Source organism: Budorcas taxicolor, chromosome 11 (assembly GCF_023091745.1).
Source record: "Budorcas taxicolor isolate Tak-1 chromosome 11, Takin1.1, whole genome shotgun sequence".
Taxonomy (NCBI): Eukaryota; Metazoa; Chordata; class Mammalia; order Artiodactyla; family Bovidae; genus Budorcas; species Budorcas taxicolor.
Window position 1 is genome coordinate 119,531,876 of NC_068920.1, and position 144,179 is coordinate 119,676,054.

Here is a 144,179-nt window from a genome sequence, read left to right on the forward strand (position 1 = left end):
TAGATACATAACGCTTTTATTATCCTTAATATGGCATTTCATTGTATAGATTTCACAATAATTTCATTAAACTGAACCCAGCTGATGAACATTCATTAATAAATTGTCTCCAAGTTTCCCCTCGTAAACAATACTGTAACAAAGACCCTGACACATATCTCTGTGTACTGTTTCACTTATTCTCTTAGGATGAATTCTTACAAATGGAGTTACTGCCTATGACCATCTTCAGATAGAACCTTTGTGTTCTGGATGTTTGTTTTCTATCTCCTTTATTCACTTCCTTTCATCTCTGAAGACTGGAGTGCCCAAGTCTCAACCAATCTTCTCATTTACTTTCTAGGAGATCCCACCCAGTTCCACAGGATAAAACCTATATCTCCTGCATTGGCAAGCAATTCTCTACCACTGTGCCACCTGGGAAGCAGGATAGAGGCCAAGGATGTGGCTATCTTACACTGTGCATGATGGCACCCATAACAAAGAACTACCATGTCCAAAATGTCAACAGTGCTCTGGTTGAGAAATCTTGCTCTCACTGCTCTCTACCTTGAATGTTCTTCCTCCGGGTAACCACATGCCAGGCTTCCTTCCTTGCTGGTCAAAAAGTCTCCTTATCAGAGAAGCCTTCCCTGACTACCCTCCCTGTGTAAGATAGCAGCCCAACAGTCACCCACTATACCTATGTTATGAAGACATTTGATTATCTGTCTTCTCCTCCCTCTATGAGTAATGTAATAAGCTCTGTGAGAGTGGACCTTTGTTTTGTTCCTTGGATCTTGAGCACACTGTAAGCACTCGATTAAGTATCTGTTGAATTAATGAATACTTTAAGGTTATATCATTTTTATACTCATCAATAATGATGAGTCCCCATTCCCTTATACCTTGACTATACTGTCTATGTAGTCATTTCCATTTTTTTGTTCCTCATTCTATCTAGCAAGGGTTTTTTTCTTGAAACTTCAGGTGTGTCATTCAGCTCTTACTTCAAGTACTTGTAATCATCTGATGGTAGAATAATAATTAAGATTACTGTGAAACAAACAAAGAAAAAAGATTACTATGAAACACAGTTTTAGGGCAAATTTCTAACTGGGAAAAATAAAACCTGAAATTCTAAATCAAGCAAGGAACTTTCAGTGTACCAGGGCTATTGCTAAACTTCACTATATCAAATTGCCATTAGAATAATATGAGATAGTTTTCTAGTAATGATGAAAAATGTTTCCTCATTTTAAATTGCAAGCTAATAACATAGTTATATATCACTTCCTTTGGGAAGCATATCTCCAATAGAATTCATGTAGCTCCCAGAATATCTGGTTCATATTCCTTATTGCACATTATCTTCTTCCATATCTGCCTTCCTCTTTAAAAGTGAGAGTTTATCAATGACAAGAAGTATATCTTATTTAATCTTTATCTCAGGTGTCTGACACATAGTAGGTAGACATATAATACTATTTTGAAAAATCTCTGTATGCCATTCAATAGGATATTGAAGAAAGTTCATTTAGTATACTGGTGTCAACACACTGCTATTTATAAATCACATTACTGTTCTCAATATTCACTACCCTGTCTTGCCCTAGGTAAAATAATTAGTTTTCCCTGCCCTTTCCAAGTGACTTACGATGCATGCCTATGGGAAATGTTTGCCTCAGGAATCTCACCAATTTGAAACAGTGATCATGATCATCACTTGTCCCTTGCTATACAGTGCCTATAGGTCAATGCATTCGCTAAACATGCAACATGACTCTGTAAATGACCTGGAGCTGAAATGTCTTGGAAAGGAGATGAGATACATACTTTCTTAGGTATTTTCTTTACAGTCTGATTCTAAATTATGAAGTATAAAATGTTCTGAAGTCACTGATGTATCTTACCTATTTTCTATAAAGTCATGGTCTTTGTACATTAGGAAGCAGAGATATCTTTGATAACTTAAATTCAGAATAAGGCAGAACATAAAGTGTTCTACCCTTTTATATCTGCAGATGGTGACTGCAGCCATGAAATTAAAAGACGCTTACTCCTTGGAAGAAAGCTTATGACCAACCTAGATAGCATATTCAAAAGCAGAGACATTACTTTGCCGACTAAGGTCCATCTAGTGAAGGCTATGGTTTTTCCATTGGTCATGTATGGATGTGAGAGTTGGACTGTGAAGAAGGCTGAGCGCCGAAGAATTGATGCTTTTGAACTGTGGTGTTGGAGAAGACTCGAGAGTCTCTTGGACTGCAAGGAGATCCAACCAGTCCATTCTGAAGGAGATCAACCCTGGGACTTCTTTGGAAGGAATGATGCTAAAGCTGAAACTCCAGTACTTTGGCCACCTCACGCGAAGAGTTGACTCATTGGAAAAGACTCTGATGCTGGGAGGGATTGGGGGCAGGAGGAGAAGGGGACGACAGAGGATGAGATGGCTGGATGGCATCACTGACTCGATGGACATGAGTCTGAGTGAACTCCGGGAGTTGGTGATGGACAGGGAGGCCTGGCGTGCTGCAATTCATGGGGTCGCCAAAAGTCAGACACGACTGAGTGATTGAACTGAACTGAACCCTTTTATATCAAGATGTGGTGTCTAACTGTACTTCTGCCTCTCAATCCATTCTACAAGACTACGTTATTATGTGAGGTACTTCTAGATATTACTGTTTAGTTGATGTCCAAGACAGACTTGTAAGTGTCAAAATTCATCTGTGATTCAGGAAACAAAATGAGTTTTATTTCATCTGACTGCTAGGAGACACTACCCTGGCACCAGCCACTAAAAGATAAAAATAATGGCTCTTTCAATTTGACTATGAAACAACTGAAAGTTTAATAAGTATATCTCACTTCTGAACAACATTTTGAGGACCACTTATGACAGGTATTAACATATTTACCACGACCCAAGTTAACAGCAGAGCATGTTCCATGAATTGAACTTTACCAAACCAACATTCGCCCTAGAATTTGCCACATGGTTCCCTCTCCTTTCATCTCTCTCCTCATTCCTGCACCTTTTGTCTTAAGTATTCTTTTAGCTTTCATGCTCTCACTCTGCCTTCCCCCCACATACACATTTTCCAGTATATTATTTTCCTTGACTGAAGCCTTAAATATTCTCCTCATATGAACATAACCAAAGTTTTCTTGAGCTTCCACAGATATGAAACTCTCTCTTTTTTTTTCTTCCTTTGATTTTATTGGAAGCTTAATTTAAATTCCTTTAAGCTACAGCTTTTAAAAAAAAAACATTATCAAAAAATGTTTCTCAAATGCTGTCACTTGTCTGTACTTATGTGGGACTGGGGGGATGAATGGAAGTAAAGGAGGCAGGCACTTTCAGTCAATGAGCTCAGCAAGACCATACTTTTGGAGATTTATTTTTCTTTGGTATAAGAAGTCAAGGCAAGTTAAATGGGAAGCAGAAAACCAGGAAAGTTATAACAAAATATTCATGTAAGGATCCACATAAAGGCAGAGTTTCTGTCAAGGGTACTTACTGAGTCATCTGATATTTAAATTATCACAAGCAGGGACTTCCCTGGTGATCCAGTGGCTAAGACTCCACACTCCCAATGCAGGAGATGCAGGCTCAATCCCTGGTCAGGGAACTAGATCCCACATGCCGTGACTAAGAATTCATATGCCGGAACTAAAGATACTTCATGTTGCAACTACGACCAGATGCAGCAAATAAATAATTTCCAAAACTGTCAAAAGCAAATTTTCCCACTACAGATGTGCCTGTATTGACCAGGGCATAATAGAATAGATAGCAAGATAAGAAATAAAGCATAAAACAGCAGTATTTACACAGGAATAGTGAAACAAAGTTGTAAAGTAGAAAATCCAAAAATAGAACGTACATCTAAGATTTTATTATAAGATGGCAGAAGTGATATTTGGACAAATGTTTAGTCATTTGGAGGGAAAAATATTCCCTACCTCACCTCATTTATCAAGAATGCAGTGTTAGACTACTAATATAAAGGCACTGAAAGAAAATTTAGGGGAATATTATATTATCATAGGTTGTTAGAGGCCTTTTACTCTAGGCATGACATGAAAAGTATAATCTATAATCTGATTTGACAACATCTTAAAATTTTTATATAACTATCATAAATAAAATAGAAAGAAAATGACAAACATAAAAAACCAAGTGGAACAAAAACAGGTTGGCATAAGATGGAAGCATATTTTAAAAAGTTAAAAAATTCATCCTCATTCATTATGAAAGGAAAAATTTTAATAATAATTTCTAGCTTGTGCCTAGGTATAGAGAAATCACAAACTGTATTATTGGTTGAAACACAAAATTGGTCAGCTTTTCTGGGGAGAAGCTATACTAAAATATTTAATGTTTATATATAGTTTGACCTAAGAAAATCATATCTAATAATTTATCTAAGGACAATTAGCAAGCTAAGACTTGGCTACAAGAATGCTCATCAAAGTCTTGTTTAAGTGGAAAAAAACCAGCAACCATCTAAAAGTCCAGTAGTAACGGGGAAATTATAATGTGTCCATGCAGGGAAATATGATGTAGTCACTAAAATAGTTCTAGGGAATTCCCTGGTGGGCCCATAGTTAGATCTCTGCACTTACACTGCAGGGGACATGGGTTTGATCTCTCGTCAGGGAATTAAGTTCCCGCAAGCCATGTGCACAGCCAAAAATAAAAAATAGTTTTTAAATGGGCATATAAGTTCTTTTAAAGTTATCAAACAGTATGAACTATATTGTTCTACTTTATTTAAAAAGAAGTGACAGTTGCTCAGTTGTGTCCAACTCTTTGCGACCTTATGGACTGTATAGTCCATGGAATTCTCCAGGATAGAATACTGGAGTGGGTAGCCATTTCCTTCTCCAGGGGATCTTCCCAACCCAGGGATCAAATCCAGGTCTCCCGCACTGCAGGTGGATTCTTTACAAGCTGAGCCACCAGGAAAGCCCAAGAATACTGGAGTGGGTAGCCTATCCCTTCTCCAGGGGAACTTGCCGACCCAGGGATAGAACTGGGGTCTCCTGCATTGCAGGCAGATTCTTTACCAGATGAGCTACCAGGGAAGCCTGGTAAAGCCTTTTTATTTGAAAAGACTAGGGGAAAAATGGGTGAACAGTTACCTTTTACTGATGGGATTACAGATAACATTTTGCTTATCTGTATTTGGCACATTTTCTACAATGAAGACATCATTACAGTTTTCAAATAATAGAAGTTCTTAATCATAAAGTACACTAATAAAGAACATAGCTTTATTGATGGTCAAGCTGGAATCCTTGTTTCTCATCACCTCTAATCAATATGGCCTTCAGAGATCATTACCTACTGCCTCACTTCAACTACCCAAATCTTACCAGATCTTTTTTCAACAATTCCCATCAATAAACAAACATATAAGGGTAATGGGCACTTTGGGGGTAAATTTTTACAGTCTTGTGCTTGTAATATGTCAAAGGAAGATCATTTCTAAGTATTTATTAGGAATTCCCCTCTACTATATTCCAACACAATAGCTTACCACAAATATATTTTATTAAGCTTCTCTGTGTTAATATTATGAAAATCAGGTGAAAACTGTAGGAATTCCATACAACTCTACCATATTACCATCTGTATGATTTGAGGCAAGTTATTTAATTTGTGTCAGGAGGGAGGGGATATATGTACACAAATGGCCAATTCATGATGTTGTACAGCAGAAATGAACACAACATTGTAAAGCAATTATATTCCAATAAAATTTTTTTTAATTTGTGCCAGTTTCATCGTAAAATGGAAATAGAATCTATCTTTTACAAGAGTTGTTAGAAATTAAATGAGATAGTACATGTAAAAAACTTAGCATGATAATTAGCATATACAAGTGCTCAATAAATGGCACGTTATTTTAGAAAACATATATAATGAATGTATATAAATATACATCATGATTATATAGAAGATTTCACTGGATAGCATTTTTTTCACCTTCTGGGTAGCATTTCGATATGTGGACTTCCTCTGATTTTGGTCAGTGGGATACTGATATGATCCCATAGGTGTGTGGAAAGACTGGTGCTTCAGATATCATGTAGGCCAGGATTTTTCATAGTTTTTAAAGAATTGCAAGTCATAGTAAATTTATAACAAGACCTAGAACCAGGATGATCATATAATTTATATTCCTAAATGAGGATGTTTTTAGATTTAAAGGGGTACAGTTGAAAATCACCCTGGGTTAACAGACATAAACTAAGAATTTCCCAGAGAAACTAGGAAATGTGGTTAACCTCCCACACATCTTACACACATACTCAACACACACACAAACATATGTACAGACTTTTCTCTTATGTATGATGGGGTTAAATCCCAGTAAACCCACAGTAAGTCAAAAACATCATAAGTCAAATACGCAATTATTGTACCTAATCTAGTGAACATCAGAGCCCAGTCTACCTTACATGTGCTCAGAATACTAACATTAGCCTATAGCAAAGAGGAACTAAAAAGCTTCTTGATGGAAGTGAAAGAGGAGAGTTAAAAAGTTGGCTTAAAGCTCAACATTCAGAAAATTAATATGATGGCATCTGGTCCTATCACTTCATGGGAAATAGATGGGGAAACAGTGGAAACAGTGTCAGAGTTTATTTTGGGGGGCTCCAAAATCACTGCAGATGGTAACTGCAGCCATGAAATTAAAAAGACGCTTATTCCTTGGAAGGAAAGTTATGACCAGCCTAGAGAGCATATTCAAAAGCAGAGACATTACTTTGCCAACAAAGGTCCATCTAGTGAAGGCTATGGTTTTTCCAGTGGTCATGTATGGATGTGAGAGTTGGACTGTGAAGAAAGACGAGTGCTGAAGAACTGATGCTTTTGAACTGTGGTGTTGGAGAAGACTCTTGAGAGTCCCTTGAACTGCAAGGAGATCCAACCAGTCCATCCTAAAGGAGATCAGTCCTGGGTGTTCATTGGGAGGACTGATGCTGAAGCTGAAACTCCAATACTTTGGCCACCTCATGCGAAGAGTTGACTCATTGGAAAAGACCCTGATGCTGGGAGGGACTAGGGGCAGGAGGAGAAGGGGACGACAGAGGATGAGATGGCTGGATGGCATCACCAACTCGATGGACATAAGTCTGAGTGAACTCCGGGAGTTGGTGATGGACAGGGAGGCCTAGCATGCTGTGATTCATGGGATCGCATACAACTGAGTGACTGAACTGAACTGGGAAAACTCATCTAACACAAGTCTATTTCATAATAAAATGTTGAATAGCTCATGTAGTTTACTGAATGCTGTGCTCAATGTGTAAAACAGAATGATTGTGTGGGTACAGGATGACTGTCAATTGATTGTTTACCTCATGGTCATGTGGCTTACTGGAAGCTGCGGCCGCCTGCTACCACCCAGAACCATGAAGGAAAACTGTAGCATAAATCACTAGCCCAAGAAAAGATGAAGATTAAAAATTCAAAGTCTGGTTGCTACTGAATGCATATCATTTTTGCACCGTCATAAATTTGAAAAATCATAAATGTAGCCATTGTAAGTTGGGGACCATCTATATGTATAATCTATATATAACTGCAACAAGTTTCATGAGAAAATATTTACCCTTACTATATACAATGTAGCCTATATTTCTATTTTATTTTAAAAATTAGTCATTTAAATGACATCAAAAGTATAAGAACAACAAATCAGCAAGTGAGGTTGGCTTCTTCAAATTTAAAACTTTTGCACTGGAAGAGAAACAATCAACAAAACGAAAAGGCAACCTACATAATGGGAGAAAATATTTACAAACCCTATATTGGATAAGGATTAGTACCCAAAACATATAAAGAATTCATCAACTAGATAACAAAAACTAAACATTTGATTAAAAAATGGGAAGAAGAACTAAACATATTTTTTTCCAAAGAAGGCACCCAAACAGTCAACAGATAAATGAAGAGATGCTCAACATCCCAAATCACCAGGGAAATGCAAATCAAAACTGCAATGAGATAACATTTCAGATTTCTTAGAATGGCTATTGTCAAGAAGACAAGAGGGCTTCCTCGCTGGCTTACTGGTAAAGAACCAGCCCACCAATATAGAAGACTTGGGTGCAATCCCTGGTCCTCAGATCCCACATGCCATAATAGAGCAACTAAGCCCATTTGCCACAACTACTGAGCCTGTGCTCTAGAGCACGTGGTCGGCAGCAAGAGAAGCCACTGAAGTGAGAAACCCCCGCACTGCACATTAGAACACAGACAGTAGTTCCTGGTCTCCACAACTAGAGAGAAAAAAAAGCCCATGTAGCAAGGAAGAACCAGCACAGCCATAAATAAATGAAAGTATTTATTAAAAAGTAAGCTCCCAGAAATGAATGGGGTATTTAAAAAAGAGAGAGAGAGAAGAGGCAACAAGTGTTGGTGAGGATGTGGAGAAAAGGGAAACTTTGTATACTGCTGGTGGGAATGTAAATGGGTTCAGCCATTATGGAAAACAGTATGGACTTCCTTAAAGAATTAAAAATAGATCTACCTATGATCCAGCAATTCCACTTTTGGGTATAAACCCAAACGAAATGAAAATAGGATGTCAAGGAGATATAAGCACTCTCATGTTTTCAAAGCCTTATTCATATACATGTACACACACGTATTAAAGTTATTAAAAAATCAGTCATTTAAAAAATACTAAATTGATTTATCAACCTTCTACAAACTAATTTTGAAAACACCAACAAAGCAACACTCTTGGGACTCCCCTGGCAGTCCAGTGAGTCTGCATTCCCAATGCAGCGGGCTCAGGTTTGATCCCTGGTCAGGGAACTAGGACCTGTATGCCACAACTAAAGGTCTGGAATGCCACAGCCAAGATCCTGCATGCTGCAACTAAGACCTGGCATAGCCAAGTAAAAGAACATAAATAAATAAATAAAAGTTTTAAAAGTCAGTTTGTTAAAAAAAAAAAAAACTCTCACTTTGCAGATAATTAAACTGTCAGTTTCCTTGTTTTTCAAAAATTTCTATAAAATATTGCAATAATTAACACAATACCCATTTATCAACTATTCTGCTCTTTTAAATCCTTTATCCATATTTATTTTTTATGATGAAACAAACATCAAACCCCCTATACTGAACAACTTTTTTACACCCTTATTCTCCCAAGTAATCATAATCTCTTATCTAAATTTGGTATTTACCCAGAACTACACGTCTTTATATTACTAATACATAGCATTATACGAATTAAAAAATATAATACAACAACTTGGCGTTATTTTTCAAACTTTAAGTAGATGGTATGCGTGCGTGCTAAGTCACTTCAGTCATGTTTGACTCTGTGTGCCCCTATGGACTGTAGCCTGCTGGGCTCCTCTGTCCATGGGATTTTCCATGCAAGAACACTGAAGTGGGTTGCCATGCCCTCCTCCAGCGGATCTTCCTGACCCGGGGATCTTTTATTTCTTCTGCTTTGGCAGGTGGGTTCTTACCACAAGTGCCACCTAGGAAGCCCACATAGATTGCATACTATTTTGCAAATTGAGATTTTTCACTCAAGTTTTTTTCAAATTTATCTTAGTCCATTCATTTTTAACTATGCATGGTATCCCAGTATATTACTATATTATAATTTGTCCATTCTCCTATTGAACACCTAGTTTATTTCCAGTTTTTGGTGTTAGAAATAATAGTGCAATAAACATTCTCATACAACTCCTTGGATATGTGTGCAAAAGAATCTCAGAAATATATACCCTCTTCAACTTTTCTACATATTGCTAAATTGCTCTCCACTGCGAATGTGCTAATTATACTCACAGCAACAAGCATGAGATTTCCTGTTTTTTCACGTCCTCACCAAACTTGGTCTTTTAAGACCTTTAATCTTTGTGTGAAATGCTGTCTCATTGTTTTAAATTCTACTTTCAAGATTACTACTGAGATTGAGCAACAGAGCATTCTTAAAAGACCTAATGCTATTACTTTCAAACAGAATTCTCTAACATCAAAGCATCATTTTCACACCTTATTTGTAATCCTCTTTGATGCTCACACATCCGTCTTCCTCCACTGGACTCCACTGTGCGTTCCTAACAGTGGTGGAAAGAACACATGGAGCCAGGCCAGGATTTGCATCCTTACTGCTCTATCATTCCTTCATTCTGTCACCATGGGCAAGTGAAAACCTGACCTGTTTAGATTCCTTTCATCTGTAAAACAGGGATGACGGCATCTGACAAGGTTCTTGGACAGGATTAAATGTTATAGCAGCTTATGATTAGTGATCATCAGATCCCCAACAACTCCCACCCTTGTTATATAGGAGGATGGCCAATGAGGGAGAGAAGAGCCAGTCTGCCTCCATGTATTCCCTTCTGTGTACTGTAGACACATCACACCACTCTGTGCTTTGGGGCATTCACTCTTGCTGTTACCTCAGTCTCTTTGCCCTTTCTGCCTTCTCCACAAAGCTGACTCCTTGGTTCTCGAAGGCTACTCAAAAGTGTCCCTTGCCTTCCCCATCACCCCCAGTCAATTCTGGATTAGGTCCCCGCTTTCATACCTTATCACAACTTGTACACACTCCTTTCATAACACTGAGCACTTTATTTTTTTTGTATCTTTGAAGGCGGGGAGGCCTGGCGTGCTGCAATTCATGGGGTCGCAAAGAGTCGGACACGACTGAGCGACTGAACTGAACTGAGGGCCCTAGGTATTTTACTCATCATTGCAACTTTAGCAACTAACAGGACCCAGTACACAAAAATCAGACTCAGAATTTGTAGAATTAAAAAACATTTACTCACTAAACGTTTTCCTGAACTTCACCTCCTCAGAAGTACCAGGGGCTCACAATGCCGCCATGGTGGCCTGGCTACAGCCATAAGAGCACCAACCCACTTTTGGGTTATAGAGAATGACAGCAACTTGCATTCTGCTCGACAAGTTTAGAAGATAATGGGACACTGTGAAATTGCTTTCTAATGTGTACCCACTATTAGCCAACAGATTAGAAAGATCCTTGAGTGAAGTCGCTCAGTCATGTCCAACTCTTTACAACCCCATGGACTGTAGCCCACTGGGCTCCTCTGTCCATGGGGATTCTTCATGCAAGAATACTGGAGTGGGTTGCCATTTCCTTCTCCACGGGATCTTCCTGACCCAGGGATCAAACCTGGGTCTCCCGCATTGCAGGCAGACTCTTTTACCCTCTGAGCCACTAGGGTAGCCCTAGCAGGCTAAAGATCAGTTTGAAAGATCCCTATCAGACTGAAATAATAGCAAAGAATCTTATGAAAGGTGAAATTGCACTATTTAAAAAGATTTTTATCTTTGTAGCTGAGTCAGATGGAAAAAAACTAAATGAAAGGAAGGTAATCTGCACTTGCCTTCTGTCCTTGAAAATTCTAAAAACATTCCAGGCAACAAAACACCTTTTCAAAAAAAAAAAGAAACAGTAATTCTCATAAATGCTTGTGAAGGAAAAAAAATATACAGTATTTCTGCCAAGCCAGGAATTATATCCAAAAATTAATTAAAATATATCCCTTTTTATTCCCTAAATAAACTAAAAATACATAATTATATAGTATCAAGTTAGGATACAATCATGAAATTGTCCTTATAATTACCAAGTCTTTGATTGATTTTAAGAAATTTTTGGTGTTAGTTTTTATGTGATACAACTGTCACTTAGCTAAGTAAATGTAGCCCTACAGAGATTTAAGAGACTGTTCCAATGTCTTCCCTATTAAACTGAGAGTCAGTGGCTGTATTAAAAAGGTTGAGAATTTCTCTCTCTGTTTTGCTGAACTACCCTACAAATTACTTTGAAAATTTTCTAATACTGAGGTTTTGTGTTTAATTTCTCTATCAAGTAAGTCATAAATTTATTTATTGGAATTCCATAATTACGTAGCTTAGTAATATTATTTTTCACTAAGCTTCAATCCGCAGAACATGCTAATTATAATCTGGCCAAGATTTTGGACTCACTGTTGAAAGAACTGCTCATTGTATTTTTCAGTTCACTTTAATGACCAAACAACAAACATGTTTATATATATGTAAATTTGATAATTTGTTTTATATTTCATATTTCTTCATTTATATAATCTTTCAATGTCTTTCAGTTTCCTTATTTTTTGTATTTGTATATATTTAATCATTTAAATCAATTATTGAATTAATCTATCAGCTTTAATAACTCAAACTGGCTTATAAAGCCAAAAAAAACTGACATGTTAGAATATTTCATTAAAGTTGAATCTTTTAAAAAATTTTATTTCCCAAAGTCTCCAATTGCATAATTTCATTTTTCTTTCTTGGTGGCACTGTGCAATTTGTGGGATTTCAGTTCCCCTATCAGGGATTGAAAGCACAGAGTCCTAACCACTGGACAACCAGGGAATTCCCCACAATTTCTAAATTTTCTAAATTTCTAAACTAAATATATGAGGCTTGATTCAATTTCTAAACTGCTTTTTCAGCTCTTGTACTACAGGTTACCAGTGGAAGTCCAAATATTCTTCCAATTTTTAAACTATTTTGATTATTCAATTATTTTTTATTATTTCAATTCCCTTTCAGCCATATAATTTCTTTGATCTTTTTGATATAGAAAAATCAAACTATCTATAGGGATTTACATTTTTAAATCACATCATCCAGAGATAGTTGCATACAGTAAATTAGTGTTAGTTTAAAATTAGGCAGTTTTGTTTGATGAAATGCTATTGTCATGAAAAAAATTATTTTAAAATATTTAATAAAATGGAGAATGGGAGAAAAAAAAATAGAACAAAATATCCAGAAAATTTTCTAAGCTTTTGGTTACAAGTCCAGACTTTCTTTCTCACAAGTCTGTACTATATCCAATTTGAATTTTATGTAAGATTTCCTATTGAACTTATTTTTAATATACTACCAATAAAGTTTGATCTGTTATTTCAGATGTTTCTATCATGTCCATAAGATCATTAAAAACCACTAACAGCTTTAAAACTTAAGTGATTTTTTTCTATTTAATTATTACAATTCACTTATAAAACATCTGAAATGTCATCAATGACAAAATTTTACCACTTTGATATATATTTTCCCAAGTTTTCACATTTCAGTAGTTTTGCAAAAAGCAGAACCATTATCTAGATCATACATAATGTGTATGTTCTGCTTTTTCCAAGTCTTTAAAAATATTTTATACCTGAAAATGTTGTTGCAAGTTTTTAATTATAGAATTAAAATCAGTTGATGGTTGTAAATATGTCTAAATATATTTTACATATTAACGTAAATGTAAATACATGCAATTTTTGATTTTTAAAACTCTTGAAAGTTATGGTTTCTAATCGTTTATTGTAGATACAGAATGCATGCACAGAAACATGCTATATCTTAACTGTTATTGTATTTTCAATTAATGTTTAATTAATATAAAAATGTACATATTAAATCTTCATTTTGATGAGTTAAGTTGTATTCGTACCCATGTAGTCACTATTACATTAATTTTGTTTTCTCGTGAATTTTACAAAAATGCAATTGGAGGTATTTACTCCTTTGTGTCTGGCTTCTTTCGTCTACATAATGCTTTTGAGATGTACCCTTTTGTTGCACACATAACTAGTATTTTTTTCTTTTATTGCTGAATAACAACATGATATTGTTTTTATTTTAAATAAGTACCCTACTGATAACTGCAAGTTTTAAAACTCATAACCTGTAACAATTGCCATTTAGATGGAATATGTGGTTACCCATTCATGTTCTTGCCCGGAGAATTCCAAGGACGGAGGAGCCTGGTAGGCTGCCATCTATGGGGTCACACAGAGTCAGACACAACTGAAGTGACTTAGCAGCAGCAGCAGCAGCACACTTTTAAACTATTTTGAATTGTATCTACATTTAGGTAAACCGCAATAAGCAATATATAGTAACAATGTAGATTGTTAAAATAATAGTCATTTTTCATTCTAGAAATACAGCTAATTGCTTTATTATTGTACCAATTCTTCCACAGTATCAAAAGACACTCTGGACTGTTCCTATTTTGTATGGTGTCCCAAAATCAGGCTTCAGTTCATCATTAGTACTCTCTCCCTTTTCTCTTCCAGCAGATTCAAGTTTATATTTTAAAAGACAGTTATGAAACTTTTCCAACTTTGCTGTCTTAATATCCTGGGTGTTTGTTTTTAATATTATGTTGTAAGGTATCCAGTGTATACATATGAAAAATTACAAGAAAAATAAAACCAGAGTAAAAACTTTATTTAGGAGTAGCAGCAACTATTATACATAATAAATGGTAAGGATAAATAGATCCTTCTAAAGGGCAGGCTTCCTGTTGACATGAACTGAACTGCCAGAAATGCTGCAAATGTTTCTCAGATGTCACTATCACAGGAGACCCATTTATCAGTGATCATCATGGTATCTTAGAATAATTAGCTTGAACTAATGCACTTACAGAATTTATGTAATTTTTCACATTGCAGCAAGTAAAGCCATACTTCAGCCTATATCTATATCCATTAAAGTTACAAACACACAAACCCATTGATACAACTATTTCACTTCTGGAAATTTATCATTTGTATATAGTCACACATGTATAAGCTTCTTTAGTAGCAAGAAATTAGCACTTATTTCTGGACTGAACATTGTTCTCAATTCTTTATATGTATAAACTCATTTAATCCTCATAACCTTATGAGGTAGGTATTATTCCCATCTTACAGATGGGTAGGTATAACGTTATGGGTTAAGTATTACGTGCAGGTACTTTATGGGTGGGTGTTATTCCCATTCTATAGACTATATGGTAAAGTTATTGACAGTATATTTTCTAATGGAATATAACAAAGCCCTAAAAAGTGAAGAGGAAGCTCTCTAATACTGATATGGGGCAATAGGCCAGATATGCCACCTCACTAGGTGAAAAAGCCCCGTGTATGTCAGGTATCATCTGTGTAAAGACTGCATCAAATTAGAGACCTGAAATTATATACATATACATATGCATTTGCCTAGAAGGAGAGTTACTTTCATTACATTTTCCTCCAAACTGATTACGATTCTCCAGGCTGAGGAATACATATAAATTGTATATATACTAGGATTACATCTATCTATAAAAATATGAATAGGAAAATATGAAATATATGCAGTGGAATAATAGCATCTTACACTAAAACTCCAGATGGGCCAATTATTAAAATGATTACAAAGGTGGAATCTAAAAAGCAAAACAGGGACTTCCCTGGTCATGTAGTCATTAAGAATCCACCCAGCAATGCAAGGGACATTTGTTCAATCCCGGGTCCAGAAGATTCTACATGCTGTGGGGCAACTGAGCCCATATACCACAACTCTAGAGCCCGTGCTCTGGAACAAGTGAAGCCTCCACAAAAAGAAACCTGTGTGCTGCAATGAAAAGCAACCCTCACACGCTGCAACTAGAGAAAGCCCACAAGCAGCCATGAAGACTCAGCACAGACAAAAAATAAAGATAAAAGAAAAACGAAAAGCAAAATAAACATAAAACAGGAACAGACGGAGTGAAACAGGTGAAGGGATTCGAGGTACAATCCTCCAGTTACAAAATAAATAAGCCACAAGGATGTAATATACAGCATAAGGAATATGGTCAATAATACTGTAGTAACTTATTAACTCGAAGGCCCACTTGACTTCACATTCCAGGATGTCTGGCTCTAGATGAGTGATCATACCATCATGATTATCTTGGTCATGAAGATTTTTTTTGTAGTTTTTCTGTGTATTCTTGCCACCTCTTCTTAGTATCTTCTGCTTCTGTTAGGTCCATACTGTTTCTGTCCTTTATTGTACCCATCTTTGCATGAAATGTTCCCTTGGTATCTTAATTTTCTTGGAGATCTCTAGTTTTCCCCATCCTGTTCTTTTCCTCTATTTCTTTGCATTGATCGCTGAGGAAGGCTTTCTTATCTCTTCTTGCTATTCTTTGGAAATCTGCATTCAGATGTTCATATCTTTCCTTTTCTCCTTTGCTTTTTGCCTCTCTTCTTTTCACAGCTATTTGTAAGGCCTCCCCAGACAGCCATTTTACTTTTTGCATTTCTTTTCCATGGGGATGGTCTTGATCCCTGTCTCCTGTACAATGTCACGAACCTCCGTCCATAGTTCATCAGGCACTCTATCAGATCTAGTCCCTTAAATCTGTTTCTCATTTCCACTGTATAATCATAAGGGATTTGATTTAGGTCACACCTGAATGGTCTAGTGGTTTTCCCTACTTTCTTCAATTTAACTCTGAATTTGGAGCAACCGAGAGTAGCTCCCCTCCTCCGCCGTCTGAGGTCAGGGGCGGCGGCCGCGAGGAGCTACCCCACGTCCAAGGAGTGGTCGCTGCGCTGGCGCAGGAGGACATAGAAGAGAAAGCCCTCACAAAGCAACAAAGACCAATTACAGTCAAAATAAATAATCTCCAAATCTTAAAAAAAATTAATCATTTAATTAAGCCTTTTGTTCTCTAAACTTACCTCTAATGTATTATTATATTTTGGGGCTGCTATGGCTTAACTACTGAAGTTATTGATAAACAGCTAAGACCCCCAAAGGTCTTTGGAAAGGACTCCTGTGAGACAGGGGCTCTGAAGTCTAAACTTCATGAACCTCATGTTTAATTATTCTCTAAGTGCAAAACTTGATAAGGTAACAGGTATAACCTGACCCATACTGCATATTGAAGATCAGAGGTCTTCACAGTGGCTTACTTACTTCTTTTAGGTGCACAAATGCTTCTCAATGGTTACTCTTTAAGTGCTTTTAAGGGGAATCAACTTCAATATGCAGAGAAGGCAATGGCACTCCACTCCAGTACTTTCGCCTGGAAAACCCCACGGACAAAGGAGCCTGGTAGGCTGTAGTCCATGGGGTCGCTAAGAGTCAGACGCGACTGAGCGACTTCACTTTCACTTTTCACTTTCATGCATTGGAGAAGGAAATGGCAACCCACTCGTGTTCTTGCCTGGAGAATCCCAGGGACGGGGGAGCCTGGTGGGATGCCGTCCATGGGGCTGCACAGAGTCGGACGTGACTGAAGCGACTTAGCAGCAGCAGCAACTTCCTCAATATGAACTTTATGAAGTGATCTGCCCCAAAAGGTTTCAGCCATTTGCTAGTTTACCTCAATTCTTTCAAATATTCTACCTCCCACTTTACGAAAGTCATACCTCTCATTCTATTGGCTCACAGTGTGAAAATTTCCAAGGGACAATTCCAGAAGGCATAGCTCGTAAGTTCCTTGTAAGCAAAGTAAAGGTTTTGGAAGAGGGGGACTATAACTTTATCATGCTGGTAAAACTGGTAAGGTGTGTCACACTGTCACCTCTCTTTCTTCCCCTTCTTCGAATTCAAAAATCAGAAGAAAGTTGTGAATACATGGTTTCTTGACATTTGAATACATAGTTATTGGAATTTTCTTAGAAAGCCTTTTTCTAAGAATCAGTGAGAAACAGTATTTTCCAAACTTAAAAGCTTTCAGCTTCTATTTTAGAAGTTTCATGAAAAACAATACGCTTTCACAGAACCTCAGCTGGACTATGCAGTGTTTGAATGCGTATTTTTCCAAGATTTATTCCAAGTTTTAGAATAATGGATATTCTGAAATGAATCATCTTGATGGAGTCGATGACCAACAATGCAGGCCCATTCTAAAATTTATTTGCAAAGGCAGCCTGAGAAACCTATAGTTCAGATTTGCCAAAAACTGTGAATCTTTCCTGAGGTTGTGACTTTATTATCTACTAAGGAACGCTATAGCTACTCAATGATTATGGTTTCTTTGAATCTAGGAAACTCATTAATATTAATCATCTATTTATTTTGTGATGTGATAACTGAACTCAGGAAAAACTCTGGAAGTTCTTTTAAATGATACAAGAGTCACACAGCTGCCTCATGGAGACAAAATGACAAAACATGGCTTCAGGGGTCACCCTGAAGAACTAAGGAGATTGACAACTTGATAACTTAGCAGAGTATTAACAGGTACAATTTATGAACTAACACCATTTCCTACCTTAGCTATATAACTACATGTAGTTGTATAAACAAAATTTGTTTTAAATTAATAAGTTTTGGAGAGTTTGAATTAATAAAAGGTGAAAAATTAACTATGTTTTTTAAAAGAATTGTTTCTAAGGGAGTCCTTTCTTTATCTTGATGGTCAGAAAGCACAAGAGATTTTAAATTAAGAGACAAGCGGAGCCTACCCAGCCCAGTGAAAGCAATGCGTAGTCAGCTAAGGCTCTATATGTGTAAATACTTACACAAGTGGAATTTATTGCACATCACCTCACAGAATAAGGAGGAACATCCTGGGGGAGCAATCTAGCTTACTAAAATCAGGTGATTTTTCTATGTGGCTAGGCAGATAGTCTAAGTAGTTGTTACATGGTCTATTTTTAACGTTGTATAGCCTCTTAACAGCTCACTTGTGATCTAGTTGTAAACACGTTCAGAAGCAGAAATTTTTTTTCTATAGACAATTAACCATTTCTGCTTAGTCTTTAAAATAAGCAAGCAAACACACCAGTTGTAATGCTTAATGTAACCTAAAGGGCAGGCAGGCTTGTCAACACCAAAGCTCAGGACTTGGTCCCACCTTTTCAAATGTCTTTGATTAAGATTCAGACTTGAGGTGGACTCAAGAATACGATTTCTTGTGGGCCAATAGTCTGAAGAACAAGATGGAAAACACACCACTACTTTCTGTGTCTAAGAGCTAGATGAATCACAAAAAGGCCAAAAATACTTTAGGAATGGTTGGTTCTTACCTGATGCAGACATGCAGAGTAAGTCTGGTAATATCTGATCTCAGAACTTTTGAGATCAAAGGGAGAAGGCCTAGTTTCCTGTCACAGTTGTAGAAAAAAGATGTTCTGGGTCAGGAACTTCAGTTTAGGGTAGCAAGTACAGAAAATTAACATTCAGTCCACCCATAATGGATCTCTTATGGATAATCCTGCTGGAGTACAAAAAAAAAAAAAAAAAGTGTATCCCAGCTTGCAAGAACTATGAAAATCAACAAAAGGCCATTAGTAACAAAGACAAGGAATGAATGGTTTTGTTTGCCACCTTGTACACATTTTTTTCTTCAATTGTGTACTGTGAATGACAAAAACTGCCACTGTACGAGGAGCAATTTGTTATTTTCAATACCTCAAAGCTTAGAGACTTATTTTCTCATGGAGTCAACTGCCTTTTGTCCTTGTCGCTCAACTTTTATAGTAAGACTTAATTCACTCTCCCTTTCTCATTAATAGAACACCAGTTTTATTCAGAGCAGCAATGCATACAGCTTTAGCATGGTATTTCTCAGATTAGGCAGGGTTATGGAAATTAGAATATTTCAAAGTGTTCTGCAACTTTTTCTGGGTCTTAAAAGGGGAAGTTTTTTATTTTCCATGCTGCCCAGGATCCAAATATAAAACCTGAAATTTCCACAACCATATTTGACCTTGGGGTATAATCCAGGTGCTGGGGATAGAAAAAAATTTCTAAATTGCCTAAATCTTCTATCATAAAGCTGCACTTCCCAAAGATCTGTACTGGTTCTCTAGACACCACTGATATGAGCACTGCAAAATAAACTACAAGCAACTATTATATTTCTTGTAACACGAGCAAAAACACCTTAAAATGCTGATTTATAAAAATATTCTCAAATATGTACCTGTTTTGCAAGCTAATAGGGGCTTATTCCCTGTGGACTCTGGAATAAAACAGTAAATAAAAGTAAGTGTACTCTGAAAGCAAAGTTATTGGACAGAGGTGCGCAGGAGGGATTTGTTAGTTGGGAGAGCAGACAATACAGAATATAAACTATGCTTAAACAGGGAAAAAGAGAAGATACTTTAAAATACAGATCTGCATAGTAACCAAATATTTTTCAAGAGAACAATTACCACTGAAATTAAAAACTACAAATGCAAAAAGCATGAACCTAAATTGGGTACTCATTTGGGAAAAACACAAACTATGAAAAGCATTCTTAGGAACTGCTGGGGAAACCTAAACATGGACTAGATATATTATGGAAGTATGGTTAACTTTACCAAGAGGGTCAGGGATGAAAAGCACAAAAAGTGGTAAGAAACTTTACAACTCTACTCAATTACTGTTCATTTTACTACAGTACTTTAAATACTGAAAGTACTATTTATATTTTTATGTCACTGTTTATAATCCAGACATTTTGTCCTTGAGTTTCTTCTAATCAGAACATCAAAAACTTTTTAACTTTTCTATAGGCTTGAGTATTACAGAATGGAATTCTGTTGGAAACCTTCCGGGAGGAACATCCAATACATACACCAGCACATCAGACCTATTAATCTCACAGTATTCTAATACTGCATTTTTACCAAGTCTATCCTTGCATGTCTGTTGGCATCAAATCTGCATCCTAGATCCTATCATAGACCTGACTCAATGAGGGGTTGATAGCCAGTGAAGTTTAAATTCACTTTCATTACTTTCTGCTTTTTTTCCAACTCTAAGGTATTAACTGCAATATGTATTCTTATGCACCATCAAGAACAAGAAAACACTTTCAACTATGACAATAGTCCTTACTAAAAATAAAAGTTGGTTACAGAAGCCTTTTTGAAACTTCAGTATCAACTTCTTATAAATAAAACTGCACTGCTAGGCATTGGATGAACAATTCTTTGCATTATAGCTTATTGACAGCTTCCCTGCTTAGGTCCCAAGAACAACTTGGTTGCCACTGATGTCAGTAAATATGGAAGTGTGATTATTCTTCCAATGATTATTTACTCCCCCTTATCAAGTTTATATCCTGCTGCCTTCATATGCCTTTTCGCATAGAAGTAATATTTTGTTGCTGACCAATCTAAGACACTTTAATACTTTTTTGTAAGACAATTTTAAATAGCAATAAATGCATACAATTATTGAGTTCGCACATGGACAAGCAGGGAAATTTATTAACAGTACTGCCTAGCCACCAGTTTTTAAGGTGCCACAGATCTTCAGAGATGCTAAAATGTTAGAACAGCATCCTACTGTTGATATCCTTTTGACTCAGGAATTAGCTTTTGTGAGACCATTTTCAGTTCAAATGACTTGTCTATGATTTTAATGGGTGTCTAAACCAAGATTCAGACATACTTATAAAACAATTCCAGTTCTCTCTCACAATTTATAACTGAGACGCTGCCTTTTTGCAAGTTAAACAACACTGAGCCAAACATTTCAAATGGCCAGTTTATCAGTATGCTTTCTTGTAAAACACGTTGAGGCTGGCCTGATATGATTAACTTTTATTCAAGCAAGAAATGCCCACAATAAGTTTAATTTTCTATTAGCATGTTCTCATTTTGGCCAAAGCTTGGTTTCTTTAACATTCAAAACATATCAAGGTAGGCAATGGGGCTGTAGGATAAGAAAAGTATACATGACCACTGATGGAAAGCTGATTTCAAATACAGCATATGATTTGAAACTGAACTCTTTTTACTGTTCTAAGAAAACTTATTTATATGCAAACACCAGTAAGAAAATCAAAGCTTTAACAGAGCTAAAGTATTAAACAAAGTACTTCAATATTCCTCTCTGTATATTTAAAACATCTTACTATTTGTTGTTTTAAAAAGACTTTAAAGCATGATTACATTCTACCGAAATAATGCCAATCTTTGCCAAAGACCTATATAAAAAGTTAGGAGAACAGCAATTATATGAAATTGCTGATTCTCCACAAACATGAGGCACTTCAAATGCTTAGGTTTAAGTATATAGAATCATCTGGAAACAGGCTCACTCAAGCTGGTTTCCTTTTTCTATTCCCTTTTCATATTTTGTAGGGAATCTACAGCTTTGTTACCCCCAGCTCCTAACCAGAGGAAAGATGCTTTTTAACTGCAAGTAAAGGTAAAATGTGTGCCAAGCTGTCACAGAAGGGATTTGTTTCTTGGGAACAGAAGATATCTCAAGAACATATTCGTTTTATACAAATGCTGCCTTTACTCAGTAACCTTAGAAATAATACTTGGAAGTCAACAGTTATCAAAATTCATTTAAAAATGTTACCTAATACCTAAACATAAATAACCACTTTCATTAATACAGGAATAAGTTTGAGCCAATAAAGGGAAAATAAATGTAAACCAAGTTTATTTTGCTTTTTAAGTAGTGTTCTTAAAGCACTACAGCTTGGTAAACAATGTAAATTAGTATAAGTCATCTCAAAAGCCAGAGTTTTGTTTTGTTTGTTTTTAATGAGTTGTTAAAAAGATGCAGCCTATTCTAACAGGATAAATATTTTTAACCATTTCACTTTGAGTTAATGAAGGCTCACAAATGAGCAACACTCCTCATTGAGGAAAACAAAAAGCTGTTGTCGACAAGCGACAGCACACACACACAAAAACAAAAAGAACTGTGTAAAAATAACTAACTGTGTTCCCATATTTTTTGAAGTCGTTTACAATGGGATGATATGCACATGATCTTGCTGCAAACTTGCCATACAGACTTGTAATACATGTAGTCTAGACAAACAATTCAGTCCAAGAGGTGCTAACTTCAGACAATGCAGCACTATAATCCTTTTAACAACGCAATCTGTTTTACTCATTATCTTTTCTTCTAGACTGAAATACAGGCTAGAAAGAAAATGCTCCCTAATTAAAAATTGGTATTCTTTACAGGAAAAATTGTATACTTTTGCATCAGAATTTACAAGTATATGTTCAAATTGGATTTGCCTCCTCCCCCCATCCCAGCCACAAAATGGGGATGAAGTTAAAATTTTTAAAAATGCCGTAATTTTCAACTTCATGCAAACTAAAGATGACCAAAACAAAAGCTTAAACAATGGAAGGATATTTCACAGAAAATTTCTTATACAAAAAACACATAAGAAAAAGGGCCACTAGGTGACATTTTAATTTACAAATTGGCATCATTTTGGTCGACAAATATCCAGATGCTGTTTTCATCTGCTAACAAGAGTTGCAGAGGAAAAGAAAAAAAAGAAAAAAAAAAAAAAAACCCAGCATGACTTCTGATTTTAATCACACATTTCTTCTGGAATTTCATGTGGATTAAGGATGCCTGGGACAGACATCTGAAGTTTGTGTTTTTCTTCCTGAGCCTGTCGAAGGGCTGTTTCTCGTTCTTCCAAAAAGAGATCCGATGTATCTTCACCTGCAAACTCCTGTGAAAAGATAGTTAACTGTCAACATACTTAGCAATGTAATTTATCCATCAATTGTTGGGCTTATATATATAATTCTACACAGCTGAATTAAAGACTAAATGTGTTGGTTGGGAGGCAAAGATTACAAAAGAGGGATAGTATAATGCCACATATAAAACATACTTCAGCAGTAATGATAATAAGAAAGACTAATGATCAAGTTTAAGTATATTATCATTGTCCTCATAGCTATGTTATCAATTTTCATCCTTTATAACTGTATGAATTAGCTTTTCTTTACACTTAATAAAAAAAAATAAAACTTTGTATTTTGGAGGGGGGAAAAAACCTGCATGTTATGTTATCAATTCTTATTTAATAGATATGGACAAGAATTAAAACACGACGATACAACAAAAATTTCTCTTCCCCTAAGTCAATGAAGCATTTTAACAGTAGTAAATAACAGGCCAGTATCTGCTAATCACCATGGTTCCCCCTAAAATGAATTCTTTACTAACAATGGGGAAAATCTCAAAAGGAACTATCAACATATTTCATTCCCCCCACCCCTTTAAAAATATGTATGGGATTCACTCACAATGTTGCAATAGACATGTTACCCCAAACATTTTAAACCGATCTCCTCTTCTGGCCTTGATTTAAAGTTTTTCTTTCTGTAATCTATCTCAAAAGAGTAAGACTGTACATATTTTAAAAGCACACTCATTTTGCTCATTACAAAAAGTGGTCAATTCTGGATGCAAGAATGCAATCAGTATTTACTCTCAATATTTCTGCAACTGCAAATAAAATACATACCTTTATCTGTACCAGGAAATCCCGAAGATGTTCCTTGAATGCTGGAATATCCTGATTTAAGCTGAAAAGTCCTGTCACAAAGAGCTTTACTTGAGCGCTGCAAGTTAAAACACAATGATTAATCACCTAAAAAAAAAAAACCTTAAAAAATCTGAGTTTATAAAAAGGGATATTTACTCTTGTAGATGAGGGAATGCAGACTTAAGAAGATTAGCCACATATTCCTGAATAAACATTTGGTTGTTAACTGGATTTCCAGGATTTAATGGTGTACTTATTTTTCCTTCTTCAACCAAATTAAACATATATGCAAGGATAGATGCATGCATTGTTAAACCTGTTGATAAGAAGGACATCATTAAACTCTCAGATGTACTAACAATCAGAAGGAACACAGAATTTTTACAGCTTTAAATTCTTACCAGCAGTATGCGAGGTGTCTGTCACAACAGAAAAGATATGCTGAAGAATATCACAAAAATAAGTCTGATAAAAACTCTGAGCTGCAGCTTCTTCTTGTGCAACATTTTGTAAGAGTGTAAAAAGTATCTGTAAGCCTAAAAGACATATAAAGCCAACCAACTTATTCCATACTGACAACATTCACAATAGTACTTCAGCTATTAATTCAAAGTCCCTCTCTTTTTTTTTAGGCTAAAGATAATTATTTGCCTAAATTATCTTGACTCAGTAATGGAGTTAAATTAGAATCAGTGATTGCTTACTTACAGACTAATTAACCATTACCACCTTTCCATTATTTCTTAAGGTTTAGTTGATTCTCTCCCACATCCATTATTGATGCACTCAAAATAAACCCATGACAAGTGGTGATACCTCTTGTCTGCAACTATAAATACACAGATAGATGGGTGTCTATTTGTAAATGCCTGTATGTGGATTGTGGGTTGGCAGGCAAATAAAGAACATCATTTTTATGTATTTACCTGTATCTGCTACATTCCTCATGGTATGTTTAAAAGCCCAAATAATAGAATCCAAAACAAGTTTAAACTGTGCAGGTGGAATAGCCAGGAACGCTGGGAAACAATGAGAATTGACAGCCTGAAGTAGTAAGAAAAAGTTCGTTCTGTGTTCAGGATATTCTTCAAAGTCCTAAAAATAAATGGTGGGAACAAAATAGAAGTTTCAATGCCTTAAATTGTATTTAATGGAAGAGGGAAAGCAAGCTCTAATTCATTATAGATATTTGGAGTTCTTAGTGGACCCCATAAGATGATATATGGCCTACTGGAAGTCAAACTCACAGATAATACAATTCACCTGGTAAGGGAGAACAAAAATACTATTACACAAATGAATTGTCAATATGAAGGAATACAAGGTCATCTTATTATAAAGAGAATTCAACAAAACCCACAAAGACCATCACATTTTCTATTAGCATTGAAACTTGCTAGAGATTTGCTACCACTTTAAAGTGACTTTGAGATCAGTAACACAGATTAGAGAAGTCTACTGTGTAAATGTGTACACGTATATCTACATGTTTTTCTTTTTGGTTAATACATTTTCCCATTCTTTATAAACATATACTACACTGTACTGAACTTTAACTAAAAACCCAGTGACTAAAATGTTTCAAGTTTTAAATAAATGCTAGCTGCTATTTGAATAAAAATCTTTGGCAAATTTAAAAAACAAGTACTTTTCTTATCTAGAAGTTCAAATGTTTTAACATCAGAGCCTAAAATTTATGCTATGCTCATAGACAGCCATCATTTATGCTTTTAAAAGTAATATGGATTAACTGTAGAACTTGCCATTATGTAACTGAAATGCAAATTGCATACCTTATTTATCATATTCAATGTGCACTCAAAAACAGCATCAAATATTTGAGGTATTTCAGCTGTTATATGTCCTCCTAACTTGTTGACAATAATAGCCATAGTACTAAGCACTTCTGGCTCTCTAGCAGCTGGGACATTTCTCTGGTAATCAATGAGAACTGCATCCAACAGAGGAGGAACAAAATTTTCAGCTACCTGTTTAAAAAAAAAAAACTTTTAATTTTAATTCAGGCACTTGCTAACTCTTACTAAGCAGCTAGGTCAATGTCACCTTGTAAGACTTAATTTAGGTTGATCATCTACTGAAAAACGGAAACTCCTATGGCTTTAATTCTGGTGTATTAGAACTTTACAAAGAAAAATCAAGAAATTAAAATAGGCAGAAAAGGGCCACGGACATTGTACAGCTTAAATCTATACTTATTAAAGAAAACTGGGGCCTGAAATCAAGTGACTAACTCTAAGTATTCTGGCAGGACCAGGATTCTAGGGATACTGTGTGTGCGTGAGGCACAGGGAGGGTAAAGCCTAACTGTACACCGAAGTATTCGTATTGAACCAGAATCAGACATCCACCATCAATGCTTTTTTAAATTTAATGAATGCTAACCGATAGTTTAATAATCAGAAATAATAACCATTACTTACTCTCAAAAAAGGAACTAAACTATGCCAGAAAGACTGTGGTAGGCTTTCCGAGATTCCCAATAAACAGTCTAAGGTGTAAACTCTATGCTTTATAATGCATCCTCCATTAAGATATAAGATGTACTCAATAAATATGATCATGTTTCATTTAACTAAACAGTAGTAGTGTCCCAATATACAAAACAGGCCTAGCAAGATTTGAAGGATAAGCACAAAATTATTTTTCTTTAATTACTGGGTTTTCACTTAACTAGAACCGATTCTCCCTTCTTTTTCTTCAAGTTCTACTCAGACGTGATTAAGTTTTACAAGTTTACTTACATACATTATAAAATGATTATAGAAGAGTAAGTTTAGTGATCACAGATATTTTATATATAACACCTCATATAAACAGGCAAAAAGTTGTGATAAAAATGCTTAAGATTTACTCAACTTTCTTAGAAAACATAGAGCAGTGTCAATTTTATATACCATGTTTGTACACTACATCCTTTTTTTGACCTACATGACATTAGTTCCTATTAACAGTCAAGTGATTTAATATTTTTATATATTCTAAAATGATCACATTAAATTTAGTCTGTTACCTTAAAAATATTAGTTCTTGACTATTATACACTATTTCCCATACTGTATACTTCATACCCATGCCTCATTTATCCTTTCCTTGACCACTCTCATATTTCCACTCTTACATTGAATTTATTTTCCTACACCCTAAATCTGAATTATTTGACTATCTTTGAATTCACAGCCCCAAAGTTCAACATAAATCTTAGCTGTAAACTAGTTTGGTACCTTGGTAATTTCAGGAAAAAACTTTCCCGTATTAATAGGAACAATATTGAAGTATCAAATTTATGAAAGTAAGCAGCACAGTGCCCAATGCTACTTCCATCCAACAGTGATGAACAGAAAAGGATTTATCAGAATATTCCAAGGATCCAAAGAACAAAAGGTTTAACAATAACTAAACATAAATAGCTCCCCCAAGTTCACGCATATGGAGCCAATTACTTTTTGAAAACCATTTAAGACTGACAGGAATAAGAGACTTTCGAACCTTCAACCAGGAAACTGCTTATTCCCACTAAGGAGGCAAACAGCTCTTATGACAGCTTTACAGATTGCTCCCAAAACCATCAGGAAAAAAAATTTCATTTGAACTCCATCCATGGAAAATAAAAATGACCCAATCATCTCAACTATCTTATTACATCACCACCCTCCCCCTACCAACAGCAATTTCTTTGGAGGAAGGTATGTTATCTTGGGCTTCCCTGGTGGCTCAACTGGTAAAAAATCTGCCTGCAATGCAGACCTATTCAATTCCTGGGTTGGGAAGATCCCCTGGAGACGGGATCTTACTATTTTAATGGACCCCAAAACTCCAATAAATAGAATGCTATAAAGTAACACCAAATGTAAACATCTAAATTACCTTTTAAGTAGCTAAATGCATACAGAATATATACACGTTCTATAGAATCCAGTATCAAATTTAAAAAACAAAAATGACATCTCACTTACCATCTGTGGATCATTAGACCGGCTCACCCAACCAGATATTAACTTTAAAGTTTCTCTTTTTACTGTTCGCATACTTCTAATCAATGGTTGCTTTGTAACCATCTCACCTAAAAAACAAAATCAGGTGGACTCCAATTTGACAACTAAAATTCTATATTGGCAGTTACATGTACTTCAGATAGTATTTGTTTCCATTCTCCATTAGAAAACCTAAAGACAAAGAGTGCTCCTGCTCATTCACGTCCAACTCTTTGCAACCCTATGAACTATAGCCTGCTAGCATCTTTCTGTTCCCGGGATTTTTCCAGGCAAGAGTACTAGAGTGGGCTGCCATTTCCTCCTCCAGGGGATCTTCCCGACCCACGGATCATTGGGAGGCAGATTCTTTACCACTGAGCTACCCGGAACGCCACAAAAAACAAGAGGACACAGATGAATTTCCTGGGAAATAGAATAATTTTATAAGGGAAAGGGGCATGTGCAACTCATTAAAAATTGTTGAGGACTGCCTAAAACACAGGAGGTATTTTGTCAAAAGTGCTAAATGCTTATGACTTTGGCCACCTCATGCGAAGAGTTGACTCATTGGAAAAGACTCTGATGCTGGGAGGGACTGGGGGCAGAAGGGGACGACCGAGGATGAGATGGCTGGATGGCATCACAGACTCGATGGACGTGAGTCTGAGTGAACTCCGGGAGATAGTGATGGACAGGGAGGCCTGGCGTGCTGCAATTCATGGGGTCGCAAAGAGTCGGACACGACTGAGCGACTGAACTGAACTGAACTGAAGGCAGTGAATGTAGAACTAACTTAATATATTATTCCATAAGAATTCAGAATTGCTTACCATTAGCTTGAATAGCTGCAGAAATATTTTCACTGAGGCACTTGTATACATTAAGCATATCTAAATAAATTCTCCCAAGCTGAATCACAAATGGGTGTCCAACTGCTTTGCAAGCTCTCACATTTGTTTTCAGTATGCTACCAAGTTGCTTGACTGTTTCAGGATCTTTAAGTATATCCACATTCTGTAAGAACAAAACACAACTCCACTTATCATAACAGAATTCTTTTTCAAAGCAAAAAAAATTACCCACATCACTAAAAACCACCATCACATATATAATCTTGAAGTGTAAAAGTACTGCAAAAGTCTTTATTACTAAAGAATGGAGCAAAGTATTTCCCAAAATATGATCCAAACAGAAAAAAAATGCTACCATTCTTTCAATGTGCAAAAGCACAAAAAGCACTATGGATCAGATATACATGTCAAGGTATTAAATTTACTACTTTTGTAAATATAACCTTCTTAGATTCCATTAGAACTTTTATAGAAAGTAACTAAAACTTACTTTGGTTGCTTGCTGGATTATGCTATCCCAAACCTGATTAGGAAGTAGCATATATTTTTCTATCAAATGTTCTTGTACTGTTTGGTCTGTTTGTGCACCAATCATGTACCCCACAGCTTCATAAAATGTATGGACCTATATTAAAAGGCAGACACGTTACTTGTATGCATTATAATAAGGAAAATCACATACAAATAATTCACTTACATAACAAGCTAATTTTGTTAACATGTCAGTAATAAGCAGCAATTCAGTTTAACACACTAATTGAATTTATGCCTCACTATAAAAATTTAAACACAGAAACACTTGAATTGAATCCATTAGTGGCATTCCACCCCCATTAGTGAATTCTCATTAGTTATTTTCTAAGAAAAATATGCTTACTGATCCACATACCTGTTGAGGTTGAAGATCACAAATTATTGTGTTAATGTTGTTCAAAATCTCATCAATAAATGGCATTACTTCTCCAACCTGAACCTGAACGAAATGCCTGCGGCACTTTTGAGCTATTTTAATGAAAGTATCACAAGCCATGTCCTGGACTCCATCGTGGGTCTCTTAACAAAACAAAAACAAATATCAATAAAATTTTTGCCTTTTCCATTAAGCAAAACTAAAATATATTAAGCAAACAGGATTTACCATGCATGAATTCGAAGAGCTTGTTAACTACTGTCTTCAAAAATTTCCAGTGAGCTCTTAAAAATCGTGGATATTGACCTACTATGTACATGATATTTGATGCAATAATAGCTTTATTATCTTTGCCTCTTTTCTGTTCACATAATCCTAATAGATCCTGTAAAGTAAGAAAAATTTCAGTCATTTATAGTAAAATACACTAACAAGGTTCTAGTTCACACCTATCTCTTACATACCTTTATAACAGTAACAAGAAATCGCTTTTCATCCTCTTCATGCATTGCTCCACTAATGGAGCCTATTGCCCAACACAATGTATTCAAATTCTTCCATGACCACTCCGTACCATTCACTTGATTGTGAAGCTTCTCGGTCATTATTCTTTCTGTATCTACATAATCCAGATGAGTAAGATAAACTACAGGAAAAAAAAAAATTCCACGTTTTAAAATCCAAAACTTAATGAGCAAAAAGATTTTTACTAAGACCAACAGCACTCTAATAAGGATGGCTATTAACAGACTCAGAAACTAAGCATGTTTCCTAAACAGTATTTCCACAAAAGAATACAATTTTAAAAATAAGGATTAAATTAATAGTATTTATTAACTTACCTAATGTTTCTCTCATATTCTTATACAAATTTATGGAATCTGTATCCTTCATGAATTCTCTTACAACTTCTCCCTGATCATTTTCTACAACTAATACTTCCTCTGGTTTAGCCATTCTACTAACCATTAATAAACGGACCTATTCAGCAATTAAAAAAAAAAAAATCTGTTAGATCTCTGAAATTAGTTACATCAAATATAACTCCCACTCTCAAAAAATGGCACTTAACACCAACATACCAAACACAATCATGCCCACAATATAAAACAAAAAACATACTTAAAATGTAATTCTACAATAAATTTCAATCTAAACATGGACAAAAACAACTGTTAACTTTCCTTCATCTCATTTGCATTTCTAACAAACTCACAGATTGTGCTTGGATAGAATCAGCCAAAAAATAAAAGCCAGCATTTTCATCTGGTCCTCCAAAATCAGAGAAAGCACACTCAGCCACACACTGTTGTTACCTTGGACAATACAGGCAAATAGAGCTGTCTCCTAGGAGGAACATCAAAATGCTGACTTCCAGATAGCAACGGAGAGGCAGATGTTGAGAACGGGCTTTCTCTATAGAGTTCAGCTGCCAGGTGATTCCAGTACTCAAGACAAATCTTAAAGATTTCAGTTTCCTCTACTTCGGATACCAACAACATATAATGAAGGGCCTACACAGAATACCAAAACTATTAAAACAATCCTTAGACATTACTAACAACCTCAAACTGTTTTCCATTTGCTATGTTAATGGGAAATAAAAATTCATATTGCTTTTTGTACACTCTGAAGTTTCACCATTTATCAAATATACAATAGAAATTGTATAGGAGCAAAGTGCACTTTCTTCTGACATGTCCTAGAACATGCTAAGAAACTTACATGATTGTTAAAAAGTATGGACATCAAACGATATTTGGTAATAGCAAAAAGGGAGAAATAACTCAAATGTTCAACAGATGAACGGACACAAAAAATGAGGTATATCCATATAAAGGGATATTATTCGGCATGAAAGGGATGAAGTACTGACGTATGCTATATAACATGGTAACATGTTAAGTGAAAGAAAGCAGTAACAGAAGTCCACACATTATAATTCCAGTTATATGAAAGGTTTAGAATAGGTAAATCCACTGAGTTGTAAAGCAAATTACTTGTTGCTAGGGGCTGGAGGGAAGAGCAGAATGGAATGACTTGTTTCAATGGGTACCTTATCCTTTGTGGGTAATGACAAAATGTTTTAGACTAGAGAGATGGTTGAAAGCACTGTGAATGCACTAAATGCCACTCATGCGATCTGAAAGTTGTGTTATTACACCTCTATTTTACAATAAGGTTTTTAGACTTTGCCTCTCAGAAATGACACATATGCACACTTATTAGAATTTAATTTTCATTATAAATTACTGATCTGACATTGAATAGAACACAGAAATCAGGACACTTGGCTTCTGACTAGAATCCAGAATTGACAGCATGTATTGTATTGTGCAGACAAACAATAAGATATGTCAAAGAGTATGTCAAAACAATTTTAGAACAAAAGCAGTTTAAATTATTATTAATTTCAGAAGCCAAAAGCTCCACAAAGCCTACCTCCATGAGTGTTTCCCTGAGATTTAATCTTTTTTCTATAAGTTGACCATGTTCTTTAAGAAAGGTGCAGAGAAACAAACTGAGATTTTGAATAAAGTTCTGTTCATCATCCTTTCCATTTGAGTATGCAAGTCGAATATTGGTATTTAGAGGAAGCATCTGCAAATTTAAATATGGATCATAAGCCTTCAAAATAACAACAAAGTCACTACATTTAAGTTCTAAATTTCCACCACATTTTATGAGTTTTAAAACATAATAAATAGCTATCTTTCAATAAAATGCGTTGGTCTATTATATCCATTTTTGTACCTTTCTGTCCTAGCTTGTTTTTTAAAATCAAAAGCATCGTAAGATTTCCTCAAAGACAATCCTTCGAAATTTTTCCTAAATCAGTTTTCCCACCTTGGTGTTATTAAAAATGTTCAAATATATAGTTGATTCAGATTACAAATATATTACAGAGCAATGTAGTTTTATGATTAACCTTCTAGATAATTTCATATATACCTAGTCAAACTAGGACTTAGCCAATTCCTTTAAAAGATGGAAAGGTCAAAGGCAGAATATTAAACCCCAGGTAACCAAAACTTTAAATTCTGCAGAAATTACATATCAAAACATTCCCAGAACATTTCAAGGATTCTCAAAATTTCTAGCTTACCCTTCATTTTATATAATAAACACAGAATTGCACTGATCTATTTATGCTAAGCTGTGGTGAAATGGTTCAACTGAAATCCAACTTTTTCTAAAGCACTAAAATTGTTTAGTAAGTTTAATAAGAGGGTTACATTACCTGTTTTAGCTGCATCATTGTCAGTGTAAATAGCGTTACAAATTGCTCCTCATACTGGCTTACACTCACACCAGCAATCTCAGTGAGGCACTTCAGAGAGACATTTCGAAACATTGGAACATTCAGGAACTATTTTAATTAAAAGAAAGGGGAGAGAGGGAGCATAAAATTAAATAGCCTGAAACACTTTACTTAAAATTAACAATTAAAAAAATGAAGGATTTAGAAATCAGGAACACTGGGGGAAAAAAAAAAACAGGCAAATAGGTGGTGATACAGGTTTTTGGTATCTATATTTTAAGGAAATTTCATTATCCACCCAATAGCTAGTAAATGCTTTAAAAGCAAACCGTGCTTTCTTTGATGTGTCTTTAGACATCTGAAAAACATGAAGTTGCTTAGAAACTTTCCCCATGAACTACTACATGACTTTTAAAGATATATTTTCTGTATAATCTGAAAATATTATAACTGTTTAAGATCCTAAGAGATCTTAATATACCTAAGATTAACAAAGGTACAGGGAAACTGGCTCTTATTTTATTGTTGAGAAGGAATAAATGTAGCCTCCTGTTTGTGGGTGGCAATTGATGAGCATCAAAAGCCTTAAAAATGGACATACCAATGCTTAACATGTATTAAAATTTGCACAAAGTAAGTATCTGGACAAGTACATAAATACCCAACATTTCCTGTGGTATTGTTGACAGCAGCAAGCAATTTAAAATAAACTTTCTGTCGATAAAATGGTGGCTCCAACATAGTAAATTCACATTAGAATATGACCCTATCAAGTCCTGATCTACAAAGCCCTAAATGTAACAGTCTGCTTTCAGAGGGTCTTGATTAAATACATAATTTATTCATTACATTTGATTAGAAAACATCTGAAAATACAACCAGTTGGTAATTGATTATCTCTGGATAAACAATCACAAGACTTTATATAAGCATTACATGCTCTTTCAAATTATTAGCTGTTCACATAGAATATGAGACTGCCTAGTGAAGTGACAGTATTAAAAGATTCTGAAAAATAAGACTGATTATGGTTATGAATGCAGATTGGTTTTTCTATTCAAAAGAGCATAGTTGTGCAAACTTTATTTATAAGAAAATAACTGAAACGCATTCACGTACCTTATAAATTAATGTGCTGATTAACTTGGTCTCAAAAATATATCCAAGCGGAATCCAGTTAAGAAATCTGAGCAACGTTTCTAAAGTTGCATGTACAAGTGGAGCATTTTGGGAATTTTCCTACAACAAAAACATGTTTTTCAATTAACATCTTCCTATAATAAGTTATTTTTTTTTAAGTCAAATTAAAAACACTTACCATCACAAACTGACAAAGCTGAAAAATTTGTGAGAATTCGTTGCACATGCTAAAGAAAAACAAAAGTGATCAGTTTAGAAGAAATGCTGTAACTATCTACAGAGTAACAACATTTCAGCAGCCATTAAAAGCCAAGTTACTTCTATTTATAAACACAGGTATCAATAATTTCATCAAAAAGTTATAAAGTTGGGACTTCCCTGGTGGTCCAGTGGCTAAGACACTGTTTTCCCAATGCAGGGGCCTGGCTTTGATCCCTGGTCAGTGAACTAGAACGCACATGCCACAGCCAAATAAATAAATGTGCCATGCTTAGTCACTTGTGTCCGACTCTTTGCAACCCTATGAACTGTAGCCCGCCAGGATCCTCTGTCCATAGGGATTCTCTACGCAAGAATATTGGAATGGGTTGCTGCGTCCTCTTCCAAGGATCTTCCCAGCCCAGGGATCAAACCCAGGTGTCCAACATTGCAGGCGGATTCTTTACCGTCTGAGCCACCAGGTAAATAAATAAATAAACAAATAAATTATTAAAACTATGGGTAAATATCATTCTTTTAAAACTCACCTATAAAGAGCACGTTAATTTCCTTTAAAGGTTTGGTTGTTATGTAAACTCTATTTGAAAAATTTCAATTAACATAGTCTTTTACTAATTTTTTAGTTTGGTCATGCAGCATGGCATGCAGGATCTTAATTACCCAACCAGGGATCAAGCCAGTGCTCCCTGAAGTGGAAATTCTTAGTCTTAACCACTGGACCACCAGGCATGTCCCTCAATCTAGTCTTTTAAATCCAGACAGTTGAAATAAAACTCTCCAAATGAAGAGAGGCAGTGTTAGATATCCCTAATCCACTGTGCTTACACACAGAACCAGAGAAAAAAATTCTAAATTCTGAAGCTAGTTTAAACACATAAAGGTAAAATATTTGTTCCATAATGACTAAACACATTTTTATTACTATGTTGAAGAAAATAAAATCTGCCATGTTTCTGGTGTTAACTATAGGAAAATGGATAAAATGTAGGAACAGTAGAATTCTGTAGACAAATTTGGACACAAGTCATATCCTTGGATCTATAATTAACTAGACACCATATAAAACGGACTCCCAAGAGCATTCTGGGAATTCTTAATCTATATTCTTTCCACACATGTATGAAGTTACTTTGTTTTAATACCATACATATTTTTCAAGCCTCCCCAATTTAGAGTATTAGGCCATTTAAGCATTATTTAAACTTGGAGTCAGAAAGAATTAAAAATGTATTAACTTGTTCCTTAAATATTTATAATCTACCTCCAATTCCTTGAAATTGTTTGAAAAATTGCTTAAAAATTCTAAAACAATTACTTGCCTGTCTTTTAAATGCTTAGCTTTCACTTGGGTTATCTGTCCACTAGAAAAATCAAATACTTCTTCACTCAAGAGTTTCAGAATCACCATATTATTCTGACAGAGACTTTCACTGGTCCGACTTGCTCCAACAATGTCACTGATAAAAGTTGGCCAGTGTTTTGGCCACTCCTGTTTAAGTATCTAAAATAAAACATAAAGTGTTAATTTCGTTTCACTTATCAACTGCAAATAAACAAACTTCACAGAAATTGTGTGATACCAAAAGCAGAAGAAAATCATCAACCAGCCTTCATTTTGTTCCCCTTTATCAAGACAGGAAATGTGCCAGTCTCTACACAGAATATACTGAGTTAGAAACTTCAAAGTCCTATGTCTTAAATGCACCATTCTCAGGAAGATTTTTGTACATATTTGTAGAAGTTAGGTAAGTTACAATTTTCTAGTTAGATATACAGAAAGTTTAAAAAACAGGTAAAGTATAAAGATCAATTAAACGGATGCTTGAATTCAAAGCAATTTTTTAACGAATCAGTAAGACTGAGATAGCTGACATGGAAAAGAAACATACAATATGAGGCAAAATTGTTTTAATGAGTCCAACCCATATTGGAGCCAAAGAAGTGACGTTTTTATAGTATTTGTAAATACTGTAGTACTCTTTGTAAACACTACCACAGCATATTAGTAACTTTAAATGTTAGACAATGGGCTAACTATTGTAAACACTGGTGAGGACTACTATCACCACTCTGCAAGACGTTTAGTTAATCAATAAAAGTAGAAAAGAATACTTTGTTCAACTTAGCCTAATTCTCAGGGAAGCACTTAATTCTCAGGGAAAACAATGTATCAAGTAAAAACTTACCTGAACAAGAATCATATTTAATTTCCCGATATATACCTTTTCTTTCTAAGAAAAGAAAAAAGTTCAAACAAGGACTTTAAAAAATTGATATAATCAATAAGAACTGCGGGCAGCCCCCCACCCGATCTATCATAAATGATTTCCATATGTGTCTTTATGTCTGTGACAGAAGTGGGTTTAAGATCAAGATCCAATATTTAAATGATTTACACTCTCACAGTAGCTTCCAATAAAGCTCTTACCTCTACACAAGTTGGGTCAGATGATGTCTTGATAATGAGGCCCACAACGTATTTTTTAATTCCTATTAAAAAAAAATTATTCAACTTTATAGCGTGCTATAAAATTGGGTACGGGGAGGGCAGAGTAAAGATCAGATCAGATCATACACCTGAATCCCATCACCAGTTATGACATTATGGGGGAAAATGAATACTACTACTTTAATTTTTCAGTTTCGTGAAGAATGACAAAATATTGGTTTGACAACTATGAATTATTATCTTCTAAGATATTCTTTAATACTAGATAGCCAACTATACCAAGCTGTGATTTTTAAATTAAGAGGAAAAAAAAAGGGGGGAAACTTATGATTCCTTTAAAGAAACACAAGGTCAGATATTAGTCCCTGTCAGATTTATTTACAGCACTAAGCTAATCCTGTATGTAATTTTACCTTGTTTGTTCTACAATGTAGAAAAAAACAGTTAAGAAGAAAGTTTTTATTTATATATGATTAAGGATATCTTTATAGCATTACCTATTCTTTCAACAGTTAACATTTTACGTCTTTCATTTTAATTTGCACCATTCAGAATTTACTGGGCATCTACTATACATCCCCTCAAAATTTTAAAGTAATGTTGTTCACCTTAAATTAATATAGCCAAAGGACCTGAAACAGGATTTCCTAATCCAACAAATTATCTCTCCCTATGAAAAACAAAGACTCTCACATCTGCTTAATAATTTAGCTTTTGCCACCAAATGCTTTATGAAGATTTTCAAATTTTCAAAGCTATCTGAACTTCAGAAATACAGATGAAAGTTTGTAAAACTGTGTCCCAACTCTCATCTAGCAAATCTACATTGGACTCAATATCCATTGACCAATTATCCATTGGATAATTTATAAGAAACAGCTACCCAGAAATATAACCAACCCTAGGCAACAAAATGCCTATTTGATTGTAAAACTACCCAAATAGAGCCATTTTCATGAGTTAAGTGTTAAATTCACTCTTTGACCCACAGGTTCCTTCATTGGTAACTGAAATAATTTTTATTAGTTATGGTGGAACTGGACATTTCAACATTTCAAATAAAGACAAAACTTTTAAAAGCCTGAATTATAAAAATATTTTCCTAATTGATGAAAAATATCACAAGCAAAATAAAGACACATAATAAGGGTTATTAATCAACTGAAAATGTAATATAAAGTATTATCAGTATTCACAATATAAGAATCATTTGAAAAACTGCCTGCCAGTTACCAAAGATTTAACTATATATACACAAACACATAAAATCCAGTGAAAATTATGTTACTGACGTTTAAAAAACTTCTACACTAGGCAAAGGCCCCAGTAATAACTGTTGTAGACAGGATCCACCAATGAACATGCTGTGCTGTGCTTAGTCACTCAGTCAGGTCTGACTCTTTGTGACCCCATGGACTGTGGCCCACCAGGCTCCTCTGTTCATGGAGATTTCTCCAGGCAAGAATATTGGAGTGGGTTGCCATGCCCTACTCCAGGGGATGTTCCCAACCCAGGGATCGAACCCAGGTCTCCCACATTGCAGGCGGATTCTTTACCATCTGAGCCACCAAGGAAGCCCCAATGAATGAAATAAAAGAAATGGGCAAAACTTCCAGGACAAATTGTCTCTTAAGTTGTTAGCAGGAAAAACTAAAAGGTCTAAGTACATTCTGTACTTATGGGGGCAACATTTTAGACAATGTTTCTGTTGTCTAAAATTATTTTTTCAAGGAAAAAAAAAAAAGAGGCTTTGTGGACACCCAAAAGAAAATCAGATTTAGATTCAATAAAGTGATTTTAAAAAAGGAAGAAAGAAACAACCAGAACTAGGGGAACTAGTTTTATTTTAAAATGAGTGCTAAATCATACCACTTAGGATAAAAAAAAAGTGAAGTCACTCAGTCATGTCCGACTCTTTGAGACCCCATGGACTTAGCCTACCACACTTCTCTGTCCATGGGATTTTCCAGGCAAGAGTACTGGAGTGGGTTGCCATTTCCTTCCGCAGAGGATCTTCCCAACCCTAGGGATCCAACTTGGGTCTCCTGCATTGTAGGCAGATGCTTTACCATCTGAGCCACCAGGGAAGTCACTTAGTTAGGATAACCCACACAATAATCTCATGTCCTTAATATCCATTAGTTCATTATCAAAACAATTCTTGTATTATTGACCTTTCTGCTCTTTAGATAAATTATTGTCATTAAGGCCCCTAAAAAAAAAAATTTAAGAAAAAGAACCATTCTGAATAAACAGAAAACATCACTCTAAAACCTCTAAATACAGGCAAAAACATGGAACAGTAGTGGAACTACAATTTCTACCTCCATATGAGTTTGCAGGCTTCTCTCAGCCTCAGAAGAAAACAGAATCAGATTGACCCTACAACTCTATTAGCGACTAAATAACTTCTTTTCAGAAACTTCTGAAATTCATCTATAAGATGGAGCCAAGAGTAAAAGATGAAACTGGAAAAATGTGAAATACGTAGTAAACACACACACGCGACCTGTAAGGATCTCAGAGACAAACTAAGTCTCAACTTAGTACCACTAATTATCACTCTAAAATGATCAGTGTCCATTCAAGGCACTTAAACTACATGTAAAAACCTTTTCCATCAAGTACTGCTGCACATAGTGTGTTTAGAATCTCCTGCTATGTAGCTTATATGATTAAGTACCATAATGCCCTCCCCAAATTGCTTCCCATTATTTACCAAAATTAAAAAAGTAAAAGGAGTCAGTTAAGAGTAGTTCTAAAATTGTGAATTACACCTTTAAAAAAAGAAATGGTGGGAATCTCCTGGTTGCCTAGTGGTTAGGATTTTGGGCTTTCACTGCCATGGCTTCAGTTCAGTCCCTTTTTGAGAGCTAAGATTCTGCAAGCCATGTGGCTTGGCCAAAAGAATAAATAAATAAATAAATGGTGTCACACATATCAAGGTAGAAAAGTCAGATGTTTACAAGTAGCAGAGAAAGCTCAGCTTCTCAGATTTAACAGAAAACGATCCTAGACTTGACAAAAACAAAACCCCTTTATTCCCAGCATGTCTTTGTGCCAAATGAGTTAACTCGTCTGCCAGTTGGAAGGAAAAAGGTTTTTTTCAGTTTCTCCAATTGTTTTATAAATAAAACAAATTTCTTAAAACAAGATCTTTACAAGACTTCATATCCAATAAAAACCATACTAATCAGAAATTATCTCTCTCCAATTATTCAGAAAGCATATGTGGAGAGACTAGGACACTCCTTCCAGCAGTCTTCTAAGCTCTTTCCTGGGAATCAGGAAAACTTGTAAAATATATGTATTAAACAGATCAAAGAACACTTCACTGAAGAGTTCTCATACGTACGAGAGAGTAGGAACAAAAAAATTCTTCTAAGTAGGAACAAAAAAATTCACCTCCAAAGTTTTTAAAGTAAACCTTCAAATCATTTATTGAAAAGTACTACTTTTTTTTAAAAAAAGGACCATCCATGCATAGTTTCTTCAAAATATGGTACACGAGTATAAAAATGCCCAAATACTCACTGGAAGGTGGCTTTTGGCATATGAGGGTGGCTTATGCTCCTTTATCCAAGAGTTTAGGTATTAATAATCTTTTATAACTCTGATTTTTCTCAATATCAAGAAAAATGTCTTTGACAGTATCATTTCAAATAGAAACAAAGCAACACCAAATAATCCACACTATCTCATAAACCGATAACAATATTAGCTAGCTAAAAAGGTGAGATTTAAGTACACATAATTTCCAAAAATGCTCAAACGACCACACCATTGAACTCATCTCACACGCTAGTAAAGTATGCTCAAAATTCTCCAAGCCAAGCTTCAACAGTGTGAACCCTGAACTTTCAGACATTCAAGCTGGTTTTAGAAAAGGCACAGGAACCAGAGATCAAATTGCCAACATCCGCTGCTACTGCTGCTGCTAAGTCGCTTCAGTCATGTCCGATTCTGTGCGACCCCAGACGGCAGCTCAACAGGCTCTGCCACCCCTGGGATTCTCCAGGCAAGAACACTGGAGTGGGTTGCCATTTCCTTCTCCAATGCATGAAAGTGGAAAGTGAAGTCGTTCAGTGGTGTCCAACTCGTCGCAACTCCATGGACTGCAGCCCACCAGGCTCCTCCATCCATGGGATTTTCCAGGAAGAGTACTGGAGTGGGGTGCCATCGCCTTCTCCAGCCAACATCTACTAGATCATCGAAAAAGCGAGAGTTCCAGAAAAAGATCTACTTCTGCTTTATTGACTATGCCAAAGCCTTTGTGTGGACCACAATAAACTCTGGAAAATTCTTAAAGAGATGGGCACACCAGACCACCTGACCTGCCTCTTGAGAAATCTGTATGCAGATCAGGAAGCAAATAGTTAGAACTGGACATGGAACAACAGACTGGTTCCAAGTCAGGAAAGGAGTACATCAAGGCTGTATATTGTCACCCTGCTTATTTAACTTCTATGCAGAGTACATCATGAGAAACGCTGGGATGGAACAAACACAAGCTGGAATCAAGATTGCCAGGAGAAATATCAATAACCTCCGATATGCAGATGACACCACTCTTATGGCAGAAAGTGAAGAGGAACCAAAATCCCTCTTGATGAACGTGAAAGAGGAAAGTGAAAAAGTTGGCTTAAAGCTCAACATTCAGAAAACTAAGGTCATTGCATCTGATCCCACCACTTCATGGCAAACACATGGGGAAACAATGGAAACTGTGACAGACTTTCTTTTCTTGGGCTCCAAAATCACTGCAGATGGTGACTGTAGCCATGAAATTAGAAGACACATGCTCCTTGGAAAAAAAGTTATCACCAACCTAGACAGCATATTAAAAAGCAGAGACATCACTTTGTCAACAAAGGTCCGTCTAGTCAAGGCTATGGTTTTCCCAGTAGTCATGTATGGATGTTTAAGAGTTGGACAATACTGAAAGCTGAGCACTGAAGAATTAGTACTTTTGAACTGTGGTGTTGAAGACTCTTGGGAGTCCCTTGGACTGCAAGGAGATCCAACTCAGTCCATCCAAAAGGAAATCAGTCCTGAATATTCTGTGAAAGGACTGATGCTAAAGCTGAAACTCCAATACTTTGGCCACCCGACACAAGAAGAACTGACTCATTGGAAAAGATCCTGATGCTGGGAAAGATTGAAGGCAGAAGGGGACGAGAAGATGAGATGGTTGGATGGCATCACCAACTCAATGGACATGAGTTTGAGTCAACTCCGGGAGCTGGCAATGGACAGGGAGGCCTGGGGTGCTGCAGTCCATGGGGTCACAAAGGGCTGGACACAACTGAGCAACTGAACTCCCATCAGACTTAATAGTTATATATATCATCTTGAAAGTTATTTACATAGCAATATTAACAGTCATACCCCCTAGGAACATCTTGTAAATATTAGACACTTAATGACAAGGTAAAAGAAATGCATTAACAGAGTGTGATTCACTAAAACCCTTTAAAATGAGAACTTACTGACTACAACGTACCAATGGTGCCATATTCCCGTAGAGGCAAAATGCCCTTTCTAAATTTAAATTGTAAGTTTGTTCATGAGCATCTTAGCTAGTCAGTGATACAGACTATCATTATATCATTAATATCATTATATTTTCAACCAAGTATAGAATTCTACCCATTGAGAGAAAAATAGGAGTGAAAAAAGCTGCAGAATCGTATCCCTTGCTTTTATAGTGGCTAATTTTCATACACCACAGAAAATGGAGAGCCTTGACACACTATCACAAAAGTAAAGCTACAACCAGGCAAAACTGAGTTCAGTCCAGTCCAAACCATTGAGCAATACTTAAACTCACTTTAAATGTGTACTCTATAATCACATCCCTTCATCAAAGCCATGTGTAACTGAAACTTTTTCCAAAAAAAAAAAAAAAGAAGAAAGAAATGTTACTTTCAGATGCATAGCAAAGTGACTCAGTTATATATAACATACATACATGTATACACTTTTGGCTTCCCTCGTGGCTCAGTGCTAAAGAACTCGCCTGCCAGTGCAAGAGACACGGGTTCAATTCCTGGATTGGGACTATCCCCTGGTAAAGAAAATAGCAACCCACTACTGTATTCTTGCCTGGAAAATCCCACGGATAGAGGTGCCTGGTGGGTTACACCGTCCCTGGGGTTGCAAAAGAGTTGGACATGACTTAGTGACTAAACAGCAAGAACATACATGTTTTCAGATTCTCTTCCATTATAGTTTATTACAAGATTATTGATACTCAATATACCACAAGATATGTGCTACTAGTAGGTCTCTGTTATTTTATATAATATTACTTCTATTGATCACATATCCCTAATTAATCCCTCCTCCCCTTTCAAACCCTTAGGTAACCATAAATTTGTTTCTTATGTCTTTGTTTAAATGAGCTCATTTGTATTGCTTTTAAAGATTCCACATACATCTGTCCTCTGACTTATTTCACTTAGTATGATAATCTCCAGGTCTATCCAAGTGTCTGCAAATGACATTATTTCATTCTTTTTTATGTCTGAGCAATATTCCACTGAGTACGCACACAACCCACTTCTTTTCCCACTTATCTGTCCATGGGTATTTAGGCTGCTTCCATGCTTTGGCTCTTGACCTCTTGATGAAGGTCAAAGAGGATGAAAAAGCTGGCTTAAAACTGACATTCAAAAAACTAAGTCACAGCACCCAGTTCCATCATTTCATGGCAAATAAACAGGGAAACAATGACAGACTTTATTTTCTTTGGCTCTGAAAAAGATCTGATGCTTTCGAATTGTAGTGCCAAGACTCTGAGAGTCCCTTGAGATACCAAGGAAATCAACCCCAAACATTCATCGGAAGGACTGATACTGAAGCAGAAGCTCTAATACTTCAGCCACCTGATGCAAAGAGCCAACTCATTAAAAAGATTATGAAGCTGGGAAAGATTGAAGCAGGAAAGGGGACAACAGAGGATGAGATGGTTAGATGGCATCACCAACTCAATGGACAGGAGTTTGAGCAAGGTCCCAGAAATGGCGAAGGAGAGGGAAGCCTGGTGTGCTGTAGTCCATGGGGTCACAAAGAGTCAGACACGACTTAGTGACTGAACAAAAAAATGTCTTGGCTATTGTAAACAGTACTACTATGGACACTGGGTTTCATGTATTTTTTTGAATCAGTTTTCATCTTTTCTGCATATATGACCAGGAGTTGGATTATTGGCTCATATGGTAACTCTATTTTTAGTTTTTTAAGGACCCTCCATACTGTTCTCCATAGTGACTGAACCAATTTACATTCCTACTAACAGTATAGCAGAGTTCCTTTTTCTCAACATCCTCTTCTGTATTTATTATTTGTAGGCTTTTCTGATGATGGCGTGTGGTGGGATACCTTACTGTAGTTTCGATTTTCATTTCTCTAACAATTAGTGATACTGAGCATCTTTATATGTGCCTGTTGGCCAGAAAGGTGCTTTTCCCATGTCATACTGTTATTACAAACCTGTCCACTTAAACCACCACCAATAATCACAGAGTCGCTAAAATATTTACCTTATCATCCAAAGGAATGTCCTATTTACCTTATCATCCAAAGGAATCCAGAACAATGTTCCTATTCCTCATTCACTGAAATACTCATGGGAACAAACCACAAAATGAAAAATAGAAAAAAATAATTCAAAAGCAGGGGTTCTTAACCTACAGTCCCCAGACATTATAAATTGGAATTAGACTGTAATTTATTGCTGATATGTTCAGTAGTTTTAAGAAGAATGGATCTTTATTATTTTTCTTAAAAGGGTTTATAACTGCAAATAGTACTGAACAAGAACTCCTAATGAGATAGAGCAATTAAAATTCTATTAAATTCATAATATACAATATTTGCAAACAACCCACAGGTAGATAAAGTAAAATAAAATATTCAGTGTTTAAAAAAAGGAATGAAATTGATACACGCTCCAACACGGATTAACCTTGGCAACATATGCTATTGAAATAAAGCAGACACAAAATATTGTATGATTGTACATATGAGTTACCAAATAGGCAAATTCATAAAGACAAGTATAATAATGGTTAACAGGGACTGGGAAGAGTATAACAGAGAGTTAATGTTTAATGGATAGTTTCAAATGGAATGACAAAAAAATTCCAGAGATGAATAGTAAGGATGGTTGCACAATACTATGAATTTACTTACTGACAATGAACCATACATACACTTAAAATGGTAAATATGTATATTTAATCACAGAAGAGTTATTATTTTACTAAAAATTCAACATTTTTTTCTACAACAAAAGAATAATCATAAGAAAATCCACAACTCTTTAAAAAAAATTTTTGGATTTAAATAATTTTTTGGCCATGCCTGTCAGCCTAAGGGATCTTAGTTTCCCAACCAGGGATCAAGCCCACGCCCCCTGTATTGAAAGTGCGGAGTCAACCACTGGACCACCAGTTCCTCCAAACCTCTTTAATAAAATCCACAGGGGTTCGCATCTCCTGTGTGGATGTGATGTAAGGATTAGGCATTGTGAGGTCTTAAATAAAGACCGCTTATGAAGTTCCACATAACTAGGAAATATTGGCGTGGGGACCACATTGTTATTATACCTTAAATAGCAATGGTAGGAAAACAGTTTTTGTCAATTACATATGATGCTGACATACAAAATAATATTATAAAAAATGTTATCAGATAAAATGTAATCAATAGTTTGCTTTATTATCCCATCGTGTTATAAAACCGGCAAAAATACACCAGTAAGAGTGCTTGTTAAATCTGAGATCAGACTGGTACTTCACACATTACATTCCAGAGTGGGGGGCGAATTTCTCATGGATTTGCTTAAAAGCCATGGCCTTAAGAGTCCAAACACTTAAAAGTTCTTTTCAAAATGACCAACAAAGGAAACAACTATCTCTGTTCAATAGGCCTAACAATATTAACTTAAATATACATACAGAGATGATGTGTAGGATGCTCAACAGCCTAAGTCAGAGTGAGAAGCCATTATACATGTGCTACACTGGCTAGTATTTTAAAAAACTGACCATACCAAGCTTTGGTGAGGATGGGAAGCATACTGCTACTGAAAATGTAAAGTGACACAATCATTTTGGAGAACAGCTGGGCAGTTAAAAACATACACCTACCATATGATCTAGCCATTCTACTTCTAGCTAATCAATTGAGTGACAGAAAGCAGACTGGGGTCTGGGGAGGTAAAGGAAAAGGCATTCACAAAAAAAAGGTCATGATTATAGTGGTGGTTTCATGCATGAGTCAAAAGCTATCAAATTGTATACCTGAACTTGTATAGTTTATTGTAAATGTTAAATATACCTTAATAAAACCATTAAAAAAAGCAAACAATTTTTAAAAAGTCACTACTGCTTAAAGGCAACAAGTTAAATGTGATATTCAGTACAATGGGTGATTTTACGCATAGGAATGACCTGATTAGTTCTGTTTCTAAAATACACTAAACCCTTTGCTGAAAATATATCACAAGGGACAAACAGAAGTGGGTGTTAAGGAGCCCAGTTAGGATGTTACTGCAGAAATTTCAAGCCAACTTGAGAGTAGTATATTGAGTGTTTGGTGAAATGGAGAGAAGTGGGAGTATTTTTTATGGAAAGGGGCTGACACGTGTTTATCCACAGTCAGCACCCAGATATGCAGAGCGTTTTACACACATTACTTATTATATCCTGTTCCAATAACCATGCAAGACAATCAAAATAGTATGGCTTTATCACTATGAACTCTTTCCTTCACCATTGCTCTTTTCAATGTCAGCAAGTCTGTATATATTTCATAAAAATGTAATGATCTGTAAACTACATGTCTTAACAGATTAAAATATAATCCTTTGGTTTAAATGAACCACTCCCTATTTGGAAATTATTTCCCTTCATATATTAAAATTCAATCTTTTTAGTTGAAACCATTACCTTAAATAAAAACAAACAACTGAGACTTAAAACTTCAGTTTTTGCACAGCAAAGGAAACCATAAACCAAACAAAGACACTCTATAAAATGGGAGAAAATATTTGCAAATAACACAAATGACAAGAGATTCATCTCCATAATATACGAACAGCTCACACAGCTTAATATAAAAACCCTTCTCAAAAGACAAAAAAAAAAAATCAAAACATGGGCAAAAGATCTAGTTATTTTGTCCAAAGAGACACAGACGGCCAAACAGAAATGAAAACCAAAATTACAATCAGGTATCACCTCACACTGACCAGAATGGCCAATCATCAAAAAGTCTACAAGTAATAAGTGCTAGAGAGGCTGTAGAGAAAAAAGAAACCTCCTACACTGTTAGTGGGAATGTAAACTGGTACAGCCAGCATGGAGACCAGTCGTGAAGGTTCCTTAAGAAACTATGGAAGGGAACTTCTCCGGTGGTGCAGTAGTTAAGAATTCGCCTACCAATACAGGTGTCAGGGGTTTGATCCCTGGTGCAGGAAGATTCCCCATGCGGTGGGGTGGGGGAATCAGCCCATGCTCTTCAACAAAAGAAGCCAACACAACTAGAGCAGCATCCACTTGCCACAACCAGAAAAAGCCCATGCGCAGTGACAAAGACCCAGTGCACCCCAAAATAAATAAATGAAACAAAACTACGGAAGCAATCTAAATGCCCATGACAGATGAATGGATAAAGATGTGAAACACAATGACAGCCAGAAAAAAGAAAACAATAATGCCATTTGCAGCAACATGGATAGACCGAGAGATTATCATACCAAGTAAAGCAAACCAGACAAAGTATCGAATGATATCTCTTATATCTGGACTCTTTTAAATGATACAAATGAAATTTATACAATCGATAGACTCACAGACAACAAACTTAAGGCTACCAAAAGAAAAGGAGGGTGATGGAAGGGATAAACTAGGAATTTGGGATTAAAATATACATACTATATATAAAATAGATAACTAAGACCTATTGTACAGCACAAGGAACTATACTCCATAGCTTTAAAAAATGTCTTGACTTATAGTACCTGATTTATGTTATTCACTTTGAGGTTAAAATTTAACCTCAAAAAAATCAACTATATATAATACATACACATGTAATTTAAAAATGTAAAAGCAAAAATATTGGGAAAGTCATTAGGCTCTTAAATAAAGGACTGAATTCCAAATAAGGAGTGGTGTTAGTCACTGAAATAATTCAATACTAAGCAAGTAATTGAATAATTATATACCAGCTAGTGGAGGTGATGGGAGTATCAGTTGAGCTATGTTAAATCCTGAAAGATGATGCTGTGAAGTGCTGCACTCAATATGCCAGCAAATTTGGAAAACTCAGCAGTGCCCAAAAGGTCAGTTTGCATTCCAATCCTAAAAAAGGCAATGCCAAAGAACGCTCAAACTACCACACAACTGCACTCATCTCACGCGCTAGTGAAGTAATTAATGCTCAAAATTCTCCAAGCCAGGCCTTCAGCAATACGGGAACTTCCAGGTGTTCAAGCTGGCTTTAGAAAAGGCAGAGGAACCAGAGATCAAACTGCCAACATCTACTGGATCCTCGAAAAAGCAGGAGTTTCAGAAATACATCTATTTCTGCTTTACTGACTATGCCAAAGCCTTTGACTGTGTGGATCACAATAAACTGTGTAAAATTCTGAAAGAGATGGGAATACCAGACCACCTGACCTGCCTCTTTAGAGATCTGTATGCAGGTCAGGAAGCCACAGTTAGGACTGGACATGGAACAACAGACTGGTTCCAAATAGGAAAAGGAGTACGTCAAGGCTGTATATTGTCACCCTGCTTATCTAACTTCTATGCAGAGTACATCATGAGAAACGCTGGGCTGGAAGAAGCACAAGCTGGAATCAAGATTGCTGGGAGAAATACCAATAACCTCAGATATGCAGATGACACCACCCGTATGGCAGAAAGTGAAGAGGAACTAAAAAGCCTCTTGATGAAAGTGAAAGAGAGTGAAAAAGTTGGCCTAAAGCTCAACATTCAGAAACTAAGATCATGGCATCCGGTCCCATCACTTCATGGGAAATAGATGGGGAAACAGTGGAAACAGTTGCAGACTTTATTTTTTTGGGCTCCAAAATCACTGCAGATAGTGATGCAGCCATGAAATTAAAAGATGTTTACTCCTTGGAAGAAAAGTTATGACCAACCTACAGGCTGGGACATTACTTTGCCAACAAAGGTCCATCTAGTCAAGGCTATGGTTTTTCCAGTAGTCATGTATGAATGTGAGAGTTGGACTGTGAAGAAAGGTGAATGTCAAAGAATTGACGCTTTTGAATTGTGGTGTTGGAGAAGACTCTTGAGAGCCCCTTGGACTGAAAGGAGATCCAACCAGTCCATTCTGAAGGAGATTAGTTCTGGGTGTTCTTTGGAAGGAATGATGCTAAAGCTGAAACTCGGAGAAGACTCTTGAGAGCCCCTTGGACTGTAAGGAGGTCCAACCAGTCCATCCGAAAGGAGATCAGTTCTGGGTGTTCTTTGGAAGGAATGATGCTAAAGCTGAAACTCCGGTACTTTGGCCACCTCATGTGAAGAGCTGACTCATTGGAAAAGACTCTGATGCTGGGAGGGATTGGGGGCAGGAGGAGAAGGGGACAACAGAGGATGAGATGGCTAGATGGCATCACCGACTCGATGGACATGAGTTTGGGTGAACTCCAGGAGTTGGTGATGGACAGGGAGGCCTGGCGTGCTGCAATTCATGGGGTCACAAAGAGTCAAGACAAGACTGAGCAACTGAACTGAACTGAAGGACACACTAAGGGAAACCAAGGCAAGAGACGTCTAACTCAGTCTAGAATTGTCAGGTATATTTCTGGCAAAGTGCTTCAGACAATGCCCTAAATTGAAAACGCCATTCCCCTAAAAACATGTGAAATTAACATCCGCTTATGGATGGATAAGAAACTGAAAGGTCATAAAATATGTACTAGACTGAAATAAGTGATTACAAAAATTCTTTTGGCTGGCTGTACAGCCAAACCTATCCTTCTCTAAAATACATCAAGCACTGCCACTTTTGTGAATAAGCTTGTCTAAAGGGGCCAACCAGATTTTCCTTTTCTTTCACCACATGCTAGCACTCATATATACTAAGACTGGCTAACAAATGGAAGATAACAGCTTAAAAGATTGACAATTATAAACAAAAGGAATGTATAGTATTTCAGGGGTTATCCTGATTTATTTCAAACATCAAAGTTAAAGATGAAGAAAAATTAACATTCAGAAATATTAGTATACTTTGTTGAGATATAAAATCTTAGGATGGTACAAGCCTCTTAGGAATGACGAAGTTGGAAAGAATCATAAATATAGCAGTGAATAAATTTATGTCTCAATGTCTTGTAAACGAGATCAATTACTTTAAAAACACAAACTGAATTCATCATGCAAAGTTGTTGCTGCAGATCTAAAGTCCACTAACATTCTCTGGGAGCCGTTTTACACCCTCTTCCGATACTGAACCTCTGCAACACCCTAGAAATTACACTACACTTTCCCCTCCATGTAATGACTTCACTGACAGCGATGACCACATATGTAGTGATAGTAACTTCAGGTATTTTTAGAAAAGATTTACATCCCTCTCAATCTTACCACTAGTGTTAAGGGGAAATGTAGACAGAAAGGTGATTCTGATAAGATGTTTTCTTGTAAGTATAACTTTCAGAGAAATGTGAAGTGTCTCATTAATACAGAATAGGAACACATGAAGAATCCTCCACCATTTTTTTTCCAAACAAGACTTTCAAACCTGAAAAATCTTATGTCCTGGAATATGCACAGAAATGTATGGAAGTTTTGACCGTGATAAAAGCCAAAACATGCCACTCCCATTATTCATGTGGAAAGCAAAAAATGTCAAGTTCTCAACTGTAACCTCTGATATTATAAGCATATATTACTTCAAATCATTTAATTTTACAGCTGGAAAATAACTTGGGAGGATCATCGAGCATAATCCTTATCTAATAAGAAGCAAAGGTTTATGTGTTTAGAAATTGAAGAGGGACTTACCACAGTACAATGGCAATGAAATAAAACATAAACACTTTCTGTTGGTATGGTAAGCCATGGCTCAAGCCACAAGTATAAAACAACAAGAGTAAAGGAACCAGGACTTCACTGAAGTCCCTAAAAGTAAGCAGTGATGAAGTACAAAGGATCTATTTGGGACAGGAGCCAAACCATACTTATTAATTTCTGAAGTCACAGAACATGATCTAAAATGGTTTCAAACCAAAATAAAACATTAAAGAACCTCTTTGGGTGGCAGTATTCAAATACTTCCATACTATCATTCTTAATTCACAGTTTATGATGTTTTAGGGATATTGCTGTTAAAAAAAACTGTCCCATTCACCTCGAAATGTGCTATAAAGATGTCAAGATTTAAGTCAGGATTTCATAAATCCAGGTCACTATCCCATTATAAAGATGATATGAAAAAGCAGGTCAAAGACGACATCTTAAAAAGCGATAGTCCAAGAAAGGGAACATGATTTAATAGAACGCCATCGAAAGTAGAGTAACCCCATTATAAAGTCCAGACAAACAAGTAACAAAGTAGTTAATAAGGCAGTATGTGAAAACCACATTAAAGAATTTCAAGACTAACTTTGCCCCTTGTTTCTTAAACCATGACTACTTTTATCAAGGTAGTACAAAGGAAAAAGTTAAAATATTAATACCAGGCATCATCAAATCTTCATTTTTAAAAAATCTTTCCTATTTTAAAAGCAAATCTTTTAAAAGGTATGCTTAGAATTTCAAAAGGTAAAGTCCTATGATTTTTAAAACTTGGTTTTTCCTGTGCTGTTATGTTTATGTGTTATTCCTTCTGTTTTAATACTCATTACTTGTTACCATGTGATGAATTTAAAACAATGCATAAGAGCACATATTCAAATTTCATTCACTTCAAGCACGTCCAGATTAACTATGAGTTGATAAAAATTTTTCACAATATTTACTGGAGAAAGTTGGACTAGTCTGGTTTCTGCTTTCTCCCAAATAAAACCTTATTCTTCCCCTGCCCCCAGCATCTGCCTTGCAACATGATGAAAGCAGTAAACAAACCATTAGTGCATAATAAACTATTAAAGATTTGACACATTCCTCCTAATAGTCAACTAACAAAAATGCCAGGGATAATAAATTCTGAATTTACAATTCTTTAAAACACTTTCCTACCTTCACATTGGTTCCTTGGAAGAATCTTCCACCTTGTTTTTATCACATTTTCCAAAATCTGTAGTCCATAATACTGAAAATTGGAGGATAAAAGTATGTGAATATATTGCTATAAGACTGGCAATTTCCAGGATTCACAAATGGACAGACATTCACACATTTACATCTAAAGTTTCAAAAACAGTATGCTACCAAGTTTTAATTACATATATTAAACAAGGATCTATTCATTCGCCCATATACTGAATTTTCATGCATTTTCCTCATTTTATTGTTTACTACTCTATTTAACGTCCTGCTGTTTATACATGCTCACACCAGGAGGAAAAACCAAATAAAAAGCCCTTAGCAGCCAAATGGGCTAGGTCTGCAGAAGGAAAATGTAGCAGCCAGATATGAATTCACAGCATAAATGACTGCTTATAGGCTCACGTACTTTAACAAAACCAGGCTCCTAACAATTTAGCAGCTTGGATGTTCTCAAGCTTCCTACCATCTTCTAGGAGTTGTAAACTCTTGGCCAAGTATTAAAGTATTGTCACAGATACTTTCTATAGAAAGTGTTTACAAACATCACTGGTGTGTTACTTAAGGAGCAGCAAGACAGCCCACGGGTTTAATTTAAAAATTTAACCCCACCCTTATAGTTGCTATTTCTACTAATTTAAAGATAAACTTTTGTGCACAGTCAAAATAATACACAAATGCATGTTGCAATCTGTATCTACCTTTCAGGTATTTCTTCCAAGTATATAAATAACTAAAAATGTAAATTAATAAATACAAATACATACCACTTTGAAGCCATTTTGTCCCCCCTGTTGATTACTCACTCTAAATAGTCAACAATATTTATAACAATTTATAAGGCTACAGGAGTTACTACCCAAAATTATTACCATGACCAATTAGTGTGGATAGACAGGAGGAAGAAAAGGGTCAAAATCATTGTGGTATGTTTCAACTGGTTGAACTAGGGAAGAATCAGCTAGAATACCTGAAAGGCAAACTCATTCATATATAGACATATAACCTCAGATTGCAAGTTTTGGCTGAGAATAAGAGTTCATCTTTAAAATGGTTAGTCACCACACAATAAAATAGGAGCATTAGTATTTCAACCAAAGGGATCATGTGAATGCACACTTTATCCAAAGCACAATATAGACTGTCCCAAACTACATTGTGCTCAAACAATGTTTTTGCTGTTTTCTTTCATTTTTAACATTTTGTACTTTTTAAGGGAAATTTTGCCATTTAAACCCAAATCCTACATTTGCAGAACATTCCTTAAAAATACTTCATAAATAAAAACAAGGCCAAAGCAAAATTCTGAAATTATAAATTTGACGCTATCAAAAGTTTCATAATCAGCAGCAAATGGTGAAGCTTTCTATTCTCGTTAAAGGTCTAACTCTCAGACACATGAAAATAAACAAAGGTAAATTTCTCACTGACTAAAATTCTAAATTAACTTTAAAAACATACTACTCTAAACTTTGCTTTAAATTAATTTTATAGTCATGAAGTCAAGAGGGGCTAAAGTTTTACCAAGTCAAAACAAATGCACTTCCTACTACATGGAATGAATATACATCCTCTTGCTAATTTTCAACCAATTACAAAGATCTTTAAGAAACTAAGAAACAAAACCCACCATAAATACACCAGTTAAGAAGTAATAATCTTAATGATAACTTCACCATATTCAGCTGATATAGTTTTAGCTTACCCCTTTTTTAATCTAAGGATATCCCCCCCTTTATTTTGCTGCATTCATTTACTTCTGCCTTTGTATCTGATACTTTGTTACCTAAATTACCAATTTACTGACCTCTAGTGCTTTCTTCAACTGTAAAAAAGTAGCACAAGTTTGTTGAAGATACAATTCATATTTTCATCTTTCTGCTAGGAGGGCTGAAGTAGGAAGCCCAATAAAAGCTGTTTACAAGTTAGTTCAAAGGAAGACACAGATCACTTTCAGAATACCCTAAAACCCAATCTTTCCTAGACATTGAGACTTTACAAATGATGAGAATTCAGTTATTTGAAAAGGGAGTATTTTAATGAAAAAATCTGGAAGTGACAGCCAAATCTGAGGGCCAATGGTAAACAACTACTTTGGAAATATACATAAATAATCCAAATATCATTTTGAAGTATTACATTTCTGCTTTACATCTCAGGACTTGAGAAATCCACTGCTGAGTTATGAAGATGAGGGACAGATAACAGCAAAGACTACATGAAAAAAAAAAAAAATAAATGCATGAAATGATCCCTATGGTAGAAATTTCTACTGAGCCCTTAGAAATACTTATTTTACGCATTGAATTCCCCTTTCCCCTCCCACCACCCATGAAACAAAAACAATTGATGAACAGAATTCAGTTAAAGGGAATCAAAAGGGTAGACCTTGTGGAGGCCTGCCGTCAAAGCCTAGCTGTGTCAGTTGCACAGGAAGACACCCCTTTTCTTCCTATTACAAGCAATCAACATAATGGAACATTATGATTAATATCAGGTAGTGTTAACATCTTTAAAGAAAAAAAAATGATTGCATAAAAGCCAAATGTCATAGTGCATAAATTTAGCACCAAATCATTTGTAATTTATGTAAATTGAAGAATTCTTTACCTGTTGCTTTCTTTCTGTTCCTCTAATCATCTCATTTTTCACAAGACAAATTTGAGTTTTTAAAAATACTGTTGATAAATCAACTTAAACATTAGTAATGTCTGTCAGTATAAAAAGCAAAATTTACCAGGCAAGCAAACAGGCAAACACTGTTATGTTACTTAAGGTTAGCACTTTGAGGAAGTTCTGGACTGTATTTTTGCCCTAAAATTTATAAGATGTCAAAACTAGTTAATATTTTAAAACTGTTAATTAACACAGTCTGATTTCAGAAACAGAGGTGAACATGGCTAATTTCTGTTTTAACACAATGTATACCAAGTGGAAACCTTGTGTGTATTTAAACAGAATGCCATGCATGGTATTTTATTACTTCAAGGCAGTTTAAAGAGAAGTGTGAATCATCAAGCCTATACAGTCAAAACACATTTTGATCAACCTTCCTGTTCAAACTTAAGAAAGGACCCAAATGATAACATTTTCAACTGCAAATAAAAACTGAGTGCTGTCCCATTAAAAGCATCGGTACCATGGAGTCAGGTTTTACGCTGCCCACAAAACTTGGTTTTGGAGGTGCCTAGCCTGTGTTATATTGATCACTTGCCCAAAATAACACTTCTGATGTTTCATCTCTGAATAACATTCAGAATAACATTCAGAATTTATGCTGAGATCTGTACACATATTCTAAAAAGGAAAAAAACAAAAAACAAAAAAACCCCCAAAACAACAAAAAGAAAAAGCCACCTTGCATACTAGTCCCAATTACAAAACTTCATTCATAATTCTTAGGACTATTTGCAAGAATTAATTCTATGTTTAAGACCAAATTTTGAAATAAGTCAACATTATTAAATGATTTGAGATAACAAAGGCTAATACTAAAAACGAGATACCTTCCTCAAAGTTTATGACTGGAAGAAAAGAAGAAACAATGGATTTTAAAACCACCGCTTGCTTACTTTTGTGTTCATATTCTGTGAAAACTCCAAAATTGTGTCGACTCTTGTCCACGCATCAGGATGCTCCTTTAAATGTGTCAGTACTTCTTGAGCCATTCTTTGCTAAAATAGTACACAAAAACAATTTTAAGCTAACTTGTTCTTTTCAAAGGTATCAGTCAAGCAAGACAAAAGTCCAAATATAAGAATGATTTTATCAACTTTTGGAAATACTGGGGAAAAAAAAAAACTCCTTACAGAAATAAAAATGTGTCCATTATCAGTCTTAAAACTTCAGTTAAGAATGGAAATATACCTCTGAAACACAGAAGTGTTTTTTCTCCTTAATCTCCCTTATTTGGTATTCTCAAAACTGAACTTAAATTCTATCAATTCTAACAAAGAGCTACTCTGACATAAAGGGGTTCTCAGCACACAATCAACCAAAAAAAAAAAGGCAACACAGAAAAATTCACATCTACTAGATAAACTGTGTAATGGTATACTCTGGTTTGTAAGAGTCACCAAGGTATCTTTAATAATATCTATAAAATTATATTTCATGGGAGACAGACAAAAGCTAAGTCTAAGTAAGTCTACAAATCTCAAATACCTGTTGATACATACAAAACATTAAGACAGTCTCTTCGGTTTATGGTAAGCAGACCTTTATCTGAAAAATCTTCTAATTTTATATATTAACTCCTAGCTTGAGATTTCTTTTTTGCTTTTGTATTTCTAAAATGCAAACCCAGAAATAATTTAACCTACAAAAACATCATCTAGAACATTAATAAAATTAGTGTTCTTAAAATCTGTTAATTCTAGATGCTGTTGTACACTTGTTCTTTTAAATATCAGATCTAAAACTTATGGAACTTTGTACCTTTCTTAAATGCTATTTCCTTTGTTCCTTCTTTCTAGACAATCACTTTCATCATCTGATGTCTTTTCCTTGATTTTCACAGCATGTGTATGAATTTCGTAAATATAGCTGTATAGTTACTGAATTTTATATTAATAGTATACTATGGAAATCCTTCTGCAACTTGCTGTTTCCATTTGACAGTTTTTTTCCCTCCGCTTTACTGAGCTATGATTGACACCTGACAGTTTTAAAGATGTGGCCATGTTGACATTATCTAGTTTCTTCATTTTAACTGCTAGTTTTTCGTATGATACAAACACTATGTTTTACCAAAGGCTAAAAAGTCTACTGATTCCCGCCCCCCCCCCACCCTCCAGGAAGCCAACAGGTTAACGAGTTTCACCTTTAAGGCTGATCTGTAGCTCAACTGGATCCTAATTATCTTTTGCCTGTTTCTACCACATGTCGTAACCAAAAAAAAAAAAAAAAGTAGTTAGTTATCCTTCTGGTTAGATCATTTAGTTGATCAAGGGTTTGATTCTATGGGTAATTAATAAGAAATCATCAAAAAGGCAGGAGAAAAGCATTCTTATTTAAATGATCTCTGACAGAGACATCTCATAATATTAAGTTGGCTTTTATTCCAATTTACAAAAAAATCATTCTTCTCTTGTAGCTTTGATGTTAAGAAAGAAGTCTTTTCCTCAGGGAACAGATATCACATTCATGATTTTTTTCTCATGTATCAACGAGCAATACACACTGCTTATTGTTTAAAAGAAAACTTTGACAAATACTCACTAAATTAGGTAATGGTTCTGTACTCTAACAATAACACGAGAAACACTGTGGAACTTGAAAGAAAAATCAGGTGCCTGGGTTTCACTCTAAGGGTCCAGGATTAGAGCCAGAGTATAGTCTTGAAATACAACTATACATTTTTAAATTTGACTTCATTAAAGCACTGATGGCTTTAAAGGGTTCTAACTGTATTATATAATAACCAACCAACAAAAGTAGAAAAAATAGTCATGTGAATTATTTAGGGTCAAAGCCCATTTTAGCAGTGTTTTGATTCTTCCCCTGAGAATATCTAACTAGAGACAATATCCAACTAGATAAAGACTTGAATGCAGTATAGTAACCCATATTAAGAGGATAAGGTGTATTAAACATCCATGCCTAGAAAGTTATTTGGTCATGATACAACTTCATCAGTTTTGAAGTGATGAGTATTCTACATATTATAAATGAATACTTTCTACAGTATTACTTTCATTTCAAACTCTGCATAAATCATGTTCCTTCCTTTTATATCATTCATTCTGTCATACTTTTTACTCTCAAAAGTTACTTCTAGTATTTGCATCCTTTTAAAAAACTGTCCTAATCCCACTATCCCCTTATATAACATATTCTTTTCTTAACTTAAAAGCCCAGGAGGGGTTAAGACACAAAAGGAAACCAAAGAGAAAATCTGGCATCTCCCTGTGTTACTAACTGAATGGTGAAAGTATTTTAGTTGCTAAGCAATAGATAAAAGAGTTCAAGACACTTAACACAGTATTGAAGAAAACACCCAACTCTATCATTTTTTTTTCTCCTGGCGGCCTACTTGGCTAAAAATGTTTATAACAGAAGGTAGTCCTAATATTACAGTGCTAAAATTTTACTATACTACCCATCTAAGCAAAAGTTCTACCTACACTCTTCTAATAATTTCTCTCCAAAGTTATGTTATCATTTTTAAAAAGTCAGGCTACATAAAGGTGAGTTTGAAAGCTTAACTAGCATAATTTCTAGTTGCTATTTTAAGTACATATTTTATGACAAACCAAAACCAAACACTCCCCACCAAACCATATATTAAAACAATGAGTTTACATCACATACATGTGCATTTACATCACATGTCTTCTTTACTATACTTTCAAAAGTACCCTTAAAGTAGCAGTCACTGGTAACAAGTGCTTTACAAAACCTCATCACTAACCCTCCAGTCTCTTCCAAGGTAGGGAACACTTTGTGGATGAGACTCCAGAGGAATGACCAGAAACCTTACTGGAATAAAATTAAGACATCTAACATTAAAACAATGCTTTCCAAACTTTTTATCCAAAATAAAAACCCTCAAAGAGGTGGTATATAAAAAACCGACTGAACAAGGAAGTTTAAAGATACCCCAACAGAAAAGGGGTTCTTAGCTGCCTTTAGGCTCTAAGCCTGTTTCCTAATCTATAACAAGTATCAACTTACTGATTATCTTTATACAATTGATTTGTCCTATGAGAGATCTAACTAAACATAAAATTTTTACTTTTGAGAAAGTTAATTTTGCTTTTATAAATGTGAAAATATTTGTAAAAACTTTTCTAAATCTACTCTCTATTCAGAAATCAAATTTAAAACAAAATCACTATATCGCAACACTATGAAACATTACTAATAGTAGTATTACACCCTATTCTTCATAACCACTATTCCAATTATAAGCGTAGAGCCCTGGTCTCTTTAGTCATACTTTTAGACACTGAACCAGGTTAAAAAAGAACAAAGACTAGACAGCAGTGGTAGCTTAATAATGTGATAAAATTAAACGTCAATCTTCCTAGTGGCTTACAGACTTGTGCTTCTAATACAAAGTTGAGCCCAACCTTGTTGTTGTTGTTCAGTCACTAAACATGTGACCCCATAGACTGTAGCCCTGCCAGGCTCCAGTGTCCATGGGATTTCACAAGCAAGAATACTGGAGTGGGTTGCCATTTCCTTCTCTAGGGGATCTTTCTGACCCAGGGATGGAACCTGTTTCCTGCATTGGCAGGCAGATTCTCTACCACTGAGCCACATACCCCTCACTTCATGCATTTCAATCTTACTTTCATACTTTCTTCCCAAAGCAGCTGTTTTGCATACATCATATTGGGATGAAATGGAGCTTAAAACTTCATGTTGAACATATAATCATCAGGAAACAACTACTACATGGTAAGTGTAGTAAATACAGATAGTTTTCAGAATGCTTTTGATCAAAAGTCCCTAGGAGTGTAAAACTGCACTAACAAGCTTACAAAATCACTGAAGAGTTATTTTTTCCACTCATACAACCTACATGGTCCTCAATGTTAGATTTCAGAAAGGAGCAGAAATACTTATATACTTGCTAATATTTATGTACCATGTTTTTTAGACTATCTTCTATGTCCACCTTTTAGAGGTTTCTAAAAATTATGAAAGTAGCCAGGGTTTAATTAGGCAAATATTCAATATAACTCAGTATCTTAAAGATACACTATCTCCCAGAAATGTACTTTCTGGCAACAAAATTGTACTAGTAAGATATCTGTCACATCACTTTAAAAGATTTTTTTAACCCCAAAGCAAAAACTTTTACTAATTTAGAACTTTACTTTATTAAGTCCACAAGGTGAAGACTCAAGATTGTTGTTTCTTGTAACACGTAAATATGTTTAAATTTACAAACACTTCTGTTTAGGGAAAAAAAAAACTCAATGCCTTAAACTTATCAAAACATTGTATGTTAAGACAATATCCTACTTTAACAGTAGCACTTTTACATGTGCTAAAATTCAGACACTTGGTATTGTTTGATTTCTAAAATAAGTTTTATCTATGAAGTACTTCTACAATTTAAATGTTTCAAAATAGAAGACTCTATTAATTCCAATATATAGGGGACATACAACTTTTAATATCTACAAAATATTTAATACATTGGGATCTTTCAGTAAATGGGATAAAGGTTGCTGAAGGACAGAACAAGAATATTCCAAAACGTCCCACTCTAAACCGTTTGAAAATATAACGCGATTTATTTTTACAGACCACCTCTCAGAGTTAATATATAATTCCAACAACACAAACTATGGAACACTTCTTTAAATGGTGGTAATTTCAAGTTTTATTCTAAACCTGGCAACTATTACGCTGCAATAATATTTTGGTCAGCTACTTTACCTGGGCTCCTTCTCCATGGTATAAGCAATTCACCACATTGTCTAAAAGGTTGATATCCAGTTTTTGGCTGAAATCGAGCAGCTGACGAGCTGCATGGTCTGCTAACATTGTCATAATTGCTGGCATAGATTACTGAAAGTAAAGAAAAAAAATTTTAAGGCGCCTATGACATTATCAGTCAAAAAGTTTTTACTCTAGTTATTTCACTTCCACCATGTTCTTACAAATACTTTACTTTGTATTTTGGAGATTTTTACCTAAACAACTGAGATAGTAAAAGCAAATCCTGAAGCTACTTAGGTACTCCATAACTACACTGATTATTAGGATCTACTTTATTTTTAGACCTGAGAAAAATCTTACTGTTTTTTCTACCAACATGCATATAAAGTTATCTTAACCCGTTTTAAAAAATTATTAAAGGATTTACGGCCCTAAAACATGATACAGTTGAAAGTCCTGATCTCAACTTTTTAAATGGAGATAAAGTTCATATGGATGTCCCCCTCTTCCTAAGCAGGGTCTTTTAGCTCAGTAAAAGTTCACTTTCCCTTATTTCATGCTACTTTAATTTTAAAAACATACCTAAGACACTAAAAACTAAATGTGGTATCAAAGCTTTCCTATATATAGCAATGATTTGCAGGAACTACAAGTCTAACCAATCTCATACCCTTAACTTATATAGAATTTACGCTTCTACATACAATGAAACCATCTATATTGTTTCTTCTTTGAATAAATGTGGTAGTTTAAATACAAGTGTACAAGCTCCTTGAACATATATGGTCTAGAAAAAAAAAAAAACTTCATAGTAATATCTAAAGATTTTTTAGAAAAATTTCCAGGTATTCGCTAGCAAAGCAAAAAACTTGCTAACTATCCCGACAACACACCCTGCGAAAAAAATCAAATTCTACCATAACAGAAAAAGGAGCTTCTTCACATCAAATAATGTACTGGCTGAAATCTACTGGTTCACATGCAGTGGTATCCTTTTAAGAGGATTCTACTCCAAGGGGCTGGCACATGTGCACATTTTTATTGTCCAACATTATAAAAATTCTCTCCCTTTACTTTTCTTCAAAGTCAAGTGATGCTTAAGTCTGGCTAAATCAGTACTCAACCTTTTTTGGGTCAAGATGCCTCACATCAAACGAACAGGATGGCTCTTGCCAATTTAAAAAAAATTCACAACTTCATATACAATTACAGACAGACTATTCAGGATATTCCGAAAGCCACACATGAAACCTTGGGTTAAGCACTCCTGGTTTACAATACTTAGACCCAACAAGGTCATATGGTCGTCTCTACTTCTCCCCCTCTTTTTAACCTTCCAAGACCAGGAAATAGGGTGGCTAACCGGATTACACTGGATCTGAACAAACTAGCTTGTTAGGAAAAAGGCTTATTTCTTAGGTATTTTACAACAGTTTAAAAACGTTCTTAACGGCAGCAATTTCAATTTTTAACTCAAATGTTTTTATGATATCAACTACAACAAAGTCTGAAGGATCAGTTAGGTTAGATATAACGTAAAAGTTGAGGAATTATGAATTTAAGAATTAAGTCTTTCCATCCACTATTGACAGTGGTGAGATTTCAAAATTTTCTACAGTAGTTATTAAATGTATTTCAAATACAAAATATTGGACACACAATATTTGATCTAAATACTAATAAAAATATATATACTGCACAAATGTCAAATGTAAATTCCCCCCATTCGAGTGCCATACAATTTTAAAAATAAGAACGATCTTAAAAATTAATAGCCAAAACCAAAAAATAGTGACTCAAAAACAGTTTTCAAGTACACTGTCCTTACAAATTCCTTCGAAACAAATTACTGTGAAAAGATCAGGTTCAGAATAGAAGCTTGTGTTAAATACAGCAGGGCATGCCCCCCTTAAAACTAGCTACTATCTTCGAAATGACCTGCCTATTCTTTAACTGTTAGTACAGAAATGGCGGCTTTCTGGTCAATGCCAAGCACATTTAGTCTCCCAAATCAAATAGCTTCCAAAACATTCTTTCCACTAACAGCAGTGTCCCACACGCTTAAGATGTACCATCAGGCAGATCGCAAAAAGCCATAGAGGGAGAGGCAAGAGAGACCACAAAAGCCTTTTCTTCTTGAGACATCCAATCCTAAATTCCACTCACAGTATAGTAAAGTATTAACCACCCATGTGGTGACTCCACAAGTGACGACCAAAATACCTCCACTGCCACTTCAAACCGAAGAGGCAGGCAGCTACACACTGCGGGTTCCCATCCCAAAACCAGAAAATCATAACCGCCGCTTTATGATAACTACATAGTAGGTCAAAAAAGCAAGTCTCTACAAGGAGAAACTGCTACTTTAGGTGTGTGAGCAACTGCCTGCTTCATTCAGTAGAAACACACCTCACTAAGGCCCGCCCTCCCCCTCTCTTCCCACCCGAAGCGAAGTGCAGCACTTCTAACTATAGCAGACTGGAGCACGCTCTCACCCCGCCCATACTCGGGAGGAGGCATTTAGACCAGGCGCCTGAAGTTCACCGCCCCATTCTCTATGCAGCATGGCCTCTGCGTGATCAGAGGAGGTCCGCGTCGGGCAAATCTTTTAATACTTCCTCCAGCACACCATTTCCTCCCGCCCACCCCAAACTCAGGCATCGGAATAACGGAGAATCAGGGTATCACCTACTGTACAATGCCAGCAGTAAATGAGTTGATCACTTTTAAATCACCCAAGTCCCCCGAAACAAACTACAGCACGGAACCTCATCTGCAGATCCCTGAAAAAGCAACTAGCCTTTCCTGCTTCTATTTCTACTCTTAAAAAACCAAGAGATTCTGAGTTTACCTGCAGGAGGAGCAAGGACTCCACAGCCCCTCCCTCCCGCGATCCCAAGCTCTCCACCGAAGGGCCACGTGATGCAGGCGGACGTTTCAATGCTGCTGCACTAAATATTTCTGGAAACTTCCACTCCTAATAATTTACAGAAATGTTCCTAAAATCTCCCCAAGTTCTCCCCAGCCCACCGGGCTGAGAGAGGCCCTTCCACCCCCGCGCAGGGCCCGACTTCACTGTTTCGCTCCTTGCCTTCCGCCACCGTTCCCCGTACACACGAGTGACCCAGCCAGCGCTCCCCTTTCGCGGCCGCCTCCCCGCCTCCATTCCCCAGCAGCAGCAGAAGCGGCTCCATTCAATCGCAAGCTCTGCTGTGGGCGCCTCGCCGCCTCCCCGGTTCGCCTCCCGCGGCCGCCGCCGCCGCCGCCGCGCCCCACGCCAGCCTCCTCCCGCCCAGCCGCGCCGCCGCCCGACCCTCGGCCCCGAAGACACAGTCGACTTACCCAGAGATTGAACCAACTGCTTCTTCTTTCCTTGTTGGGGTATTAGGGCAAGGGAGGACGGGGAGGGGGGAGAGGGGAGGAAAATCAAGGTGGGTTTCACAGTTTTCCCACCTTAAAAAAGAAATTTACAAACGAAGAGGATAAGGGCAAAAAAAAAAAGCTCAACAATATTTACTATTTCGGGGACACCTCCCGCCGACACGCACACTCACCCGCCCCCCCCCCTAAAAAAGGGAATTAATCTGTGGATAAATGCTCCCGCCTGGCTGGGGAGTGAGAGAAGGGGGAGGGGAACGGGGTCAAGTCCCAAAGATTCAGCCCCAGGGGGACCCTCCAGCCACAGGCGGCAGCAGGAGCGGCAGGAGTAGGGGCTGTAGAGTCCACACGGCCGGGGGACGCTCTGCTGCCAGTTGCAGTCCGATTTCCCCCTACCAAAATACGGCTCCCTCTCTCACGCGGCTCCGGCGCTGGCCCCCCCCCACCCAGGCTCGCCTAAACTTTCCCCCCTTCTCCTGCTCCTCAGCGACTGGTGGTTCCCCCCTCCCCCTCTGGGTGGTTGCACGGACTGCAGCAGCAAAGACTGGAACAGGCACCGCCGCCCGGGCTGTAGCTACTGTTGCTCTTGCTGATGCTGTAGCTCCCGCTGCTCCTGCCGCGGCCGCTGCAGCCGCTTCTCCCCCTCCTCCTAGTGCCTCAAACTCGGAACCGGTTGAAACCGGTTCAGACTGGGAGATTCCATCTCGGTTGAGTTTTCAGCCCATGGCGCCGCGGAGCGTTTGGAACCTGGGCCTCCGCCCCCAGCCCGCTCGCCCATTGGCCGCTTCCAGCCACAGCCGCGCCATCAGCGTACCTTCTATTGGTCAGGCCGCCTGTCAATCCCACTTCAAGGCGCCACACAAGCCCGCTGCTTAGGCCCCCGCCTCTTTCCAGCAGCGATTTGCCCGCAGAGTGGGGGAGGGGAAGTGGGGCGGGTCGCAAAGGAACGAGGAGCGGGGTGGAGGAGAAGGAGGTGGGACGAAGAGTTGAGCCGAGCAGAGAGGAGAGCGAAGAGAAGCCGTGCGGAGGATTGGTTCCAGAGAGCTGTCAATCAAGTGTGGCCCGCCCTCGACTTCCCGCCCCCTCCCGTCGCTCCCCCTCCCATTGCTTAGCCCGCAGGCCCGGCCTTTCCGGCCCGCTCATTGGCGGGGCGCCTTTGGTGACGGAGGGAGTGGGGCGCAGCTCGTGAGCTAGTGGTGGCGCGAGTTTGAGCGCGGCGCGCGCCAGCCAGCATTCTCTCCGCTTCTCTCAGACCCGCGCTGGCCCGCCCCCGCCGGGCCCCGCCAACCTGCGGGGCCTGAGCCCGCCGGGATCCGGACCCGCCCCCTCAGATGGGGGCTGCGCTCCTAAAAGAGAGGGCACACCCAGCTGTGTTTTTCTTCGGGGAAGGGTGGGGTGGAAAAAGGGAGCGAAAAGACCTCAGTGGAGGCCAACTGTAGGCCCCAGACCTCTCTAATCCATTTTAAATGCCTGGTTTGGGGACCAGAATGTTGAGAAGGTGCGCCTCGTAATTTTCTCGGAGATGTAGAAAAGGTACCTAAATAGTTCGTGGTCAAGTCTTTTTCAAATTTACCTCGGTGTTTCCCCAGGTTGAATGTGGCCTCTTCAACAAGGAATCCTTCCTAAAAATTAAGACACTATATAATCCCTGTAATTGGCTTAACATCGCGTGTTTTTGCTGGGTAAGCTTCCATGCCAACCACCCTTGATCTTCCCCTACCCTAGGTTTTTTCTTTCTGCATAACTGCCCTTTGCGTACTTCATCATCACCAAATAGTATTTTCTATGAAAGTCACATGCACGTGGCCCTTCACATGGTTGCCTCTCTTGTCCCCAAGTGCCCATCAAGTGCTTTACTGATTGTTCTTTGCTGAAGAAATAGCAAGCAGCCCACCAAATTTTAGTAGGCCCATTGTGCCACCAAGAGGTTGATAAATGGTTTATTAAATCACAATTTTCTTCAGCAAATTCTCACAGTGGACTGAAACAATTCCCTCGCCTTCCACTAGATGTACCAAAATGATACTGGATTCCTTTCAGACCTAAAATTTTTATTCATTGCCTAACTGAATTATAGCAAACCAAGTTGTATAATATACATGATATACACACTGCTGCTGCTGCTGCTGCTGCTAAGTCGCTTCAGTCGTGTCCGACTCTGGGCGACCCCAAAGACCGGCAGCCCATCAGGCTCCCCCGTCCCTGGGATTCTCCAGGCAAGAACACTGGAGTGGATTGCCATTTCCTTCTCCAGATATCACTTGGAATACTTACATTCTATTACCATAAAAACTTTAAAAAAGTTTTTCCCTCCACACTTTCAGCTCTTAGAACAAACAGGTCACTCATTTTTTTTTTTCTTAGATGACAGAATAATAGGAATAAAAACTGGTCCTAAGACCTGGCTTTGCTCAGAATGTGATCTTAGGGAAGTCACTTCACCTCTTTGGCCCTCAGTTTCTTTCTCACCCATTCATGCCTCTCATCCCTGTAAGAATCAAACAGATGTGAAGGAGCAGTGAGACCCATAAAGCACTTAGTGGATTGTAAAGGTCGAATTAGCCCAGCCTGCTGACCCCTTCTTTGGCTGTTTTCATCCCATGTTTAAATCATAGCCCTTAAGTCATATTTGTCTGACGGTAGTGAATAAGATGTAAATATTTAGCCAATTATTTTTGCCTAAAGTTAGACAAAAAGTGCGAGGAATGACAGGAGCAGACGATTATGTTTGATCACTGTATTTTAAGAATCAAATTCAGAACAAAGGTTTAACATATTTCTAATACTTTTTTCATTGTGTTCATTTGTTGGAATCAAACAGGTTTCAAGCCTTGGAGTGGGATAGGAATAAGGAAGTGTAAGTAAATTAGTATTGAGTGTCTGCCAGCTGTCTAGCAGGCTGTTAGAGACTTTTCCATACAATATTTCACTTAATTCTTACAGCAACCCTGGGAAGTAGTCTTTTTCAGATCCCACTCTTGCTCCCTACCACCCTCTATCAAGCACATAATGCACAGATACATATAACCCCACAGTACTTGAGACAATTTAGAACCTATGTTTGTGTTCTTTTTGCTAGTTCACATTGTCTCACAAAACAGTAATATCAAAAATAAGAGGAACAGAAACCCATAAATTCCTTTTCACGACTTGTCACTTATTTCCATTAAAATTTTTTTTAATTTAAAAAGTAACACACAATTGTGGTTAACAACTCAAACAGTGAAGGGGAAGGTAACATTGGTACCTGTGGGTTGGAAAGATGCGATTTCTTTCACATAAAAGCATACCATTAACTATTAAGCAATTAGAATCAGAAAAGGAAGTAAAATAAAGAAAAAGTTGATACTGATCCATTCATTCAACAATATTATATTGAGGTCCCAGTAATTGCTTGTCACAGACCTAAGTGCTAATGATTTGAGAGGGAGCAAATTCTACCAAAATCTCCATTTTTATTGAACTTTGAGTTTAATGCAGAACACTGGGAGTAAATAACAAGTCAAAAAATGATATATTGTACAGTGATAAGTGCTAAGGTTAAAAATGAATCTAGGTACTTTCCAGGTGGTCCAGTGGCTAAGACTCCATGCTCCAAATGCAGGGGGCCAGGGTTTGATCCCTGGTCAGGGAACTAGATCCTACGTGCTTCAGCTAAGAGTTCACCAGCTGCAACTAAAAGGTCTCATATGCCACAACTAAGACCTGGCACATTTGGAGAAGGGAATCAAGGGATGGTACATTTTAGATAGAGTGATTGAAGAATGTTACATACCTAGAATGTAACATTCAATAAAAAACCTGAAGGAAATGAAGGAGGAAGTACCTGTAAGTCTTTGCGAGATGACCTTTATAGGAAAATGGAAAAATAAAGAGCTGTAGGCAAGTGCAGTTTTGGTGCAGTATTTACACTATGAGTTAGAGCCAGTTCAACTGATTCCTGGTAGCCAATTGTTAACTTTTCAAGAATTTTGCAAGCTGGTTGTCAAATATAGTCATTATTAAAAAATTAAATTATGTAAACTTCAGTTCAGTCGCTCAGTTGTTTCTGACTCTTCGCAACCCTATGAATCACAGCATGCCAGGCCTCCCTGTCCATCACCAACTCCCGGAGTTCACTCAAACTCATGTCCATTGAGTCGGTGATGCCATCCAGCCATCTCATCCTCTGTCGTCCCTTCTCCTGCCAACAATCCCTCCCAGCATCAGAGTCTTTTCCAATGAGTCAACTCTTCGCATGACGTGGCCATAGTATTGGAGTTTCAGCTTCAGCATCCGTCCTTCCAATGAATACCCAGGACTGAGCTCCTTTAGAATGGATTGGTTGGATCTCCTTGCAGTCCAAGGGACTCTCAAGAGTCTTCTCCAACACCACACTTCAAAAGCATCAATTCTTCGGCGCTCAGCCTTCTTCACAGTCCAACTCTCACATCCATACATGACCACAGGAAAAACCATGGCCTTGACTAGACAGACCTCAGTCAGCAAAGTAATGTCTCTGCTTTTGAATATGCTATCTAGGTTGGTCATAACTTTTCTTCCAAGGAGTAAGCGTCTTTTAATTTCATGGCTGCAGTCACCATCTGCAGTGATTTTGGAGCCCCCCCAAATGAAGTCTGGCACTGTTTCCCCATGTATTTCCCATGAAGTGATGGGACCAGATGCCATAATCTTAGTTTTCTGAATGTTGAGCTTTAAGCCAACTTTTTCACTCTCCTCTTTCACTTTCATCAAGAGGCTTTTTAGTTCCTCTTCACTCTCTGCCATAAGGGTGGTGTCATCTACATATCTGAGGTTATTGATATTTCTCCCAGCAATCTTGATTCCAGCTTGTGCTTCTTCCAGCCCAGTGTTTCTCATGATGTACTCTGCATAGAAGTTAAATAAGCAGGGTGACAATATACAGCCTTGACGTACTCCTTTTCCTATTTGGAACCAGTCTGTTGTTCCATGTCCAGTTCTAACTGTTGCTTCCTGACCTGCATACAGATTGCTCAAGAGGCAGGTCAGGTGGTCTGGTATTCCCATCTGTTTCAGAATTTTCCACAGTTTATTGTGATCCACACAGTCAAAGGCTTTGGCATAGTCAGTAAAGCAGAAATAGATGTTTTTCTGGAACTCTCTTGCTTTTTCCATGATCCAGCAGATGTTGGCAATTTGATCTCTGGTTCCTCTACCTTTCGAAAACCAGCTTGAACATCTGGAAGTTCACGGTTCACGTATCACTGAAGCCTGGCTTGGAGAATTTTGAGCATTACTTTGCTAGCATGTGAGATGAGTGCAATTGTGCGGTAGTTTGAGCATTCTTTGGCATTGCCTTTCTTTGGGATTGGAATGAAAACTGACCTTTTCCAGGCCTGTGGCCACTGCTGAGTCTTCCAAATTTGCTGGCATATTGAGTGCAGCACTTTCACAGCATCATCTTTCAGGGTTTGAAATAGCTCTACTGGAATTCCATCACCTCCACTAGCTTTGTTCGTAGTGATGCTTTCTAAGGCCCACTTGACTTCACATTCCAGGATGTCTGGCTCTAGTTGATAATCACTCAACTATGATTATCTGGGTCGTGAAGATCTTTTTTGTACAGTTCTTCCGTGTATTCTTGCTACCTCTTCTTAATATCTTCTGCTTCTGTTAGGTCCATATCATTCCTGTCCTTTATGGAGCCCATCTTTGCATGAAATGTTCCCTTGGTATCTCTAATTTTCTTGAAGAGGTCTCTTGTCTTTCCCATTCTGTTGTTTTCTTCTATTTCTTTGCATTGATCGCTGAAGAAGGCTTCTTATCTCTCCTTGCTAATTTTTGGAACTCTGCATTCAGACGCTTATATCTTTCCTTGTCTCCTTTGCTTTTTGCTTCTCTTCTTTTCACAGCTATTTGTAAGGCCTCCTCAGATAGCCACTATTAAGTAAATAAGTTATATTAAAAACAAAGGTAATAAATACTCAAAATTTATCACTTCTTAATTACTTCATTTTAGTATTATCTATGCTCTTGATGGCTCAGACGGTAAAGCGTCTGCCTACAATGCGGGAGACCCAGGTTCGATCCCTGGGTTGGGAAGATCCCCTGGAGAAGGAAACGGCAACCCACTCCAGAATTCTTGCCTGGAAAGTCCCATGGACAGAGGAGCCTGGTAGGCTACAGTCCATGGGCTCACAAAAAGTCAGACACAACTGAGTGACTAAACTTTCAGCTTTCGCTTTCATGCTCTTGACATTATTTACATCAATGGTATTTGCATAATGAAAATACTATATAATGATGTGCTATGGCAAATCTTCACAACTTCATAACCTGTGACAATCACTGGTAGCTTGAAATTGACCATAATGGGAACACTTGTACCGTGGAAGTCAGTTATAGCAACAAAGGGGCTGGATATATAGGGCCTTACTCTAGGCTGTTGAAAATGCTTTGACTTGTTTTCTTAGTGAGATTGGGAACCAAGTGTTTGAAATCAGATAAGATGACTTGACCTGACTTCAAATTATAACAGGATCACTCTAGATGTTATGAAAAGACTAGACTAGGAAGCATGATTAGAAAAGGAGACATGTATTAGGAGACTCTACATTATTCCAGGGATAGAAGTGGTAGTCTTAGAAGTATTCAAAGTCTGAATGCATTCATATTTTGAAAGGAGAGTCAAAAGAACTGTATTGAATTGGGATATGTGAAGGAGAGGATTTGTGGATGACTCAATGGATTTTTGGCTTCAGTGACTGGAAAGGTGTAGTTTCCATATTCTGAGATGGGCTTCTGGAGACACAAGTTAAAGTGAATGGGGCCAAATTAGGATCTCAATTTCTCACCATCAGTCCTTAAAGGCAGGGGCTTTGTGCCAACTTCTTAGTTTAGCTTGAGAACTATTTGTTCAATTCACGAATTAATCTTTTTTGGCTTTTGTCATAGAACAAAGTCCTGGAAATTAATGTTGATGAGAAGATGTTACCAGATGTGAAGTTCTGTGACTCTATGACTCTGGAGAGTCATAAAAGGAGAAAAGTTCCTAGAGGTCACTCCGAACTAGGTCCGCTTTCCTTCCTTTAGTTCTCATCACTTAGTAGTGACACTGCTCGGCAGCTTTCTGGTTGTCTAGTTGTTTCTAGTTGTCTGATCAGAAGCAGAAAACTTAAAAAGAAGAAAAGAATAGTAATATATTACCAAATTTTGATGACATTTTATCAAAATTATGTTTCAAAACCTTACTCTCTTATAATAAACTGAAAATAGGTTCTAATAAGAGTAAAAAATGATCTGTCACATACTCTGACTTTGGAAGAAAAGAACATAGCAAAGTTAGAGGGCCCATTTCAGTGGTTCTCAATGGGGGCAATTTAATCCCCAAGGAGATATTTAGCAAAAAAAACATTATTAGCCAATGCCAGAACCAAACAGAGGACATTACATGCCCAGGTAGATCAGAAAGTGTAAGTAACAATATTAGGTTGATGAAAAAGCAATTGTGGTTTTGGACTGTGAATTTTAAATCATTATAACTAGGCTCAAAATATCTTTATTAATCAGAATAGGAACCATTACAATCAACACATATTTTTGCCAATGAGAAATAAGTTTGTTTATTCCTGTAGCATAAAAATCTGTGCTTTGGATTCAGTGAAGTTTTGGAAAGCATTTCCTGCATCTTGCTGGTTGTGGAAACATTTTTCCACCATTTTTCCTGCAAAAAGTTGTCGAGATGCTCAAAGAAGTGGTGGTCGGCTGGCTAGAGGTCAAGTGAATTTGGCAAATGAGGCAAAACTTCCTAGTTCAATTCGTTTAACTTTCAAAGTGTTGGTTGTGCAACGTGCAGTCAGGTATTGTCCTAGAGAAGAATTGGGCCCTTTCTGTTGACCAAAAGCAGTTTTCAGTGCCTCTTATCAATTTGCTGAACATATTCTCAGATGTAATGGTTTCGCCGGGATTCAGAAAATTGTAGTGGGTCAGATGGGCAGCAGGCATCCGAGCAGTGACCATGATCTTTTTTTTAGTGCAAGTTTGGCGCTAAAAAGCGTTTTGAAGCTTCTTTGAGGTCTAACCACTGAGTGGTTGTCACTGGTTGTCATACAAAATTCACTTTTCACTGCCTGTCACACAGTCCGATTGAGAAATGGTTTGTTGTTGCTGCATAGACTAAGAGAAGACAACACTTCAAATGACAATTTTTTTGATTTTCAGTCAGCTTATGACACACCAGCTTATCGAGCTTTTTCACCTTTCCAATTTGCTTCAAACGCCAAACAACCATAGAATGGCTGACGTTGATTCCTTTGGTAACTTCTCGTGTGGTTGTAAGATTGGCTTTGGCGATTCGTTTCAGTCGGTCATTGTCAACTTCTAATGGCCGGCTGCCGCACGCCTCATCTTCACAGCTGTCCTCTCCTTTGCAAAGGTCAATGGAGAAATAACTCCAGAAAGAATGAAAGGATGGAGCCAAAGCAAAAACAATACCCAGCTGTAGATGTGACTGGTGACAGAAGCAAGGTCCGATGCTATAAAGAGCAATATTGCATAGGAATCTGGAATGTCAGTTCCGTGAATCAAGGGATATTGGAAGTGGTCAAACAGGAGATGGCAAGAGTGAATGTCCACGTCCTAGGAATCAGTGAATTAAAATGGACTGGAAAGGGTGAATTTAACTCAGATGACCATTATATCTACTACTGCAGGCAGGAATCCCTCAGAGAAATGGAATAGACATCATGGTCAATAGAAGAGTCTGAAATGCAGTACTTGGATGCCATCTCAAAAACGACAGAATGATCTCTGTTCGTTTCCAAGGCAAACCATTCAATATCACAGTAATCCAAGTCTATGTCCCAACCAGTAATGCTGAAGAAGCTGAAGTTGAACGGTTCTATGAAGACCTACAAGACCTTTTAGAACTAACACCCAAAAAAGATGTCCTTTTCATTATAGGGGACTGGAATGCAAAAGTAGGAAGTCAAGAAACACCTGGAGGAACAGCCAAATTTGGCCTTGGAATATGGAATGAAGCAGGGCAAAGACTAATAGAGTTTTGCCAAGAAAATGCACTGGTCATAGCAAACACCCTCTTCCAACAACACAAGAGAAGACTCTACACATGGACATCACCAGAGGGTCAACACCAAAATCAGATTGATTATATTCTCTGCAGCAAAAGATGGAGAAGCTCTATACAGTCAACAAAAACAAGACCAGGAGCTGATTGTGGCTCAGATCATGAACTCATTATTGCCAAATTCAGACTCAAATTGAAGAAAGCAAGAAAAACTGCTAGACCATTCAGGTATGACCTAAATCAAATCCCTTATGATTATACAGTGGAAGTGAGAAATAGATTTAGGGTCTAGATCTGATATAGAGTGCCTGATGAACTATGGAATGAGGTTCATGACACTGTACAGGAGACAGGGATCAAGACCATCCCCATGGAAAAGAAATGCAAAAAAGCAAAATGGCTGTCTGGGGAGACCTTACAAATAGCTGTGAAAAGAAGAGAGGTGAAAAGCAAAGGAGACAAGGAAAGATATAAGCATCTGAATGCAGAGTTCCAAAGAGTAGCAAGAAGAGATAAGAAAGCCTTCTTCAGCAATCAATGCAAAGAAATAGAAGAAAACAACAGAATGGGAAAGACTAGAGACCTCTTCAAGAAAATTAGAGATACCAAGGGAACATTTCATGCAAAGATGGGCTCCATAAAGGACAGGAATGGTATGGACCTAACAGAAGCAGAAGATATTAAGAAGAGGTGGCAAGAATACACGGAAGAACTGTACAAAAAGGATCTTCACGACCCAGATAATCACAATGGTGTGATCACTCATCTAGAGCCAGACATCCTGGAATGTGAAGTCAAGTGGGCCTTAGAAAGCATCACTACGAACAAAGCTAGTGGAGGTGATGGAATTCCAGTAGGGCTGTCTCATATCCTGAAGGATGATGCTGTGAAACTGCTGCACTCAATATGCCAGCAAATTTGGAAGACTCAGCAGTGGCCACAGGCCTGGAAAAGGTCAGTTTTCATTCCAATCCCAAAGAAAGACAATGCCAAAAAATGCTCAAACTACCGCACAATTGCACTCATCTCACATGCTAGTAAAGTAATGCTCAAAATTCTCCAAGCCAGGCTTCAGCAATATGTGAACCGTGAACTTCCTGATGTTCAAGCTGGTTTTAGAAAAGGCAGAGGAGCCAGAGATCAAATTGCCAATATCCGCTGGATCATGGAAAAAGCAAGAGAGTTCCAGAAAAACATCTATTTCTGCTTTACTGACTATGCCAAAGCCTTTGACTGTGTGGATCACAATAAACTGTGGAAAATTCTGAAACAGATGGGAATACCAGACCACCTGACCTGCCTCTTGAGCAATCTGTATGCAGGTCAGGAAGCAACAGTTAGAACTGGACATGGAACAACAGACTGGTTCCAAATAGGAAAAGGAGTACGTCAAGGCTGTATATTGTCACCCTGCTTATTTAACTTCTATGCAGAGTACATCATGAGAAACGCTGGGCTGGAAGAAGCACAAGCTGGAATCAAGATTGCTGGGAGAAATATCAATAACCTCAGATATGTAGATGACACCACCCTTATGGCAGAGAGTGAAGAGGAACTAAAAAGCCTCTTGATGAAAGTGAAAGAGGAGAGTGAAAAAGTTGGCTTAAAGCTCAACATTCAGAAAACTAAGATCATGGCATCCGGTCCCATCACTTCATGGGAAATAGATGGGGAAACAGTGGAAACAGTTGCAGACTTTATTTTTTTGGGCTCCAAAACCACTGCAGATAGTAATGCAGCCATGAAATTAAAAGACGCTTACTCCTTGGAAGAAAGGTTATGACCAACCTAGATAGCATATTCAAAAGCAGAGACATTACTTTGTCAGCAAAGGTCCATCTAGTCAAGGCTATGGTTTTTCCTGTGGTCATGTATGGATGTGAGAGTTGGACTGTGAAGAAGGCTGAGCGCCGAAGAATTGATGCTTTTGAACTGTGGTGTTGGAGAAGACTCTTGAGAGTCCCTTGGACTGCAAGGAGGTCCAACCAGTCCATTCTGAAGGAGATCAACCCTGGGATTTCTTTGGAAGGAATGATGCTGAAGCTGAAACTCCAGTACTTTGGCCACCTCTTGCGAAGGGTTGACTCATTGGAAAAGGCTCTGATGCTGGGAGGGATTGGGGGCAGGAGGAGAAGGGAACAACCAAGGATGAGATGGCTGGATGGCATCACTGACTAGAGGGGCACAGGTCTGAGTGAACTCCGGGAGTTGGTGATGGACAGGGAGGCCTGGTTTGCTGCGATTTATGGGGTCACAAAGAGTCGGACACTACGGAGCAACTGAACTGAACTGAACTTGGACCACCACTGCACTGTATGTTCATTAGCAATTTCTGGGCCAAATGCATTGATGTTCTGAGTTGTCTCCACTGCTGTACAACCCATTTTTAACTCAAATTTTAAAAATGCTTAAATTTGCTTTTTTTACCCATTTCTATAGTCTAATGTAAATATAAAATAAATAGCAAGTAATATAGTGAAAGTGAAAGTCACTCAGTCATGTCTGACTCGTTGTGACCCCATGGACTATACAATCCATGGAATTCTCCAGGCCAGAATACTGGAGTGGGTAGCCTTTCCCTTCTCCTGGGGTTCTTCCCAAGCCAGGGATTGAACTCAGGTCTCCCGCGTTGCGGGAAGATTCTTTACCAGCTGAGCCGCAAGGGAAGCCCAGCAAGTAATGTCATTAACAAAAAAATATAAAGTGAGAAATGTGCATGAAAATGATGTATAACATAACACATTTCTTTAAGAATGTATTCCAATATCAAATGGCAGAGTTCAACATTACAAAATCACAATTACTTTTGCACCAACCTAACAACGCAAAGACGTTGTGGGGGTGCTACTAATATCTAGGAGGTGACAGCCAAGGATGCTGCTAAATATTCTGCAATGCACAGGACAGGTCCTCACAACAAAGAATTATTCAGTCCCAAATATCAATAGTCCAGAGGTTGAGAAACTGTAATTTAATTATAAATTATTTGAAGTTAATTTATTTTTTATTTTTAATTTTTTTTGAAGTTAGGGCTTCCCCAGTGGCTCAGAGATTAAGCGTCTGCCTGGAATGCGGGAGACCCAGGTTCGATCCCTGGGTTGGGAAGATCCCCTGGAGAAGGAAATGGCAACCCACTCCAGTACTCTTGCCTGGAGAATCCCATGGAGGGAGGAGCCTGGTAGGCTAATAGTCCATGGGGTCGCAAAGAGTCGGACACTACTGGGTGACTTCACTTTCACTTTCTTTCACTTTGAAGTTATCCTGGCCTCATAGCCTTCTCATACTGTTCATGGGGTTCTCAAAGCAAGAATACTGAAGTGGTTTGCCCTTCCTTTCTCCAAGGACTGATGCTGAAGCTGAAACTCCAATACTTTGGCCACCTGATGTGAAGAACTGACTCAATGGAAAAGACTCTCATGCTGGGAAAGATTGAAGGTAGGAGGAGAAGGGGATGACAGAGGATGAGATGATTGGATGGCATCACTGACTCAATGGGTATGTTTGAGTAAGCTCTAGGAGTTGGTGATGGACAGAGAAGCCTGGAGTGCTGCATTCCATGGGGTCGCAGAGTCAGACACAACTGAGCGACTGAACTGAACTGAACTGCCCTCATAGAAAAAAAAAAAAGAAAGCTGAACCTCAGCTAGACCAGTCTTTCTTAAACTTTACTGTATATATAAATCCTCTGGGAAGTCTTTTGAAATATAGATTATGATTCAGTAGATCTGGAGCAGGGCCTGAAATTCCTTTTCTAACAAACGTCCTGTAGATGCTGATGCTGAAAATCCATGGTTTGAGTAACAAGGCACTAGATTATGCCACTGTAGTATCTTTTGGAGTGGGATAGGTACAGGGTTTCCTCAAGAATTTGTGCTGAGAAATCCTCCCAAAATAATGCTTGGGACATTGTATTGGAAAGTTTTTACTTAGTTCATAAAAGTATGTTATTTTGGGGTACTCTGTATTTTGCAATTCTTTCCTCCTGGGAAAAGATTTAAAGTGCATTTCTAGAGCAGAAGAAAATCTCTGAGGAGATCAAATTAGCATCATAAATGTTAGTAAAAACACATCTCAATACCTTATCCTGCCTTCAAGGGGTACTAGTTTTAAATCATTTCAAGATGACTTCTATATACTTGAGAGTGTCAGAATTAAACAGCCATAGAGTATAAAACTAGATAGATCAGAAGAGGGGAATATTGCTCAAACATAAAAAAGAATGAGATATTGCCATTTGCAGCAATATGGATAGATCTAGAGATTATCATACTGAGTGAATGTCAGAGAAAGTAAATATTATATGATATCACTTATATGTAGAATCTTTAAAAAAGTACAAATGAACTTTACAAAACAGAAATAGACTCACAGACATAGAAAACAAACTCTAGGTTACCAAAAGGGAAAAGGGGTGAAAAGAGAGAAATCAGGAGTTTGGGATTAATAGACACATACTATTACATATAAAATAGATAAAGAACAAGGATTTATTGTATAGCACTGGGAACTATATTCAATATCTTGTAATAACCTATAATGGAAAAGAGTCTGAATACCTACACCTGAAACTAACACAATTATTATAAATCGGGGCCTTGATTCCTGGTTGGGGAACTAAGATGCTGCATGCCACATTATGCAGCCAAAAAAACCTTTAAGTCAATTATACATTAAAAAAAAAAAAAAAAAAGAACAAGTATAATAATGGCTAACATCTACTGAGCACTTAATATGTGCCAGGAAGGTTACGAAGCATTTCATGATTTTATTCATTTAATTTTCACAATAACCCAGTGAGGTAGGAATTATTATTATGGCCATTTTAAGATGGGAGAACAGAGAAAGGTAAGTTATCCAAAAATAAAGTGAAAAGTATACATGGATACCCTGATTTTTAAAAGTGAGTGAATGAAATATAAACTTTCCTAGAAAGAATAAATTCTTTTGGTTCTTATTCCTTTCCATTTGGATGTACGTTTCAAAACCCTGTAAGACAGAAAAGAAAGAGAAATACTATTTTCTAGAAGGACTGGAACATGTGCACATAATGAGAGCTTTAAAAGGAAAAGAAAGAAAAAGCTTGATTCTAATTTGACCAAATTAAAAACTTTCAATTGCTCTTACAATATATTTTAGAATTATGACCAAATTCTCATAGAAAAAACTTAGTATAAATCCTATACAACATTGTAGTTCAGTTCAGTTCAGTTCAGTTCAGTTGCTCAGTCGTGTCCGACTCTCTGCGACCCCATGAATCGCAGCACACCAGGCCTCCCTGTCCATCACCAACTCCCAGAGTTCTCTCAGACTCACGTCCATCGAGTCCGTGATGCCATCCAGCCATCTCATCCTGGGTCGTCCCCTTCTCCTCCTGCCCCCAATCCCTCCCATACAACATTGTAAATCAACTCTATTTCAATAAAACTTCTAAAAATCTTGTAAGTTATTTATTTACTTATTTAACCTTTCTAAATTTATTTCAATAGCAAGTACATTTGCTGAAGCATTTTGAAAATTGCCACAACTCATGGAATCTTTTAAGTACAATCTAACATGATTTGCCAGTGCAACTCTTTATTTGTAACATCGCTAGAATCTGAAGATTTTCGAATGAATAAGAACATTTGAACCACTTTTCACATGGAAGGTGAGTAAAAAATATTACAGAACTATATAGACCATTATAGATATAATTTCAGTATCTAATCTTCTGAAGATGAAGCTTATGCCATTTATCTAAGAAATGTAAAAAACTATATATATAAGTATAATTAATGACACTTGGTGTTTTTTCTTTTTCCTTTTTTTATCATCAGTTTGTTTATTAAGAGTCTACTATATATTAAGCAAACTTACTATACAAGGCAAAGTTGTTTATCCTGGAATGTAAAGTGAAGTGGGCCTTAGAAAGCATCACTATGAACAAAGCTAGTGGAGGTGATGGAATTCCACTTGAGCTATTTCAAATCCTGAAAGATGAAGCTGGGAAAGTGCTGCACTCAATATCTCAGCAAATTTGGAAAACTCAGCAGTGGCCACAGGACTGGAAAAGATCAGTTTGCATTCCAGTCCCAAAAAAGGCAATGCCAAAGAATGCTCAAACTACCGCACAATTGCACTCATCTCACATGCTAGTGAAGTAAGACTTTACTGGCTTCTCCAAGCCAGGTTTCAGCAATACATGAATGGTGAACTTCCAGATGTTCAAGCTGGTTTTAGAAAAGGCAGAGGAACCAGAGATCAAATTGCCAACATCCGCTGGATCCTCAGAAAAGTGAAAGAATTCCAGAAAAACATCTATTTCTGCTTTGTTGACTATGCCAAAGTCTTTGACTGTGTGGATCACAATAAACTGTGGAAAATTCTGAAACAGATGGGAATACCAGACCACCTGACCTGCCTCTTGAGAAACCTGTATGCAGGTCAGGAAGCAACAGTTAGAACTGGACATGGAACAACAGACTGGTTCCAAATCAGGAAAGGAGTACGTCAAGGCTGTATATTGTCACCCTGCTTATTTAACTTCTATGCAGAGTACATCATGAGAAACGCTGGGCTGGAAGAAACACAAGCTGGAATCAAGATTGCTGGGAGAAATATCAATAACCTCAGATATGCAGATGACACCACCTTTATGGCAGAAGGTGAAGAAGAACTAAAGAGCCTCTTGATGAAAGTGAAAGAGGAGAGTGAAAAAGTTGGCTTAAAGCTCAACATTCAGAAAACTAAAATCATGGCATCTGGTCTCATCACTTCATGGCAAATAGATGGGGAAACAGTGTCTGACTTTATTTTTCTGGGCTCCAAAATCACTGCATGGTGAGTGCAGCCATGAAATTAAAAGATGCTTACTCCTTGGAAGGAAAGTTATAACCAACCTAGATAGCATATTCAAAAGCAGAGACATCGCTTTGTCAACAAAGGTCCATTTAGTCAAGGCTATGGTTTTTCCAGTGGTCGTGCATGGATGTGAGAGTTGGACTATAAAGAAAGCTGAGCACCAAAAAATTGATGCTTTTGAACTGTGGTGTTGGAGAAGACTCTTGAGAGTCCCTTGAACTGCAAGGAGATCCAACCAGTCCATCCTAAAGGAGATTAGTCCTGGGTGTTCATTGGTAGGACTGATGTTGAAGCTGAAACTCCAATACTTTGGCCACCTGATGAGAAAAGCTGACTCATCTGAAAAGACCCTGATTCTGGGAAAGGTTGAGGGCAGGAGAAGGGGACGACAGGGGATGAGATGGTTAGATGGCATCATCGACTCAATGGACGTGGGTTTGGGTGACTCTGAGAGTTAGTGATGGACAGGGAGGCCTGGCATGCTGCAGTTCATGGAGTCTCAAAGAGTCGGACACGACTGAGTGAACTGAACTGAACTGAACTGTTTTTTCTAGTTGGATAAAGTAATTTACTAGAAATTAAATAGTAGTAGTTGTTTATAAGAAAATTCCCTGGTAGTACCCTCCTACACTGTTGTAGGAAGGTAAATGGGTGCAGCCACTATAGATAACAGTATGGAGTTTCCTTTGAAAGCTAAAAATAGAGTTACCGTATGATCCAGCAATCCCAACACCTGGGCATATATCTGGAGAAAACTCTAATTTGAAAAGATACCTCAATATTGATAGCAGCACTATTTACAATAACCAAGACTTGAAGCAAACCAAATGTCCATCAACAGATGAATGGATATAGAAAATGTGATATATATAATGAAATAATATTCTGTCATAAAGAAGAATGAAATAACACTTTGTAGCAACATGGTTGAACGTAGAGATCATCCTACTGAGTGAAGTAAGTCAGAGAGAGAAAGACAAATATCATATATCACTTATATGTGGAATCTACAAAAATAATATAAAGAAACTTATTTACAAAATAGAAACAGACTTACAGACATAGAGGGCTTCCCTAGTGGCTCAGTGGTAAAGAATCCACTTGCAATGCAGGAGCCACAGGAGACACTGGTTTAATTCCTGGGTCAGGAAGATCCCCTGAAGGAGGGCATGGCAACCCACTCTAGTATTCTTGCCTGGAGAATTTCATGGACAGAGTAGCCTGGCAGGCTCAGTCCACGGGGTCACAAAGAGTTGGACACAACCAAAGCGACTTGGCATGCACACCCACACAGACATAGAAAACAAACTTAAAGTTACAAAAGGGGATGGGGAGGGATAAATTAAGAGTTTGGAAGTAGAAGATACAAACTACTATATATAAAATAAAACAAGAATTTACTGCATAGCACAGGGAACTATATGCAATATATGGTAATAAACTATATATATTCAGTTTCATATATATATATATATAACTAGTTATATATATTGGAGAAGGCAATGGCAACCTACTCCAGTAGTCTTGCCTGGAAAATCCCATGGGCACAGGAGCCTGGTGGGCTGCCGTCTATGGGGTCGCACAGAGTCGGACACTACTGAAACAACTTAGCAGCAGAAGCAGCAGTTATATATATAACTAACACAACATTTTAAATCAACTATTAATATAGTTTAGAAAAAAAAGAGAGAAAGGAAATTCCTTGGTAATTTGATCATTTGTCAGTATCCGCTATTTGCCAGATGATTTGTACATGTAGAAAGTCACAAATAAATTAGAAATAAGGCCTGCTCCTGCTGCTGCTAAGTCACTTCAGTCGTGTCCGACTCCGTGCGACCCCATAGATGGCAGCCCACCGGACTCCGCCGTCCCTGGGATTCTTCAGGCAAGAACACTGGAGTGGGTTGCCATTTCCTTCTCCCATGCATGAAAGTGAAAAGTGAAAGTGAAGTCACTCAGTTGTGTCCGACTCTTCGCGACCCATGGACTGCGGCCGACCAGGCTCCTCCATCCATGGGATTTTCCAGGCAAGTGGAGTGGGGTGCCATTACTTTCTCCAAGAAATAAGGTCTAAGTAAATTCAAATTTCTAAATATTTGAATGTTTAATAAAATAAAAAGCAAAATTTAAAAATCTTTATATACAGTGAAATTTGGGTTATAACACCGTAAACACAGGAAATGTGACTATAAATTCAAAGTAAAATTATTTTTCCCTGATTTATCTAGATAATTATTTCACACATCTTTTGCCTATAGCCTATTGAACACACTTTGTAAAAAGTATTTTAATGTTTTTTAATACTTAAAAGTTTTGAACCTATTCTAAGATTTATGAAAACTGAAGTATTTGAAAATATTTGTCTTTCCTACATAAGTCAAATTATACCAAAGGACACAATGAAAGTAGTTTTCCTAATGATTCATCTATAGGTTTTGTGTAGAAACTAAGTATAATTTCTGAACTCATCACTAATGCACTACACAGCCTTTTCTCAGCAGCACTCCTTTCTTTACTGGGTAACAATAGGATTCCCCAATGAGGATTTTGCATGAGTTTAGAAAGACAAGGTGAGCACAGGGTAAGCAAGTAAAATGAACAAAGGTGCATGAAGCTGAGGCTGAAGCAGGGTAGTGGAACTGGAACAAGGGGACCACTGCAGCGGTTGCAGGGTGGTTGGGGTACGCAGTCACAGGCTGGGAGGTGCAGGCTTAGCAGGAACCATATGCTATCCAGGAGGCTGAGTCAAAACAAGCCTACAACCTCACCAGATTGAGGAAATAACAAATCAGTGCCGAGTTGGCCTTCTGAGATAATAAGGTGGGAGACAGTGAAGATTACAGACTTAATTACCCAGGTGGCAGAAGCATTATCTTAATAATATACCAACAGACACAACACAAGAAAGTATGGAGAAGGAAGAGGGGGACATATGAAGGACATGGGTATTAACAGTTTCAGCTGCATTTTGTGGGGGGCTGCACCACACAGCTTGCGGGATCTAGTTTCCTGACGAGTGTGTGCGTGCGTGGTAAGTCACTTCACTAGTGCTGGACTCTTAGAGACTCCACGGACTGTAGCCCGCCAGGCTCCTCTGTCCATGGGATTCTTCAGGCAAGAATATCTTTTTTTTTTTTTTTTGGCCGTTCTGTGTATCATATGGGATCTTAGTTCCCCAGAGATCGAACTGATCCCCCCTGCAGTGGAAGTCCAGAATCTTAACCACTGGATCACCAGAGAAGTCCCACAGCTTCATCTTTTATCACTAGAATACAAATCTTCCTATTTTATGCAAAGGTTTCAGTTTTCTGGTCAGAAAGAGAGTGGGTCAGGAGACCAAGAAATTCATGCTATACCCACATTAGTCAGGGTTTTGGAGAGCACCCAAGGCCCTGTACTTACTGTGTATTCTAAGGCACTTCAGTTGTGTCCAACTCTGGGACCCATGGACTGTAGCCCACCAGGCTCCTCTATCTGTGGGATTCTCCAGGCAAGAATACTGGAGTGGGTTGCCATGCCCTCCTCCAGGGTGTACCTACTACAGCATTTTCAAAGTCCAGGGTGGCCCAAAAGGGCCTCACTTTTCTGAGGAATCCTTGCTTCCACTGGTACATCTAGAGAAAACTGGAGGCATGTCAGTAGAGCTTGTCACTCATTGTGTCAGGAGATTTTGTCCAGTCTTGTCTTATGGTAGTGTCATCCCTGACGCTAGAAGAAAATACAAAAACACAAAACCTAGTCCTTGAAGTAAGCATCTGATAAACAAGGGGCTGTTGCAAGTTCACACAGCTCTAGATCATCTTTTCAACAGGAGCTTACCTATCACCCACACCTTATCAACAATGGGGACTGTAGCTTGTTTAGCTTCCAGCTTCCTTTTATTCTTGTTAGGGAGCAGGATCCTCTGGGCCCTCTGGCTGAACCCTCAAGGCAGGAGATGTGAATGCCCTTCCACAGACAGGAACTAAGATAAGAAGATAGGCCAACAGGGCTTTTCTTCCCTTTCCAACCAGGCCTCTCCAGAGAGGACCTGAAAGACTGTGGGCAGCCCTAAGGCCATCAGGGGAGCTCCTAAAAGAATTGTCTTCTTGTCCCTGCCTTTAGAGACATAGAATGGGCAGGTGTTATTTCTCCCTTCTAGTTTCTTCTCATAAATGAATGGCATGGGGTGGAGAGAGTAGGAGAGTGGTTTCAGACATTTAAGCTTTAGTGGGAGCTGGGACTTCCCTGGTGGTCCAGTGACTAGGACTCTGTGCTCCCGGTGCAGAGGGCCCAGGTTCGATCCCTAGTTAGGGAACTAGATCCCACATGCTGCTATTATCCCAAGCCATATTATATCCTTATTTACATAATATTAGTTTTTCTTTTTAAAAAATCCACCCTGTAGGCATATTCACGATCCCAATTTTAAAAACCAATGATTAAAAAAAAAAAAAAAGAGTTGGCACAGTCAAAAAATAAATAAAAATACATATTTTTTTAAAAAAAGCTTTAGTGGGAGTGAGAAATCTGAAAACATATTTCTTGTGTGAACAGGGTGGCTAAGGGAAGAAAAGAAGACCACCAAGGGAACCTAATGGGACAAAAAGAGGACCCAGTGAGAAAGGATAGAGTAAATGGGACTTCATCCTGGGATCTAGAGAGAGAACCAGAATCACTACCAAATCTGAGAAGGCAACTGGCAGAATGTGATCAGGAACTCTTGGTAGGAGGGCATGAGAGAATTTGCTTTTACTGGCTTCAGCAAACATGAAATCCCTGAGGTCTTGTGTACAACATAAACCTCCTTGGTTGTTGAAGACTGAAGCCAACAAATTTTACTGTGGAAATAACTGGCATAGAGAAAAACACACGAGGTTTACTTGAAGGACAATGACACCTTCATTTTTTAATTCCACATCTGTATTTAAAATTTTGCTCCTACAGGAAATACATGGCTTTCTAGTAGCTCCAATGAGATAGGTCAGAGCTGTACCAAAAAAGTGAGTTTCACAAGATCAATCAGTATTTTAATAAATGTTGTCACATCTTTTAAAATTGAAATTACAAAATGAGACAGTGAAAAATGTCTTGGATCAGGAGAGCTGAATTCTCCTCCCTGTTCTTAGGCAGAGCTCTTCACCATCCGTGAAGTATTCTTACTGCTAAAAGGTTCCTGAAGTCCTTTCTGGCCTAAAGACAATCTCTAACTTCTGTGCATTCCTTTCTTCTGGAAGATTAAAGCTGATAAAGAAAAGTGCAGAAAAAAATCTTTACTAGCAATTTTGTGAATACAAGTGCCTTAAAGACACATTCCCTATACCTGTTCAGACATTCATTCATTTAGCTAATATTCTGAGTCCCCATCATGAAACAGGTACTGTACTGGGGCTGGGGATACAATGACGAGAAAAACTGTTCACTTCCCTGGACAGAAAAAGACCTAATGATAAAAATGTTTTCTTCAGATATGATTTTTTCCTATAATTGGGCCTACAATAGATTCTAGGTAATCACACATCGCTTCATAAATTTGAACATGTTATCCTTAACAACTGGGGGAACACTGTTGCCTTTCTTTTAATACCAGGGAGCTATTTTCACTGAATGACCTTAGAAAAAGACACTTCAGAATCACTTAGTCAAAAATATTTGTCGATAATCTAGTGCATGCTGGATTTGCTGTAAGTGGTGAGAATATGGTAAAAACAAGACAGGCAGAGGCATTGCCCTCAAAGACTCATAATCTTGGGTCTACGAAAGCATGAAAACTTAAAAGTAGTTTGCACTCATCCAGTTTAAACTTTCTCATCACACTAGTCAATTGCCCCAGCTTCATAAGGTACCCCTGAAATTTTTCAGGTGATTTTCTTTTTTCAACTCAGGACTGTGTTTTCTTATTTAGACAATTTGTGACAAACTGTCACTTTTTCTAGCAATGCTGCCAGCGAGTTGATTTTTAAAAATAAATGTGACCCTTTAACTCTTGTTTCTCTCTAGCTCCCCATACATTTCTTCCACTTAAAACAAAAAACCTTCAGTGTCTACCCTTTACTTCACAAGAAAAGAAACCCCAGCACTCTAGCACATCCCCTTTGTGACTGGACCTTGCCTCGCTCAGTCCCGTTCATGTTCTGAGGCTTGCACAATGTCCCCTCTGGCCATACTGATTGTCATTTCCCAGGCTCTCAGCTCTAGGCCTTCATCCATGCTGCTCCTTCAATGAAGATTACTCTTCACCCTCTTCCTCCTTCCAGTGCCTTCACTTATCCCTGGACTTGGTTTCATCCATGACCCCCACAATTCCTGTGTCTACATCCCATCCTGGGACTCACCTAGTGCAGTACAATGGCCCACTGACGCTTCTAGTTCCCGACCATAAAGGGAAATTTCAGGACAATGTACAGGGCTGGACACGTAGATACCCTTAATTAAAGTTTTGAGTGATGAATTAACGAGCATACATTTACAGATGACATTCCTAGCAGAGAGAACAACATGACAAAAGATGAGCATGGTGCATTAGGGACTCTGGAAAGAATTCAGAATATATGGAAAACATTGTAGAAGATGAATGGCTAGAGATAGGACAAAAGAGAGAAGCAAGGACAGATGCAGCCAGTTTGATAATTTGACAATACTGAGTCATTAAGGGGTCTTAGGAAAAGGAGTAATTAGATTAGGGCTTTATAAAGAACCTTGTGAAGAATAGATTTGAAGGAAGCAAGACAGGGGATGAGAAGATGTGTTAGAGTGACTATTGCAGAAAACCAAGGGGAGCTGGTAATGGCCTGAACTAATTTAGCAGCACTGAGGATACAAGAAGTGGAAAGATTCAAGCAATGTGCAGCCATGAAATTAAAAGTCTCTTGCTCCTTGGAAGAAAACCTATGACCAACATAGGCAGCATATTAAAAAGCAGAGACATTACTTTGCCAACAAACGTACATCTAGTCAATGCTTTGGTTTTTCCAGTAGTCATGTATGGATGTGAGAGTTGGACTATAAAGAAGGCTGAGCACCGAAGAATTGATGCTTTTGAACTGTGGTGTTGGAGAAGACTCTTGAGAGTCCCTTGGACTGCAAGGAGATCCAACCAGTCCCTCCTAAAGGAGATCAGTCCTGAATATTCATTGGAAGGACTGATGCTGAAGCTGAAGCTCCAATGCTTTGGTCACCTAATGTGAAGAACTGACTCACTGAAAAAGACCCTGATGCTGGGAAAAATTGAAATTGGGAGGAGAAGGGGACGACAGAGAATGAGATGGTTGAATGGCATCACCGACTCAATGGACATAAGTTTGAGCAAACTCCAGGAGTTGGTGATGGACAGGGAAGCCTGGCGTGCTGCAGTCCATGGGCTTGCAAAGAGTCACACATGACTGAGCAACTGAACTGAACTGAACTGAACTGAGACTTCCAGGGAAGCTCCATTTGAAAATACTGAAAAGTATAAAAAGGACCAAAGATGAGGCTAGTTTGAACTATGATGTTCATATTTTAATTGTAATTGAAAGATAGATGTTTTACCACATAAGATTTCAAACTATTAATTTTATTGCCTTAAATTTTCATTTTCTTCTAGGTTTTTAAAAACTTTTAGTTGGTCAAGTTTTTAAATGATAGATAAAATTTAAATGATCTTTCTCCAATTTTTTTACAATTTAATTAGTAAAGAGAACTTAAAAGACTAGTTACTCAATGCTTTTGATTTGATAATTAAAAAACAAAACACCGTCAACTATATTTCAGGTTAGTGGGCTTGCAAAAAAATTTTTTAATCTCAATCCACAGTAAGAAATACATTGTACATTATGACCTAATCCACAAGCCTATACATAAAGGGCTGAAACAAGACAGTTAGTTCTACCAAACATTACCACGATGCACTCTGGTATTTTCTGTTCTATTCTAATTATGTTTTAAAGACTTGCTAAAACAGCAGGCTATGACCTGCTGTTTGAAAACCTCAGCTTTAGTCACCCCACATTTTACGAAGAGCATTCAATTCAGTTGTTGCTCAGTCGTGTCTGACTCTTTGTGACCCCATGAATTGCAGCACACCAGGCCTCCCTGTCCATCACCAACTCCCGGAGTTCACTCAAACACATGATCATTGAGTCAGTGATGCCATCTAACCATCTCATCCCCTGTCGTCCCCTTCTCCTCCTGCCTTCAATCTTTCTCAACATCAGGGTCTTTTCAAATGAGTCAGCTCTTCGCATCAGGTGGCCAAAATATTGGAGTTTCAGCTTCAGCATCAGTCCTTGCAATGAATATTCAGGACTGATCTCCTTTAGGATGGACTGGTTGGATCTCCTTGTAGCCCAAGGGACTCTCAAGAGTCTTCTCCAACACCACAGTTCAAAAGCATCAATTCTTCTGCGCTCAGCCTTCTTTGTAGTCCAACTCTCACATCCATACATGACTACTGGAAAAACCGTAGCCTTGACTAGACGGACCTTTGTTAACAAAGTAACATCTCTGCCTTTTAATATGCTGTCTATGTTGGTCATACCTTTCCTTCCAAGGAGTAAGCATCTTTTAATTTCATGGCTGCAATCACCATCTGCAGTGATTTTGGAGCCCAGAAAAATAAAGTCAGCCACTGTTTCTGCTGTTTCCCCATCTATTTCCCATGAAGTGATGGGACCAGATGCCATGATCTTTGTTTTCTGAATGTTGAGCTTTAAGCCAACTTTTTCACTCTCCTCTTTCACTTTCATCAAGAGGCTCTTTTGTTCTTCTTCACTTTCTTCCATAAGGATGGTGTTATCTGCATATTTCTGAGGTTATTGATATTTCTCTCGGCAATCTTGATTCCAGCTTGTGCTTCCTCTAGCCCAGCGTTTCTCATGATGTACTCTGCATACAAGTTAAATAAACAGGGTGACAATATACAGCCTTGACGTACTCCTTTTCCTATTTGGAACCATAATGGTTAATTAAAGACTCTAGGGGCAGCTCCACTGCCTTCTACTTTTGGGATTTTGTACAAGTTTCCCATCCTCTTTTGACCCAGCCTCTCCACCAGTAAAATCAGGATAAGAACAGGATCTACATCATTGTGAGAACTGGTTTTTATTATGCATGGTACTTGTAAGAGTGAATAAAAGTGCCTACCACTTGGTAAGCATTCTGTTATACCCCATTATTATTATTAGTTTTTCGTCACCAGCTGTTTTCTTGATGTCTATGTATAATCTATGGTACCAGGCATTCTCAAGTATTCCAAAGATACACTGCTCTCATGACTCATCTTTTATTTGATTGATAAATTGTAACCATGACAAATTGATATCAGTGAGACACAGAACTGTCACTTCTTCAAAATACAGTGTTTCCCTTGGTTTAAAACAAACAAAAAATCAAGTTCTATATAATTACCAAGTAACTACCCCCTCGGAGTCAAAGAATAATTTTCTCATGGAGAGCGCTTATCAACCTCATCAAGTCTCTCTGAAAAGAGTCCAGTGTTTGAGATGCATTTTCACATGGTATTTATATTCTCTCCCTTTGGTGAAGAAAAGTGTTACAAGACATTTAAAATCTTGCTTGTTGTCCTTGGACTTTTCATTCATTCAGATTTAAAAAGCTTAAAGCACCACAATTTATATCTACATCATTAATTATATTACAAAACAATGGCTTTTTCCCCTTTTTAAAGAAAATCAAAGGAGGAAAAGAAAATATATTTCCCCTAAGGTCATAACCTTCTAAACAGACATTCAGAACTTTATTACTTAGCACCTCTATAAGCAATAATGTCAAATTCTTTACAAGATGAAGAACAGAATAAAAGTAATTTCAGACTTTAAAATTGTATTACAATTACTACAACTGTAATACAATAATACAATTTATATGTATTATTATTATTATTTTGATAAGACAATAAGTATTCTGTTACATCATTTTAATCTATTAACTTTAGCCAAGTATATTAGCTAGCTATTGTTAGACCAGAAGCTCCCTAATTATACTACAGTTCCAAGTACTACTTCCTGAACTGTTACCCAAATTCATTTCTAGATGCTTAAGGCAATCAAAGAGTTACTGTAAAAATCACACTAATTAAGAGGCAAACTGGCTTTACCCTGCTATTCCTTAGTTTCCATATTTGCTTTTGCTTCTTTGCTAGAAATATTTCTCTTGTCAAGTTCTTTGAGGTTTCTCCTGAAGTAGAGCAGGGGGAAGGGTTGGCCTGCCTACACGGGGGTAGAAGAGATGGCCTCAGAGTTTCAAGGCTGAATTATCCTCTACAGTAAACTTACATAAACAGGTAGCAGAATCTATCTATAGCGGTAACCACTCGTGTGCATGCCAAGTCACTTCATTTGTGTTGGACTCTTTGCTACCCTACGGACCATAGCCTGCCAGGCTCCTCAGTCTATGTTGAGGCATGAATACTGGAGTAGGTTGCCATGCCTTCCTCCAGGGCATGGCAGATCCAACCTGTATCTCTTATGTCTCTTGCACTGGCAGGCAAGTTCTTTACCACTAGGACCACCTGGGAAACCACTCTAGAAATGGTTAATAATCTATAGCTCAAAGAGATATGTGAATTCCTAGATCTAAAGAGGATATGGTCTCAGTGAGATATAAAAGAATATGCAAACCAAATAAATCTGTATTATGGTCTATTAAATATAATTAGCAAAGAATTACTGTTTCAGTTCAGTGCAGTCGCTCAGTCGTGTCTGACTCTTTGTGACCCCATGGATTGCAGCACACCAGGCTTCCTTGTCCATCACCAACTCCCGGAGCTTGCTCAAACTCATGTCTATCGAGTTGGTGATGCCATCCAGCCATCTCATCCTCTGTCGTCACCTTTTCCCCTCTCCTTCAATATTTCCATCAAGGTCTTTTCCTGTTGAGTGAAGAACAGATGAGTCAGTTCTTCACATCAGGTGGCCAAAGTATTGGAGCTTCAGCTTCAGCGTCAGTCCTTTCAATGAATATTTAGGACCGATTTCGATCAGGATTGACAGGTTGGATCTCCTTGCAGTCTAAGAATTCTCAAGAGTCTTCTCCGACACCACAGTTCAAAAGTATCAGTTCTTCGGTGCTCAGCTTTCTTTATAGTCCAACTCTCACATCCATACATGACTCCTGGAAAAACCATAGCTTTGACTAGATGGACCTTTGTTGGCAAAGTAATGTCTCTGCTTTTTAATATGCTATCTATGTTCGTCATAGCTTTTCTTCCAAGGAGCAAGCATTTTTTAATTTCATGGCTGCAGTTACCATCTACAGTGATTTTGGAACCCAAGAAAATAAAGTCTGTCACTGTTTCCATTGTTTCCCCATCTATTTGCCATGAAGTGTTGGAACCAAATGCCATGATTTTGGTTTTTTGATTGTTTAGTTTTAAGCCAGCTTTTTCACTCATTCATTCACACACTTCTGCCTGACTTTTCTAGAGCAATCAGAACGATTTGAAGAAATGCAAATCTAATCAATTCTTTCTCCTCCTTAAAACCCTCTTTGGAAGCCCATTGTTCTCAGTATGAAGCGCACCAGTGTTAACAAGTCTTATCAAGTCTTCCAAGGTTGCTGCAGAAGTTTCTCTCTTCCTCCCTCCTAGGGGTCAGCTGATCTTTTGGCTCCCCATTGGCATGAAACGCTTCTTTGAGGAGGCAGTTCCCTCCCCTGCAACATTCTTTATAATCTTGGCTAAAGTAATACCATTTATCTTCAATTCTCACTTTAAAAGCCAGTTTCTAAGGAAGACACTCCCTGATCAACCCCTCCGTGGAGGGTCTCCTTGTACTTTAGGTACAATTTCTTCTTCATCCTCACTCCACTTCAATCCAGTATCTATTTCATGTCTGTCTCCTCTGCTAGACTGTCAACAGGACCACAGGTCTCTTCAGCGCTCAAGAGCAAGCAGAGTACCTGGCCAAATAGTAGGTGGTCAACAGATCTTTGTTGAAAGAGGGAACACGAGCTCACTACAGCCTACTACCTGGCAGGCTGTATGTTCGACACTGCAGGGACAGAGCTGAGTAAAATAGGGTGTTTGTCTTCAAGGGATCAGACTTGCAAACAACTGTAACCACAGAGCACAAGCGCTTTGAAGGGAAGTGAGTACTGGGTGCCTTGGGTGGAGGGAGGAACAAGCACCAACTCTCAGAAAAATGAAAACAAACATTTCCACTTAGTACATGCTGGGCTCTGAACTAAAACCTGTACAATGTTACATTCCTCATTCAGTTTCTAATGACAACCCCATGTGGTGGTTAAATAGCTTGCCTAAGGCTACAGCCAGTATTTGAATCCAGCTTATCCAGGTCTTCTAATTTCAAAGCAGAAAGCTACACATAGAAACACAACAGCTGACACAATAAGTCCCTGGGAGTATGTCCAGCCACTTCACCATGCTCTGTTAACAATTTAAAAGGGGGCCATAATAGCCAATTTAAATATAGATTTAAATTTTTAAAATGTTGAATATATAATACATTCACATGTTTTCCCCACATGTTTTTCTAAACAGACAGTGAATTCTTATAATTCAAACATATCAAAAAATAAGCAGGTTTATTTAAGTTTCCCACTCCTTGTAAGTTGGTGCAGCTGCTAAGGAAACAGTATGGAGGTTACTCAAAAAACTAAAATGAGTTGCCATATGATCCAGCAATCCCACTCCTGGGCATATATCCAGACAATACTATAATTCAAAAAGATCCATGCACCCCTATGTTCATAGCAGCACTATTCACAATAGCCAAGACATGGAAACAACCTAAACGTCCACTGGCAGATGAGTGGATAAACATGTGGTGCATATATATACAGTGGAATATTACTCAGCCATAAAAATGAAATAACACCATTTGCAGCAACATGGATGGACCTAGAGAATGTCATACTAAGTGAAGTCTGAGAGAGAAAGACGAATACCGTATGGTATCACTTACATGCTTAATCTAAAATGTAACACAAACGAACCTATCTTTGGAACAGACACAGAGTTCAGACATAGAGAACAATGTTGTGGTTACCAAGGGGAAGGAGGGTTGGGAGGAATGGATTGGGAGGTTGGGAGGGATGGATTGGGAGGTTGGGAGGGATGGATTGGGAATTTGGGATTAGCAGATGCAAATTATTATGTATAGAATGAATAAACAATAAGATCCTACTGTATAGCACAAGGAACTATATTTAATATTCTGTGATAAACTATAATGGAAAAAAATATGAAAAAGAATGCATATATATGTATAACTATCACTTTGTTATATATGTATAACTGTATCACTTTGCTGTACAGCAGAAATTAAAATAACATTGTAAATCAATTATACTCAAATAAAATAAATTATACTCAAATAAAAAGTATAGGATTGCCCATCCTATCTCCCATTAGCTCAAACCTAGATTACCAAAAGTAATCCCTATTATACTTTATGCATTATTCCAGAATCTCTTTATAAGTATACAGATACAAATATATATTCTTATTTTGCCTTTAAATTAAAAAAATTTTTTTTTAATTTATTTGTTTTGGCCTTGCCACAAAGCATGTGGGATCTTAGTTCCTGGACTAGGGATTGAACCTATGCCCTCTGCAGAGGAAGTGTGATGTCTTAACCATTGGACTGCCATAGAATTCCCTAAATTTTATTTTCAATTTTAAAAAATTGAAGTATAGTTAATATATAATATTATATGTTATAGGTGTACTATATATATAGCGTCTCACAATTTTTAAAGGTTATACTCTGTTTATAGTTATAAAATATTTGCCCCTTTTTTCTGTCACAAAAGGTAGCATACATACTTGCTGTTGCACACTTTGATTTTCTCAGTAATTTATATTTTGGAGATCCTTCTGCATTGTCAGTACACCATTCTTTCTTGGCATCATAGTATTCCATTTCATGTATATACTACTATTTATCTGAATGATTCCTTATTGATAGATATTTGGATTGTTTCCAATGTTTTGCTATTACAAACAATGCTGCAATGAATAACCTTGCACATAGCTCATTAGCGCGTGTGCAACTATATCTGCAGGATAAATTCCTGGGAGTGGTACTGCTGGGTCAAAGGGCATATACATGTGTAATTTTGATAGATATTGCCAAATTGCCCTCTGTAGGGATTAAATCAGTTTAAATTCCCACCAGCCGTGAATGAGAGCACCTGTTTTCCCATGGTCTCCGAACAAACAGTGTTAGCAAAGTTCTGATTATTTGCCAGGCTAATGGGTAAAAAATGGCACTACAGCATTTTTTGCATTATAAGTGAAGTTGAATGTTTTTTTTTTAACATTTATGAGTTTATATTTTCTTGTTTCTGAACTATTTACATCCTTTATCTGTTTTTCTTTTGTTGGTCTTTTTCTCTGGGTTTGGCAGAAGGATTTTCTGTATAAGGGAGATTAGTTTTTACCTGTGGTATAAGTTTTAGCCACTTTCCTATAATAATGTGTTAGAAGTTCTGACCAATGCAAAAAAAACATGTATTAGATGTGATGTAAAAATATGCAAAAGGAGAAGGCAATATGCCATTATTTGAACATGATTATATAGCTAGATAACTTTAAAAATTAATAAAATTAATTGAATATCTCTTGATAGGAAGCTAAAAATGCTGGAGGATCTAAGAAGAAGATATAAGAGAATATACACACTTTAACACGATTTCTACATGCTAAGAATAATAAAAATATGATGAAAAAGAGAATTAATTCACAATAACTATAAGAAATAGAAAGTATCTAGAATTCATTTTGGCAAAGAAAGAGTATGACCTTTATGAATAAAAATAAAATATAAAATTTAATTTGTTTTCTTTATAAAAAGAAGACTGGAGTAAATGAAAACACAGATTAATGTATTGAATGAGCAGCTTACATATTTGAAAGAGGTCACCTGAATTATTTTATAGGTTTAATACTATTAAAACAAAACTGCTGCTAAGTCGCTTCAGCTGTGTCCCCGACTCTGTGCGACACCGTAGGCGGCAGCCCACCAGGCTCCCCTGCCCCTCGGATTCTCCAGGCAAGAACGCTGGAGTGGGTTGCCATTTCCTTCTCCAATGCATGAAAGTGAAAAGTGAAAGTGAAGTCGCTCAGTCGTGTCTGACTCTTCCCGACCCCATGGACTGCAGCCTACCAGGCTCCTCCGTCCATGGGAGTTTCCAGGCAAGAGTACTGGAGTGGGTTGCCATTGCCTTCTCCGGAAAACAAAGCTAAATAATTTTAAATTTGAGAAAGTGTTTCCATATATAAAAATGAAAAATCATAAATATATACATATACATATGCTTTAATTCTAAGAAGAGGAGTCATTGTGTTAACATACATTATAACAGATGTTAACATATATTACACAACAATATTAATTAAAGCAGTGTGGTATAAGGACAAGATTAAACAGATGAATCAGTCATCCAGAAACGTATCCAGCTGGAAATAGGTAGATGATACACAGTGGTCCTTCAGTATCTTCAGGGAGATTAATGGTTTCAGGACCCATACCAAAATCTACATATGCTTAAGTCTCTTACACAAAACGACACATCCACAGATGCAGAGTGCATGGGTACAGAGGGCTGACTGTGCAATAGCAAGAGGCACGCAACATAACTGGGGAAGGAAAGTTATATTTTTAATAAGAATTAATGCTTAGGTAGTATTACTCTCTGCTTGGCATTTTCTAAATTCCTCATTATATCAATTCAGTTAATTATTTTTTTAATCCTATTAGATCCATGCTACTTAACCGGTGAGGAAACTGAGACACCAGGAGGGTCAGTCACTTTTTCAAGGCCATACATACAGCTAAAGAGTGGCAGGGCAGGGCTTAAATTCAGACAATTTGCCTTCAGAGTCTGTGGGCCTAACCATTTGTAATTAGGATAACTACCAATTTATTAAAAGTAAAAAGATAAGAATATAAGCAAAAATACTTTAATAATGCATATTTGAAAATCTGCTATAGAATATCATACGGCTTATCTCAAGTAATTCCTTTGCTTTGCTCTTACATTTCTGTTTTGTTTGAGATCTTTTGCAATTATAACTGCATAAGACTTTCATAATTAAAAGAACAAAATAAATGGGATATTTTGAATTTAAAAAAATCTTTGACTATGCATGAATTATTTCCCACCTGTTTATCCAGTTGAAATAATATATTATCTATTCTTTCCTCTATCAGCCATTGATGATCTATCTTTCTTAAAAACATATTTATTAAGCTCCTACTGTTTGCCCTGAGTGGAAATGGACAAGATAAGTGCTGTAAATTAGAGACAATGTGGATGTAGATTCTCAGGCATGTGGAAGTTATTAAAAATAGCAGGCTGTTTGGTCAATAGCATTAAATAAAGGTTGTCCAAAGGAAAAGTGGAATGAGCCGTAAACATTGTTTTGTAAACTATATATATATATATATGAACTATTTTAGTAAACTTAACATCTATATATCAGCAATTTTCATCTATTTTTAATTTCTACGGCTATTCCTCATACATCCCTACCACAACACCTTTCCCACAAGTATATACAGCCAGGCATTTACGAAGCTGAAAAAGTAACTCCAACCCATCACTAACATACTCAAAGTTTTGTTGAGGATCTTAGGTGTGGGTTTGTATATTAGTTAAAATCAGAAGTAAAAAAAGATAATCAGTGGGACTTCTCTGATGGTCCAGTGGTAAAGAATCCGCCTTCCAATGCAGGGAAAATCTGTGTTAGATCCTTGGTCGGGGAGCTAAGATCCCACATGCCCTAGAACAACTAAGCCAAAACTAGAGAACCCTGCGTGTTGCAACTACTGAGCCCCTGCACCACAACAAAGACCCAGCATAGCCTGAAAAAAAATGATACTCAGGACTTTTATCGGAGAAGGCAATGGCAACCCACTCCAGTACTCTTGCCTGGAAAATCCCATGGGCAGAGGAGCCTGGTAGGCTGCAGTCCATGGGGTCGCGAAGAGTCAGACATGACTGAGCGACTTCACTTTCACTTTTCACTTTCAGGCATTGGAGAAGAAAATGGTAACCCACTCCAGTGTTCTTGCCTGGAGAATCCCAGGGACGGGGGAGCCTGGTGGGCTGCCGTCTATGGGGTCGCACAGAGTTGGGGACACGGCTGAAGCAACTTTTATTCTGGTATGAGATAGTGGTTGTTCAGTTGCTCAGTTGTGTGTGACTCTTTGCAACCCCATAGACTGCAACACGCCAGACTTCCCTGTCCTTCACCATCTCCTGGAGTTTGCTCAAACTCATGTCCATTGAGTCGATAGTGCCATCCAACCATCTCATCCTCTGTCCTCCCCTTCTCCTCCGGCTTTCAGTCTTTCGCAGCATTCAGTTCTTCTCCAATGAGTCGGCTCTTTGCATCAGGTGATCAGAGTATTGTAACTTCAGCCTCAGCGTCAATCCTTCCAATGAATATTCAGGTTGATTTCCTTTAGGATTGACTGGTTTGATCTCCTTGCTGTCCAATGGAGTCTCAAGAGTCTTCTCCAGGATCACAGTTTGAAGGCATCAATTCTTTGGCACTCAACCTTTCTAATTTTCCAGCTCTCACATCCATATATGACTACTGGAAAAACCACAGCTTTGACTAGACGGACCTTTGTTGGCAAAGTAATGCCTCTGCTTTTTAATAATGCTGTCTAGGAGAAGGCAATGGCATCCCACTCCAGTACTCTTGCCTGGAAAATCCCATGGATGGAGGAGCCTGGAAGGCTGCAGTCCATGGTGTCACTGAGGGTCGGACACGACTTGAGTGACTTCACTTTCACTTTTCACTTTCATGCATTGGAGAAGGCAATGGCAACCCCTCCAGTGTTCTTGCCTGGAGAATCCCAGGGACGGGGGAGCCTGGTGGGCTGCCGTCTATGGGGTCGCACAGAGTCGGACATGACTGAAGCAACTTAGCAGGTTGGTCATAGCTTTACTTCCAAGGAGCAAGCGTCTTTTTAATTTCACGGCTGCAGTCGCCATCTGCAGTGATTTTGGAGCCCAAGGAAATAAAGTCCGTCACTGTTTCCATTGTTTCCCCATCTATTTGCCATGAAGTGATGGGACCAGATGCCATGATCTCCATTTTTCGAATGTTGAGTTTTAAGCCAGTTTTTTTAACTCTCCTCTTTCACCTTCATCAAGAGGCTGTTTAGTTCCTCTTCACTTTCTGCCATAAGGGTGGTGTCATCTGCGTAGCTGAGGTTATTGATATTTCTCCCAGCAATCTTGATTCCAGCTTATGCTTCATCCAATTTTCAATGAATGAGGAAATATTTAAGAACATCAAATTCATGCTTTCTAATTTTTTAAATTTTTCTTTATTTATTTGTTTTGGCCTCACCAGGTGGCCTATGGGATCTTTGTTTCCTGACCAAGGATTGAACTCTTACCTTTGGCAGTGAAAACATGGAGTCCTACCCACTGGACCTCCAGGGAATTCCCAAGTTTACTTTTTTTCCAAGTGAACTCACCAGGGTTCTCACCACTGTCTCTATAAAACATTCAATAACTCAGTAAAATATATGATAAAAACCCACTGAAAAAGTAGAGTGTTTTGACTTCCATTATATCTGAGAGAAAGCTCCATCTGCTGAATCTATTAGATTCTGATCCCAGCTAGCCTCTATGAATAAAGCCTCATCGTGACAGATTCATCTCTTTCAGTGTTACCTGTATCAGAAATCTTATGGGTTGATTTCATTCTTGGTTTGTTAATAGATTTAAAAATAGACAGAATTTTTAAAGGAAATTTTTATGAGAAAAGTAAATCTAGAAAAATAAGTTATCAGATTTATGCCTACTTTGAATGTTGTAACATTAAGAGGAGGTAGGCAGAGGTAGTAGAAAGGGCACAGGAGGTGGAATCAGAGAAGGGGTGACCTAACTGTGTCATTGGTCATTGTATCTTTTAAATGGTCATGTTCCCCCTGACTTTGAGCCCCAAATTCCTCATCTATTAATTTAGATTTTCCTGCATAATGTCGCTTAGAGAGCCAACTCAGCGTATGTATGTAAAAGTACGTTTTTAAGATTACTCTACGTTTGTTTTGGATTATGTTTAAGGCCTTCTTGTTAATATTATTGTCAAAGTAGTGACTGAGGAAGTTGCTTTGTGACCATCCTCTCATGCCATTGCTCTGCCCAGGTTTTGTCCCTCTATCCTGAGCTGCTCACTGTTCCTTGAACTTTCTAGTCTTTCTCACTCCTAACATTTTGGTACAGTAAATAACTTTATCTTAAAACACCCACTAAACTTCTGGAACATCATTCATTTCTGGTTTTTCTCTTATTATAGTTTCCTTTTCTGGGTCTTTCTCTTTTTCCAGACCCCTAAATATTAGGATTTCCCAGCTCACTTCTGAGCTAACTCTATTCATTTCCTTGGTGATCCCATCAAAGTCCCATGCTGATGAATGCTAGGCTCTACATGATCTCCCCTTGCATATTTCTCTAATTTAATCCTTTGCTGTATTTCTCTCTCAGTCACACAGTTCTGTCCCCACTGCCCACCACAGGGCCTTTGCACTAGCTGTTATCCTCCTTCCACACTTTCTCCCTTACTTCACTCAAGTCTCTGCTCAAATGTTATCTCCTTAGAGAGTGTTTCTCTTCACCATCTTATCTAAAATTGCACACACCACCCTAGACTCTCTCTCATCCTTTATCCTGTTTGTCATTTATACATTTATGTGTCTACTTGTTAATTATCTTTCCCTCCAGGAGGGCACAGACTTGACTCTCTGTTTACTGCTATTTCCAGAGCCCACTGACCAGCACATAGTAAGCCCTGTAACTTGGAATGAATGAATAGATGAATGAATGTTGCTTCCTCTGATTAGAATACTATCCATCTACCTAACTTTTACTCATCCGTAAGGAGCACTCTAAATATTACCTCCTTTGAGTAGCCTTTCCTGATTGATCAAACTGGTTTACCTTCTCCACCTCTGTGTGTTCATAATAACTTCCTACTTAGGTTAAATCCATTAGAGCATCTTGTTTTTTTGTTTACTTGTCTGTTCCCCCACCTTACTGCTGTGTTTCTTGTTATTCTAATTCAAGGGCAAAACATCTTGCTGGGAATGAAATTGTGAAAGCTTTCTATAGATTTGATCACTTTTAAATAAAAAATTAAAAGATAAAGAATATATTTTTGCATTTAATATTATTTAAGAATGTTTATAGATATTATAGAATATTGTTCAAAAATGCTGCCATGTGTGTTGCAAATATTTTTAGCAGGATTTTGATTATGGCTTTGGGGCCTTGTTCATTATTGCTATTATATATCCTTTTCTGTGGCCATATATGTCTGTTCTTTTCTTTTTTGGGGCTTCTGACTTTCCCAAGTTTTTAGGTCTTTCAAAGTTATATAAACTTTTCAAGTTTATATAAATTTTTTCTCACATTTTTTTCTAATTATATATTACAACTTTCTTTGTTTAATTCTTCAACCTGTGTGCAAAATATTTTACATTTAGAACATGGGAAGTAAAGGACTAGTCTTATTTTCTAATATTTTAGAAAAGAAGGAGACAGTTCAGACAGAAAACTTACTTTCTGTCTGATAGTACTAATAGTATAGAAGGTATCCGTTTCTTTCCCATAGCTGGGGAGGAATTTTTCCATACCTGGGGAGGATTTCCCAAATACTAACTCTTTTTGTGGGTTTTGATGCCTTATTGAATCCAGAATTCTTTTTTTTTTTTTTTTGGCCAATCAGTGCCACATGCAGGATCTTAGTTTCCTGCCCAGGGATTGAACCCACACCCCCTGCAGTAGAAGCTTGGAGTCCTAACCACCACACTGCCAGGGAAGTCTCAGAATCCATTTGAGTCCAGTTAACATGAACTCTAAGTATAACGTATGTCCACTGTGGAAAATATAGAAATGTGCTCTTGAGAAGATATCATGACTTTGACAGTAAATATGTGACCCAGCATCTTATCAGAACAAGGTCAGAATTGTGTTCATTCTATGTAAACATTTTTTCAGCCTTAAAGCTTGAATAACAATGATATTTAAACCATGGTCTCAGGAGTCCAGGGAGACAGTGAAAGCATCCCAGGGACTGCTGTGTGGGGGCGTAAGGCTGGCGGAGGGTAGGTAGGCTCTAGATCACCCACTCTGTATCCAACCAAGTGGGTCTATATAAAATTTCATTTAAAAAAATGTTTGAAAGCCACAATCTACAAATACATGCTCAAATGCAGGATTGTAAAATTACAGTATATTTAATTTTGTTTCAATCCAATAGTGTTTCTTACACTCAAAATGATGATTTGGATCCCACTTTCGGGCCAAAGCCTTTCCTCCACCCTTCCCTTTCCTCAGTTGCTCCTCAGACATGGGTCCTTTGACCTCCTCTTCTCTCTTTCCCTCCCTTTGGGCCAAGTTCTTTCTGCCTTCATTCCTCCCTATTTCAGCCTGGAGCTCTTAGTTCCCTTGCCTTCTTGTGGTTCCACCTGCAAAGGGGCCCTCTGGGCAGCCAGGCTAAGCAGTGTTTCCCATTATCTACAACTGCCTTTTCAAACCTCCACAAATCTCTGACCCTCCTGCCTCACCCTTAAAGAATGACCTCACCTCCTACTTTAGTGAAAACAGAAAGCTTTAAAAGGAACTCCCCCAACTTCCTGCCTCCAAAATAACACCCCTCCTTTCCACCTATTAAGGCTATTTTTTCCACCTATGCTGTGGAAGACACACCCCACTCCTGCTGTCTTGGGCTTTGCACTCACTATTAATCATCCTCTCTGAATCTTGAATCGCTCTGGCTTACTAGTCTTTCACTCAGTCAGTTATAACTCAACAATTTGATTGAGTTACCATGAAGGTTCCTGTCTGTTTGTGGGCACTTCTGTGACGCTCCTGGGCCCATGGACCCAAACGTTTTTTTCTTTATGCTGGCTCCTTTGTTAAGCAACTTAAATTTACCAAAGAAGCAGGGACAAAAAGCTAGAATAAATCTCTATGCATGTAGTTCTTTTGGAGCTTTTAAAAAAAAACTTTAAAATCACTATGCTTTGGGTCACATTTGTGAAATGGAATGGTGAGAAGGTTCCTTTCAGAGTTTTTTCAACTGATGCTTTTAGTTACACAGAGAAAGGTGGGGAGGGAGAAGGTGAAAAGACTTAACGTAGTTACTGAAAATAATTTTGGAATAATTGTCAAGTATTATATGAGGACAACAATGAAAAGGATGGCCCAGCTTCTGGATCTGCTGATGAGTCAGATGCATCTCTCTTGAAGATAGTAGTTAGTAAGACAGGTTAGCAGAAATTATCAATTTTCAGAGACCCAGTGATCCAAATAACCTACTAAATGACTGGTCTCAGAAACTGAACTCGCTGTTATCTACATCTCATAGACAAAGAAGAGATGACACATAATCCACAATAAGGGACTAGAAGTCCTTAATGTTTTTGAGAAGGCATTTGAACTGGAAATCATAAAAATAAACTTAGCATGGGGTGCCCAGTAATATGGTTTCTTTATTCCCAAATCCTTTAAAGTTTAAAAAAAAAAGTGAAAATATTTGAGGCTCTTTTGGTTTTAAGTTCCCTAGGCTTCATTCCCTGGATTGTAAGGATCAGCAAATCATTCCTATTTATTTGTTTAGCCCCCTCCATTACAGTACATTTATGATTTGTCTTTGTAACTGTTCCTTGGCACCCTTGTATTAAGTAATGTCAAAAAGCAAGATACATTGTTGATATTGAAATAGTTTCCCGCCAAGGGCCCTTGATAAATTAAGATTTAATCTTATACTCTTAGCTTTTATAAAAAGGTGACTATAAGAAATGTCTTTTCAAAGAAATATTTCCTGTATCTTTTGTAGTCAAATCAAAGACATCCATTAATTCATTAACAAATACTTATTGAATCCTAATTACATGGTAGGCTGGTGATACAAACGTGAATGAAACCCAGTGTGAGCCCTGAAGGAGAACGCAACCTGGCAAGGTACAGACACATAAATAAACCATAATACAGTGTTAGAGTGTCTGTAACTAAAAGCACAAATAAAGTGCTATGGGAGCAGAAAGAGAGGGAGTAATTCAGCCTCCAGGTAAAGGAGGGCTTCTCATAGGACAACAGAAGAAAGTTGGATATTGAAGGTTGAGAAGGGCTACCCTGACCAAGAGGGGAGAAGAGAAAGGTTTTCCAGAGCCAAGAGCTGAATGAATAAAGCTGGACAAGCATGGATTCATAAATTCAGAGAACAGTCATTAGGATAGAAAAAGGACACTAGGAAGTATCCTGAGACGAGGCCAGAAAAGTAGGTTAGGGCTCAACTTTATTTATTTATTTATTATTAATTTTTTTTTCTTTGCAAAGTGAAGGTTGTGTATTGCTTGTTATGATTTTGACAGGCAAGACTCTATATAGGAACTGTAATACTTACAGGTGATCTTTACCAAATGCCTAAACAGACATGAATGTTGCAACGAAATTCTTGTGTGTGTGTTTTCCTGGAGTTCTCACTTACCCTTTCCTGTTGAAGCAGAGCTCCCATCTTCCCAGAGAAGGAATCCAGAGACAGACAGTGGGGCCTCTGCTGGGGCTGTGTGCTTGCCTGTCACCTCCCCTCACTCTGTCTGCACCCAAAGAGCCCGATTTCAAAGATACTTGTGGCATAATGGATGACATTTAGGCCCTGGAGTCAGACTGCCCTGTGTAACTAATTTACTATTTTCTAGCTATAAAATCTGGAGAAGGAAATGGCAATCCAGTCCAGTATTCTTGCCTAGAGAATCCCATGGACAGAGGAGCCTGGTGGGCTGCTGTCCATAGGGTCACACAGAGTTGGATATGACTGGAGTGACTTAGCACGCATGCATGCATTGGAGAAGGAAATGGCAACCCACTCCAGTGTTCTTGCCTGGAGAATCCCAAGGATGGAGGAGCCTGGTGGGCTGCCATCTGTGGGGTCACACAGAGTCAGACACAACTGAAGTGACTTAGCAGCAGCAGCAGTATAAAATCTTGGACAACTCAACATCCTAAGCCTCAGCTTTGTCTCCCCATCTGTAAAAGAAAAATGCATTCATTCAACAGTATTTATTGATCAGCCACTATGGGCCAAGAACTTAATAATAATACCTGTCTAATAGGGTTGTTGGGAGGACAAGTTAATAAATGTAAAGCATTTTGATTGGTGCTTGACCCATAGTAAGTCCAGACTAAATGTTAGTTACTAGCATTAATGATTGTAAGGTTAAAATGTCTTCTTTAATGACAAAGAATGCTTTTGATCCTGAAAATGAGGAGCTGTTTAAGATTTGTAGGCAAGGAACAAGACTGGATTTCATTTTTAAAAAATTATTGGCTAAAGAGGATATAGGCGAAAATTGGAGAGAGAGAGATTAGAGATGGGAAGAAAAAGTAGGAAGTGATGCCGGTAATCTGAGATTGAGCACATTAACACGTATTAGTGGTAATAAGGTTGGAAATGAAGGCAGAGATCTGAGCGATGTCTAGATGAGAGAACTTGAGTCGAGGTAGGGTTGAGGAATTAAAGATGACCTTCACAATTCTGGTGTGGGTGATAGGATTAATGGCATCCTTAACTGAGACAGATAACACAAGAAATTGTTATGATAGCAACAGTTAGAACTGGACATGGAACAACAGACTGGTTCCAAATAGGAAAAGGAGTACGTCAAGGCTGTATATTGTCACCCTGCTTATTTAACTTATATGCAGAATACATCATGAGAAACGCTGGACTGGAAGAAACATAAGCTGGAATCAAGATTGCTGGGAGAAATATCAATAACCTCAGATATGCAGATGACACCACCCTTATGGCAGAGAGTGAAGAGGAGCTAAAAAGCCTCTTGATGAAAGTGAAAGAAGAGAGTGAAAAAGTTGGCTTAAAGCTCAACATTCAGAAAACGAAGATCATGGCATCCGGTCCCATCACTTCATGGGAAATAGATGGGGAAACAGTGGTAACAGTGTCAGATTTTATTTTTTTGGGCTCCAAAATCACTGCAGATGGTGATTACAGCCATGAAATTAAAAGACGCTTACTCCTTGGAAGAAAAGGTATGAGCAACCTAGATTGTATATTCAGAAGCAGAGACATTACTTTGCCGACTAAGTTCCGTCTAGTCAAGGCTATGGTTTTTCCAGTGGTCATGTATGGATGTGAGAGTTGGACTGTGAAGAAGGCTGAGTGCCGAAGAATTGAAGCTTTTGAACAGTGGTGTTGGAGAAGACTCTTGAGAGTCCCTTGGACTGCAAGGAGATCTAAACAGTCCGTTCTGAAGGAGATCAGCCCTGGGATTTCTTTGGAAGGAATGATGCTAAAGCTGAAACTCCAGTACTTAGGCCACCTCATGCGAAGAGCTGACTCACTGGAAAATACTTTGATGCTGGGAGGGATTGGGGGCAGGAAAAGAAGGGGACGACAGAGGATGAGATGGCTGGATGGCATCCCAGACTCGATGGACGCGAGTCTGAGTGAACTCCGCAAGTTGGTGATGAACAGGGAGGCCTGGCGTGCTGCAATTCATGGGGTCGCAAAGAGTCGGACACGACTGAGCGACTGAACTGAACTGAGGCAGAGGTTGGATGACTAAGTGTCCAGCCTCAGACAACAGGAAAGGAACATAGACTGGTAAGTGAGGATAATAACTTTATTTAAAAATTTTTTGGCCATGACATGCAGCATACAGGATCTTCTTCCCGAAACAGAAATCAAATCTGTGACCCCTCCATTGGGAGTGCCGAGTCTTAACCACTGGACCACCAGTGAAATCCCTTAGTAACTTTAATATTGTACACTTTGCCTTTGATAGTGAAGATGGGAAGAAGCAAAAAACAAAGAAAAACCAAACAAGCAAATCTAGATTTCAACAGAGAGGTGCTATAGAGTGAGATTTGAGAGTCATTGTGCTGTAGCTAGGAGCTGATCGTGGAAAGAGACCTTGCCAAGATAGCCTTAACAATAACTGACATTTCATCAGTGAGCTGAGAAACAGAAATCAATCCTTCTCAATATCTGAAGCTCTCATAGTGCCCAACCTGTTTTGTTCCTCTCTTCATTTCGATATAAGCATCACCCTGATTTTTGTATTCATCACTCTCATTTTCCTTCAGTTTTATGACACACGTATATATGTTATTGAATATCTCGTGCTTTCATTGCATTTTTCACATTTCATGTACCCCAACATTGTTTGTGAGATTCATCCATGATAACACATGAAACTATAGTACTTAATTTTCACTGTTATGTACTATTCCATCACATCAGGATAAAACTACCTGTTCATTCTACTATGAAAGAGCATTTGGGTTGTTTCCATTTTCTGTTCTTAAGAGCACTGATACCATGAACTTAGTGCATATCTACTGGTATACAGTGCAAGAGTTTTTCTCGGATTTCCAGTTATGATTTGAATCACTAGGTGGTTGGATATTATTTGTCAACTTCCTCAAATAATACCTAATTGTTTTCAAAGTAATTATACCAACTTAAACTCTATTTGCTGTTGTTGTTCAGTCACTATGTCGTGTCCACCTCATTGCAACCCCGTGGACTGCAGCGTGCCAGACTTCTCTGTCCTCCACTATCTTCCGGAGTTTACTCAAATTCACGTCCATTGCGTCAATGATGTTATCTAACCATCTGTCCTCTGTCGCCACCTGCTTTTGCCTTCAATCTTTCCCAGCATCAGGGTCTTTTCCAATTAGTTGGCTCTTTGAATCAGGTGGCCAAAATATTGGAGCTTCAGCTTCAGTATCAATCCTTCCAATGAATATATAGTGTTGATTTCTTTTAGGATTGACTGGTTTGATCTTGTAGTACAAGGAATTCTTCAAGAATCTTCCGCAGCATGACAATTCGAAAGCATCAATTCTTCTGTACTCAGCCTTTGTAATGGTCCAACTCTCACATCTGTACATGACAACTGGAAAAACTATAGCTTTGATTATACGGATCTTTGCCAGCAAAGTTATGACTCTGCTTTTTAACATGTTCTCTAGGTTTGTAATAGCTTTCCTTCCAAGGAGCAAGCATCTTTTAATTTCATGGCTGCTGTCACCGTCCATAGTGATTCTGGAGACCAAGAAAATAAAATTTGTCACTGCTTTCACTTTTTCCCCATCTATTTGCCATGAAGTGATGGGACAAGTTGCCATGATGTTGGTTTTCTGAATGTTGATTTCAAATCAGCTTTTTCACTCTCCTCTTTTGCTCTCATCAGGAGGTTCATTATTTCCTCTTCACTTGCTGCCATTAGAGTGTTATCACATGCATATCTGAGGTAGTTGATATTTCTCCTGGCAATCTTTATCTATGATCCAGCGAATGTTGGCAATTTGATCTCTGGTTCCTCTGCCTTTTCTAAATCCAGCTTGTGCATCTGGAAGTTCTCAGTTTACATGCTATCGAAGAATGGGCCCTAGATGGCAGAGTAGAAGGATGTGCACTCATCTTCTCCTGTGAGATCTCCAAAATTGCAGCTTGCTGCTGAACAACCATCAACAGGAGAATGTTTAATCCCACCAAAAAAAGATACCCCACGTCCAAAGGCAAAGAAGCCCCAGCAAGATGGTATGAGGGGTGAAATCAAGTTTGCAATCAAACCCCATGCCTCCCAGAGATGCTCGGAGGGGCCAAACAAATCCAAGACCCAGAGAGCTTATTTATCAGAGAGCAGACAGAATGAAAACCACAGTCACAGAAAACTAACCAGTCTGATCACATGGACCACAGCCTTGTCTAACTCAATGAAACTATGAGCCATGCCATGTAGGGCCACCCAAGACAGACAGATCACGGTGAAGAGTTCTGACAGAATGTGGTCCACTGGAGGACGAATGGCAAACCATTTCAGTATTCTTGCCATGAGTACCTCATGAACAGTATGAAAAGGCAAAAAGATATGACACTGAAAGATGAACTTCCCCAGTCAGTAGGTGCCCAATACGCTATTGGAGAAGAGTGGAGAAATAACTCCAGAAAGAATGAAGAGACAGAGCCAAAGCAAAAATAGTGCCCAGCTGTGGATGTGACTGGTGATGGAAGTAAAGTCTGATGCTGTAAAGAACACTAGTGCATAGGAACCTGGAATGTTAGATCCATGAATCAAGGTAAATTGAAAGTGGTCAAACAGAAGATGGCAAGTGAACAGCAACATTTAGGAACTGAAATGGACTAGAATGGGCAAATGTAACTCAGATGACCATTGTATCTACTACTGTGGGGAGGAATCCCTTAAAGACATGGAGTAGCCGTCATAGTCAACAAAAGAGGCTGAAATGCAGTACTTGGGTTCGATCTCAAAAATGACAGAATGATCTCTATTCATTTCCAAGGCAAACCGTTAAATATTACAGTAATCTAAGTCTATGCCCCAACCACTAATGCTGAAGAAGCTGAAATTGAACGGTTCTATGAAGACCTACAAGACCTTCTAGAACTAACACCCAAAAAGATGTCTTTTTCATTATAGGGGACTGGAATGCAAAAGTAGGAAGTCAAAAAACACCTGGAGAAACAGCCAAATTTGGCCTTGGAATATGGAATGAAGCAGGGCAAAGACTAATAGAGTTTTGCCAAGAAAATGCACTGGTCATAGCAAACACCCTCTTCCAACAACACAAGAGAAGACTCTACACATGGACATCACCAGATGGTCAACACCAAAATCAGATTGATTATATTCTCTGCAGCAAAAGATGGAGAAGCTCTATACAGTCATCAAAAACAAGACCAGGAGCTGACTGTGGCTCAGATCATGAACTCCTTATTACCAAATTCAGACTCAAATTGAAGAAAGTAGGGAAAACCACTAGACCATTCAGGTATGACCTAAATCAAATCCCTTATGGTTATACAGTGGAAATGACAAATAGATTCAAGAGATTAGACCTGATAGAGTGCATGAAGAACTATGGGTGGAGGCTCGTGATATTGTACAGGAGACAGGGATCAAGACCATCCCAAAGGAAAAGAAATGCAAAAAGGCAAAATGGTTGTCTGAAGAGGCCTTACAAATAGCTGAGAAAAGAAGAGAAGCAGGAAAAAAAAAAGAGAAGCGAAAGGCAAAGGAGAAAAGGAAAGATATACCCATCTGAATGAGGAGTTCCAAAGAATAGCAAGGAGAGATAAGAAAGCCTTCTTCAGTGATCAATGCAAAGAGATAGAGGAAAACAATAGAATAGGAAAGACTAGACATCTCTTCAAGAAATTAGAGATATCAAGGGAATATTTCAAGCAAAGATGGGCACAAAAAGGACAGAAATGGTATGGACCTAACAGAAGCAGAAGATATTAAGAAGAGGTGACAAGAATATACATATCTATACAAAAAAGATCTTCATTACCCAGATAATCATGATGGTGTGATCACTCACCTAGAGCCAGATATCCTGGAATGTGTAGTCAAGTGGTTCTTAGGAAGAGTGACCACAAACAAAGCTAGTGGAGGTGATGGAATTCCATTTGAGGTATTTCAAATCCTGAACGATGATGCTGTGAAAGCGCTGCACTCAATATGCCAGCAAATTTGGAAAACTCAGCAGTGGCCACAGGACTGGAAAAGGTAGTTTGCATTCCAATCCCAAAGAAAGGCAATGCCAAAGAATGTTCAAACTACTACACAATTGCACTCATCTCATACACTAGCAGAGTAATGCTCAAAATTCTCCAAGCCAGGCTTCAGCAATACATGAACCATGAACTTCCAGATGTTCACAGATTTAGAAAAGGCATGGGAACCAAAGATCAAATTGCCAGCATCCGTTGGATCATAAAAAAAGCAAGAGAATTCCAGAAAAACATCTACTTCTGCTTTATTGACTACGCCAAAGGCTTTGTGTGGATCACAACAAACTGTGGAAAATTTTCAAGAGAGGAATACTAGACCACCTAACCTGCCTCCTGAGAAATCTGTACGCAGGTCAAGAAGCAACACTTAGAACTGAACATGGAACAAAAAACTGATTCCAAATCGGGAAAGGAGTTCATCAAGGCTGTATATTGTCACCCTGCTTATTTAACTTGTGGAGTATGTAATGAGAAATATTGGGCTGGATGAGGCATAAGCTGGAATCAAGATTGACAGGAGAAATATCAATAACATCAGATATGCAGATGACACCACCCTTATGGCAGAAAGTGAAGAACGAAAGAGCCTCTTGATGAAAGTGAAAGAGGAGAGTGAAAAAGCCAGCTTAAAACTCAGCATTCAAAAATTAAGATCATGGCATCTGGTCCCATCACTTCATGGCAAATGAATGGGGAAACAATGGAAACAGTGACAGACTTTATTTTCTTGGGTTCCAAAATCACTGCAGATGGTGACTGTAGCCACAAAATTAAAATATGCTTGCTCCTTGGAAGAAAAGCTATGACCAATCTAGACAGCATATTAAAAAGCAGAGATGTTACTTTGCAACAAAGGTTCATCTAGTCAAACCTATAGTTTTTCCAGTAGTCATGTATGGATGTGCGAGTTGGCCTATAAAGAAAGCTGAGCACTGAAGAATTGATGCTTTTGAACTGTGGTGTTGGTGAAGACTCTTGAGAGTCCCTTGGACTGCAAGGAGATCCAACCAGTCCATCCTAAAGGAGATCAGTCCTGAATATTCATTGCAAGGACTGATTTTGAAGCTGAAACTCCAATATTTTGGCCACCTGATACGAAGAACTGACTCATTGGAAAGACCTTGATGCTGGGAAAAATTGAAGGCAGGAGGAAAAGGGAATGACAGAGGATGAGATGGTTAGATGGCATCACCATCTCAATGGACATCAGTTTGAGCAAGCTCTGGGAGTTGATGATGGGCAGGGAAGTCTGGTGTGTTGCAGTCCATGAGGTCACACAAAGAGTCAGACATGACTGAGTGATTGTTATGAGTTGAACTGAAGCCTAACTTGGAGAATTTTGAGCATAATCTTCCTTGCATGTGAAATAAGCACAATTGTATGTTAGTTTGAAAATTCTTTGGCATAACCTTTCTTTGGGATTGGAGTGAAAACTGGCCTTTTCCAGTCCTGTGGCCACTGCTGAGTTTTCCAAATTTGCTACCATATTGAGTATAGCACTTTAACAGCATCATCTTTATGACTTGAAGTAGCTGAGCTGGAATTCCATCACTTCCACCAGCTCTGTTTGTAGTAATACTTCCTAAGGCCCACTTGAGTTCACACTCCAGAGTGTCTGGCTCTAGGTGAGTGATGACACCATCAGGTTATCAGGGTCATTAAGAAATTTTTTTTGGTATAATTCTTCTGTGAATTCTTGCCACCTCTTCTTAACCTCTTCTGTTTCTGTTAAGTCCTTACTGTTTCTGTCCTTTGTCATGCCTGCCCTTGCATGAAATGTTCCCTTGATATCTCCAGCTTTCTTGAGGAGATCTAGTCTTTCTCATTCTACTGTTTTCCTCTAATTCTTTACATTGTTCACTTAAGAAGGCCTTCTTATTTCTCCTCATTATTGTCTGGAACTCTGCATTCATTTGAGTGTATCTTTCCCTTTCTCCCTTGCCTTTCTCTTCTCTTCTTAACCACTTTGCCTTTTTGCTTTTCTTTTCCTTTGGGAAGATTTTGGTCACTGTCTCCTGTGCAATGTTACGAACATCCATCCATAGTTCTTTAGGGACTCTGTCTAACAGATCTAATTCCTTGAATCTATTTGTCACCTCCACTGTATTTATGTATCATCAGGGATTTGATTTAGGTCATACCTGAATGACCTAGTGGTTTTCCCTACTTTCTTCAATTTAAGCCTGAATTTTGCAATAAGGACCTCATGATTTGATCTACAGTCAGCTCTGGGTCTTGTTTTTGCTGACTGTCTTCAGCTTCTCCATCTTCAGCTGCAAAGAACATAATCAGTCTGATTTCAGTATTGACCATCTGATGATGTCCACGTGTAGAGTTGTCTCTTGTGTTGTTGCAAAATGGTGTTTGCTATGAAGAACCTGTTCTCTTGACAAAACTCTGTTAGCCTTTGCCCTGCTTCCTTTTTTACTCCAAGGCCAAACTGTTATTTTGGATATCTCTTGACTTCCTACTTTTGCATTCCATTCCCCTATGATGAAAAGAATATATTTTTTTGGTGCTAGTTCTAGAAGGTCTTGTAGGTCTTCATAGGACCTGTCAACTTCAGCTTCTTCAGCATCAGTGATTGGGCCATAGACTTGGATTACCATGATGTTGAATGTTTTGACTTGGAAATGAACGGAGATCATTCTGTTATTTTTGAGATTGTACCCAAATACTGCATTTCTGGAGCTTCCCAGGTGGCACTAGTGGTAAAGAACCCCTCCTGCCAATGCAGGAAACATAAAAGACTCCAACTGATCCCTGGGCAGGGAAGATCCCCTGGAGGAGGGCATGGCAACCCACTCCAGTATTCTTGCCTAGAGAATCCCATGGACACAGGAGCCTGGTGGTCTATGGTCCATAGGGTTGTAAAGAGTCAGAGACGACTGAAGCGACTTAACATGCACTGCATTTCAAACTCTTTTTTTGACCATCAGGGCTGCTCCATTTCTTCTGATGGATTTTTACCCACAGTAGTAGATGTAATGGTCATCTGAATTAAATTTGCCAATTCTTGTCCATTTTAGTTCACTGATTCCTAAGATGTTGATATTCAATCTTGCTATCTCCTGCTTGACCACGTCCAATTTACCTTGACTTATGGACCTAACACTCCTAGTTCCTATGCATTATTGTTCTTTATAGCATCAGACTTTACTTTCACCACCAGGCACATCCATAACAGCATCATTTCTGTTTTGGCCCAGCGCCTTCATTCTTTCTGGAGCTTGTAGTAATCACCATCCACTCTTCTTCAGAAGCATATAGGACCTCTTCTGACCTGGGGGGGGGGGGGGTTTCATCTTCTAGTGTCATATCTGTTTGCCTTTTCATACTGTTCATGGGGTTCTCCAAGTAGGAATATTGGAATGGGTTCCCATTTCCCCCTCCAGCGGACCACATTTTGTCAGAACTCTTCACTATGACCTGTCCATCTTGGGTGGCCCTGCATGGCATGGCTCATATCTTCATTGAGTTACCCAAGCCCTTTTGCCACAACAAGGCTGTGATCCATGAAGCGGTTAAATTCTATAAGCAGTGTATAACAATTGTATCCTCACCAGCATGTGCTATTATATAATTTTTTCTTTTTACCAATCTGAAATTTATAAAGTAGTGTTTCATTGTGGTTTGAATTTTCAGTTCTCTGATTCCCAATGAAGTTGTGTATCTTTTCTAATATTTATTATCTTTTGGTATTTCCCATCCATGAAATGCACCTTTGTATCTTTTACCTTGTTTGGTTATGTGTCTTTTGGTTAGGTATCTTGTAAGTCCTAGACATGAGGCTAAGGGCTTTAATGCAGGTTATTGCACAACTTACTTCCTTAAAACTTCTTTGGGGTCAGAAAGTGAAATTGAAAGTTGCTCAGTCATGTCTGACCCTATGAGACCCCATGGACTCCAGTCCATGGAATTCTCCAGGCCAGAATATTGGAATGGGTAACTGATCCCTTCTCTGGGGGATCTTCCAAACCCAGAGATCAAACCCACGTCTCCCATACTGCAGGCAGATTCTTTATCAGCTGAGCCACCAGGGAAGTCAAAGGATTTTGGGGTCAAGGGATTTATACATGTTAATAAATCTTTGCCTTTGTATAAAGTATCTGTCTACAGATTGAAAGAAAAAGGAACACAGTTGCAAGTTTCCTAACCCCTTAGCAAAGTGTTAGGCATCCAGACCCAGTACATTTATTTTAGGAATGACTTTAATTCTGGCTCTATTTCACAAATACTATCTGAAAGTAGCATTAGTTTTGTCAGTTAAAGCTTTTGTTATTGTTCATCAAAAATAGCTTGCATTTGAAACAGAGGATCATGAAAGACAGCAAGAGACTAGTGGTTTAGCCCCTTGCTTCTTCAAGTCTGGAACAGAGACCAGCAGCATCAGCATCACCTTGGAGCTTGTTAGAAATACATTAGCCTCAGCCCAGACCTAATAAAAAGCTGCATCTTAAGAGGTCTCCACGTGACTCTTTAGGCACTTTATAAAGTAAGAGAAGGGCTGGTTAGCTAAATGGTGGTAGACAGTATGTGTGATATCTTAAGAACATCTTTGTTTTTCCAGCACCTAGAGAGCAAAACTATGCCTGGCGTTTTTAGGTATGAGTGTTTGAATCTCTGAGGGGCCCACCTAGATGAGCTGAGAATGAAGCTGAGAAGAAGCCAGTTGCCTCGATCCATCTGGTAGGATTCTGTCTTATAGGTCCAGAAAAGTAAAACAGAATAAACAATTTGGCCTGAAATATATCTAATTGAGGTCCAGTTTACTTTTGATATCTTTCCAGAATGATCCACACAATTGATCCAACTCTCCACGTCATTTTGAGTGTATGATTCAGGCTGACAGTCTTAACATTAACTAGATGGGTTCAGCTAATAGATTTTCAAGCCATAGGATGATACAAATCCCTTGTACCTACAGTCTCATTTTACAGGTGAGACAAATGAAGCATTGGGCAATCAGGTGAGAGATTATGTAGCAGCTGGTAAAGACTTGAGTCCCAGTGTCAGGCTTTCCCCATTAAATCAGAGGTCCACATTAGGGATTTCTCAGCTCTCTAGATACACCTCCTAGCCTGAACAGGGTAAAATTCAGTCTTCTTTTTTTCTATCAGGAGAATAAATTAATATTTTGGAAAAATAGCCTGATAATACAAAATGATGCAGAAAGCAACTTTCTTAATGAAAGGGTTCTATGATGCCCATCTGTTTTTAATCCCTATTATAATTATAAGCAGCAAAACAACTTAAGTGGCACCATCTTCTGTGTCCTTTTCTAACTCCAGTGCAGTGTTTGGATTTAAAGAAGCATCTAACACACAGACTTGTCCACTCTTCTCACCATATTCTCTTAGAATTCAAAGTAATGACTTAATATTTTAACCCTGGCGACTTTCTAATCCCTAAATTATATTAATTAGGCTGACTCTAGTGACTGACTATAGTGGCCCCACCTCCAGAAGGGCAGAGGTGGAGTGACCCTATTGTTCTGGACTTCCTTTCTTTGTCCACTCCCAGCCTCTGGCCAGTCACCTTAAGTCATCCCTGTCCTGCTCTCAGAGATCTAAAAATGGCCTGGGGTTTTCCCTGCTGCTGGACTAGTTTATGACAAATACCATTGCTCCCCTATTTTAAAACTTCCCTTTCCCCATAATGAGTATTTATGTGATCAGTGGTGACTTTTACAACTAACAGACACAGAAATTCAAGTAACTCAAAAGGATTTACATATATTTTCAAAAATCATAAAAGGATACAAATAAATTGCCAGCAGAGGTGATCTCCTGGGAAGGAGGTGGGGCTGGATGGAGGGCAGTCTGAACTGCCTCATCAGAAAAGACCCTGATGCTGGGAAAGATTGCAGGCTGAAGGAGAAGGGGACGACAGAGGATGAGATGGTTGGATGGCATCACCAACTCAATGGACATGAGTTTGAGCCAGCTCAGGGAGATGTTGAAGGACAGGGAAGCCTGATGTGCTGCAGTCTACTGGGTCGCAAAGAGTTGGACATGACTGAGCGATTGAACAACAAGGAATGCCAGGTTTATGGTGGAGAAGTGCTGAGTCAGGCAGAGGCCTTGTTTGAAATATCCAGAGGGTAACCAAAGGCAACCTATGACTAGACGTCTCCTAAGATATTTACACTGCCACAAGTGGAAGGCAGCTGCAACTTGGGTAGAACAGTGGACAGGCTGTGAGTTCAGAAGTGGAGGTTGAAATAATCCCCTGGGCCAGCCTCCATCAGCTACAAGGCCAGGTCCTGACAGCTTCAAACACAGAGGTCAAGGACAGATGTGGTTTGTTGTCACACAGCTTACCTTGGGAGGAGACGTGGGTGTGGTACATGTCATAGGCATCTCCTGGCTTGGTGATTGGCTGTTGGAGAGGGATGAAGAATTAAGATTTGTTATGTTTTCTTTGGATGAAAGATAGTTGAGAATCTTCTCTAAGTAGGGTTGCCCAAAACACAGGCCACTCAGTTACATTTGAATTTCAGATAAATAATGAATGCTTTTTTTTAGTATGTTCCAAATATTGCAATCATATAGTTGCTCCTTTTTAAAGCGAATAGATAAGTTTAGGGGAGAATGCAGGAAGCTCCTTATTTATTTATTTTTATTTTTGACTGCACTAGGTCTTCATTGCTTTGTGTGGGCTTTTCTCTAGTTGTGACAAAGCGGAGCTACCCTGTTGCAGCGCTCAGGTTTCTCACGATGGCTTCTCTTGTTGTGGAGCATAGGCTCTAGGCAAGCGGGCTTCGCTTGTTGCAGCACACGGGCTTAGTAGCTGTGGCGTACAGGCTTAGTTGCTCTGTGGCATGTGGAATCTTCCCCAGACCAGGGACTGAACCTGAGTCCCCTGCACTGGCAGATGGATTTTTATCCAGTGCACTATCAGGGAGGTCCAGGAAGTTCCTCTTCTCTACAATGAGGGCAGCTGCTGAAAGGGAGAAGGAAGGTGGGAAGCAGGGCTTTTGAGGAGAGAGCTAGACTTGCTGCAACTGTTGAGGCCACTAGATAAACAGGTAACGGGGGCCGCCTGGATGCAGAGATGGGTAGTGAGCAGCTAACAATGGTGAGGACTCAGGTTTGGAACCTCACTGCCAGGGGCGCTACCTCTTCCTAACTTTGGTTTTGGGCAATTTACCTGTCCTCTCTGCTCTTGTTTCCTCATCTCTAAAATGGGCTCCCTAATGGGACCTTCTTCATGGGGTTGTTGTGCAGATTAGGTGAGGCAATGCAAGCAATGCACTCACAACTGTACCTATCACAGCATCAGTGCTTGTCATTGTCAAATGGCAGTGGCACAAATCTTCATGACTGTGTGCCTTTTTTAAGCCATTTTCTCCAGGAGAGAAAGTAGATTTCTCAATTGCTTTATCTGTGTGCCTAATTAAAAAATTTAATTTGACTTTTAGAACTGTTAGGCAGCTGAATTTTAATGAACACAAAACTAAAATAATTTTTTTATTACAAAAATAATATACACTCATTGTAGAAGTTTTTGAAAATAAAGATCAGCACAAAGAAAATGAAAACCATCTGTAACCTTATCTTCTGAGAGTAAATACTTAATATGTTAGCCATTTTCATATTCATTCTGTCCTTATATATTAAAATATTTAATGTTGCTGTATAGTACTTATTGTTTTTTCACTTCACAATGTATCCTGAACATTCTCTCAGTCACTCATTGGTCCTCTACAACATATCTTAATGGCTATATAATATATTGATGAACTGAATTAAAAAAAGCAGTCTCCTCTATAGGATATATTGTTTGGAGTTTTATGACACAGATTAATCAAATAATACTTCTTGGTGATCTACATTTACAAAAACCCAATATGTAATTTCTTTAATTTCAGAAGTATTATACTGAAAAATAGAATAAAATAATTTTATTTCCCTAATACAACTAAGTTTAGTTCATCCTCTGTCAGTACAGTTCTGTGTGTCTGTGTGTTTATGTTAGTTCTAGTTGCTAATGTAGTTGAACTGTGTTAACCTGGATACCTCTTGGAAACATGAGGTCACCTTGGCCTGAGGTATTAATATTTAACAGACCTGAGAATGATATGGATTGATGATAGCAAAATTAACTCAATCCACCTAGGTTTCATCCTGTCAACAGAATTAGCAATGCTGTTCTACTGACCAGAAAGCAAGCACGTCTGCAAGAAGCAATCAATAGCAATTGATGCTTTTGAACTGTGGTGTAGAAGACTCTATAGAGTCCCTTGGACTGCAAAGAGATCCAACCAGTCCATCCTAAAGGAAATTAGTCCTGGGTGTTCATTGGAAGCACCGACGCTGAAGCTGAAACTGCAATAGTTTGGCCACCTGATGTGAAGAGCTGAAAAAACACTGATGTTGGGAAAGATTGAAGGCAGGAGGACAAGGGGATGATGGAGGATGAGATGGTTAGATGGCATCACCGACTCAATGGACATGAGTTTGGGCAAACCCTGGGAGTTGGTGATGGACAGGGAGGCTTGGCGTCCTGTGTTTCATGGGGTCGCAAAGAGTCGGACACGACTGAGCGACTGAACTGAACTGAACTGTACTGAACTGAACTATACTGAACTGTGGCCTCTAGAATCTGGAAATGTGGACAGGCAGCTCCACTGGTTTTCTTTCACCTTTGTTCTCAGACAAATGTCTCTAGATTAGCTGCTGAAGGGTATATTGTCTCTATCCCCCTTCTGTAAAATCTTGGTATCTCAATAAAGAAACAGAAAGACCCACAGAGAAAAGCCCATTTTGGTTAGTCTATAATGTTGTCTGAAAAGTCCAGTCTCAGATGAGGTGTTCAGCCTCATTGCAGAAAGAATTAATCCATCATATACATGCATTGAATAAATGTTCTGCTGAATCAATTAAATTGGTTTGTATTCTTCAGTGATGCCTCTCACCTTTGGCTTCTGTTAAAGGAAGGTATCCTGGCAGCCTTTTCTCTGCCACAAATGGGTGGGTTTGTAATCTGCTGATTTGTTTTAGATACAAAAATCATCAACTTTGGGATGTGAGCCAACACCTTACTTGACATTAACCACATGGTTTTTTGTTTTTGAGATGTTTCAGAATAATACAGACATATATCTAATCACAGGGAGTATAGATCATTATGTCAGGGGAGTGTGTAATTTCCTCAGTTCTGTCTCATTGCAACAAAAATTTGAAGTGATGGACGGACCAGCATTACAGCCCTCAGTCGGATCAGTGTTACAGCTCCATGTTACAGCTCAGTTTTATTTAGAAAGTAAAGGAAAATACATCCTTGAGGTGTGAAGGCATGCTGACCCAAAAGACACGAAAAGAGGCCCCCGGCCCAGTTTTGGCTCCTCTTTTTACATGTTTTTTTCTCCTCCCCCGAGCCTGCCCTATGTAAATTGGGCTAGCCAGGAGTGCAGTTTGTTTTACCTGAAGTCCTCACTCTGGTCCTTGGAACTTCTTTTGTTCTATTTTCACAGGCTTTTCCCTTCCTTGTCTTTTAGCCACCGCTACTCTGGACTCCTTTTTCCTATTCTAACTACATAAGAATTAGAGAAAACAATTCCTCAACCTGAGAAACAATTCCACAGACTTGCAATTAACCTTACTTCCATCTACTCATGTCGTATTTTGGCAGGCACTTTTCATGTATATTATTTTATTTAAAGCTCAGAGAGGAACTGCCCTAGTGCTTCAGTGGTTAAGACTCCATGTTTCAACTGCTGGGAGCGTGGATTTGATCCTTGGTTGGGGAACTAAGATCCCACATGCCACATGACTCTGCCAAAAAATATAAAAATAATACAAAAGATAAAGCTCAGAGAATAGGTATTGTTATAATTGTCATAAATTAATTCTTCAGTCACAGGTCACTGCTCAGCCCCTCTCTGGTGAACCCCACCGCCGCTCTGCTCTCTATTCACTTCCCTTCCTGGCCGTTCCTCACCAAGCCCACTTACTAAGACCCCATGAAATTTGCTTTTCATTTGCCTCCAGAAACCCACACTACTCATACCCTCACAACCCTAGGGTCTTGACTCAATTCTCACCTTCTCAGTGTGGCCTTGCCAAGAAAGATGTTACTGACTCTATTTAAAATTGTACCCCCTGGCCCTCATACTCTCTATCCTCTTTTCCTTTTTATTTTTTCTGTAGCACTTATTACCATTTAAAATAACATACATTTTCCTTGTTCATTTTGTTTGTTGGTGGTCTTTTCCCACTGGAATGTAAAGTCCATAAGAGTAGGAATGTTTTTGTTTGTTTTGCTCATTACTTGGTCCCCAGTGCCCAGAAGCGTGTCCTGCAATGAGCAGGCTCAATAAATATTTGTTAAATGAATGAATGAAAGGCCACTCAGCCTGTATATGGTGGAGGTAGAGATTCAAAATTTGGGTCTCCTAGCTTGAAACCTGGTTCTCTTTTCTCAACTCCATGCTGCTTCTGGAGAGAAAAAAGATTTTCTTTCAAAAGCTAACACAGGCAAATGTTAATGGAAGGTAATGGCAAAACCTAGAGAAGGAAATGGTAACCCACCGCAGTATCCTTGCCTAGAGAATCCCATGGACAGAAGAGCCTGGCAGGCTACAGTCCATGAGGTCACAAAGAGTTGGGACATGATTTAGTAACTGAACAAAACAAATAGCAAAACCTGGTCAATAGTCCATCCACAATATTTGATAGGTCTGATCCTTACTAGAGTATCCTGAACCAACTGAAAAACTGTATTTAAAGAAAGATTTGGAGAGCTCAGAGAAGATAGAATGACTGAACAGGTGCCAAATTGGTGTTTGCTAGAAGAATTGGAGGAAAAGGCAATGGCACCCTACTCCAGTACTCTTGCCTGGAAAATCCCATGGATGGAGGAGCCTGGTAGGCTGCAGTCCATGGGGGTCACAAAGAGTTAGACATGACTGAGGGACTTCACTTTCACTTTTCACTTTCATGCATTGGAGAAGGAAATGGCAACCCACTCCAGTACTCTTGCCTGGAAAATCCCAGGAACAGAGGAGCCTGGTGGGCTGCCGTCTATGGGGTCACACAGAGTCAGATACGACTGACGTGACTTAGCAGCAGCAGAAGAATTGGAGCCATTGAACTGGTAAAAGGGAAGTCCAAAAGGACAGGACCTCAAGCATTTACAAGGTTAAAATGAGATCCCTAACCAATAGTTAGTCATTTCTAAAAGGATGCAACAAGATGAAATAGGTCTTTGTTAAGCCTAAGAAAAATGTTATTGACTCTAAAAATGTTTGAACTTCTGAGTGTAAAGCTTATACCACAGAGAAGTAAAAGAATAAGTAAACACCAGCTATCTGTTCACTTATTCATTCAGTCACCTAATAAGCATTCTTAGAGTGCTTTTCTGTTTACCACTAAGGCTCCAGAACTGCTGTCTTCAGAGTCTCATCATGAGCCTAGCAAAATGCTTCAGATGCTGTCTTGGACATATTTAGTGCTAGATTTCTTGAGATCTCTACCAGTTCTCAATTCTCTGAATATATTTATAAAAGCAGAATTTTAGGGCTCACTTTAGCAGCACATATACTTAAACAATGGAATTTTAAATTTAATTTATTATTATTATTTTTTACTGTGCTGTGCAGCTTAATGGATCTCAGTTCCCAGACCAGGGACTGAACCCAGGGCCATGGTAGTGAAAGTGCCAAATCCTAGCCACCAGGGAACTCCCTTATTTAATTTCTTGAGGTCACAAAACTTCAAAATTCAAAAAGTATAAAAGTCTCCATCCTTTGTCCCTAGCCACCAGTTCTCCATCTCAGAGGCAACTAGTGTTGGAAGTTTCTTGTGTTCCTTTTCAGAGATGGTCTCTCAGTATATAAGCAAATAGGTACAAGTTATCTTCCCCCTCCCTTCTATCACCTAACCTCCCACCACCTGTTTTTTTTTTTTTTTACACAATTGCTCACCTTTTTCACTTTACAATACATGATGGCAATCTTTCCTCATCAGAATAAATATCTCCCTATTCCTTTCTAAAGGTGGCATGGTACTCTATTGTATAGTGGACCATAATTTATTTTACTAGTCTCCCTCTGATGGTCACTTGCATCTAATCTTTTGTTAATACAAACAATGTTGTAATAAATATTCTTCAGGACACATTTCCCACAAATATGCATATTTCTAATTATATTGTTGGATTAAAGGTTTTTTTAACTGTAGTTTAAAAAAAACACATATAAAATTTACCATTTCAATTATCTTCAAGTGTACACTTCAGTAGCATTTCGTATATTTACATTGTCGTGACTGTATATGCCAGTTTGACAAATATTGTCAAATTGCCCTCCATGGCGATTGCATCCATTTACATTTCACCAGCACGTGTGAGAGAGGGCCCTTCACACAGTACTGAAAAGCAAGTAAGTGCCTGTGATTAACTGGAGATGGTGTGGCAGAGGAGAAAGGGCACCAGCTCTGAAATTTAATCCTTGATCTGATGCTTGCCAGCTGAGTGCTCTTAGGCATTACTTAATTCCTTTGGGTTGTTTCCTCATATCTAATACTGAATCTCGTAGAGGGGCAAGGATCCAAAGGACCTAGAATAAAGGCCAGGCATATATAGAAAGCACTTAATAAATTACAGCCATTAGCTATTATTGTGAGTTGAGTCCTTCCCCAATCAGTCTACAGGTTCAAGCTAGTTAACATCTATGAGAGCTAATTTTCTCATGTGTAAAATGAGGGGATTTAAATAATAGAGAGCTGGTTACCCAAATTGTAGCCTATTAACTCACTGGAATACTACTTAGCTATTAAAATATAATCAAGATATATTGAGAGGTAGTGCAGAGTAGGGTTAAGCATATAGATTGCAAAGCCAGGTTGCCTGGGTTGATTCCTGGTATTACTCCTTACCAGCATGTGTAACCCTGAGCTGACCCTTAGTCAGTTTGGGCTGCTGTAACAAAATACTAGGGACTGGATGGCTTATAAACAACAGAAATTTATTTCTCACAGTTCTGGAGGCTGGAAGTTGAGATCAGGGTACCAACAGGCTCCAGTTCCTGTGAAAGCCCACTTCCAAATTGCAGACTGCTGACCTAAATCCTCACATGGTGGAAAGAAACCTAATTAGCTCTCTGGCTTCTTCTTAAAAGGCACTAATTCTATTATTGAAAGCTCCATCCTTATGCCCTAATTACCGCCCAAAGGCCCTACCTCCAAATACTATCACACTCGGATTAGGGTTTCAACATTTTAAGTTTGGGGGAAGACACAGTTAACCCATAGCAACATCTCTGTGCTCCAGGTTGTGTGTGTGTGTGTGTGTGTTCAGTCTCTCAGTCGTGTCCGACTCTGCAACTCTGTAGACTGTAACCCTCCAGGCTCCTCTGTCCATGAGATTCTTCAGGCAAGAATACTGGAGTGGGTTGCCATTTCCTGCTCCAGAGGAGCTTACTGACCCCAGGGATCAAACCCATGTCTCTTGTGTCTCCCACACTGGCAGGTGGATGAGCCATCTGGGAAGCCCTAGTTGTGTTTCAGTTTAATCATCTGTAAAATGGGGATAATACTAATACCTATTTCAGAGAATAACTGTGAGAATGAAATGGCATCATGAACATAAAGCTTCTAGAATAATACCTGACACTTAGAAAGCTCCCAAAGAAATGCTGGGTTCTATTGTTGTATACAAAGAAGCCTAAGCTAAGGTGTTCGGAGGTCCTGCAGAACCCAGACTGGCTATTAATCTTTTCTGAAACACAGATCTTGTTGAAAAGCTGAGATGATCCTACATTTTTTTTTTTACTCTGCTGCACAGCTTGCGAAATCTTAGTTCCCCTACCAGAGATTGAACCTGGGCCATGGCAGTGAAAATGCCTAGTCCTAACCACTGGCATCACTGATTCAAAGGACATGAACTTGGGCAAGCTCTGGGAAATAATGAGGGACAGGAAAGCCTGGTGTGCTACAGTTCATGGGGTCACAAAGAGTCGAACACGACTTAGTGACTAAACAACAGCAACCACTGGACTGCCAGGAAATCCCAATGATCCTAATTTTTAAGGGCAACTACCAGGGGAAAAAATGCAGTGGTGTGCCTGATTAGACATACAATTTCAGAGGTTCTTGGACCCCAGACTAAGAATTCCCAGTCTGGTTTAAATTGTTCAGTCCATGAACTAGAAGGGTCTTTGGATGAACATGATGACTTAGGTGAGAGCAAATTCAATTGTGGAGGCTGAAGTTGGATTGTTTTTGGTGGAGGAGAGATTATCTGGAGAGGAAGAAGAGATAGTGGATGGAGATCACTCTTTCAGGTAGATTGGCTGCAAAGAGAGAGACTCTACTAGACGGATGCCATGCTTTTAAAACATGTGTTAATGATAAATTCTTTGGCAATTCTCTGTCAAGCAGTAGGATCGTATCCCCTTCCCTGACTCTTAACCATTAAGAACATGGTAGAAGTGACGCATGGAGAAGGCAATAGCACCCCTCTCCAGGACTCTTGCCTGGAAGATCCCATGGACGGAGGAGCCTGGTAGGCTGCAGTCCATGGGGTTGCTAAGAGTCAGACATGACTGAGCGACTTTACTTTCACTTTTCACTTTTCACTTTCATGCATTGGAGAAGGAAATGGCAACCCACTCCAGTGTTCTTGCCTGGAGAATCCCAGGGATGGGGGAGCCTGGTGGGCTGCCATCTGTGGGGTCGCACAGAGTCGGATATGACTGAAGCGACTTAGCAGCAGCAGCAGAAGTGATGCAATACTAGTTTTTTGACCCAGACCTTACAAAGCTGGTACCTTTTACTTTCTGTCTCAGACATTCACTCTTGAAGAAGTCCAAGCAGCCTGTGGACAGGTCCATGTGGTGCAGAACTGAGCCTGTCCACAGCCCCAGCTGACAGCCAGAATTAACTTGCTGACTTGAAGGGTACCTTCCAGTCCCCTCAGTGGAGTCAGCCTAACTGGAGCAGAAATGATCCTCCTTGCTGATTTTGGCCCAGATTGTCTATTTAGGTGTTGATTTTATTTACAGCAATCAGAAGCCACTGACGGTTTTAAGCATGGGAGTCAGATGATCCAGCTTACATTTTAAAAAGATCCCTGCTTCCAGGAATGCCTAGAGGGATGGTTGTGAAATCATATTTGAAAAAAGAAAGTTTTCATTGAGTTTACTAATTTTTTTAAAGCTACAGTGGGTTTTGTTGCTGTTTTTCAACCTAGGTTTTAAAGCCAGATTCTCAACAGGTCCTTGTGTGGGGATTTAAAAAAGTTAAACTCAATTACAGCTTATTCTTGGAGTGCTTTGGCATTGATGTCCCATTATCTCAGAAATATATGATATTTGATATTAGAGAATATTGACCCAGATGTGCAGATGTCCTAAATATTTAGTACTTATGGAGAAAAGTCATTATTTTATAATTCCCCCAAGCAAAAAAAATAAAATAAAATAAAATTGAACAATAAATGTATAAGACTTATTTGAATAAAACTTTAAAACACTCCTGAGAGAATCAAGACTTTACAAACAGATAATCATAAAGTTCTGCCATGTTCTTGGAACAAAGGCTCAGCATCATAAAGATATCAGTTCTCACTAAGTTAATCTAAAAACATTTACCACAATCCCAATAAAAATACCAAGAGAATTATTTTCCTGGGAACTTGACAAGCTGATTCTAAAGTTCATGTGGGAAAATAAACAAGCAAGAATAGACAGGAAAATTCTGAACAGGGAGAATATTGAGGGGAGACTGGTCTTACTAGATGTTGAACCATATTCTAAGACTTCAATAATCAACACTATAGCACAATGCCCAGGCAGACCTACAGATAAATGGGTAAACATAGAAAGTACAGAAATGGGTTCAAATACACATAGAAATTTAGTATATGATAAAGTAACTGGGAGAAAAAAATGGATTTTTATGACCAGTGGGATGGCTATCTCAAGAAAAAGTTTAATCTCAATTTAACTTTTTTTATAACAGAATAAGTTCCAACTGGATCAAAGATTTAAATAAAAATAAGAAAACCATGAATGTACCATAGGAAAGCATATGAGATATTCTGTTATATGCTCCTGGGGAGAAGCTCTTTCTAATGAAAGCATAAAACCCAGAATCTAAAAAATTTAATACATTTGATGATGTGAAAATAAAAATATGATGCATGAAAAAATCATGAATACAGTCAATGACCAACAACCAAGAATAAAAGGTGTGCAATGCATGGCATGAAGGCTCATTTCTCTAATATGTAAAAACTCTCACAAAATCATCATCAAAAGACCAACAGTACAGTATGAAAATGAGCAAAAATATAAAAACACAGCCCCCAGAAAAGAAACACAAATCATGTCTGCAGAAATGAAAAGATGCTCATCCTCACTCTTAAGAGAAATGGAAACTAGAACTTCAATAAATCACCATATTCGATTTACAAGATAGGTAAGGATCAAAAATTTGGTTTAAAAAACCTGTATTAATCAGAGAATGAGGAGACAGGGTCTCATACATTACTGGTAGGAGCTTGAATTGGTATAGTCCATATAGAGGACAATCTGACAATGTCAGTGAAAATCACAAGCACACATAAGCATTGATCCATCACTTTCTCTTGTGAGAATTTAACCTACAAATAATTAGCACATGTAGAGAACTGCTCAAGTACAAGGTTACTTACTTACAACTCGTAAGAGCAAGTAAATCGTGATTCAGTATGCCATCAAATTTTAGTGAACTATTAGAAAAGAAACTGTCCACAACTGGAAACGTAAAGTTCTACAAAGGCATACTGTTGAATGTAAAAAAAGAGGAAAGTTTAGAAGAGTACTTGCCTTTGTGTAAAAATAAGGAAAATAAAAGAATATACATTGGCTTATAAGAAATTCGGGAACGTTATATAAGAACAAATAATAAAGGTTAGTTCTTAGGAATAGGTGAGGAACTGGTGATTGGAGACATGGGTAAGAGAGAAACTTAATTTGTTTTTAAATTAATTTTCAAATATGTGACTAATTTCTTATCACAAAATTAAATTTTAAAAATGAGGAAGGCCAATAAATACTGATATGGAATCTCCAAGATTATTTTCTCCAAATTAATAAGTGAGGAAATAAAGGAACAAAATTGTAAAATTACTATTGAGATGTAATTGACAGCAACAGCCAAACTCTTAATCCCTAGTTCACTATAATCTCTTACAACATTGAAATTACAGATTTCAGTCCCTTGAGTCTCCTGAATGTGTGTGGTACAGGTCTTTCTGCAAAGTTTGGTGCCCTGTAAATGTAGGCTATCTCCTTGGAACACAAAATCAGAGTTCTCTTAGCTCCAGATCCCAAGTAGCTTAATGCCAACTCAGTTAGCTCAGTCATCCACAGTGCTTGGTCAGGGAGACACTCAGAGTAGGAATCTGATTGCTTAATACAATCAGCCTGGGACAGCTGGCATGAAACTTAGAACTATCTTAGTTATCTTAGAATTTCCCGTCATGACCCATCCTTGGACTCTTGATTCTGTGCTTCGTGCTGCACCAGGCAATTGAAGGGATCAAAGAATCTCCTTTCTTGTCTCCTTTCCTGACATTTTAGTAAGATCTTAATACAAATGTTTGTTGAATAACGAAGATCTAGAAAGCTGGAGGCTTGTGAAAGTAATTTAAGGAAAAACCTCCTGAGGCAGGCTTAAATGGTAATCACATCAATGGTCAAATCAGTTTTGACTGATCCTATTTCACAGGTTGGGATCCTTTGTATTTTGAATGAATTAGTGAAATTAATGGGGTTGACTAACACTCTGGCTCCACTGCTCCTAAAGCTGGATATCTAATACTATACAGTTTCCTTAAGGTAAAAACAGGCAGTTCAGCCTTTTAAAAAAATTAACCTTTATTATTTATTCTTATGTAGGGCCTTAGTGTTTTGTTTTTTGTTTTCTTTCTTTCTTTTTGTTTTGAAGTTCTTTTGTTTGGGAAAACTGAAGCTTGACATTTTTATGACTAAACATCTCCCTCTCCCAAGGCATATACACCTAGTACTATGCTGCCCAAAGAGTTAACAGACTCATTACTATATTATTTACCATTTTAATATTTTATTGTGTGGCTGTGGCTTAGACAACAGAAAGGAACTGATAATTACTCTCCAGTTGTACGATGGTTGCCATGTGGTTTCTCGGCGCACAGTTTCCATATAATTAGAGCTATGTACATCCTGAAAAACAAAGCAATGCCCATAATCTCCAATTGCAAGCATGAAATTAAATTTTCCAGGTTGAGGGTTAACAATTTCAGTTTGGAGAAATTGATTTCTTTAAGCATTTCTTTGGGAAATTCAAAATATCTCTTCCAGGATGTAGAAATAACTTAAGTTTCTGATTACAGTTCAGTATGAATGGAGATCTTTCTATCAAAATTGGAATTTCTCACTCTGAGCAGAGGTTTGTGCTGGGGCTAAGTTCTGAGGGTAAGTCAGGCACTGCCTTCAGCATCCTGCCTTTGAGTATTCAGGGAAAGGATGGCTTCTAGAGAGTCTGAATTTTGAGGAATTAGGGTCTCTCAAAGGCCCAGACAGAGAATGAATGGTCAACAGAACTGTTCTGAAAGATGAATTATGTTGTTTCTCTCTGCCCTATAGAAGCCCCCCCATAAACAGGCACTACCTGAAATCTGATTTTACTCAAATGAATCTTAAAAAAAACCAACTATATTTTCTTATGTATGATCTCTTGATTAAACATATGAATAGTCTCCTAGGTTGAGAGCACTTCATTTTCAGATTTTATCAACATAATTTCTGGAAAATACATTTAAAACTAAATTTTAGAAGAAAAGACCTGAACTCAGATTACTCAAGAGCACTTTCTTCTCTGATTTCAATTTTAAAAGCCATGACCTGAATTTCCTTAAACCATGGAGCATCCCAGGATTTCTATGATCACTGCATTTCCTGCTTCTACCAATCACTAAGTACTCAGAATTTCCCCAGTTGTCTGAACACTGAATCCTCCACATCCTTTTATTCATTTGGAACCTGAGCTTCCCAAGTGGCCCCTCCTGTGCTTCCTAAACCTACCTAGGAGCATCCTAGTTCTTTCTCTTTGGGAATAGGGATGAGAGTGAATAGACACTTAACAGTTCTGACAGCATCCAAAGACTTTTTGTGTAAGCTTCATGTGTGACTAACTAAAAACAAATACTCCAACTACATTAAGAAATATTTTTTATTGATGAAAATTTATAAGATATAGATAATCAAGAGGAAGAAAATTAAAATTGCCCATAATCTTACCACCTGTTGATCACAAAAAGTAATACTTTGGTGTCAATTCATTTTGTCTTACAACTGGGCACAAGTAAGCTTTTTTTTTAATGTGACATTACTGTTTTATAACCCACTTTTTCCTACTTAGTATAATGAGAATATTTTTCCTTTTCTTAAACCTAGTCTTCGTTTTTATCATTTCTCATGGCTGCATAGTTCTACGTGTTATACATTCACCTCGGTTTAGCCAATTGTAGAAATATGGTTGTTCCTAATTTTCCCATTTTATAAATATTCCTGTGGCAAAATCTTTTGGGATACCTATGGTTATCACCATAAGGTAAACTCCTAGAAGTAGAATTTCTGTGTCAGATAGTATGTGTATTTTTAAGTCTGTTTAAATGGATTGCTAAATTATTCTCTAGAAAGCACCATTTATGATCCTCCGTGATACGTGTAAGAAAAATATACATTCCTTTGTCCTACCTTTACTAACACCAGTATTAAAATTTAAAAAAAAATTGTCAGTTTGATAGATAAAGATAATATTTCATTGCTGCATAAATTTGTATTTATTTTTATTAGGCAGGTTTTAAAAATATAGATCTTTCTGGCATTTCGCATTTATTCTTAGTAAATTGCCATTCATTTTCTTTTTACATCTTCCCCTGGGTGCCAGTCATTTTCTGATAAATTGTGTTTGATACAATTTTTGAGCCTTGCTCTCAAATACTAAATCTTGATTTTTAGAGAAATATTTCTGGATTACTGTTCTCATAAATCTACAACTGTTCGCCTCTATGTTAAGTTCACATATAGGGTACTCATTTAAACCCAGATAATCTCTTAGGAAATTTAATTTATAATATGCTGATGTTCTCTTTGAAATTCATTGAGGACTAGTGCTGAAGTTTTGAGCATCATTCCACACTTTTTACACATTTACTAAGCCTTTAAAAGTTTATATTTACCCCCCGCCCCACTTACCAAGTGAATCATATTTCCTTCACCTTCTTACATTTACAAATATTCTTTATTTCTCAAAATTCTTCTCCTGGTCTGGAATCTTTCATTTTGAGACTTGCCATTAGGGAGGGGAGCTAAGAGTGTTGGAATGTTCTGTAAATCCTGCAATGTTGATTTCTGCCTTCACCTTCCAGAGGTTTCTGGGTGGAAAACTGAAGAAGTCAGCACCTGCAGGAAGGTTCCTGGTCATCAGCTGCAAGTTACAGACAGTACGTGACTTGTCAGAGCTCGAAAGAAACCATGAGGCCCACTTTCAGATTTGACCAGAAATTTGTCTTTCTTTTACTTTCTTAGCTTATTAATCATTCCCTCCCAAACCATTCCCAACTCCATCACATCTAATTTAAAGCAAAGACATTTTCATTTATTTTTAACTTTTTATTTTGAAATAGTTCCAGACTTTCATAATCACTGCAAGAATAGTACAAATAATTCCCTTTTCCCAGATATCCTATATGTTAATATTTACTACATTTGCTTTATCGTTTTCCCTCACTCTTTCCTGTTTGGCTTCTAAGCTCTTCCACTGCCTATGTAACCAATTACCAGTATTAGATTCCCTCTCTTTGAAATACCTAAGGTCATTTTGGGGAATTTTTGGGGCGGGCCTCAATCCTTACTGAAAATATGGGTAAGATTTTGTTTGAAAGTGTTCTTGCGCAAATAACATCAGAAACCACTGCCATGGATGATGGCCACAATCCTTTATTTTACTTTGTGCCTGTTTATTTATTCATTCACTCACATGCTATATCAGTTCAGTTCAGTCGCTCAGTTGTGTCCGACTCTTCGCGACCCCATGAATAGCAGCACGCCAGGCCTCCCTGTCCTTCACCAACTCCCGGAGTTTACTCAAACTCATGTCCATTGAGTCGGTGATGCCATCCAGCCATCGCATTCTCTGTCGTCCCCTTCTCCTCCTGTCCCCAATCCCTCCCAGCATCAGGGTCTTTTCCAATGAGTCAACCCTTCACATGAGGTGGCCAAAGTATTGGAATTTCAGCTTCAGCATCAGTCCTTCCAATGAACACCCAGGACTGATCTCCTTTAGGATGGACTGGTTGGACCTCTTTGCAGTCCAAGGGACTCTCAAGAGTCTTCTCCAACACCACAGTTCAAAGGCATCAATTCTTCTGTGCTCAGCTTTCTTTATAGTCCAACTCTCACATCCAACTCTCACATCCATACATGACCACTGGTAAAACCATAGCCTTGACTAGACGGACCTTTGTTGGCAAAGTAATGTCTCTGCTTTTGAATATGCTATCTAGATTGGTCATAACTTTCCTTCCAAGGAGTAAGCGTCTTTTAATTTCATGGCTGCAATCACCATCTGCAGTGATTTTAGAGCCCCCCAAAATAAAGTCTGCCACTGTATCCACTATTTCCCCATCTATTTCCCATGAAGTGATGGGACCAGATGCCATGATCTTCGTTTTCTGAGTGTTGAGCTTAGGCCAACTTTTTTACTCTCCTCTTTCATTTTCATCAAGAGGCTTTTTAGTTCCTCTCGGTGGCTCAGAGGTTAAAGCGTCTGCCTGGAATGAGAGACCCGGGTTCGATACCTGGGTTGGGAAGATCCCCTGGAGAAGGAAATGGCAACCCACTCCAGCACTCTTGCCTGGAGAATCCCATGGAGGGAGGAACCTGGTAGGCTACTAGTCCATGGGGTTGCAAAGAGTCAGACACTACTGGGCAACTTCACTTTCACTTTTCACTTTCTGGAAGGGTGGTGTCATCTGCATATCTGAGGTTATTGATACTTCTCCCGGCAGTCTTGATTCCAGCTTGTGCTTCCTCCAGCCCAGCGTTTCTCATGATGTACTCTGTCTATACATTAAATAAGCAGGGTGACAATTTACAGCCTTGACGTGCTCCTTTTCCTATTGGGCCCTTTATAGGTAGCAAGCTTTAGGTGCTAAGGACATAAAGGAGAACAAAACAGTTACAACAGTGACTAACATTTACTGAGATTTAGTATGTGTCTTTTAAGTGCTTTAACATCATCCTCTTGTCTTAATTCTCCATTGCTGGGTAACAAACTGCCCTAAAAAGTAATGGCTTAAACAGCAAGACTCTATTACCTCAGTTCCTACAGGTAAGGAATTACAGAGCGGTTTAGGAGGTTGGTTCTTGCTCAGGGTCTCTCAGGAGATTTCTGTTCGGATATTGGTAGGGACTGCCATCATCTGAAGGCTTGAGTGGGGCTTAGAGGGTCCACTTCCAGGATGGCTCCCTCACAGGGCTGTGGGCAGGAAGCCTCCGCTCCTCACCACATGGGTGCCTCCATCAGCTGATTGTTTTCACAGTAAGGTAGCTGACTTCCCCGGACAAAGCATCCAAAGCCACAATGCCTTTTCTGTGCTAATCGCAAAGGCACTACCACTTCTGTTATATTCTATTTGACAGTCATTAAATTGTTCATACTCAAGGGAAGAGAACTTCAGCTGCATATCTTGGAGGGAAAAGTGTTGCAGAATTTGTAGACATATTATAAAACCACCACACATCTCATATAATCTAAGAACCCTAATTTTGCAACAGTCCCACCTTGTAGCTGAGGAAACTGAAACTGCAGATGGTCAAGGAATTTACCCAAGGTCCCATAGCTGGCAAGTGATAGAATTGGGATTCCAATGCAGATTGACTCTAGAATTTGTGTTTTTAACCGCAGTGCTATATTACCTTGATACAAAGATGCCTTGCACTCATGAAGCTTATATTTCAACAAAATGACTGACATTAGTTAAGCAATTTCTCTCTCTCCCTTGCTAATACACATACACATACACAATTACAAGCTATTTAAATCCCATGAAGGAAAAACACAGGGAACTATAGGAGAGCATGGTTGTGGAACTAGATCTAGTCTGTGGTAACAAGTTGTCATATTGTGAGTCTATAAAGTCCCTGACCCCAAGTGCAACTCTTTGGGCTAGCAAACAAGTAGTTCCCAAGCCTGACTACACATTAGAATCATCTAGAAGGCAGTTTAAAAAAATACTGATGCCCAGGACATAGCACAGGCCAATTAAACAAGAATCTCTGCAACTGGATCCAGACATCGATATATTTTAAAGCTCCTTGGGTGAATCCAGTGTGTGTTGGGGGTGAGAAGTGTTGCAGGGTTCAATTTCGCCATACAAGCTTGGACATGGAAGTGCTTTAACCAAAATTGGATGGCAGAGCTCAGCTTCTACCTTGCTGCTGTGACTGGGGAGGCGAGGCGAAGTGGGGGGCTCTCTTCTAAAGGAACTTTTTCACACATTTTAAAATTTTAAGTAATTTTTTTTTTTTAATTTGGCTGCACTGTGCAGCTTCTGAGACGTCAGTTCCCAGTGAGGGATTGAATCTGGGCCACAGGCAGCAAAAGTGCCAAGTCCTAACCACTGGACCACCAGGTTCAGCTCAGTTCAGTTCAGTCGCTCAGTCGTGTCCGACTCTTTGCAACCCCATGAATTGCAGCACGCCAGGTCTCCCTGTCCATCACCAACTCCCGGAGTCCATCCAAACCCATGTCCATCGAGTTGGTGATGCCATCCAGCCATCTCATCCTCTGTCCTCCCCTTCTCCTCCTGCCTCCAATCCCTCCCAGCATCAGAGTCTTTTCCAATGAGTCAACTCTTCACATGAGGTGGCCAAAGTATTGGAGTTTCAGCTTCAGCATCAGTCCTTCCAATGAACACCCAGGACTGATCTCTTTTAGGATGGACTGGTTGGACCTCCTTACAGTCCAAGGGACTCTCAAGAGTCTTCTCCAACACCACAGTTCAAAGGCATCAATTCTTTGGTGCTCAGCTTTCTTTATAGTCCAACTCTCACATCCATACACGACCACTGGAAAAACCATAGCTTTGACTAGATGGACCTTAGTCGGCAAAGTAATGTCTCTGCTTTTGAATATGCTATCTAGGTTGGTCATAACTTTTCTTCCAAGGAGTGAGCGTCTTTTAATTTCATGGCTGCAGTCACCATCTGCAGTGATTTTGGAGCCTCCCAAAATAAAGTCTGACACTGTTTCCACTGTTTCCCCATCTATTTCCCATGAAGTGATGGGATCAGATGCGATGAACTTTGTTTTCTGAATGCTGAGCTTAGGCCAACTTTTTCGCTCTCCTCTTTCACTGTCATCAAGAGGTTTTTAGTTCAGGAGTTCCCTAAAATTGAAAGTAATTTTTAAATGTCATGATTCGTGGAAGTTTTCATTTTTAAAAAAACTTTTTCTTTTATATTGGCGTATAGCTGATTAACAATGTTGTGATAGTTTCAGGTGGAAGGTGGACAGCGAAGGGACTGAGCCAGACATATACATGTAACCACTCTCCCCTAAACTCCCCCACCACCCAGACTGCCGCATAATATTGAACAGAGTTCTCTATGCTATATGGTAGATCCTTGTCGGTTGTCTTCTGGCAAGGAAAGGACACATATTGTGGTAAATATTTTGTTTGATTGAGAAATCACTTTTTATGAATGAGATAATTCTAACCTTCTTTGAAGCCATGGGCCTCCATTATTCCAAATATCAGGACGTAAAAAGAAAATCATACCAGCAAATCAGTTGAAGAAGCTCCACTCCAGGGAGGGTTGCATAGATGAAATGAAGTTGAGGATACAAATTCTCTTTTTATTTCTGACGTGGCCTAAGTCTTTCTGATCTTCTCTCCCAATCCTAGCCAGAGGACTGTAGAATCATTCTGCTCCCAAGGCTCTGAGAGGTTTATTCTACTCGTACAAGATAAGCCCAGCACTATCTTGTCTCTGGTAGGCTTTCTGCTTGTTCTCAGACTGTAGTTTCCTAGAGAGTTGAGACCAAGTGTCATTTATTTTTGAATATTCAGATCTTAATACAGTGCTTTACACACATCAGGTGCTCAAAACATTTGCATCATTGAACTAATATGTTATTGCATTTTCAGAGATTGAAGATGGTGATTAATTCAGCTAGTGAGACACAGAACCAAAGATGTCAAGAGAAGGGATGTAACACCTTCTCAGTACCTACTAACCGACTATATCACAATGCATGTGTATGAACCAGTGCAAATCTGTGAACATTTCCAAAAAATACATTTAAAACATACATCTTGCTGATGGCGCAAGAGCAGCAGCCTTGTTGCAATCTTTTAACTGGATTCTGGCTTCCTGTCTTGACCCCGACCCATCTCCCATCCAATCTTCACATCACCCAAAGTAAGCTGTGATACTTAGAGAATATAAATGTGATCATGTGACTCCCTTGGTAAAAATAACCTCAGTGGGGAGACCCATAGGGTCCTGCACCATCTGGCCTTTGCCTCCCTCTCCAGCTCCATTCCGACTTCCTCCAAACTCTTTCCACCCATGGACTTCTGCATTGCTGTTCCCGCTGCCCACAGCTCTTTTCCCAGGCCCTCGACATGGCTAGCTCCTTTATACGTTCTACTGAGAGAAGCCTTTCCTGACCATTCTACCTAGAATGACTTCTCTTAAGTTATTCCTTATCCCTACTTGTTTTCTCCAAATCATTTTTCTCAATGTGAAATTACCTTACTTATTTGTTTAGCTGTTTACTGTTTCTCTGAGCCTGAATATACGTGCCATGAAGGTGAGAACCTCATTTTATCTATCTTGATTGCTCTTGTATCCCCAATATCTGGCTCACAGTGGGCATTCAGTCAGTATTTATTAAATGATTAAATAAACACATAGGAAAAGGAGTACTGTTATTCATTAAGGAGGTGTAAGGAATTACATACAGAATAGTGGTCACAGATTATAAATATTTTTAAGTCTTTGCTATGTAAAAAAATACTCATATATTAATAATATTTCCCCAGAATCTTAGACTATTATTCTTCTATACTCATGTCTTTTCCTTTTAAAATAATTCTGTGGGGTGGAGGTGGGTGGCAAACAGCGATATTTACTTTGGAAACACAGACATGAAAATTACTTTTACTTTACATGCTGAGAGTAGAAATATGACCCTTATGCAATGCAAGATTTGCAATAAAGCTGAAAATGCACAAATGATATTAGCATTCCCATCTATTATAACTGGACCAGAACTTCAATCACCAGCTGAAAAAATAAACATGGGGTCAGCAGGCATTTGCCCTGTACCCTGAGTGCATTCCAAAGCAAAACCATGCACAAACGACCTAAAGATCAAATGCTTTCTGTTTAGAATTCATGTAAAGCGACGCAATCCTATAGGATGAAGCGAGCCCTGGCAGAGTGAGTGAAGTCGCTCAGTCATGTCCGACTCTTTGCGACCCTATGGACTGTAGCCTACGAGCCACGGCAGAGTGTCCTTGAAACTGACACCCATTGTAGGAGATAGTCCAGGGGACAGGGGAATCATATCTAAGCCAAAAGAAACTATATAGAATTTCTTGCTTTTTTTCCCACCTAGTGATCAAACAACTAGGGCCATGAACAGAAAGATGATTTTGCTGGAGGTGGGATGGCTTCAGTCCCAAGGTTTGGCAGCAGTTACTTGGCTTCAGCAAGGAGCCAAGCAGGGACACATGGAGGGCCAGCTTAGACGTCTATAGAGTTGTTGCTGGGGTGAGGTGAGAGCCACTCTGGTTTGGCCCTGCTCTGCAAGGAAGCCTGATGTAAAGCAAACCTGGGTAAGGCTAGAGGCCTCTGTGTTTATCTCTGTAATTAACAGAAAAAACTGAAAATGAGTAATATGCTCTGCTTGGTTTAGGGGTTATACAGAGGTATAAGCCACATCGCCATAATCTTCCCAACCACATTTATCTCAGATAATCTCCCCTTTTCTTCTTTTCTGACCTTCAATTTCTTATGGTACAGACAACAGAGATGATTGCTACTTCAAGTGCTTAGGAGTAGCCCACATTTATCTGCCGAAACACCTTCCTTTGGTTCTTTGAATGCGTCATGCTTCCTATTCTGGTTTCTATTGCTATATATCAAACACCCCCAAATTTAGTGCTCTAAAACCATAGCCATTATTTATTATGCTCTCAAACTCTGTGGGTTAAGTGTGGGCAGAGCCTAGTAGAGATGTCTTGTCTCTGCTCCATGGCAACTGGGCCCTCAGCTGGGAAGACTGCCATGCTGGGGGGCAGGGGGGGTGTGACTTGAATAATCAAGGCACACCTTTGAGATCTTTACACGTCCTTTGTCCAGCTGAAAGGCTCCATGAAAGGTTCATTTCCCAGCCCTAGACAACCATTAATCTACTTTCTGTGTCCATGTATTTGTCCACTCAGGACGTCTAATATGAATGGAATCCTACAATATTGAGTCCTTTTAGAGTGGCTTCCTTCACTTAGCATGTTTTCAAGGTTAACTGTGTTCATGGTCATTCCTCTTACCTCCGTTTCTCTCACTAACTCAGCATGCTCCCACTTGGCAGGAAGTGCCAGGCTCTCTTTCTCTCATCGCCATACCTTTATGGTAGTTACTGTGGATTGGCTCAGTCAGTATCCACTGAAACTTCCTCCTGGTGTGTCACCATCTATTGCAAAAGTTGGAATATGATGAACTGCACTTCCCAGAGTTCCTTTCAGCGAGACGCCAATTTATGTTCTGCCAATCAGCTTCTTGAATGTGAGACTTTGAATTCAAATTCAGTAAAATCAGGAGAGAGTCATGGGTATTTCTGGCAGGGATGTAGCCAAGGAGACGTGTGCTCAATGGTCCTCAGCTTCCTATGATGGCAGCAGCGCTTTTCCCTCTACAGAAGAAGCAGTGTGATTCTGGGGGCTGAGGGCTGGTCCTAGAAGCTCCACCTAGAACCTGCTCCTCCAGCCCTTTCAATGATTTTGTATGCCTACTAACACCTGATAATAAGTGGATTCTGTTGTCCTTGGAAGGCACCTAAAGAGTCTCTATGATTTCTTCTCTTCCCTGCCTCCAATAAAAACAAAAGTCCTAAGTCATTCAACACAGGCAATTGGCTAGCTGCCCTGTTTTGAACATAGCCTAGGATTGAAATCTTTAATCTCACTTCCTAAATTACCCAATCACCATCATACTCAAGTAGTGTTTCTTCATATCTAAGTAAACATTTTAGACCACTGCTGTCCAACAGAAATGTAATGCAAGCCACATGTAATTTTAAACATTCTAGTGGCCATATTAAAAAGTGAAATATTTAACTCCATATCAAAAATACCATTTCAATATGTTATCAATATGAAAAGTATTGACAGCAAGTCTTTGAAATCCAGTGTGTATTTTATACTTATGTTGTTGTTGTTCAGTTGCTAAGTCGTGTCTGACTTTTTGTGACTCCATGGACTGTAGCAGGCTAGGCTCCTCTGTCCTCCACTCTCCTGGAGTTTGCTCAAATTCATGTCTGTTAAGTCAGTGATGCAACCTAATCATTTTGTCCTCTGCCACCCCCTTCTCCTTTTGTCTTCAATCTTTCCCAGCATCGGGGTCTTTTCCAATGAGTCAGCTCTTCGCATTTGATGACCAAAGAACTGGGGCTTCAGCTTCAGCAACAGTCCTTCCAACGAATATTCAGGGTTGATATCTTTTAGGATTGATTGGTTTGATCTCCTTGCAGTACTAGGGACTCTCAAGAGTCTTCTCCAACACCACAGTTTGAAAGCATTAATTCTTCCGTGCTCAATGTTATATGCATCAGTTCAGTTCAGTTCAGTCGCTCAGTCGTGTCCGACTCTTTGCGACCCCATGAATCGCAGCACGCCAGGCCTCCTTGTCCATCACCAACTCCCGGAGTTCACTCAGACTCGCGTCCATTGAGTCATTGATGCCATCCAGCCATCTCATCCTCTGTCGTCCCCTTCTTCTCCTGCCCCAATCCCTCCCAGCATCAGGGTCTTTTCCAATGAGTCAACCCTTCGCATGAGGTGGCCAAAGTACTGGAGTTTCAGCTTTAGCATCATTCCTTCCAAAGAAATCCCAGGGCTGATCTCCTTTAGAATCGACTGGTTGGATCTCCTTGCAGTCCAAGGGACTCTCAAGAGTCTTCTCCAACACCACACTTCAAAAGCATCAATTCTTCGGCGCTCAGCCTTCTTCACAGTCCAACTCTCACATCCATACACGACCACTGGAAAAACCATAGCCTTGACTAGCCGGACCTTAGTCGGCAAAGTAATGTCTCTGCTTTTGAATATACTATCTAGGTTGGTCATAACTTTTCTTCCAAGGAGTAAGCGTCTTTTAATTTCATGGCTGCAGTCACCATCTGCAGTGTTTTTGGAGCCCCCCAAAAATAAAATCTGACACTGTTTCCACTGTTTGCCCATCTATTTCCCATGAAGTGATGGGAGCGGATGCCATGATCTTCGTTTTCTGAATGTTGAGCTTTAAGCCAACTTTTTCGCTCTCCTCTTTCACTTTCATCAAGAGGCTTTTTAGCTCCTCTTCACTTTCTGCCATAAGGGTGGTGTCATCTGCATATCTGAGGTTATTGATATTTCTCCCAGCAATCTTGATTCCAGCTTGTTTCTTCCAGTCCAGTGTTTCTCATGATGTACTCATGATGTACAGGGTGACAATATATATCATTATATACAGTACATGATGTACTCTGCATAGAAGTTAAATAAGCAGGGTGACAATATACAACATATAGCTCATCTCAATTTGGATCAGCCAGATATTCTATAGCAATGAGTAGCTGCCTATGTGGATAATATAGTGTTAAACTATTTAATACACTTCTACTTTTTCCCCATGGAGAGCAACAGACTGGATTCCTTCCAATATGCTTTCAGAAAAAAGACAAGAATTAGTAACTGCCTCACCCTGAATCCCGAGCCGTGTGCTGTCGCTCAGCACGCAGTTTTCATTCAATTCCCTAACTACGTCCAACCCTTTGCTGTCCCTGGGCTTTGGTACCTGCTATCCCCCTCTACCCACCTTGTTCTCCTCTAGCTAACTCCAGCTTCTTCTTCAGTTTCAGCTGAGAAATTGCTTCTCAGAGCCCTTCCTGCCCACAGTCCCCTCCCCATATGAATTTTTATTCTTCCATAATTTTTGCCCACTGCATGCATTCATCCTAGGTCACTTCAGTCATGCCTGACTCTTTTTGACACTATGGACTGTAGCCCACCAGTCTCCTCGGTCCATGGGATCCTCCAGGCAGGAACACAGGAGTGGATTACCATGCCCTTCTTCAGGAAATCTTCCCAACCCCAGGGATTGAACCCGAGTCTCTTACCTCTCCTGCATTGGCAGGCGGGTTCTTTACCACTAGGCCTGGGAAGCCCTTTTGCCCACTACAGTATGTATTTCACCTAAGAAGTTTCTTCTCATTTAGATCTTATTCAGGGGAAATCCTGAGTCGATAGTAGCTTGAAATGAACCCAGGTTTCCTAAGCTGGATACCCAAATCTACTAAATCTAGTCCCTGTTGCTAGACAGTTATGATCTGTTCCCATTGACCCTGTATCCTGTCTTTCTGGGCCACAGCTGATTCACCAGGGTGGTTTGTCAGTCTTCAAGCTAACCAATGACCTTTCTCCTATTGCCCAACGCAGTAAGTCTGCCAGTTTGTGGGGAGGCAGCTAGAACAGTGTGGATGTATTACAGCATATGAATAAGCTCTGCAGCTGAGGGCCCCTGAGCAGCTTTGAGCTAGAACCAGCCTCTATTCCAACCATAGGAAGCCTGGTGATGACTCTTCTGGAACTAATGCTGCTGCTGGTGCTGCTGCTAAGTCGCTTTAGTTGTGTCTGACTCTGTGCGACCCCACAGAGGGCAGCCCATGAGGCTCCCCCGTCCCTGGGATTCTCCAGGCAAGAACACTGGAGTGGGTTGCCACTGCCTTCTCCAATGCATGAAAGTGAAAAGTGAAAGTGAAGTCGCTCAGTTGTGTCTGACTCTTTGCGACCCCATGGACTGCAGCCAACCAGGCTCCTCCGTCCATGAGATTTTCCAGGCAAGAGTACTGGTGTGGGGTGCCATTGCCTTCTCTGGAACTAATGCTAGAGACCCTTTATCATGCCTTATATAATAAATCCCCTTTATTTTAACTTTTCATTTCATTTCAGTTCAGTTCAGTCGCTCAGTCGTGTCCAACTCCTTGTGACCCCATGAATCGCAGCACGCCAGGCCTCCTCGTCCATCACCAACTCCCAGAGTTCACTCAGACTCATGTCCATCGAGTCGGTGATGCCATCCAGCCATCTCATCCTCTGTCATCCCCTTCTTCTCCTGCCCCAATCCCTCCCAGCATCAGGGTCTTTTCCAATGAGTCAACTCTTCGCATGAGGTGGCCAAAGTCCTAGAGTTTCAGCTTCAGCATCATTCCTTCCAAAGAAATCCCAGGGCTGATCTCCTTCAGAATGGACTGGTTGGATCTCCTCGCAGTCCAAGGGACTCTCAAGAGTCTTCTCCAACACCACACTTCAAAAGCATCAATTCTTCGGCGCTCAGCCTTCTTCACAGTCCAACTCTCACATCCATACATGACTACTGGAAAAACCATAGCCTTGACTAGCTGGACCTTAGTTGGCAAAGTAATGTCTCTGCTTTTGAATATACTATCTAGGTTGGTCATAACTTTTCTTCCAAGGAGTAAGCGTCTTTTAATTTCATGGCTGCAGTCACCATCTGCAGTGATTTTGGAGCCCCCAAAAATAAAGTCTGACACTGTTTCCACTGTTTCCCCATCTATTTCCCATAAAGTAGCAAATCTCAATTCTCTGTGACCAAATGAATCTAAGCTAAAACACCAAATACAGTAGATACCTCTTTTGCTTTCAGCCGACAGCTTTCCTTGTCTGAGAACTGCCCCACCAGAAGGTGTGAGCCCAACAGGCTGGTATCCTTATAATAAGTAAGGCCACTCAAATGACTTTCAACTAGAAGATCTTTGCCTAAGACACCTGTACAGCATCTCCCAAGTTACCAACACCCAACTTGTAAGCTGCCAGGTGACTGAAGCAAAGAAGGTACCTCCCTGGGCAATGTAGAGTAAGATTGAGTCTCAGTCTATAAATTCCTCTTGCTAAGAAACACTATTAATATTCATTCATTCTACAAGTACATATTAAGTGTCTACTATATCTATACACCAAAAATGTGAATGGTTTCAATTATCTTATGTGTGAATCCAAATTTGTGGGGTAGACTTCGACTCCAACCATTATTTGTCACGTGGTTTTAAAGCAAGCTTTGTTCTACATCCCTCCACCCCAATTGCCTTCCAATTACTGTCTGGCCTAGGATGCAAGCTGAGGATTGTCTGCAAGGCACAGAGCAGCACAGTGGTTGTCTCACTTGAGAAAAAGCTGCTGACTTTCTGTATTGTTTCTTGGGGAAGCAACCAGGACTCCGAGAGGTTATGCTTCAAAAGGCAGCTGTGTTTAAGGCATTCACAGGGAAGCAAACAGTGCAGTGATAGTGGAATGTGTGTTTATTGAAAGACATAGTGGAATGCCTGGAAAGTCTCTGAAATGAGTCATTGGTGATCTATATAATTGTTAGCTGTTTTAGATACTTTAAAGGCTTCCCTGGTGGCTCAGACAGTAAAGCGTCTGCCTGCAATGCGGGAGACCCGGGTTCAATCCCTGGGTTGGGAAGATCCTCTGGAGAAGGAAATGGCAGCCCACTCCAGTACTCTTGCCTGGAAAATTCCATGGACGGAGGAGCCTGGTAGGCTGGGGTCGCAAAGAGTTGGACACAACTGAGCAACTTCACTTCAGATACTCTAAGTTTGGTGGGCTTTGTCAAGCTTGTATGTATTTGCATTCAAGAATTAAATTCATTCAGATTAAGACTGGAAGAAAAAACAATTAGGCTTTCATCTAGGAGAAAATCCTCTAGAAGAATGATTCTCTTTTGAGTATGAGAATGCCAGAAAAAAAAAAAAAAACTTTTATTTTCCTTATGACTGAAAAAGTAACAGGCTAATTTCAAAAATTTTGAACACTACAAAGTATTTATTTACCACCGACTATGTATAAAACCCTTGTTGTTGTTGTTCAGTCACGAAGTCCTATCTGACTCTTTGCAACCCCATGAACTGCAGCATGCCAGGCTTCCCTGACCTCCACCATCTCTCAGCGTTTGCTCAAATTCATGTCCATTGAGCTGATGATACTATTTAACCATCTCATCCTCTGCCACCCCCTTCTCCTTTTATCTTCAATCTTTCCCAGAATCAGAGTATTTTCCAATGAATCTGCTCTTTGCATCACGTGGCCAAAGTTTTGTAGCTTCAGCTTCAGCATCACTCCTTGAATGAATATTCAGAGTTGATTTCCTTTAGAACTGACTGGTTTGATTTCCTTGCAGTCTAAGGGACTTTCAAGAGTCTTCTCCAGCACCACAATTCAAAAGCATCAATAACACCCTAGACTAGTCACTGAAGATACAACAGTGAGCATAAAGTAGACAGTCTCCTATAAACACACCATCCAGAGAAAGCATTACAAACAGCTTGGTGCACTTTGTTCTAGTTGGTACACATATCCAGATTCTAACACAGGGTGAGAAGTCTATGGTCTCTGGCTCTCCTGCTAAGGCGTGCAGGTCAGGACGCTGCTCTAGACATCTTAGGTGACACGTTTGGCCTCACAGACTTCTGTCTCTACACCATACCTTACTGAGAGTCAAGACCTGCAGAACTACATCTCTTGATGGGAGCTATTTCCATGAGAACAGGTAGGTACAAAAGCAAGCGAAAACACACATTTCCTGTTGGCCATTTCATTGGATGTTGGTAAACAGGGAAACTATCTTATTTCAGATCTAAGGCAACTACCAGGTATCTGATAGGTTAGTGTCTTACTTAGAGCCTTACTAGGGCCCAGTAAAAGACTGAATGTTGAGACTAATCTTCCAGTTGCATTTGAAGGAAGAAGAGGCTTCCTGTTGCTCTTGTAGAGTTTAATAGGACAGGTGTACACTCACATCACTTTTGAAAACATGATTTTCCTAAGTCTCTGATGTCAGCACACTCCTCCCACCTCAGAGATGCTGAAGATGCTGGGTGGAACATCGAGATTAGATGCTCTCATTACAAGTTGTCCTTTGTGTTTCAGTTTAATGATAGCCCTGGGCATACAGCTCATAATCTTACTTCAGGTTGAGAGGCATCTTTCCTGCAGTTTGAAGTTTTTTATTTATTTATAACTAAGTTGTCTTCTTCAGTGATGCTTTCATTGGGAATTTTGGTCTAAATATTCAAGAATTTTTTTCATGGGCAAAGGTCTTTTACAATACATATTTGCCAGTTTTGATTAAATAAATAGTTAATGCCACCACCTGGTCTTTTTAGGACTTTTTCATTATTAAATTTTTTATAATTAATTTGTGTTTGTGCTATGCACAAATGTGTCTAAAATAACCCTTCAAGCAAACCCATAAACCTTTTACAAGGACTATACTGATGTTGACCCACATCTTCTATTTTTAAAATTTCCCCTTACCAAGGTCACCTTTAAAATGTACTTATGTATTATTAAGGGGAGAGCTATTATTCTCTAGTCTAGACTAACATTCCTAAACAGCATATATTTTAGACTTCAAAGCCTTTATGAATATCAAAAAGCATATGGTCCTGGTGAATAGTACCTGTGTCATCTCTACAAATGTAAAATAGCTCATTTAGCTAGAAAACTTTTAAATGACTCTTTTTGGAAG

General features: G+C 38.5%; 1 protein-coding gene across 1 annotated transcript; it reads right to left on the reverse strand.

Annotated features, from left to right (window-relative positions):
* Nucleotides 1-22,934: 22,934 nt before the first annotated feature.
* On the reverse strand, nt 22,935-64,057 carry XPO1 (exportin 1). Its single transcript, XM_052648072.1, has 25 exons — nt 63,870-64,057; nt 60,525-60,656; nt 55,703-55,804; nt 52,104-52,176; nt 36,856-36,917; nt 36,614-36,658; nt 35,747-35,928; nt 34,387-34,435; nt 34,188-34,307; nt 33,048-33,176; nt 32,249-32,407; nt 31,123-31,320; nt 30,649-30,787; nt 30,271-30,452; nt 30,035-30,191; nt 29,786-29,949; nt 29,387-29,521; nt 28,876-29,059; nt 28,028-28,134; nt 25,847-26,041; nt 24,980-25,148; nt 24,455-24,589; nt 24,210-24,369; nt 24,033-24,129; nt 22,935-23,228 (listed from the first exon to the last, which is right to left on the reverse strand). The coding sequence occupies exons 2-25, from the start codon at nt 60,648-60,650 to the stop codon at nt 23,082-23,084; spliced, it is 3,216 nt and encodes a 1,071-aa protein (XP_052504032.1). The 5' UTR covers nt 60,651-60,656; nt 63,870-64,057; the 3' UTR covers nt 22,935-23,081.
* Between the last annotated feature and the right edge of the window lie 80,122 nt (nt 64,058-144,179).

Excerpts from the sequence above, each read along its gene's own strand:
- XPO1 (XM_052648072.1), bottom strand. The coding sequence starts at position 60,650 with ATGCCAGCAATTATGACAATGTTAGCAGACCATGCAGCTCGTCAGCTG. Across the intron at positions 35,929-36,613 it reads TAAATATGATTCTTGTTCAG|ATACTTAAACAGGAGTGGCC; the intron begins GTAAGTTTTTAC and ends GTTTTATTTTAG. Across the intron at positions 33,177-34,187 it reads TCAGCACATTAATTTATAAG|TTCCTGAATGTTCCAATGTT; the intron begins GTACGTGAATGC and ends TAATTAAAATAG.